The sequence below is a fragment of the Moschus berezovskii genome, chromosome 3 (assembly GCF_049115385.1).
Source record: "Moschus berezovskii isolate FMDL1 chromosome 3, NW_MosBer_1.0, whole genome shotgun sequence".
NCBI lineage: Eukaryota > Metazoa > Chordata > Mammalia > Artiodactyla > Moschidae > Moschus > Moschus berezovskii.
This window is the reverse complement of record NC_142462.1, coordinates 104,005,341-104,149,519: the sequence shown is the minus strand read 5'-3', so window position 1 is coordinate 104,149,519 and position 144,179 is coordinate 104,005,341. Positions and strand designations below refer to the sequence as shown.

The 144,179-nt window shown below is 42.6% G+C and overlaps 3 protein-coding genes across 4 annotated transcripts; 1 reads left to right on the top strand and 2 right to left on the bottom strand.

Annotated features, from left to right (window-relative positions):
* Positions 1 to 25,165: 25,165 nt before the first annotated feature.
* On the top strand, positions 25,166 to 71,934 carry CEP41 (centrosomal protein 41). 2 transcript variants are annotated; one of them, XM_055421269.2, is made up of 12 exons: positions 25,166 to 25,279; positions 40,808 to 40,871; positions 55,568 to 55,615; positions 55,703 to 55,732; positions 59,986 to 60,047; positions 61,274 to 61,343; positions 66,533 to 66,677; positions 68,366 to 68,517; positions 68,899 to 68,966; positions 70,006 to 70,120; positions 70,573 to 70,788; positions 71,738 to 71,934. In XM_055421269.2, the coding sequence occupies exons 1-12, from the start codon at positions 25,247 to 25,249 to the stop codon at positions 71,884 to 71,886; spliced, it is 1,152 nt and encodes a 383-aa protein (XP_055277244.1). In that variant the 5' UTR covers positions 25,166 to 25,246; the 3' UTR covers positions 71,887 to 71,934. The 2 variants fall into 2 exon arrangements, with proteins under 2 accessions (XP_055277244.1, XP_055277245.1); XM_055421270.2 differs by lacking the exon at positions 55,703 to 55,732.
* Positions 71,935 to 81,122: 9,188 nt separating this feature from the next.
* CPA1 (carboxypeptidase A1) lies at positions 81,123 to 87,821 on the bottom strand. Its single transcript, XM_088832559.1, has 10 exons — positions 87,757 to 87,821; positions 87,225 to 87,306; positions 86,549 to 86,782; positions 86,202 to 86,303; positions 85,364 to 85,465; positions 85,048 to 85,158; positions 84,218 to 84,308; positions 83,502 to 83,701; positions 82,943 to 83,027; positions 81,123 to 81,347 (listed from the first exon to the last, which is right to left on the bottom strand). Exons 1-10 carry the CDS (start codon positions 87,819 to 87,821, stop codon positions 81,160 to 81,162), a joined length of 1,260 nt encoding a protein of 419 aa, XP_088688685.1. The 3' UTR covers positions 81,123 to 81,159.
* An 8,783-nt stretch (positions 87,822 to 96,604) lies between these two features.
* CPA5 (carboxypeptidase A5) lies at positions 96,605 to 122,371 on the bottom strand. Its single transcript, XM_088831863.1, has 13 exons — positions 122,326 to 122,371; positions 119,159 to 119,403; positions 118,389 to 118,471; positions 117,951 to 118,032; positions 116,086 to 116,220; positions 105,812 to 105,910; positions 105,135 to 105,236; positions 103,816 to 103,917; positions 103,359 to 103,469; positions 102,837 to 102,927; positions 99,390 to 99,589; positions 99,047 to 99,131; positions 96,605 to 98,558 (listed from the first exon to the last, which is right to left on the bottom strand). Exons 1-13 carry the CDS (start codon positions 122,369 to 122,371, stop codon positions 98,371 to 98,373), a joined length of 1,569 nt encoding a protein of 522 aa, XP_088687989.1. The 3' UTR covers positions 96,605 to 98,370.
* Positions 122,372 to 144,179: the final 21,808 nt, after the last annotated feature.

The following is a 144,179-nucleotide window of genomic DNA, read 5'->3' as shown; positions in this document are numbered from 1 at the left end:
TATGAAATATTATAGTATGACACCAGGTATAAACTGGGACTATCCCAGGAAAACCAGGACATATGGTCACTCTAATGATGACTTCTCTGGCCAAGAAGTTCTCTTTCTTAAAACTAACTGAAGAATCATGGCCATCACACCATTTTTTTTGCTGCCCCCACAAAAATGCAGGTAGGGTTTTCATTTTAAGGGCTTTATTTCTAATCATTAGAAGGAAACTGACAATTATAAGTAAAAAAAAAAAAAATCAGAGAAAATTTAAAGAATATTAATTTTCTAATTTATGGTCCACGAATAGCCAAATACAGTGAGATGGCAACTAAAATTTCATAGACTTTAGTTTTAGATTTTATTCTTTTTCTTTATGTAAATGACAACTTATTCTTGCAGACACATCACATGTGTATTGTGAAAAATAAGAAAATGTTGACAAACCAAAACTACAAAATAAAACACCTTTACCTGGAAATTACAGCTACTGAGTGATGTCAGCAAAAACAGTAGCTAAGAACCTCAAAATTCTTTCTTCTGCATAAACAATGGAAAACTAGCAAAAATAATCAAAATCAATTTTTTTCAGAAGTCTGGAAATTAAAGAGTTACAGTAATCCAAAAAGTATTTATTTTTTAAAAAGCTAAATCTCAGTTAAGAACTGAGATTTGTATAATAATTTAATTTGCCCTATTCTAATGCATGTCTTTCCAGCTCCACGGTTGTCTTGGAAACCAACAGTTCACGATTACAGTGAAAACCCACCACCTGGCAGCTGCTAGAGAGGCAGAATGGAGCTGGAGCTCCTTCAAAGCTCATTCATAAAGGATTGCCATAATCTGATCTACCTGGTGGATCCTGGGAGATCTCACTTGCAAGGTTGATTTTATTCGACTGACTCAGGGTCCATCCAATGCCAAAAACCTTTTCCCCAAGACAATTATCAAAAACAATTAGAGATACTTGTTAAACTTCACAACTGCCTCATTCACTGGATAATGGATGGGGCAAATAACAGACTAACCAAAACACTTAACAGGAAAATTTGACAGTGAAACAATATGTAAAAATATTCCTGGATATCTAGAAGGCCACGTGTATATATGGGGCTGTGCTCATACCTAGGGCTGTGCATATATTCAGCAAAGACCTTAAGAACTTATTTTTACTGACCTTGAGTCTCTGTGAGCAGGAAGTGAAGTGAAAGTTGCTCAGTTGTGTCTGAGTCTTTGCAACCCATGGACTGTAGTCCATGGAATTCTCCAGACCAGAATACTAGAGTGGGTAGCCTTTCTCTTCTCCAGGAGATCTTCCCAATTCAGGGACTGAACCCATGTCTTCCACATTGTAGGCAGATTCTTTACCAACTGAGCCACAAGCAAAGTCCAAGAATACTGGAGTGGGTAGCTTCTCCCTTCTCCAGTGGGTCTTCCCGGCCAGGGAATTGAACTGGGGTCTCCTGCACTGCAGGCAGATTCTTTATCAACTCGAGCTATCAGGGAAGCCCAAGCAAGCAGGAAGTAAAGGCAAAGGAAGAATTTTCAACTGCCTAGCTGAGTGTTGAAGAAGTGCCCCAACATACACACGAAACTCTTCTGCAGAGACTAGAAGACTTATTGAGTCCTAGAAACATCTGCCTATTACTAGCTGACCACTAAGCTAAGAAAGCAGGCATTTCAATGGTGATACACAGCAAAGAATATGGACTTTACAGAATTTGTTCAGAAAAGCCATTAAACAAACAATAACAAACAGAAACGCCAAGGACAAACCCTGGAGAGGGGAGAGAGTCTGATTTAAAGATTATTCCAGATTGCCAATCTGAATTCCGGTTTGCCATATTATACAAGTGTCCAATTTTCATAAAAAATTGGGAGAAGAAAATAAATATGAACATAGGGTCAATACACAGGGGGGAAAAGCAATCAATAGAAACTCCCTGAGGTAGCCCAGACGTTGGACTGAAACGACAAAGACTTAAATCAGTTATTAGAAATATTTTAAAAGAATGAACTGAAACCATGTCTAAAAGCCTAACAGAAAGTATGAGGACAATATCTCATCAAATAACAAATATCAGTGAAGAGGTAGACATATTTAAAAAAAAAAAGAACCAATAAAAAATTCTGCAGTTGGAAAATACTACCATTAACAGAAATGAAAATTTCACTAGAGGGGCTCGAGAACAGATTTGAGCAGGCAGATTTAAGGTTTTCAAACTTGGAAATAGTTCAGTTGAGTTTATCCAGTCTGAGGAAGAGAAATAAAAAAAAAAAGATGAAAAGATTCTTTGAGACCTCTGGGCCACATCAGCAATTCAACAATAGTCAGAAATTTAACCGAGCTTCAATAATGGGTAAAACAACAAGACAGATTAGCAAGGAAACAGAAGACTACAACAACACTATAAACCAACTAGATCTAGCAGACATCTACAGAATACTCCACTCAGTGACATTAGAATACACATCATTCTCAAATGTACATGGAACATTCTCCAGGATAGACCATATGTTTGACCATAAAATCAGTTCAGTTCAGTCTCTCAGTTGTGTCCGACTCTTTGCCACCCCATGAACCACAGCACGCCAGTCCTCCCTGTCCATCACCAACTCCCGGAGTTTACCCAAACTAATGTCCATTGAGTTGGTGATGCCATCTAATCATCTCATCCTCCGTCATCCCCTTCTCCTCCTGCCTTCAATCTTTCCCATAAAATAAGTCTTAATAAATTTAAACAGACAGAAACCATATAAAGTATTTTCCCTGACCAAAACAAACTGAAATTAGAAATCACTAACAGAAGGAAATTTGGGGAATTCACAAATATTTGGAAATTAAACAATACACCCCTAAATAGTCACCAGCTCAAGGAATTGTCACAAGGGAAATTAAAAAATACAGCTGACCCTAGAACAACACAGGATTAGGGGCACAGATCTTCCACGCAGTCAAAAATCTGTGTATAACTTTACAGTCAACTCTCCATATCCTAAGTTCTGCATCCATGGTTTCAGCAAACTGTAGACTGTACAGTACTGTAGTATATATTTCTTGAAAAAATCCATATATAAGTGAACCTGTACAATTCAAACCTGTGTTGTTAAGGGGTTAGCTGCACTTTGATATAAATGAAAATGAAAACACAGCATACCAAACCTCTTGGGATGCAATGAAAGCAGTCCTCATATGCAAATGTAGAGTTTAAATTGTTATATTTAAAAGAATAAAGTTCTCTTGACAACAACCTAACCTCCCATATTGAAAAACTAGTAAAAGAAAGCAATCTAAACCCAAACAAACATAAAGATAGAAATAATAAAGCTTGAAAGTGAAAGTCACTCAGTTGTGTCCCCATTCTTTGCGACCACATGGCCTGCCAGGCTCCTCTGTCATTGGAATTCTCCAGGCCAGAATACTGGAGTGGGTAGCCATTCCCTTCTCCAGCAGATCTTCCTAGCCCAGGGATTGAACCCAGGTCTCCTGCATTGCACATGGAATCTTTACCATCTGAGCCACCTGGGAAGCCCAAGAATACTAGAGTGGGTAGTCTATCTCTTTTGAACAGGGGTCTCCTGCATTGTAGGTGGATTCTTTACCAGTTGAGCTACCAGGGAAGTCCCTGGTAAACAATAAAGCTTAGACCTGAAATAAATGAAATAGAGAATAGAAAAATAATAGAGATAATCAATGAAACCAAAAGTTGGTTCTTTGAAAAGATCAACAAAATTGACAAAATATTAGCTAGACTGACCAAGAAAATATAGGACACTCAAATTATTAAAATCAAGACTGAAACACAGACAATACTAGTGCCTTACAGAAATAAAAAATGATTATAAAAATTGTTCTATGAGTAATCGTATGCCAAAAAATTAGGCAGCCTAGATAAGATGCATAAATTCCTAGAGAGACACAAACTATCAAACTGACTGAAGAAGAAATAGAAATTTTGAATAGACCTATAACAAGTAAAGAGATTGAATTAATAATCAAAAACTTCCTACAAAGAAAAGCCCAGAACCACATGGTTTTAGCAGTGAATTCTATCAAATATGTAAAGAAGAATTAACAACAATCCTTTACAAACTGTTGCAAAAAATATAAGACGAAGGCACACTTTCCAACTCATTCTATGAGGCCATTATTAACCTAATACCAAAACCAGACAAAGATATTAAGAAAACTGAAGACCAGTATCCCTAAAGATCTTGGACACAAAAGTTCTCAATAAATACCAGAAAATTGAAACTTGCCACATGGAAGAAGGCTTATACACTATGACAGAATATGTTTTGCTTCAATGTATGAAAATCAATGTAACACATTATATCAATAGAATGAAGCACAGTACCATATGGTCATATGATCATCTCAATAGATACCAGAACAAGCATCTCACAAATGTCAACACCTTTTCATAATAAAAAACACTCAAAAAAATTATAAATAGACGAGAACTTCCTCAATCTGATAAAAGGGCATCTACAAAAACCCCTCAGAAGACATACTTATGGTGAAAGACTGAAAACTTTTCTCCCTAAGATCAGGAACAAGACAAGGGTGTCTGCTGTCAACACTTCTACACTTGGAACTGGAGGTTCTAACCAGCACAATTAAAAAAAAAAAAAAAGACACACAGATTGGGAAGCAAAAGGTAAAAATCTATGTTTATTTCTAGATGACATTATTTTGTATACAGTAAATCCTAAAACACACATAAAATGTTAGCACTAATAAAATTTCAACAAGATAACAGGATACAAGATTTAAAAATCAGTTGTACTTCTACACATAGTAATGAACAACTCAAAAATAAAATTAAGGAAACAATTCCATTTATGGTAGCATCAAAAAATATTTAGGACTGAATTTAACAAAAGAAGTATGAGACTTCCTTATACAACAAAACTCAAAATGGATTAAAAACCTAAATGTAAGGGAGGATGCTATAAAACCCTTAGAGGAACACTTAGGCAGAACACACTTTGACATAAATTGCAGCAAGATCTTTTTTGACACACCCCTTATAGAGTAATGAAGATAAAAAAAAGACCTAATTAAAATTAAAAGCTTTTGCACAGGAAATAAAACCATAAACATAAAACCATAAACAAGACAATCAACCCACAGAATAGGAGAAAATATTTGCAAACGAATCACCTGGCAAGGGACTAATCTCCAAAATATACAAACAGCACATGCATCTCAATATAAAAAAAAACCAAAAAAACAAACAGCTCAATCAAAAAACAGGCAGAAGACCTAAATAGATATTTCTCCAAAGAAAACATACAGATGGCTAACAAACAAATGAAAAAATGCTCAACATCACTAATTATTCAGTTCAGTTCAGTTCAGTCACTCAGTCCTGTCTGACTCTTTGCAATCCCATGAACCGCAGCACGCCAAGCCTCCCTGTCCATCACCAACTCCCAGAGTTTACCCAAACTCATGTCCATTGAGTCGGTGATGCCATCCAACCATCTCATCCTCTGTCATCCCCTTCTTCTCCTGCCCTCAATCTTTCCCAGCATCAGGGTCTTTTCAAATGAGTTAGCTCTTTGCAACAGGTGGCCAAAGTATTGGAGTTGCAGCTTCAACATCATTCCTCCCAATGAACACCCAGGACTGATCTTTAGGATGGACTGGTTGGTTCTCCTTGCAGTCCAAGGGACTCTCAAGAGTCTTCTCCAACATCACAGTTCAAAGGCATCAATTCTTCTGTGATCAGCTTTCTTTATAGTCCAACTCTCATATCCATATATGACTACTGGGAAAACCATAACTTTGACTAGACGAACCTCTGTTGACAAAGTAATGTCTCTGCTTTTCAATATGCTGTCTAGGTTGGTCATAACTTTCCTTCCAAGGAGTAAGCCTCTTTTAATTTCATGGCTGCAGTCACCATCTGCAGTGATTTTGGAGCCCCCAAAAATAAAGTCAGCCACTGTTTCCACTGTTTCCCCATCTATTTATCATGAAGTGATGGGACTGGATTCCATGATCTTAGTTTTCTGAACGTTGAGCTTTAAGCCAACTTTTTCACTCTCCTCTTTCACTTTCATCAGGAGGCTCTTTAGTTCTTCTTCACTTTCACCATAAGGGTGCAGTTATCTGCATATCTGGGGATATTGATATTTCTCCCTGCAATCTTGATTCCAGCTTGTGCTTCATTCAGCCCAGTGTTTCTCATGATGTACTCTGCATATAAGTTAAATAAGCAGGGTGACAATATACAGCCTTGATGTACTCCTTTTCCTATTTGGAATCAGTCTGTTATTCCACGTCCAGTTCTAACTGTTGCTTCCTGACCTGCATACAGGTTTCTCAAGAGGCAGGTCAAGTGGTCTGGTATTCCCATCTCTTGAAAAATTTTCCACAGTTTATTGTGATCCACACAGTCAAAGGCTTTGGCTTAGTCAATAAAGCAGATGTTTTTCTGGAAATCTCTTGCTTTTTTGATGATCCAGCGGATGTTGGCAATTTGATCTCTGGTTTCTCTGCCTTTTCTAAAATCAGCTTGAACATCTGGAAGTTCACGGTTCACATATTGCTGAAGCCTAGCTTGGAGAATTTTGAGCATTACTTTGCTAGCGTGTGAGATGAATGCAATTGTGCAGTAGTTTGAGCATTCTTTGGCATTGCCTTTCTTTGGGATTGGAATGAAAACTGACCTTTTCCAGTCCTGTGGCCACTGCAGGCACAGGAGTGGTGGCTGCATGGCACAGGAGCGGCCAAGAGGTGCTCCCTCATGTCCAAGGTCAGGGACAGCGGCCATGAGGAGATACCCTACATCCAAGGTAAGGAGCAGCAGCTGTGCTTTGCTGGAGCAGCCATGAAGAGATACTCCACATCCAAGGTAAGAGAAACCCCAGTATGACGGTAGGCACTGAGAGAGGGCAACAGAGGGCAGACAGACTGAAACCACAATCACAAACAATTAGCCAGTCTGAACATATGGAACACAACCTTGTCTAACTCAATGAAACTAAGCCATGCTGTGTGGACCCACTCAAGACAGAGGGGTCATGGTGGAAAAGTCTGACAAAATGTGGTCCACTGGAGAAGGGAATGGCAAACCACTTCAGTGCTCTTGCCTTGAGAACCCCATGAACAGTATGAAAAGGCAAAAAGATAGGACATTGAAAGATGAACTCCCCAGGTCGGTAGGTGCCCAATATGCTACTGGAAATCAGTGGACAAATAACTCTAGAGAGAATGAAGGGATGGAGCCAAAGCAAAAACAATATCCAGTTGTGGATGTGACTGATGATAGAAGCAAAGTCTGATGCTGTAAGAGCAATATTGCATAGGAACCTGGAATGTTAAGTCCATGAATCAAGGCAAATTGGAAGTGGTCAAACAGGAGATAGCAAGAGTGAACATCAACATTCTAGGAATCAGTTAACTAAGATGGACTGGAATGGGTGAATTTAACTCAGATGACCATTATATCTACTACTGTGGGCGGGAATCCCTTAGAAGAAATGGAGTAGCCATCATGGTCAACAAAAGAGTCCAAAATGCAGTATTGGATGCAATCTCAAAAACAACAGAATGATCTCTGTTCATTTCCAAGGCAAACCATTCAATATCACAGTAATCCAAGTCTATGCCCCGACCAGTCATGCTGAAGAAGCTGAAGTTGAATGGTTCTATGAAGACCTACAAGACCTTCTGGAACTAACACCCAAAAAAGATGTCATTTTCATTGTAGGGGACTAGAATGCAAAAGCAGGAAGTCAAGAAACTCCTGGAGTAACAGGCAAATTTGACCTTGGAGCACGAAATGAAGCAGGGCAAAGGCTAATAGAGTTTTGCCAAGAGAACGCACTGGTCATAGCAAACACCCTCTTCCAACAACACGAGAGATGACTCTACACATAGACATCACCAGATGGTCAATACCGAAATCAGATTGATTATATTCTTTGCAGCCAAAGATGGAGAAACTCTGTATAGTCAGCAAAAACAAGACTGTAAGCTGACTGTGCCTCAGGTCATGAACTCTTTATTGCCAGATTCAGACTTAAATTGAAGAAAGTATGGAAGACCACTAGACCATTCAGGTATGACCTAAATCAAATCCCTTACGATTATACAGTGGAAGTGACAAATAGATTCAAGGGTTTAGATCTGATAGAGTGCCTGAAGAACTATGGACGGAGGTTCGTGACTTTGTACAGGAGACAGGGATCAAGATTATCCCCAAGAAAAAGAAATGCAAAAAGGCAAAATGGCTGTCTGAGGAGGACTTACAAATAGCTGAGAAAAGAAGAGAAATGAAAGGCAAAGGAGAAAAGGAAAGATATACCCATTTGAATGCAGAGTTTCAAAGAATAGCAAGGAGAGATAAGAAAGCCTTCCTCAGTGCCAAAAAAATGAGGGGGGGGGGCGGAAATAATAGAATGGGAAAGACTAGAGATCTCTTCAAGAAAATTAGAGATACCAAGGGAACATTTCCTGCAAAGATGGGCTCAATAAAGGACAGAAATGGTATGGACCTAACAGAAGCAGAACATATTAAGAAGGGGTGGCAAGAATACACAGAAGAACTATACAAAAAAGATCTTCATGACCCAGATAACCACGATGGTGTGATCACTCACCTAGAGCCAGACATCTTGGAATGTGAAGTCAAGTGGGCCTTAGAGAGCATCACTACAAACAAAGCTAGTGGAGGTGATGGAATTCCAGTTGAGCTATTTCAGATCCTGAAAGATGATGCTGTGAAAGTGCCGCACTCAATATGCCAGCAAATTTGGAAAACTCAGCAGTGGCCACAGGACTGGAAAAGGTCAGTTTTCATTCCAATCCCAAAGAAAGGCAATGCCAAAGAATGCTCAAACTACCGCACAATTGCACTCATCTCACACGCTAGTAAAGTCATGCTCAAAATTCTCCAAGCTGGGCTTCAACAGTATGTGAACCGTGAACTTCCAGATGTTCAAGCTGGTTTTAGAAAAGGCAGAGAAACCAGAGATCAAATTGCCAACATCCGCTGGATCATCAAAAAAGCAAGAGATTTCCAGAAAAACATCTACTTCTGCATTATTGACTAGGCCAAAGCCTTTGACTATGTAGATCACAATGAACTGTGGAAAATTCTGAAAGAGATGGGAATACCAGACCACCTGACCTGCCTCCTGAGAAATCCGTATGCAGGTCAGGATGCAACAGTTAGAACTGGACATGGAATAACAGACTGATTCCAAATAGGAAAAGGAGTACATCAAGGCTGTATATTGTCACCCTGCTTATTTAACTTATATGCAGAGTACATCATGAGAAATGCTGGAGTGGATGAAGCACAAGCTAGAATCACGATAGCTGGGAGAAATATCAATATCCCCAGATATGCAGATAACTGCACCCTTATGGTGAAAGTGAAGAAGAACTAAAGAGCCTCTTGATGAAAGTGAAAGAGGAAAGTGAAAAAGTTGGCTTGAAGCTTAACATTCAGAAAACTAAGATCATGGCATCTGGTCCCATCACTTCATGGCAAATAGATGGGGAAACAGTGACAGAATTTTATTTTGGGGGGCTCCAAAATCACTGCAGATGGTGACTGCAGCCATGAAATTAAAAGAGGCTTACTCCTTGGAAGGAAAGTTATGACCAACCTAGACAGAATATTAAAAAGCAGAGACATTACTTTGCCAACAAATGTCCATCTGGTCAAAGCTATGGTTTTTCCAGTAGACATGTAGGGATGTGAGAGTTGGAGTATAAAGAAAGCTGAGCACTGAAAAATTGTGTTGTTGGAGAAGACTCTTGAGAGTCCCTTGGACTGTAAGGAGATACAACCAGTCCATCCTATAGGAAATCAGTCCTGGGTGTTCATTGGAATGACTGACGCTGAAGCTGAAACTCTAATACTTTGGCCACCTGATGTGAAGAACTCACTCATTTGAAAAGAACCTGATGCTGGGAAAGATTGAAGGCAGGAGGAGAAGGGGATGACAGAGGATGAGATGGTTGGACGGTATCCGATTCAATGGAGTTGAGTTTGAGTAAGTTCCTGGAGTTGGTGATGGACAGGGAGGCCTGGCGTGCTGCAGTCCATGGAGTTGCAAAGAGTCATACATGACTAGGCGACTGAACTGAACTGAACTGAATATTTTAACCAAAATGACATATTACTAGATACACTCTTATAAAGCCTTTTTTTTCCAGTCGCCTTGACCTTTCTGTAAGTTTCATTTAATCTAGTACCCAATCCAAATTCCAGTTTCCCCATTTGTTTAAAAAATGTTCTTTACAATTTGTTCATCCAAATCAGTTATCCAATCCAGGACCCTAGAGTACCTCTTGTTTTGATGTCTCTTTATTCTCTTTGAACATGGCACAGTCCCTTTTTCCATGACACTGACTATTGAAGAGGCCAGAACAGTTGTCTTGTAGAATATCCCACCCTCAGTATTTGTTTGGTTGCTCCCTCGTGGTATTGTTCAACTTGTGCCTCCATCTCCTGTTTTTCATACAAAATAAAACTTATATCTAAAGTATTTATTCAAGTGAGGTATATTTGGACAGAATGTATCGTAGGTTATACTGTGTACTCAATATTAAGTCATATCATAGGACGCATAACATGTGGATGACCGTCTCTTAGGAACACTAGGACTGAGGCCAGGATGAGAGTGATGACAGTCTAACACCTTTGCTGTACCCGTTTTTCACCTTACCACTGGAAATCTCTTTGTGGTGCATTGTTTTGGTGCTATACAGCAACCACTCCTCAACACGATTCACCAGTCTTTTAAAATCAACTGAAGCACCTTGCCTGAAAGAATATTTTCATTAGAATTTCCCAACTACCGCTTTCCTTATTGTGTAATTCCTTCTGCATTTATTTGCCGGCATTCTTCTGTTATCACTTTGCCTCATTGGCTAGGGCTATTTGCTTACCCTGAAACACAGTTCCTGCTGAAAAGGAAGGATAAAAGCTTGAAAGTGAAAATGTTAGTTGCTTAGTCTTGTCTGACTCTTTGTGACCCCATGGACTGTAGCCCACCAGGCTCCTCTATCCATGGAATTCCCCAGGCAAGAATACTGGAGTGGGTTGTCATTTCCTTCTCTAGGGGATCTTCCCGACCCCAGGATCGAACCTAAGTCTTCTGCATTGCATGTGGATTCTTTACCATTTGAGGCACCAGGGAAGCCCTTAGTTACAAATTTTCCCTTAGAGTTCACCAACCCTATCTTCCTTTCCTCTACTTTCTATACAGCTTCCTTTCAGCCTGAATATGTATTCAAGGTCTCTCTCCAGCCTAGTGTACATCCGTTTGGCATTTCCTCTCAGCAATCCATTAATTTAGCCCCTAACTTTTTCTAGAACTCAAAACACCCCTCAGAACACCCGTTAGTTGTGGCCTTAGGCCTATAGAAATCGTCCAAGCATCCATTTCAACAAGAATGACAACCAGGTAGAGGCTGGCATCAATTTGTATCTTCCATGCTAATTGTGCCTGAGCTTTACAGGGTAAGTCCTAGCCAGACTCATATCAATTCTAACCATATTCTCTTGAAATTATTTTGCCTACTCTCAGGCCATTGGAAATTATTATTAAGATAAATAAACACACTGGCAAGGAATCATGGTATGGAAAGATGAGAACTGTATCATTAGCAGAGGCCAAATTTTTGAAGAGGAGAGAAAGTCCTGATGAAAAACCCTGAGCAGCAGCTTAAGTTGTGGATCCAAAAGCCCTTTTCTACTACAGGGAAGATGAAAGTCTGAACAAGAAGGGCTCAAACCTGGAGAAGCAGTGGCTGACTTGTGATACTTTATCCTCAGCTCATGCCAAGGCAGGGTGCAAGCAAAGGGGTACAGGACCTCACGGGCAGTCTCACAAGAGCTGGAAGAATGAGCACCTCTGCAGCCCCCAGGGTGTATGAACTGACTGATGTATAAACCAGAACACCAATGCAATGCATTCATATACAAAGAGGACTCTCCTTGCCAAAGAGACCAGATGTTCATGCTGACTGGTCAGCGCATTCTCTCCTGTTGGAAAATCTACACAGAAAGCCAAATTATAATCAAGAAGTTGTTTGTGAGCATGAAATCAGAACAAAGGGAGGGAATTGGATGAGCTCTGTGGCATCCATAGGGATATAGAGTGGACTGCATATTTGTGTCAAATGGTCAAAAAACAACTCTTTCCCTTGACAGGGCTGGAGACATCATGACAAATGTTTGTTCCTTGGCTCCACTTTTCAGCACTCCCTACAGATCCCCCTTCTGCTCACATATTCCTTTCTCAGCTGTTAAGGCCATTGATTAGGTTACAGCTTTGCTCCACATTCCATCATGCCTTGATTAAATTTCCAGGAGCTGCTGCATCCTGTTTCTTAGGATGACATTTGCAGACATTTATTCACATCCATTTTGTGTGGATTTCACTAGTTCAACAATCAAATGCTAATATTATTTACCATTTTGGATGATACTTTACAACTGTTCCCTATGTACGGATATACTAGACAGCAGAAAAAAAGGTTAAAAATGACCAGTGTGATAAAGGGGAAGTTTTCCTATGGTTTGATCTCCCATGTGCCTTCATGAGCACTGTCACAGAATTTCATTCCTTTGACAAATATTTATTGTGTGCCGACTATATACCAGGCACCGTATCAGGCACTAGAAATATAAAGAACTATATTCCTGCCTTCAAGGAGCTGATCAGGTAGTGAAGGAGGCAGGCATGGAATCATCCATCACAGTACAGCATGGTAGACATACTGTGTCTACCATGGAAGAGTTCCATGGAAGCATTTTGGGAAAACCACTTCCTAGGGACTTCCTGGTGGTCTAGTGGTTAAGACTCCATGCTTCCAAAGCAGGGTGCCCAGGTTCAATCCCAGGTCAGGGAACTAGATCCTACATGCTGCAACTAAGAGTTCTCATGTTACAACTAAAAAAAAAAAAAAAAGATCCCACATGCTGCCACAAAGATCCTGCATGTCACAGCTAAGACCTGGTGCAGCCAAACAAACAAATAAATAAAAGCACTTCCCAAAGTCTGAGATGAGGGTAGAAGTTAGTCAGGGAAGGCTGCCAGAAAGAGATGAATTTTATCCTAAAGGGAGAGTGACGAGTGAAGATAGGATTTCCCAAACAGAAAGAATAGCCAGTACAAAGACTCAGGGGCAAGAGAAAACATGGCCCACTTGAAGCCATTCTATATGGCAAGAGATTGGGCTGAAATGGTAGGCAGAGAACAGAATTTCAAAGGTCTTATGTGTCATCTAAAGAATAAGATCTGGTCATAAGACTCTGGAAAATCACTGAAGGGTTCTAAAGTCTACTTGGTGTAAAATTAATATAGCCAGTCCAACCTGTGATTTTGTTTTCATTGTGATAAAGTACATATAACAGAAAGCTTACCATTTTAAACATTTAAAAGTATATATTATATATATAGAGAGAGCATAGTTTTTGTTTATTCATCAGTTGATAGAGACTTGGGTTGTTTCTACCTTTTGGCTAATGTGAATAATGCCAATATGAACATTGGTATGCAAGTATCTGTTTAGGTCCCTTTTTCAGCTCTTTCAGGTATAGGCCTAGGAGTGGAATTGCTGAGTCATATGGTAATTCTATGTCTATGTTTTTGAAGAACCATCAACTATTTTTTCATGGACGTCCCCAGTGGCTTGGTGGTAAAGAATCCATCTGCAATGCAGGAGACACAGGAGACATGGGTTTGATCTCTGGGGTTTGGAAGATTCCCCTGGAGGAGGAAATGGCATCCCATTCCATTATTCTTGCCAGGGAAAATTCCATGGACAGAGGATCCTGGCGTGTTACAATCTATAGGGTCGCAAAGAGTTGGACACGACTGAACTACTGAATACACACACACAACTATTTTTACATAGGAGATGCATCATTTTACCTTCCCACTAGCAATGCATAAGCATTCCAATCCACATCCTCACCAACACCTGTTTTCCATTTTTAAAATAATCCTAGCCATTCTACTGGTTATCAACTGGTACCTTATCTTAGTTTTAATTTGCTTTTCTCTAATGACTACTGCTGCTGCTGCTAAGTCACTTCAGTCGTGTCCAACTCTGTGCAACCCCACAGACGGCAGCCCACCAGGCTCCCCCGTTCCTGGGATTCTCCAGGCAAGAACACTGGAGTGGGTTGCCATTTCCTTCTCCAGTGACTCATGATGTTAAATTATCTTTTCATGTTCTTACTGGTCATTTGAGTAGTTTCTTTGCAGAAATGTCTATTTAAGTCTTTGCCCTTTCTAAATTTTGGTTGTTTCTTTCTTTTGTTGTTGCTGGTGTTGATTAGTTCTTCATATATTCCAGATATTAATCTCTTATCAGATTCATGATTCTGATTATGCAATAATTTTTTCCTGCAAATATTTTCTTTCTTTCTGTGGGTTATCTTTTCATTCTGTCTACAGTGTTCTTTAAAGCATAAATGGTTTTTTTTAATTTATTTATTAAATGTTTTAATCTTGATGAAAATCAATTAAGTATTTTTTCTTTTGTTGCCTGAGCTCTTGGCTCAGAAATCATTTCCAAGTCCAATGTTATAAAGATTTCTCCCTATGTTTTCTTCTAACAGTTTTATAGTTTTAGCGCTTGTATTTAAGTCTTTGATATATTTTGACATAATTTTTGTATATGGTATAAGGTTCAACTTTGTTATTTTACATGTAAATATCCAGTTTTCCCAGCACCATTTAAAAATACTATATTGGAATATAGTTGATTTACAATGTTGGGTTAATTTTAGGTATGCAGCAAAATGATTCAGTTATATACACATATCTATTCTTTTTCAGATTCTTTTCCCATGCAGGTTATTACAGAGTATTGAGTAGAGTTCCCTGTGCTACAAAGCAGATCCTTGTTGACTATATATCTACTTTATACGTAGTAATGTGCATAAGTTAACCCCAACCTTCTAATTTATCCCTCCCCACTATGGAACCATTTGTTGAACAGACTTTTCTTTCCCTCGTCCAGCTTTCCTTGGATTAGTATTTACATGGTATATTTTTTTCTATCCATTTACATTTAACCAATGAGTAGTTTTATATTTAAAGTATATTTCTTGTAGATAACAAATAGATGGTTTTCTTTAGCCAATATAACATCTTTACCATTTATTGATAATTGGGGTGTTTATAGAAGGGGTTTGTTTGCAAATGTTTTCTGCAAAGGGCCAGATAGTAAATATTTTAGGTTTGCAAGTTATCCAGTGTCTGTTGCAAATGCTTGACTCTGCCATTATAGTGAGAAGGAAGCCATAGTGGGCATGACTGTGTTCCAATGAAACTTATTTTATAAAAACAGGCAGCAGGCTAGACTTGAGCTGAGGGCCATAGTTTACTGACTCCTGGTGTAGAATTACTTATATTTGTTTTAACTATTGGTATGCTTGCACTGGGCTTCCTGGGTGGCTCAGAGGTAAAATAATACATCTGCAGTGCAGGAGTCGCAGGAGACACAGGTTCGATCCCTGGATCGGGAAGGTCCCCTGGATAAGGAAATGGCAACACACTCCAGTATTCTTGCCTAGAGAAGCCCATGGACAGAGGAGCATACTGGGCTACAGTCCATAGGGTCACAGAGAGTTGGAGATGACTGAAGCAACTTAACATGCAGGCACACACACATGCTTGGATTGAAACCTAGTATCTTGCTCTTTGTATCGTATTTGTTTCATTTATTATTTATTCTTTTTTTTCTGCCTTCTTTGGAACAGAATAAGATTTATTAACCCATTTAATCTCCATTATTGGCTTGTTATTTATGACTTTTTAAGTGCTTGCTCTAAGGTTTACAATATACATCCTAAAACTTATTATAGTCTACCTTGAAATAACATACCACTCCATGTTTAGTTTAAGACCGTTACAACAGTACATCTCAATTTCCTCTCCTAACCTTTGTGCCATTGTTATTAAATATTTTAATTCTGTATAATTCCCATAATACCTTGTTACTATTTGTACTTAGTAAATTTTCTTCCAAATAGAATAAATATTTTAAAATGTCTTTTATATTTATCCTCATTTTGTCATTCCCATTACTCTTCATTTATGTATGTCCAAATTTCCACTAGTATCATACTCTTTCTGCCAAGGAACTTTCTTTAACTTTTTGTGTAATACAGGCTTATTAGCAATGGGTTCGTTCAGTTTTTGGTGTCTGAAAAAGTCTTTATCATCTTCATTTTTAGCAGATATTTACACTAAATACAGAATTCTAGGTTGACTTTTTCCTTTCTGTGCTTAAAAATGTCTTCTGTTCTGTATAGTTACTGACAAGAAGTTTGCTATATTCTTATCTTTCTTCTTCTGTGTATAATTTCCCCCCTTGGTTGCCTTTGAGATTTTCTTCCAAAAAAAGAGAAATCTTTAGTTTTTAGCAAATTGACTGTGAGCATATAGGCATTTTTCAGAGATATCATGGTTTCAATTCCAGACCACCACAATAAAGTGAACATTGCAATACAACTAGTCACACGCATTTTTTCGTTTCCCAGTGCATATAAAAGTTATGTTTACACTATACTGTAGACTACTAAGTGTACAATAGCATTCTGTCTAAAAACAATATATGTATATATGTACCTTAATTTAAAAATCCTGTATTACCAGTATACTAACGCATATATATGGAATTTAGAAAGATAAAAATGATAACCCTGTATACGAGACAGCAAAAGAGACACAGATGTATAGAACAGTCTTTGGGACTCTGTGGGAGAGGGTGAGGGTGGGATGATTTGGGAGAATGGCATTGAAACACGTATGTTGTCATATGTGAAACAAATCACCAGTTCAGGGTCGATGCATGTTATAGGATGCTCGGGGCTGGCGTGCAGGGATGACCCAGAGGGAGGATAAAGGGAGGAGGGAGGTGGGAGGGGGGGTTCAGGAGGAGGAACTTATGTAAACCTGGGGTGAATTCATGTCAATGTATGGCAAAACCAACCAATATAATATTGTAAAATAATTTGCTTCCAATAAAAAATAAATTACTTAAAAAAAAAATCCTGTATTGCTAACAAAGGCTAACCATCATCTGAGTTTTACACGAGTTGTACTAGTAATATCGAAGATCAATGATCACAGATCATCATAACAAATATAATTTGTTTGAAACAAGTTTAAAATATTGTGAGAATTACCAAAATGTGACACAGAAACATGAAGTAAACAAATGCTGTTGGAAAAATTGAAAACACACTTGCTCAATGTAAGGCTGCCACAAAACTTTAATTTGTAAAAATTGCAGTATTTGTAAAGCACATACAAAATGACATATGATTATATAGGTAGATTTGACTTTGTTTTGGTTTGGTTGTGTTTATGCTGCTTGAGATTCTCTGTGCCTCTTGGATCTGTAGTTTGTTGTATTTCATTAATTTTGGAAAATTCTTGAACATTATATCTTTAAATATTTCTATTGCCCCATTCTCTACCTTTTCCTTGATATTGTTGCACAGTTTCACAGTTGGTTTTTTTTTTTTTTTGGCCATGCTTTGCAGCCTGTGGGATTAGTTTCCTGACCAGAGACTGAAGCCAGGCACTGTCAGTGAAAGCACCAAGTCCTAATCACTGGACTGCCATGGAATTTCCTGTCCTACAGTTTTAAAATTCTCACTTTTGTACCCTCCTCCCCCACTTTTTTCTCCTTGTGCTTCATTTTGGATGATTTCTAATGTACTGTCTTCTAGTTATCTAGTCTGCTGATGATTCTATTATAAGAATTCTTGATCTTTGATATTGTATTTTTTAACTCTCACATTTAGAGTTTCCATCTAGCTACAAAATTTCCCATATGTTCATTCATGTTTTCTGCCTTTTCCACTAGATCTTTAATGTATTAGTCATAGACATTTAGAAGTTTCTATCTGATAGGCCCTTATTGCTGAGATCTGGTTCTGTTGATAGCTTTATCTCTTGATGATAAGCCTTCCCCTCTTTCCCCATTTTTTCCTTTTTGTGTTGTCATAATTTATTATCAAATGCTGGACATTATGTGCAGAAGCCAATAGAGATGGAGGCAAATAGTGCTTATGCCTGGAAAGAGTCATGTTTCTTCTGTTAGGCAATTATTATGGGGCTTGAGTTGAGCTGGGAAAGATTGAGGGCAGGAGGAGAAGGGGATGACAGAGGATGATATGGTTGGATGGCATCACCCACTCAATGGACATGGGTTTGGGTGGACTCCAGGAGTTGGTGATGGACAGGGAGGCCTGGCGTGCTGCGGTTCATGGGGTCACAAAGAGTTGGACACGACTGAGAGACTGAACTGAACTGAGCTGATGTAGGCAGTAGTTGCTGCTGCTGCTGCTAAGTCATGTCAGTCGTGTCCAACTCTTAGCGACCCCATGGACTGCAGTCTATCAGGCTCTTCTGTCCATGGGATTTTCCAGGCAAGAGTACTGGAGTGGGTCACCAGTGCCTTCTCCGAGGCAGTAGTTGAGCTGGTTTGAATCTAGTTGTCACTATCACTACCCTTGGTGTACGAGCAAGTGCCATTACCTTGTGTTTAGTGTGGAGTATGGATTGCTGGAGGATTTTCTCTCACAGTCTTGTCTCCACCTCAGCAACAGGCTGCCTGTTACCAGATCGTGTTGGAAGCAGGTGGTGGTCCCTGATTCTCCTGGTCCAGTCTCAGATTAAGGCCTATGCATCTGCACCTCGGGAGTGGGACCTTCTTAATGTTCCTGCCCTCCTTCCCCACATCTCCCATGACAGCCAAGCTCTGCCTTGTGTCTTTGGTGGGGTATGAGCAGGAGAGAGGCATGTGTTTCTCTCCCAGTGGTTGTCTACCTCTTGTTTTATGTTGGTGTAGGTTCTTGGACCCGAGGTTTCCATGATTTCTCCCACCCTCCCTGCACTGCCCCAGGAACAAACAGCTTCTGCTTCTATACTTCCTCCTGTGAGTGAGAAATGATTTCCTGCCATCACCCATCTGCAGACGGTCTTTGCTTCAACCCTTCTCCTGGTGACCCTGGGGGCAGGAGGGTCTGCTGCCTCTCCTCTTATGGTTTAAAGCTTTTTTGCTTTAATAAAGAAGGGTCAGATGATATGGACCCTGGTGGTGGTTTGTGCCTATTCCCAGCAGCAGCCAGTTACCTCTACAAAACTATACCTCCAAGGGGGCTCCCTCTGATCTCCTGTCCTGCCCCCAGTCTTCCTCAGGAGTACCTATTAACCACCCACAGAGAAGATTTTGCAAGTGAACAGAAACTCTCCTTGTGTCTGGGACTCTGTGCTAGTCAGGGTTCTCCAGAGAAACAAAATCAGTACAAATACATATAGACACAAATGTATATTTATACATTTAAATATAAATAAGATTTATTTTCTCTCTCTCAGATACACATGGAGGCTGTCACAATTACGGAGGCTGGCAAGTCCAAAATCTGTAGGGTAGGCTGGCAGGCAAAAGCCCCAGAGGAGAGCTGATTCTATACCTCAAATCTAAAGGTCGCCTGCTGACAGAATTCCCATTTCCTCCAGGGACCTCAGTCTTTTAAGATCTTCAACTGATTGGATATGGCCCACCCACATATCAAGGGCAATCTGCTTTATTCAAAGCCTATTGATTTAAATGCTATGTTTATTAAAAAACAAAACCAAACCTCTTCATAAACATCCAGAATAGTGTTTGGCCAAATATCTGGGTATCACACCTAGTCAAATCGATGCATAAAATTAACAAACACAGACTCCCAGTTATTCTAAACTGATCTGCTAGGCTAAACTCAGCCTTTAGGAATTAGTGAAGATTGTAGCTGATTTTTTCTTACCCACTTCTATGGCCATCACCTTTTCTCCAGTGGTCTGCCAAACATAAAGAAGTCTGTGTGTCCTTCCTCTCCACAGTAGAACTTGTCACTTCTTGAAATTCGATTATTTGGCTACCTTGTGATCTCAGCTCTCTGAAGGATTTAAGAAAACATGATTTTGTAGATTATTCATTTTTTTCTTATTGTTAAGATGTGAGTGATGTCCTTTGCTGCTTCCTCCATCCTAAATAGAAGCAGGACTTCCACCAATGTTTGTTTGTTTTTACCTTGGGTATGATCTTGATTATTTAAAAACCAGGAAGGACAGGAATTATATTTACAGAGTCTAGCACAGGGGTTGCAAATTAGTGGCCTGTAGATTTCACATAAGAATCCAAGTTTCTAGATTATTTTGAGAAATGGGACCATATGACACACTTGAGCCACTTTTATTGGACTTTTATGGGGCATAAGCTCTCCAACTGACCATTGTGCCCAGAGTGATACAGTTAATTCCCAACATTGACTTCTCCTCTATCACCTTGGGGCAGACCATTCTGAGACCCATGTTGGCTGCTCAGAGTCCACTTGGAACTGGTTCCAGGGCAAAGCATTGTTCTATGCAAATCCCAGAAGCAAAACACAACATATGACAACTAAATGTCCTAGGCTCACAAGTGGTAAAGAAGGTCTTGGATCTCCCTGGGAGGAAACGCTGTAGTGTAGTATATAGTGGAAAAGACTCATGTGGCTCTCAGAAGTGGTTGTAAAACTGTACATGTGGGAATGCCAATCCAATCAGGTAAGCAACCAGCATGCCAGTTTTTTTGTTTCTCCAGTGAGCAGTGTAGCCAAAGAAATTCTGGGAGGTAGGTATTACTCCCCTGGAAGGGGCTGCATGGATGCTGGAGGTCTTAGGGCCCAGATAAAGCAATTCAACTCTGTTCTAAGCTTGAGAAGGGCAAGGTCAGCACTCCAATCAGCGGTTAACGTGCTCCTTCCTCGGCACATTCCACCAGGTAGAACGACATCAAACTGTTACCAGAACTGTAGAGACCTCATCCCAGGGGTGTGGGGGGCAGCTGTGCATCGGTGGGTTCACTGCCTCAGGGGCAGTTTCATTTCTAGGGGCTCAGGGAAGAAACCCAGGACTGGACTGGATTGGACAGAATTAGTTCCTTAACATCTGGAAGTGCACATCATTTAGGGAATGAAGGTAAATGAAGCCAAGGAAGGGAGCCAAGGCCCAGATCCCAGAAACATTGTCATGAGACAGGTCTGAGGGGAGGATGCTGGGCTCTGAGCAGGAAACTGGGCTGAGATGGAGATGGAGAGCTAATTGGCATGAGACTGGAGGAGAGGATGGGTTTGGCATAAAGGGGTCCAGAAGGTTTTAGCTCAGAGAGGGCCAGTCTGCTTGATACCCAAATACCCATCTAGTTGTTGGGGAGAGGAGGCTGGGTGGAGGGGACTGACCAAGCACAGGCGTACCTAAGACATTCAGTTCAGTTCAGTTCATTTCAGTCGCTCAGTCGTGTCTGACTCTTTGTGACCCCATGAATCACAGCATGCCGGGCCTCCCTGTCCATCACCAACTCCCGGAGTTCACTCAAACTCATGTCCATCGAGTCGTTGATGCCATCCAGCCATCTCATTCTCTGTCGTCCCCGTCTCCTCCCGCCCCCAATCACTCCCAGTATCAGTCTTTTCCAGTGAGTCAATTAGCATGAGGTGGCAGTAGCCCTAAACCAGCAACACTTACCTACCTGGGGCTCACATCGACTCTGTAGAGACCAAAAGTTTTTTGGAACATATACAGGGTTAAAAAGAAGACATCCAACAAATGGAAGTTCACAAGAGCACTTCTAACTTCATGAAAAATAAGTTAATCAGTGAAAGTAGGAACTTTTAAAGAAAAGAATCAGAACTTCTTCTCTTACAAACAAAGCTTGAACCTCTTAGCAATCATGACTCTGATTGCGAGGATCTTACTCAAGTGCCTAGAGAGTCTTTTACTGCCAAGAACCAGAGAGCTGTAGCTCTTCAGAGAGCAAAATTGTGTAGAATTCAGTTCAGCTCTAAATTGGCCCAGACAAAGACCAGAGACAATTTTCAGGCCGAAGTCAGAATCAACTTTTTTGTTTCTTATGCAGAGATGGTTTTTATTAAGATATAAAATTAATTCACAGTCCCTGAAGCAGATTTGCAAAATGCACAAAGTGTAAAGAATAAAATAAATAACTGTATTCCATAATCTAGAGATGGTTTACATTTTAAATATTTTTTGGTCAGATTTTTTTGTGTATGTGAATACCTATGTTTTTCTCCACACAAATCAGGAGTCTATTAACTAAAAAATTGTTTCCAGCTCTTTCAATTTACTCTATCAGGAACAGTTAGTTCTCCATTGCCTTCATTATTCCCTGAAACATTTTTTAATGGTTCCATAATTTTAATCATTTTTAAACTAATGATCAATTAGGTTGTTTCAGTTATTCATCATTTAAAATAAGATTCCAGTAAACATTTGTGGGTGTAATGTTTGTGCAACTCCCTGATTATTTCCTCAGGAAGAATTCTCAGAATATTAAAATTAGAGGGCTTTTTTGATACCACTCTTGAATTACTTTTCACTTCTTTGTACTCACACTCAGCAATGGCACCCCACTCCAGTACTCTTGCCTGGAAAATCCCATGGATGGAGGAGCCTGGTAGTCTGCAGTCCATGGGGTTGCTAAGAGTCAGACACGACTGAGCGACTTCACTTTCACTTTTCACTTTCATGCACTGGAGAAGGAAATGGCAACCCATTCCAGTGTTCTTGCCTGGAGAATCCCAGGGACGGGGGAGCCTGGTGGGCTGCTGTCTATGGGGTCGCACAGAGTTGGACACGACTGAAGTGACTTAGCAGCTTAGTAGCATCAGTACTCACATTCACAATGTATGAGCATGCTTGTCTCACAAATTGTTAACCAACACTTAGCATTTATCGTTAAAAAAAGAGAAAACAAAATTTTTTCTAGTTGTTAGTCAAAAAACGGGATCTAATTGTTTTATTTATTTCTTTCCCTACTAGTTGGATATTTCTTCACAGTTTATCAAATGCTTTTCTTCTATGAATTATTATGTTGTGTGATTTACCTACTTTTCATATTGCGGATAAGCACCTTGCTTTAATTTTGAAGCAGTTTTGCTATAGAAAGTGAAGTCGCTCAGTCGTGTCCGACTCTTTGCAACCCCATGGACTGTAGCCTACCAGGCTCCTCCATCTGTGGGATTCTCCAGGCAAGAGTACTGGAGTGGGTTGCCGTTTCCTTCTCCAAGTTTTGCTATAGCAGGACCCAAAAGAAATCCTAAAGAGAAACTCATGATGTTAAAAACTTTTGATTTATAGCTTTAAGCTTTCCAAAAATTCCACTGAGGCAAAATGGAAGGAAATAGTAATAGGAGGCTCTTCTAGTCTCTCAAGGTGTGGCCCTTGGACCCTGTGCATCAGACTCAGGGGTGGGAGTGGGGGAAAATGCATTTAAATTACAGATTCCTACATTTCTACCCCAGACACAAAGAGTCAGCATCTCTGACAACTGGACCCTGAGAAGCCACATTTCTGTAATATCTCTGATTGCTTTATATGCAGCCCGAATTTGACAACCACAGTGACTGCTGAGGCAAAGAAACCTGATATTTCCATTCCCTCTGCAACAAAGGGGAGCCAAACATACAGAAAAGTGAGTCCAAACACTGATAAATGGAAGTTGAGCTTCCAACTTGGACGAGCTACTGGGTCTTGTACTTTCTGTTCTTTTGATTTCTTGACATCCGTTGTACTTTAACTTGATTAATGCATTATCACTATTATCTATTCAGTCTCCGAGGTATAAAAATGATAACCTTCCTTGATTCCTTCCTATCTCTTGCACTCGTTACCTCTTCTCATGTCTTTAAATCTCTTTTCCTCTTTCTCACAACCCCTTAGTTTAGTCCCTTATTATCTCCCTCTCTGCTTTCCTTTCTCCTGTTTATTCTACCCATAATCTCTATCACCACACCACCCCCACTCTGAACCAGGTAAACATCTTTCTAAGTTGTAATGTGTCCAAAAGCCTCTGCCTGCTATGCAAAAGCTTCTAAATATCCTCCCACCTCCAATTTTCTGCAGTCTCTAAATTCTTCCTTATTTTAGTGGAGGGGAGAAAAACTGGTAATTTCAGAGTGGAAGGATTGGAGATAAGGAAGTTAAAACTCAGGAGGCATGAACGTGCAAGAAGACAGCTGTGGCCAGTTTAAGATCCTGGAGATCAAGCAGCTCTGAGTGGCAATACCACTCAAGATTTGACCGGAAGGGTGGGTTGCTGAGGAGTCTGAAAGGACACATGTCACGCCATGTTGTTGAATAGGTCATCTGCCCAGACCCTGAAACAGCTCAGATGTATGCTATTATTCTCAAGCAGAGAGCTAGCGAGTATGAACAGTTCAGGGTAACCTTTCTCCATTCCTGGAAAAACAACTTAAAGCAAAGGACAAAGGGTGACTGTGTTTGTTCCCCCTCCCCGCCCCGTGTAAAAGGAAATAATAATTTTGATGGATTTGGTGGTACATTTCGGAGCCAACTCAAACTGTGTGTGTGATTATTTTGTAAAGGTGCTAGGACTCAATTTTCAGATCTGGAATAAGAACAGGTGGTGGCTGATGGCAGGAGTCACAATGGTTTCCATGACAACGGGACTGGGTCTTAGTCATCCTCCCATCCTCCACAAAACCTTCTGCAGCTTTTCTCATAAGGTGCTTATTAAATATTTGTTAAATGAATGAAGAATCAGAGAATGATGTGTGCTTTGCAATTAAGGCTGCCGTTCTGTTGCAAGTTAAAAGCTTTTAAAGCAACAATAATGCCTGTATTTCCACATGATATTTTGCACAATTTGCATATTAACTTAACCTGAAAATAAACTACAGATTCTCATCCCTGCTGAACAACCATGTCCCATAACTATCCTCTATTGTGGAAGAAGGATCTAGATGTTTGGCTAAAAGAACCTTAAAGGGAGGCGGCCCTGCGCGGTGTTTGTGCTTCCACCCTAGCTAGAAACATTTGCTTTTTCCACGCTTTCGAGCCCATCCCCCCTCGAGCTCTCCGCAGCCGCCCACGCGCTGTCTGCAGCTTCCCCTCCCCCGGCGTCCCTCATCCCGCGCGGAGGCTGGAGTCTGCAGGCCCAGCCGAGAGCACAAAGAGCCTCCCCAGCCGGCGTCCCGCGTTGCCCTTGGCAACCATTGAGCAGCGTCTCACTCTCCCTTGACCCTGCAATGAGGGAGTAAACAGGGCATCCATTGGCTGGCAGCGGAAAGCAGGCCAATCGGAGAAGAGGTTGTAGGGAGGCGGCTGAGCGGGGGTTGTGGGGGTAGGAAGCTAGGGTTAGAGGCTACCGGTGAGGCTAGAACCCCGAGCGTGGTCGGTTGGAGCAAATATGTCTGTCCGGAGGCACATTGGGAATCCTGAGGTGAGGGCCAGGTCCGGATCGGAGAATCGGAGGGGGCGGGCGCACCGGAAAAGGCTCCACGTGGGCGGGGAAGAGTAGCCACCGACTTCCGCCGTCCGGAAGGCGGGAAGCGGCGGTGTGAGGAGGGGTCCGGAGGGGGAGGAAGGCGGGGCGGGTCTGGGGGGATGAAATGCCTGACCCTATCCTGCGGCCACAGGCCCCATCCCGCACAGGCGCACTGTGTTTGTCGCCAAAAGGAGCGAAGTGCATGAAGACACAAGTCCCTTCCCTCAAGAGGGCTTACAGTCTTAAGAATGGCAGCTAAAAAAATAAGTAACACCAGGATGAAGCCCGAAACACTAAAGGAACCAAATCAAAGGAGCCATCATTTCTGATTATGGGGATACAGAAAGAGCAGGAATAAGCAGACTAAGCCAGTTGGAAAGGCCGCAAAATATAACATAAATTTTACCCCCTCATCGATTAAGACCTTTTACTCACTTGGCAGTTTCACACCCAGTTGCCCTCTGCATATGGGGTCATTTCACCGCAACAAATGTTTACTGGATTCCTACTGTGCAGGGGGTGCTAGAAATACACAGAGAATCAGACAAGACGTGTTTGTCCTTCATTAAGTCTAGTGAGGAAGACTTGTAAACAGTTTGAGTTCAATGTGGTTGGAGAGTAAGATGTTAGGCGAGCAGAGAAGAAAGCTAGGGTTCACCTGAGGGAATGAGAGAAGCGGCCTGGAGATGATCTGAAGTCTCAAAAAACTAGGCAGAAGGAGAAACATCCCAGGCAGAGAGGACAGCCGGAGCTAGAGAGGACAGCTGGAACCAATTTAAGGAGATGCGAAACACGCAGGTAGACAGCCTGTCCTAGAGAGGCAGGAGTAAAGTCCGGAAGGGCCTTCTGTGCCTTACCAGTGTAATAACCTGGAGCTGCAGCTTGTTTCATCTCATGATGGATGCCTATGAATTTGTTGAGAAAGTTGTACCTTTGTTAAGAAAGGTTGAATTTAGGCTCTGCAGGGGAGTGCCATGATCCATTGTAATGTCTACCATGGATGTAGGGGAGGTAGGTGTGAAGAGTAACACTTTGACCAGTGCCTACTGACTGCTGGTCAGAATTTGAGAAGCTTTGGGGTTTTAAGCAGCCCAGTGCCATGATCAGTTGCGCAGTTTAGGTGGTGGTTGCAACCACATTGCAGACAGTGGATTTGAGGAGGCCAAGACTGGGGCTAGGGAGATTGGGGTTAGGTGGTTATTATGATACAGACCTCAAGTAAGGCTGTGGAACTAGGGACAGAGAGAAATACTTAGGGGATAAAATAATCATGACTTAATGATTAACTCTGAGAAATGAGAGTGTGATGGATGACTTTGAGCTTGGGCTACTCATTGGTGCTGATGCCATTAATGAGATCAGAAATATGGGAGAAAAAGGATGAATAGTCTTAGGAGTGTAGGGGTAGAGGAGCAGGGATGCCCCCTGTGGTTGCATATTTGTGCCCTGGATAAAGATGTTCAGCTTACTCTCTTTTTTCATGGAGCAAAACTGCCAGTTGTTTTCTTAAGAAAGATTGCATAAGAAATAAATATTTTAAATTTATGTCTACAACATTAGGCATGTCTAAAAATTTTATTTTACCTTCATGTTTATTTGCCTGAGAGCTTAGTTAGGTATGGAATTCTTGGTTATAAATCATCAGTCTGTTGGAAACATTGCATTGTGGTCTAATAGCATTCACTTTTTGTTGTGGAGACGTTCAGAACCATTCTGTTCCTTTGTATGCCACTTGAGTGTTCCTTTTGGAAGCTCATAGAATCTTCTCTTTGTCACCAGTGTTATGATGTTTCACAAAGATATTTCTTGATAGATATTTGTTCTCACTTTTTTGGGGGAGAGGCAGCAGAAACTCATGTCTTTCTATTCTGTAAACATTTAAAAAAATTGTTGACTCTCGTCCTCCATTTTCTCCATCCTCTCTTTCTTGAATTCATTATTCTGATGTTGCTTCTATATGACTGGTTCCCTAATTTTCTTAAATTTTATCTCCTATTTTCTACATCTTTGTTTTTTTGTTCTCTTTGGAAGATGTAACTTTATCCCCCAATCTTTCCGTTGAGTTTTTCATTTCTGCCATCATGTTGTTAATTCTTAAGAACTCTGATTTGGGCTCTAATGTCCTTTTAAAAAAAACCTTTATTTTAAAATAAATTCACAGGAAGTTTCCAAAATAGTACAAAGTGACCCCATGTACCCTTTACCCAGTTTCCCTCAATGATTATATTTTATGTAAATATAGTACAATATGAAAAGCAGAAATTTGACATTTGTACAACATGTGTGTGGTTTGGAGCTATTTTATCACATGTGTAGATTTAATATAATCAAGATTTGCATGAGTGTTGATTTACAATCAAGACAGAGAACTATTCCATCCACAAATCTCTCCCTCAAGCTACTTGTTGCTAGTCACACCCACTTTCCTCCTCACCATCCTAACCCCTGGCAACCATTAATGTGGCCTCTTATTTCTGTAATTTTGAAAATGTTACATAAATGGAAATCATATAGTTTGTGACCTTTTAAGACTGACTTTTTTCACTCAAAATAGTATTATTAAGACACATTCACATTGTTGCCTGTAGCAATAGTTCATTCATTTTTATTGCTGATTAGTATTCTGTGGTATGGATGTATAGCAGTTTGTTTAACCATTAAACTATTGTAGGATATTTTGGTTGTTTTCTGTTTGGGCAACAAACAGAGATATGAACTTTGGGGTACAGTTCTTTGTGTGGATGTTAATTTTCATTTCTCTGGGATAGATGCTCAAGAGTGCAGTTGCTGGGTGGTATGGTAAGCTTATATTTAGGTGTGTTTCTTTTTAAAATATTTATGTGGCTGTGCAAGTTCTTCGTTGTGGCATGTGGAATGCAGGATCTTTTAGTTTTGGCATTCAAACTCCTAGTTGCAGTATGTGGAATCTAGTTCCCTGACCAAGGATCAAGCCCTGCACTGGGAGCATGAAGTCTTAGCCACTGAACCACTGGGAAATCACACATATTAAGTTTTTTAAGAAACTGACAAACTAGTTTTCCAGATCGGGTGTAGCATTTTGCATTCCCAGCCGTAGTGTATGAGAAATCCAGTGTTTTTACATTCTTGGCAACATTGAGTATTACAAGCATTTTCTATTTTAGTTGTTTTAATAGGGCTTCCGTCTATGGGGTCACACAGAGTCGGACACGACTGAAGTGACTTAGCAGCAGCAGCAGCAGCAGTGATACCTCCTCATGGTCTTAATCTGCATTTTCCTAACTGATACTGGGGCTTCCCAGATGGCTGAGTGGTAGAGAATTCACTTGCCAATGCAGGAGATGCAAGTTTGATCCCTGGGTGTGGAAGATACCCTAAAGTAGGAATTGGCAACCCTCTCCAGTATTCTTGCCTGGGAAATCCCATGGACAGAGAAGCCTGGCAGGCTATAGTCCATAGGGTCGGAAAAAGTTGGACACAACTTAGCAACTAAACAACAACAGTATCTTCACAGAGTTGTGCAGTCATCACAAAAACCAATTTCAGAGCATTTTCATCACCCCCAAAAGAAATTTTGTAACCTCTAGCTGTCATTCCTTAATCCGCTCCTGTCTGTGTCTGTCTCTGGATTTGCCTGTTCTCTAAATTTCCTGTAAATTGAATTATGCACAATATCTTATGTGACTGGCATCTTTCATAATGTTTTAAAAGTTCATGCATGTTGTATTATGCTTTGATATTTCATTCCTTTTTATTACTGAGTAATATTCCTTTGCATGGATATGCCACATTTTTTTCATGCGTTCTTTGGACATTTTCATTGTTTTCATTTTACGGCTATGATGAATGATGCTACTATGTGTATTCGTACAGGCATGCCTTGTTTTCTTGTGTTGAGCAGATACTGCATTTTCAGAAATTGAAGGTTTGTGCAATTCTGTATCAAGCAGGTCTTTTGGCATCATTTTCCCAACAGCATTTGCTCACTTCATGTCTCCGTGTCACATTTTGGTAATTATCACAATTATTTCAAACTGTTTATTAATGTTTGTTATGATGATCTGTGATCTTTGAGTTACTACTACAACTTGCTTAAAGCTCAGATGATAGCATATTTTAGCAAAATGTATTTTTTAATTAAGATATATTCATTTTTTAAGACATAATTCTTTTGTACACTTAATGTTGTTGTTCAGTTGTCTCCAACTCTTTGCAACCCCATGGACTGTAGCCCTCCAGGCTCCTCTGTCAATGGACTTCTACAGGCAAGAATACTGGAGTGGTAGCCATTCTCTTTTCCAGGAGATCTTCCCAACCTAGGGATTGAACCCAGTTTTCCTCCATTGCAGACGGATTCTTTACCATCTGAGCCACCAGGGAAGCCTGAGAGTAGAAGCCTAGTTGAATTGCTGGAGAAATTAAAGTCAGGGGCTAAATTTCAACATGAGTATGCACCAGTCACTTAAAATCCCTGTTTTCAGTAATGATAGCCTTCCCTGTGTCTGGAAACCGCCCCGCCCCAAGTCCAGAAACCCTTTTCAAGAAATAACTCTATGGATACCTGCTGTGGTGGGGGAAGGGCAGTCACCCAGTGGCACAGAGTGAGAAGGTTTTGTAGATCCAGTAGCTTCTCATTCAGATTTCAACCAATTTTGCTTATTTCAGCCCTTTTACTTCTGGAGGTGCCTGGAGCTGTCAATTCCTGGGCCTTTTAAGAATTTTTCTTGGCTTTCCCTTCAATTTTCTTGAGTGTATCAAGTAATTTTCACTTGTTGATGGGCTTCCTAGACTTCCAAAAACACATGTTATCATTTCTGCTTCACTCGCTCTCTCTTTTGGGGGCTTTATGTCCTTAAAATAGTATCCTTTTAATGAGGTTTTTTACTGAGGTTTTGGAAGGAAGTACATTTGTTCAATATGCTATCTTCACCCAGTAGGTCATGATCTGTAATTATTTTATTTGCTTGTCTATTTCTGGCACATCTACAAGATGATAAGATAGGGATCTTGTCTGTACTGTGCCACTGCCTGGCACGCAATTGTTCTTTAAATATTTGTTAAATGAGTAAATGAATATATCTCAGCTGGGAGAAGTCAAGGCTGCTGCTGCTGCTAAATTGCTTCAGTCGTGTCTGACTCTGTGCGACCCCATAGATGGCAGCCCACTAGGCTCCTCTGTACCTGGGATTCTCCAGGCAGGAACACTGGAGTGGGTTGCCATTTCCTTCTCCAATGCATGAAAATGAAAAGTGAAAGTGAAGTCGCTTAGTCTGCCTGACTCTTAGCGACCCCATGGACTGCAGCCTACCAGGCTCCTCCGTCCATGGGATTTTCCAGGCAAGAGTACTAGAGTGGGTTGCCATTGCCTTCTCTGAGAAGTCAAGACGAGAGTTCACTATTTGGAAATTAGAAGCATGTAAATGGAATTAAGGCTAAATGGCCCACAGAGAACTTATAGATTAAGAAGATGGAATCCTAGGGAAGACAGTGTTTAGATGGCTAAAAGAAGGATCCATGAGTCATTGGAGAATCAGGAGAGAGAGCTATTATTGAAGTCAAGTGAAAACTGAAGAAGGTGGGACTATATAACACTGTGCAGAAAGGTCATGTAAGTTAGAGGCTGAAAAGTAGCTGTTATATTTAGCATTTAAGGGAACTCTGACATTGGCTAGCTCCTCCAGGAACCATAGTAGAATGATGGGGACAGTGGCCACATTGCAACAGATGGAAGAGTAAGATACAGTTACTTGGTGTAGTGGTTTACCCCTGCTCCCCACAAGGAGCATAGCTAGAGGGACTTCCCTGGCAGGACAGTGGTTAAGATTCTGCACTTCAACTGCAAGGTTCAATCCTGCATTCTGCACAGGTTCAATCCCTGGTCAGGGAATTAAGACCCCACATGCTGCATGGCACAGCCAAAATAAATAAATAAAACAAGGAGGTTAGCTAGAAAGTAAAAAGGGTGAGATGGCGTTCCAATTATATGTTGGTTTGTCATGAGTTTTCTCAATATTTAGTGGCTGAGAACAACAACAAACTGAAGAAGGTGGGATCATGACCTACTGGGTGAAGACAGCATATTGAACAAATGTACTTCCTTCCAAAACCTCAGTAAAAACCTCATTAAAAGGATACTATTTTAAGGATATAAAGCCCCCAAAAGAGAGAGAGTGTGTAGGAGATGTGAAAAATTGACATTATTATTGGTCAAATTCTAGAGGTTGACTAGGCTCAACTTGGCAATTACTTGGACTCTCTCATGTGGTTTTGCAGATAGATAGAAACTGGGTCTAAAGTTATCCTAAAGGCTTTTTTCACATCAGATTGCTGATATAGTCTGTTGCTGGGACCTCAGCTGGTGCCGTCAGCCACGCCACGTACAAATGACCTTTTCCATGTGACTTGGCCTTCCCTGTAGTGTGAGCTGGGTCCCAAGAACAAGTGTCTCAAAAGAACCAGGTGGAAGCTGTATTGTCTTTTATGATCCAGCCTCAGAAGTCCTGTGGCATCACCTCCATCAGTCACATGCCCATCCAGATTCAAGGGGAAAGAACATAGGCCCCCACCCCTCATTGGGAGGATTGTCAACATCACAGCGTAAGTGGGTTGGGAAATCCTGTTGTGGCCATCTTGAAAAATACAGTCTGCCACAGGTGGTAGCTGTTGGCAGAGTAAGGGCTGCTGCACATGCAACGTGGGTCAAGGCTGATGTTTCAGATCAGCAGAATTGGACTAGATTAAAACTCCCATTAAAAAAAAAAATCTCTTTTAAAATTGATATCTAGTGCCTTCATTGTATTGACTTTCTCTTTATGCAAATGAGATAAGTAGAGAAATTCTGAATAAAATATGTAATTTGTTTTTTTTTTCCTTAATTGTAAATCATACATTGTCATTTTAATGTGAACAACCTTGTGAATTTCATTTGAAAAGAAGTGGGAAGTCAGAAAAGCTTATTCGTTTTTGAGTGACCTGTGATTCAGACAATCTCCCTCATTTTTTTCAGTGATTTTCCTACAGAAAAACCCCACTGTTGACATATCATTCTTCTCCCTTCTTCTCCAACATCCATGTATTCACAAATACGTGGTCTTACCTTGCATGTAATAGTGATCTGCCAAAATACTCCTTTGATTGTGTGGCTTATATTTCAGTGTTTCTGGTATCCTCCATCATCTTCAGGGCTAGTCCAGACCCTCAGACCTTGCTATTATAAATTCAGGGGTTTCCACCTGGTGCTTCTGTATCCATGTCCAACCTTACAGCATAGGATTCTATACACCTGTGATTCTTAACCATTTGGTGATAGACCCCTTTGAAAATTTGGTGAAAATCAAGGACCCTTCCCCTAGAAAAATGTACATACATACACTCGTAGTTTTTGCATACAGATTCATGGGACTCCTGGACCTCCTAAATTCAATCCATGGACCCCATATTCAGAACCGCTGCCTGAATGAGGCTGTGCAGTAGAGTAAGAGTTAAAATTCTAGAGCCAGACTGTCCAGTTTAATTCCAGGTTCTATCACTCTTACCAGCCAACCTCAGAAAGTCACTCCACCTCTTTATTCCCGTTTCCTCATATGTAGAATGAGGCTAACACTAGGCTTTCTACTTTATTGGTGGTTGTGAGGATCAAAGGAGATAATAGAGAGAAATGCTTAGCTGAGTGCCTGACAACACAGTGAAGTGCTCAGTAAATGTTAGCAGCGATTACCTTTATTGTTGTTGGGTCTTCTCCAGCAAACAGAACGGTTTGCTGTTCTTTCAACATGCTTTTGGGGCTTCCCAGGTGGTGCTAGTGGTAAAGAACCCACCTGCCAGTGCAGGAGACATAAGAGAGTTGGGTTCGATCCCTGTGTCAGGAAGATCCCCTGGAGGAGGGCATTGCAACCCACTCCAGTATTCTTGTCTGGAGAATCCCATAGACAGAGGTGCCTGGCGGGCTACAGTCCATAGTGTTGCAAAGAATCGGACACGACTGAAGTGACTTAGCACTCATGCAAACATGCCTTTAAAAGTGTCCTTGCTATTATAATTTCTTCCACTTTGAATACTCTTTCCATCCCTTTTCCCCATCTTATTATCCGCAGAAGTTCAACCCTTGAAACACAGCTCCAGCGCCACTTCTCTGCAGTCTCTCTTATCACCCCCAGTTGAGAGCTTGCTCTGTTCCAGGTTCCTCCAGCCCTTGATGTCAGTGCTGCCCACAGGGCACTAGCGCTCACACTGCGTGTGGCTCAGGTCTCAGGACCATTTCCATGCATCTGGCTGTACTTATTACTCTCACGCTGGTGCAAGGCCCTGTACCAGGTACAGAGGCAGCGCCTCTCTCCCAAGTGCAGGCAGTGAGGGGTGTAAGTGGTACAAAGTGCTGTAACAGTCTAGGCAGGGAAGAGATTTCTATCTGACTGCACTCCCCAGAGGAGGAATCTTCCTGGAAGATGTGCTTGTGCTGGGTCTTGAAAGCTGACTAGAAGTGAAAGAGCACAGATAGGCAGGTAGATGGGGAGGGTATTTTCTTTTGACCCTCCCTAGAGATGTAAGCCCTCAAAGGGCCTCTGACACTTTTGGTTGCTTTCAAAGAGCCTGTACTAATACCACAAACATCAACTTTCTCAACTTTCTCCTTCCTCCCTCCCATTGAACCTTCATCATGACCGCCTATCTGATTTCATTGTTTATTGGCTGCACCACACGGCCTGTGGGATCCTTTTTCCCCTGACCAGGGATCAAACCCACCCCCCTGCATTGAAAACTTGGAGTCTCAACCACTGGACTACCAGGGAAGTCCCCTTATTTCATTATCTTAAATATATTTCCAAAGCTGCATGTTCCGCCTGGGCTCTGGGCCTCATCTTCTCCTACTCCCTCGTTTTCATAACTGCTCACCTCATTTTCCACCTTTTATTCAGCCCATTTGCTTATAAACATCCTCGAACCTCTCCTTTCTTCAAACAACAAAAACTATTCCCTAGCAACTCGGAAGGGAAAAAAAAAAAGACCCAACTGGCTACTGTTCTCCCTTCTCATACACTTAACTTGCTTTTTGCTTTTCTTGGTGTCAGTTTACCGTAACGGCATCCACCAGGGTCATCAACCACCGTTGGTTTGTTCAGTTCAAATTAACTTTTCTGTTTTCTCTTCCTTGACCTGCATTCTTGTTCACTTGTTCATATTTGACCTCCTGTTCTCTGACTTGACAGCATCAATCACAGTTGACCATTCCCTTCTTCCTGAAACTCTTCTTTAATTCTCATGACCCACTTTCTTGTGGCCTCTTGCAAGTTTCACCCACAGTGCTTTTCTCCACCTGACCATAAATGTTGGAGATTTTTTCCCTCAGCCTGTACATGCTCCAGTGGTGATTCTGTCATTCCCATGGCTTCCCCTGCTGCCTGCATGCCGACAACCTCCAAATCTTGTTTTTTCCTAGTTCAGAAATCTCTCTTGATCTGCAGACCCCCTAGATATCCAGCTTACCACTTCCGTTTTGGATAACCCACAGATACTTCATTTTCAAAATGTCCCAAACAGAATACATGATGTTTTCCAATATATGCTTCCTCCTTAAGTCCTTTTTCTGGGGAATGGCATCACTGTCCTTTGGGCTTGCCAGATGGCACAGTGGAAAAGAATCTGCCTGCCACTGCAGGAGACGCAAGAGACACAGGTTCAATCCCTAAGTTGGGAAGGTCCTTTCAGTTCAGTTCAGTTGCTCAGTCGTGTCCAACTCTTTGCGACCCCATGAACCGCAGCACGCCAGGCCTCCCTCTCGATCACCAACTCCTGGAGTCTACCCAAACCCATGTCCATCGAGTCGGTGATGCCATCCAACCATCTCCTCCTCTGTCATCCCCTTCTCCTCCTGCCTTCAATCTTTCCCAGCATCAGGGTCTTTTCAAATGAGTCAGCTCTTTGCATCAGGTGGCCAAAGTATTGGAGTTTCAGCTTCAACATCAGTCCTTCCAGTGAATACCAAGGACTGATCTCCTTTAGGATGGACTGGTTGGATCACTTTGCAGTCCAAGACAACCCATTCCAGTATTCTTGCCTGGAAAATTCTATGGACATAGGAGCCTGGCGGGCTACCATCCATGGGTCACAAGGATTTGGACACGACTCAGCAACTGAACAATGACAATCACTGCCCTTCCCCTGTTATACTGGTCAGTTTTAAAGATTTTATATCTTAAAGACTTTTTAAAACTGTCTGCCTCTCACCTTTGCTGCCACTTTCTTAGGACTACAGATTCTCTGAGCACAACTTCTTACCTGATCTTTGTGCCTCCACTCTTGTCTTTGATCCTATTAGTTCTCCAGGGTGCTGCCAGGGTGATCTTCCTAAAATGGAAATAGGATCCCATCCCTTCTCCCTAAACCTTCTTCAGTTACTCCATCATCAACACCAGTGTTCCTCAATTTAAGCACAATTGACATTTGGAGCCAGCTAATTCTTTCTGATTGGGGGGCTCCTCCTGTCATTGTAGGATATTTAACAGCATCCCTGGCCTCTACTTACTAGATGTTGGTAACTTACCCACCACCCAGTCCAGACATTGACATATCCCTTTGAGTTGGGGGAGTAAAATGGCCCCTTTTGGTCTACAGGATCCACAGTGATCTACAGAATAAACTCTATGTTTCTCAGCATGAGTACGAGGCCCTTTGTGCTCTGCTCCCGCCTGCTCCACTAGCCCCACTTGACCCCATACGGCCCATAGTCCTGCAGGTCTGACAGTTACCAGGAACCCTGCAGCTCCCACCCACTACTTGTTCAGCTTGACTAACTTCTTCAGCCCTCAGGTTTCAGCTTAGAAGTCACTCCTCAGGAAGTAGTTCCAATCTTAACACACACACCCCTGCTTCCGTCTGCTTGTTCATCATGCAGTGTGACATCTGCTCGCTTGTCTCACTTCCCAGCATCAGTGAGAGCTGGATGGCAAGGACTGTGTTTTGTTACCTCTGTGTCCTCAGCATGGTGGCTTACTCCTAGTAGGCACCCAGTAAATGTCGACTGAATGAATGGTTGGTGCTCAATAAGTCTTTGTCGAATGAATGAATAGTCCTCCTAGAAACAGCTGCTTTTCTCAGCTCTTTCACTTTCCACCATTCCATCCTGTTTATGTAATTGAAAAAAAGAAGCTAGTTGGTCAGTAGGTCAAGAAACAGTCACCCTGAAAGCAAGGATTTTAAGGGAAAAAAAAGTCTGGCAGTTCCATAAACTGTATTCTGCATATGATAGAACACAAGAGTTTTACGTTATGGTTGGTACCAGAAAGCCAGGAACAAGGATTTGGACCAAAATGGGAAAATGGGCAAGAAACACTACATTTTTGTCCTGTAGCATATGGATTTCTCATTAGTCTATGTAAGGGAAAACCGGGGGTGGGAAGGGCTCAGCCATTGCAGCTGTCCACACTCCCCCCCCCATCATTCTGCTGCCACCACACCTGGTCCCCAGAGACACCCTCACTTCTTAGCTATGTTGGCTGAGGTATGGACAAATCCGCCTGGTTCAGCAGAGACTAGCCTGGAATCTTTCAAAAGAAGCTTTGCTAGGAAACTAGTTGGAAAAACAAAAGTAAAAACAGGAAACACTATATAGAAACTATAAAAATACAGAGTGTGAAGGAAAGAAAGAAAGGGAAAGACAGAAAAAAGAAAATCTCTTAGCCTGAGAGAACTAAGTTCTAGTTTTACCTTTCCTTCACTTAATTTAACAGGCACATATTTTCCCTGGATTTTTGTTGTTTGTTTTATTGTTTTGTTTTGCCAGTTTCGTCTCCTGGGGAACTCATCCTATCATCCCTCTTTTCAGTCTTTGAATATTGTCCATCTCTCAATTAAGAATCTTCTCTGTCTTCATCTTAGAAGATGTTGGAGTCACTTTTTCTTACCGACAGCAGGGTTACTGATCAGATGGAGCTTTCCAACCTGTCTCTCAGGATAAAGAGGCTCAGGGGTTCCACCTCCAAGTACCCGTGCCAAGTGTCCATGACAAAGGTTTTATTTCCCTGGGGTGAAATGAAAAACACAGACAATATCAATGAGTTTTTTAATAACACTATAGAGCTGATCTATTTATTCTAGGATTTTTTCTTTCTTTTTAATATTAAAATAGCAAATGGAAACTGTGAGGTTTTACTTTGTTTTTGTCCTTGTCAAAATTAAATGTTGATAATTTTCTGTAGCTATCCCAATTTTTAAAAATTCTTCCTGGTTTCCAAAATCAAAAACTCTGACTAATAGATATTCTGTAGTAGTAGTAGTAAAGTCGCTCAGTCGTGTCCGACTCTTTGCGACCCCATGAACTGTAGCCTACCAGGCTTCTCCATCCATGGGATTCTCCAGGCAAGAGTACTGGAGTGGGTTACCATTTCCTTCTCCAGGGGATCTTCCTGACCCAGGGATCGAACCCGGGTCTCCCGCATTGGAGGCAGACCTTCAACCTCTGAGCCACCAGGGAAGCGAAGACATAATATATTTACCCTATTTTTTTATGCTTTGTGAGTCATTTGGAAAGGTATTTTAATATGTAGATTTGTTTTTCAGACCTCCCAACAGGGCATGCTATAATTTAACTATGTTTTCAAGGGCAAATGATACAGGTTTAAAAATCTAATGTTCTCTTCTAAGAAACTAAATAGTTGCTATAATATAATCCTCACAATAAAGGACAAAAACTATATGGACCTAACAGAAGCAGAAGATATTAAGAAAAGGTGGCATGAAAATACAGAAGAACTATACAAAAAAGATCTTAATGATCCAGATAACCACAACTGTGTGATCACTCACCTAGAGCCAGTCATCTTGGAGTGCAAAGTCAAGTGTGCCTTAGGAAGCATCACTACAAACAAAGCTAGTGGAGGTGATGGAATTCCAACTCAGCTGAAAGGTGATGCTGTGAAAGTGCTGCATTCAATATGCCAGCAAATTTGGAAAACTCAGCAGTGGCCACAGGACTGGAAAAGGTCAGTTTTCATTACAATCCCAAAGAAAGGCAATGCCAAAGAATGTTCAAACTACCGCACAATTGCACTCATCTCACATGCTAGCAAAGCAATGCTCAAAATTCTCCAAGCTAGGCTTTAATAGTACATGAACTGTGAACTTCCAGATGTTCAAGCTGGATTTAGAAAAGGCAGAGGAACCATAGACCAAATTGACAACATCTATTGGATCATCGAAAAAGCAAGAGAATACCAGAAAAACATCTGCTTCATTGACTATGCTAAAGCCACTGACTATGTGTATCACAACAAACGGTGGAAAATTCGTAAAGACATGGGAATACCAGACCACCTTACCTGCCTCCTGTGAAACCTGTATGCAGGTCAAGAAGCAATAGTTAGAACTGGATATGGAACAACAGACTGGTTCCAAATTTGGAAAAGAGTACATCAAGGCTATATATTGTCACCCTGCTTATTTAATTTATATGCAGAGTACATTATGAGAAACGTCAGGCTGGATGAAACAAAAGCTGGAATCAAGATTGCCAGGAGAAATATCAACAACCTCACATATGGAGATAATACCACCCTTATGGCAGAAGGTAAAGAGGAACTAAAAGACTCTTTATGAAAGTAAAAGAGGAGAGTGAAAAAGCTGGCTTAAAAGTCACCATTCAAAAAATGAAGACCATGGCATCTGGTCTCATCACTTCATGGCAAACAGATGGGGAAACAGTGGAAACAGTGACAGACTTTATTTTCTTGGGCTCCAAAATCAGTGCAGATGGTGATTGCAGCCATGAAATTAATAGACACTTTCTTCTTAGAAGGAAAGCTATGACCAACCTAGACAGTGTATTAAGAAGCAAGACATTACTTTGCCAACAAAGGTTCATCCAGTCAAAGCTATGGTTTCTCCAGTAGTCATGTATGGATTTGAAAGTTGGACCATAAAGTAGGCCAAGCACTGAAGAATTGATATTTTTCAACTGTGGTGTTGGAGAAGACTCTTGAGAGTCCCTTGGACTGCAAGGAGATCAACCAGTCAAACCTAAAGGAAATCAGTCCTGAATATTCATTGGAAGGACTGATGCTGGAGCTGAAGCACCAATACTTTTGCCACCTGATTCAAAGAGCTGACTCGTTAGAAAAGACCCTGATGCTGGGAAAGATTGGAGGTAGGAGGAGAAGGGGATGATAAGAGGACGAGATGGTTGGATGGCATCACCAACTCAATGGACACGAGTTTGAGCAAGCTCCAGGAGATGGTGAAGGATAGGGAAGCCTGGGGTGCTGCAGTCCATGCGGTCAGAAAGAATCGGACACAACTGCGTGACAGCAAACAACAACAAAATCCTCATTCTAGATGTTTATTTATTGGTAGAATATCAGTAAATGTGTCCTCCATGTGCTGGGTCCTGGGTGAAAACAAATTTGAGTAAGTTATCATTCCTACCCTCAAGGAAATCCTAGACTAGAAAAGAAGGTCAAGGTATAAACAATAATGCAGGGTTCAGTCCTCTAGGAGCCAGAGAGAAAGTAGCTAATTTCACCCTGGACACCTTTACAGAGAAAGTGAAGTTTTACACATGGACAGTTGACAATTTGCTAAGACTGGAAACCTGAGTGAACCTGGTACATTTGGAGAACATGTGGGAGAGAACAGAAAATGAAGCTGGAGAGGTACTACCCAGTTCTAATCTCAGATTCCACTGCTACCTGTCACTGAACATCTGCTTTTCATACTTGTAGGCCAGAAAAAAAGCCTGAGCAAGAAAATTGTATTTTGTAATGTCTTTATTCATTAGCCTTCCCTCTCTTAATGGCTTTTGAAAATGCCACTGAAATTTAATATGGGTAAATGCCTTGTACTTGGATTCAGATTTACTACCAAAGCACAGGACAGGGGAGACCTGACAGCTTTTTACTGACCATAAACTTTCCCTGAGCCCATGATGTGCCCCAGCTGCCGTGAGAGCAGATGCCATCACGGTGACATCTGTGAAGCTTCAACTCAAGGGGAGTTGCAGGAAAGACCTGCCAAACCAGGTCCTGACCTGTCAACATCTGGGCAGCGTGCTCAGGTCTGCGTGCCATTTTTTAGGGGCTGTTTAGATAAAATCTAGAGGGCATCCAGAGAAGACAGCCTTCAAATCATCACCCAAAGGGGAAAATTAAAAAGGAGAAAAGAGCTGCCTTTAGTTATTTTAATGGCTTGCTTGAGGCAATGGTTCATTCTAGGTTGTATCAGTGGACTGGGTGGAAATTAGATCAATTGTGGCTCAATGTCGGAAATAATTTTCAAGAGCTTCTTTCTTAATTGCATAGTGCTATGAGATTATTTTGACAAAATATGGAAATATTTTGACAGAACATGATAACCATCTTCACCTGTAGAGAAGCTGTAGTGAAGAGCCCTGCTGGACCTCTAGAGCTCCTTCCATCTTTAAATTCAATTAAATTTTAGAATTTGTTCTAATTGTTAAAGTATATTGTCCCTTTCCCAACATTAACCCAATTATTTATGAATTTTCTTATTTTTTAGTATCTGACCAGAAGGATACCACAAAACCCAAGGTATCAGCATGTCAAGTCAAGACTAGACACTGGTGAGTAAAGATTAGCAAATTAAAACTTTAAAAAATCTTAATAGCTGATTATTGACAAAAAGCAGTATGTCATGCCTGATACAAATCATAGCTCAAAGTTTCTCATTGTCTTGTCTGATGTCTTTCTGAGTTCAGGACTTATGAAAGCTATTTTTCAGATTATCTTTAAAAACTCCATTCACATAATTGAGCTTACTATAAATTGTGAAACTGATTTAAAAAAAAAAACACATTGTTTAATAAGTTACAGGGCTGAGGCTAATAAAAATATCAGGACGTCACCTCTATCTTGGAACACCTTTAAGTATATTAAGCAATTTAGCTATATTGCTTAAAACTGGGAGTAATCGATTATACTTTGTGCATGTTTGTTCAATTCCCTATTTGCAGAGTGCAGCTACATGCAAAGTTCTGGGCTATGGGACATGTAAAGATCAGTGTGAACTGTTGATTATTGCAATCAAAGAGCTTAGATTCAAGTGGAGGCAGACAGACTTGAATGAGTAACTAAAATACCAGACAAAATTAAATTAGTGCTGCAGTTCAGGTAAAATGAAATTTAAGAGTGCATTACTGCTTATTTCCATGCTGTTGACATTTTTCAGTGTCAGGATGAAAACCACTCCCCAAACCCCTGGTGGATTTGCAGTCTTGTGAGATTTTGGTTGTTTGCTTAGTTTTTTTCAACCTCTTAAAGTCTGCTGTGGAAAATCCATCCTATTAAGATGGTTTTGCTAATAGATTGGAGTACCACATGCCTTTAGCAATACTGAATTTTATACCAGTAACCTCAAGACAACTAAGAAAATAAACTGAGATGTTGACTGTTTAAATCTCATTCATTTTCTTTCTCTTTCTCCTACTCTTCTTCAAAATTATTGTCTTCTGTTACGCATTTTCCCCATATAAAATGGGCTTAAATGTTTTAAATGAGCCTGCTTTGCAGATACTATTTCTTGGGACCTTTCTTTCAAACATTTTTGTGCTGTTCAGATATCTGTCCTTGCAAATATCCTGTTTTATGGGAGGAGGTAAAAAATGTTATCTCTATCTTTGAGGAAGAGGAAATCTTAGTCCAGAGATTACGTGATTTACTTAAAGTTCAATAAAGGAGACAGAACTAGGATTTGTGTGCAGGATAAGGAAGTCAACTTTGGAGACCTGGCCTGAGGTCCTGTGTACTGTGTCTTTGACCACGCTGTCCCAGTTATTTCCTCCAGCCTCATTTCTTCTACCATCAATGCCCTCAGCTCCTGCATCGCTACCTATTTCTCCATAATTGCAACTGTGACCCACCCTTCTGGAAAAAGTTATTCTGAGAGGGAAGTACTTTTATTAAAAATACCATATGTTCTCTGAGAAGTACAGATAATGTTTTAAAGACTGCTTAATGCTTTCTTTTTTTTTTTTAGGCATTTACAACTGGCCTCCTGTTTGCATTTCTTTTTTATTTTATTTTTTTTATTGGAGGCTAATTATTTTACAATATATTTTGGAGCCTTCTTAAAATTAAAATTTGTAAGAGCTGAGATGTTTTTCAGCTATATAGATTTGTTTATAATGTCATTTTTTTTCCTCCTGGAAATTGAATTGTGTTTTGTGAATGAAAACCCATTTCTTTCTCTTCAGTTCCTCAACTCATAACCAAAGTTTGACTCAATTATGATACCTGAAAATAATTCAGTTTTTTATAAATTGAGATATTTGTATCTTCCTTTTATAATGCAAAGTAATTGCCTATATCCTTTTATATTCTGAGATTTTTTAATCTAGTGTTTTTGTTCATTAAACTTGTTAGTGTCCATAGATAGTGTTAGTCACTAAGTTGTGTCTGACTCTTTGTGACCCCGTGGACAGTAGCCCACCAGGCTCCTCTGTCCATTCTTGCCTGGAATTCTCCAGCAAGAATACTAGAGTGGGTTGCCCTTCCCTCCTCTAGGGGATCTTCCCAACCCAGGGGTCGAACCCAGCTCTCCTGCATTGCAGGCAGATTCTTTACCGTGTGGGCTTTTGAGGTCATTGTAGATTCACATGGAATGGTAAGAAAAAAAACAGAGATTCCATGTACTTTACCTAGTTTCCTATAGTAACATCTTGCAAAACTATACTGCACTACCCCAACCATGATATTGACATTGATAGAGTCTGGATACAGAACTTTTTTTCCATGACCACAAGGATGCTTCATATCCACTTTCCACCCTCACCTGCTCCTTAACCCCTGGCTCCCACCAGTCTGTTCTCCAGTTCTGTAATTTTGTCATTTCACAACTTCTATATAGATGGAATCTTACAGTATATAACTTTGACTGGATTTTTCCCTCAGGAAGTTCTCTGGAGATTTAACCAGGTTGTTGCATGTATTAGTAGTTCATACCTTTTTATTCTTGAGTGGTGGCTCAGATGGTAAAGAGTCTCCCTGCAGTGCAGGAAACGCAAGTTCTATCCCTGGGTTGGGAAGATCCCCTGGAGAAGGGAATGGCAACCCACTCCAGTAGTCTTGCCTGGAAAATCCCATGGATGGAGGAGTCTGGTAGGTTATAGTCCGTGGGGTCACAAAGAGTTGAACACAACTAAGTGACTTCACTTCTTAGGAATATTCCATAGTGTGGATGCACCATGGACTTCACAGGTGGCAGAGTCTTACAGAATCCGCCTGCCAAAGCAGGAGATGCAAGAGACTCAGGTTCGATCTCCTGGAGTAGGAAATGGCAACCCTCTCCAGTATTCTTGCCTGGGAAGTTCCATGGACAAGAGGAGCCTGGTGGGCTACTATCCATGGGATCGCAGAGTCACAATTTTAATCATTTTCCTATTGAAGGAAATTCCATTTGAATTGTTTCCCCTTTTTGACTGTTACAAGTAAATGTGCTATAAACATTTGTATACAGATTTTTATGTGAAAATAAGCCTTCATTTCTCCAGGATTAGTGCCCAGAAGTGCAGTTACTAGGTTGTTTGGCAGTTGCATTTGTAGTGTTTTAAGAAACTGCCAAACTGTTTTCCAGAGTGACTGGACCATTTTACACTCCCATCAGCAGTGTGATCCTTAGCATTTGGTGGGATTGCCAATTTTAATTTTAGCCATTCTGATAGATGTGTAGTAGCATATCACTGCCCTTGTGTTTTGCATTTCTCTAATGACTTAACGATGTTGAATATCTCTTTGTGTGCTTATTTGCCATCTGTATATCTGTATTTCACCTTCACTGAAATGTTTGTGTTTTTTGCCTGTGTTCTAATTAGATTGCTTGCTTTTAAGCTGTTGAATTTTGAGTGTTCTTTATATATCCTAGCTACTAGTCCTTTGTTGGATACATGGTTTGCAAATAGTTTCTGCCAGTCTGTAGCCTGCCTTTTTATCCTCCTACAGGGTCTTTCAAAGAGCAAAAGTTTTTAATCTGGGTAAAGTCCAGGATATCAGTATTTCCTTTTATGGATCCTGCTTTTGTTGTCAGGCCTAAGAACGCTTTGCCTAACCTAGATCCCAAAGATTTTCTATCATAATTTGTTCTAAAAGTTACGTATTTTAGGTTTATATGTAAGTCCGTGATACATTTTGAGGTAATTTCTGTATAAGATGTGCAACTTAGACTGAGATTAACTTTTGCCTGTGGATGTCCAATTTCTCTAGCACCATTTGTTTAAGAGGTTTCATTTCTTCCATTGAATTGTATGTTCACCTTTGTTGAAAACCAGTGGGCATATTTATGTGAATCTATTTCTGGTTTCTGTATTCTGTTCCATTGATTTATCTGTCTATCCTTCTGCCAGTACCACAGTCTTGATTACCATAGTTGTATATAGTAAATTGGATATTGGTTAGATGGATTATTCCCACTTTATTTTTCTTTACAAAATTACTTTCACTACTCTAATTCCTTTGCCTTTCCATGTAAACTGTAGAATAATCTTATTTACACTTTAAAAATATTGCTATACATTTGATAGGCATTTCATTCAACCTGTCTTATCAATTTGGGGAAAACTGACACGTTACTATGTTGAGTCTTACATTCCATTAATATGCTATTTCTCTCCATATACTTGACTCTTTGTTTCTTTCATCAGCATCATACAGTTTTCATCATATAAATCCTATACATGTTTTGTTGGATTTACAGATAAGTATTTCTCTTTTTCTGAGCAATTTTAAATGGTATTTTTAAATTTCAGCATCCATGTTTTCATTGTTAGCATATAGAAATACAGCTTAATTTTGTGTATTTAACTTGTATCCAGAGACATCGCTAAAAGTACTTATTAGGTAAGGGAGGAGTTTTTGGTAGATTCCTTGGGCTTTTCTATGTAGACAATCATGTCATCTAAAAAAAGAAAGTTTTATTTCTTCCTTTCCAGTCTACATGTGTCTATTTCCTTTTATTGCCTTATTGCACTGGTCAGAACTGGCAGAACTATGTTAAATGAGAGTGACTGGAGCAAACATCCTTATCTTTACCCCGGACTTAAATCATTGTCTTTCATCATTAAGGATAATGTTAGCTGTATCAGGTTGAGGGAGATTCCTCCTATTCCTATTTTTATGAGAGTTTTAATCCCGAATGACAATTGAATTTTATTGAATACTTTTTTACAACCTCAATTGATATAATCATACATATTTTTTCTTCTTGATAATATAGTGGATTACTTTATTGATTTTTAAATATTGTGCTAGTTTTGCATTCACTGAGTAAACCTCACTTAATCATGATATAATAATTCTTATATATATTACTGAATTCTATTTATTATTTCATTAAAGATTTTTGTGTCTATATTCATGAGGGACATTGGTTTGTAGTTTTGGTTTGTTTTTTGGATTGTCTTTGTCTGGTTTTAGTATTGTTGTAATACTGGTCTCATAAAATGAGTTGGGAAGTATTCCCTCCTGTTCTGTTTTTCTGGAAGAGATTTTGTATTATTAGGTCAATTCTTTCTTAAACATTTGGTAGAATTCTCCAGTAAAACTGTTGTGCCTGGAGACTTCTTTTTTGAGTTTTTAAATTTTGAATTTAATTTTTTAATAGTTAAGGGGATATTCAAACTGTTTGTTTCATATTAGATTAGTTGTGGATTTGTGTTTTTTGAGGAATTAGTACATTTCATCCAAGTTTTCGAATTTATGTGCATAGAGTTGTTTGTAGCATTTCCTTGTTATCCTTCTGATATCTGTAATGTCTGAAGTGAACCCTCTGTTTCATTACTGACGTTGGTAATTTGTGTCTTTTTTTCCTTCACTACAGATTTATCCATTTTATTGATCTTTTCAAAGAACCAGCTTTGGGTTTCATGAATTTTTCTGTGTTTTCTGTTTTAAATTTTATTGATTTTTCTCTTTATTATTTCCTTTCTTCTGCTTGCTTTGGGTTTATTTTGCTCTTGTTTCTAGATTCTTGAGGTAGGCATTTAGATTATTGATTTAAGATTTTTCCTCTTTTTAATGCATATAGTTAGTAATACAAATTTCTCTCAGCACTGATTAATAGCTGTGTCTCAAAAATTTTTATATGTTGAATTTTCATTTTCATTCATTTCAGTGTATCTTTTTACCTCTCTTAAGACTTCTTCTTTGATCCATGGATTATTTAGAAGTATGTTATTTAGTTACAAGTATTTGGAGATTTTCCTGTTATCTTTCTGTTAATGACTTCCAGTTTGATACCACTGTGGTTAGAGAATGTACTCTGTATATATTATTTTTTAAAATGTATTGATGTTTATTTTATTGTCTAGGATATGGTCTATCTTGGTATATGTTCCATGGGTATTTGAAAAGAGGCATAGTTTTGCTTAGTGAATTCTTTTTTTCATGATATTCTGAGATACCTTCTTTTAACTTTTCCTTTCTAATTAGCTTCGTTTAACCATTCTTTAGGATAGGTCTACTGGTAACAAATTCTCTTAGTTTTCCTTAATGAGAATATCTTGATTTCTTTTCTTTCCTAAAGGGTATCTTCTTTTCGTATAGGATTCCAATTGACAGTTCTTTTCTTCCAGCATTTGAAAAATATTGTGCTATTTTCTTCTGGACACCTGATTTTTGATGAGAAATCTCCTGTTATTCAAACTGATTTTCTCATATAGGTCAGGTGTCATTTTTCTGTTGCTGCTTTTGAGATTTCTTTCTTTAGTTTTCAGAAGTTTGACTATGATAACATCTTGCTGCGGATTTCTTTGGAGTAAACGCCAAACAGTATTTCCTTCTATTATAAATCTGAAGTTTATGTTACTTGCCAAATTTGATAGTGTTGAAAGTGTTAGTCTCTCAGTCGTGTCTGACTCTGCAACCCCATGGACTGTAGCCTCTGTCCATGGAATTCTCCAGGCAAGAATACTGCAGTAGATTGCCATTCCCTTCTCCAGATCTTCCCAACCCAGGCATCAAACCTGGGTCTTCCAAATTGCAGGCAGATTCTTTACTGTCTGAGCCACCAGGGACTGAAAACAAATTTGAAAAGGTTTCAGCAATTATATCTTTGAGTGCATTTTCAGCCCCAGCCTCTTTCTCCTCCTTTTTGGTACTCTGATAGCATCTCATCACAGCCCAACGAAGATGAAAATCATGATTCCCCATCTGGCCTTTGTGGACAGGTAAGGGTCAGACATAGCTTTTCTGTGGAATGCAACTGGAATAAGGCAGTTATTATCTGATAGTTTTCTGTCTTGCTGTCCTTTGACTGGAGTTAGCAGATTTTTGTTAGGAATTTTTTCATCTGTTGGTATTTTTGGATTTCTGGCTTCTTCAGCTCCAAGTTGAGGGTAATGAGACAAAAAACAAACACACACACACCCAGGCAGCTCAACCATTATGTCATTGCTCAGGTCCCTAAGTCCCTAGCCAATCTGCCTTCCCTGCTCCACCTATCAGAGTCTTCTTATGTTTGTTTTATATATAATGTCCAGTATTTAAAAAATTTTAAGTATAGTTGATTTATAATGTCATGTTAGTTTCTATGTATAGCAGTGACTCAGTTTTATACATATATGTATATATACATAAAATATATTTTTTTCAGATTCTTTTCCATTATAGGTTATTATAAGCTATTGAATATAGTTGCCTGTGCTATACAGTATGACCTTGTTTATCTATTTTATATATAGTAATATATAGCTTCTATTTCTGCTTCATTGACGATGCCAAAGCCTTTGACTGTGTGGATCACAATAAACTGTGGAAAATTCTGAAAGAGTTGGGAATACCAGACCTGCCTCTTGAGAAACCTGTATGCAGGTCAGGAAGCAACAGTCAGAACTGTACATGGAACAACAGACTGGTTCCAAATAGGAAAAGGAGTACGTCAAGGCTGTATATTGTCACCTTGCTTATTTAACTTATATGCAGAGTACATCATGAGGAACACTGGGCTGGAAGAAGCACAAGCTGGAATCAAGATTGCCGGGAGAAATATCAGTAACCTCAGATATGCAGATGACACCACCCTTATGGCAGAAAGTGAAGAGGAACTCAAAAGCCTCTTGAGGAAAGTGAAAGAGGAGAGTGAAAAGGTTGGCTTGAAGCTCAACATTCAGAAAACAAAGATCATGGCATCTGGTCCCATCACTTCACGGGAAATAGGTGGAAAAACAGTGGAAACGGTGTCAGACTTTATTTTTTGGGGCTCCAAAATCACTGCAGATGCTGATTGCAGCCATGAAATTAAAAGACGCTTACTCCTTGGAAGGAAAGTTATGACCAACCTTGATAGTATATTAAAAAGCAGAGACATTACTTTGCCAACAAAGGTCCGTCTAGTCAAGGCTATGGTTTTTCCCGTGGTCATGTATGGATGTGAGAGTTGGACTATGAAGAAAGATGATCGCCGAAGAATTGATGCTTTTGAACTGTGGTGTTGGAGAAGACTCTTGAGAGTCCCTTGTACTGCAGGGAGATCCAACCAGTCCATTCTAAAGGAGATCAATCCTGGGTGTTCATTGAAAGGACTGATGCTGAAGCTGAAACTCCAATACTTTGGCCACCTCATTCGACGCGTTGACTCACTGGAAAAGACTCTGATGCTGGGAAAGGTTGGGGGCGAGAGGAGAAGGGGACGACAGAGAATGAGATGGCTGGATGGCATCACCGACTCTGAGGACATGAGTTTGAGTGAACTCCGGGAATTGGTGATGGACAGGGAGTCCTGGCGTGCTGTGATTCATGGGGTCACGGAGAGTCGGACACGACTGAGCGACTGAACTGAACTGAATATATAGCTTCTAATCCCAAACTCTTAATTTACTCCATCCAGGATTTTCTTTTTCCATTCAATCTTTTTTTCTAACTGGATATGTTTTCTTAAATTAAGATGTAATTTACATACCATAAAATTCAACCTTTACAAATGTGCAATTCAGACATTTTTAGAATATTCACAAGGTTGTCAAACCATCAATACTATCTAACTGTAGAATATTTCTGTGTGTGTGTGTGTGCACATGCATGCTCAATCGTGTCCGACTCTTTACAGCCCCACGTAGCCTGCAACTGTAGCCTGCCAGGCTCCTCTGTTCATGAGATTTTCCAGGCAAGAATACTGGAGTGGGTTTTCATCTCCTTCTCCAGGAGAATCTTCCCAATTCAGGGATCAAACCTGTATCTGTTGCATCTCCTGCGTTTGCAGGTGGATTCTTTACCACTAGCGCCACCCGAATATTTCTGTCATCCCATAAAGAAACCCTATACCCAAAGCAGTAATTTCCTATGCCTTACTTTTACCAGTTCCTGGTAATTACTAATCTATGTTTTGTATCTGTGACTTTGCCTCTTCTGAATATTTCATAAAAATGGAATCATACAACATGTGACCTTTGTGTCTGACTTCTTTCACTTAGCACAATGTTTTCAAGGTTCATCATTGTTCTAGCATGTGTCAATACTTTATTTTAATGCTAAACAATATTCTTTATATAGCTATTCCTGATGTCTCAGATGGTAAAGAATCCGCCTGCTGTGCGGGAGACCTGAGTTTGACCCCTGAGTTGGGAATATTCCCTGGAAGAGGGCATGGCAACCCACTCTAGTATTTTTGCCTGGGGAATCCCCATGGACAGAGGAGCCTGGTGGGCTACAGTCCATGGGATCACAAAGAGTTGGACACAACTGAGCGACTAAGCACAGCACCACAATTGGTGTATCTTCTCATCATTTGATAGATGTTTGGTTTATTTATGCTTTTTGACCATAATGCTGCTAAAACATTAGTATACATGTTTTTGTGTGAACCTGTTTTCAGTTCTCTTGGTTATATACCTAGAAGTTGAATTCTTGGTCAGATGTTAACTCTGTGTTTAATTCTTTGAGGAACTGCCAAACTGTGTTCCAAAGCAGCTGCACTTTGCATTCCCACCAGCAGTGTAGGAGGGCTATTTTTTTCTCCATATCCTCAACAATACTTGTTGTTGTCCATCGTTTTGATTATAGTCATCTTTGTGGGTGTGAAGTGGTATTTTCATTGTGGTTTTGATTTGCATTTTCCTAATGAGTAATGATGTTGAGTACCTTTTAATGTGCTTATTGGCAATTATACATCTCCTGTGGAGAGATGGCTATTCATATCCTTGGCCTGTTTTCTTTTTTCAGTTGGGTTATTTTTCTTTTTATTGTTGAGTTACAAGAGTTCTGTTATATACCCTGGATAGTAGACCCTTATCTGAAGGATAATTTGCAGATATTTCCTCCTATTTTGTGGGTCATCTGGGGATTTTGTTGTACTTAGCTGGAGGAGTAGAGAAAAGTACATCCTACCTCATCTTCCTGGAAGCAGAAGTCTAGCTTTATAATACCTTTAGAAGGGCCAAAGTATGCTTCATTGCTGGAAACACAGTGTATTTTAAAGTCAGTATGGAAGAAATGTAATTCTAGTGCTTGATTGTTTTGTTTCAGATTTTTTTAATTATGTTAAAGTCAATTTAAGGGCAAGATTTTCATTTTTATCTATTCATTTTTTGTGTGTTTGACTTACCTCTCTGTATATTCAGTACAGCAGCCTGTGGGTTATGAGCCAGGATACGGATCTCTTTAGCCCTCTGGCTAGCCGTCAGGGCCTGAGTCAGCCCAAACCTCAGTGTTGTGTCCAAATGTTATCACTTATCTGTGTCTGCCATAAGGCGAAAAGTGTGAGGAATCCTGGCTGTGAAAACACCAGACTGACTTTAAAGGTCAAGTAAAAGTAAGGAATTCCTATCTGAGGTGTGATTTTAAGCTCTGCAGTCAGAGCAGTAGAAATAGGCACAGAAACAAATGAGCATTTCTCATTTCTAGGCTAAATAGATGGGTCTTTAATCTTTTCTTGCCAAACAGTGAGCAATTCAGAGTTAATCCCAAGAAATCAAGATTTTTGTGGCATCTCCAATCTTCACCCAAATCGCCTTCTACTGAGTTCTTCAAAGCCAGATATCTTCTTCCTGGGTAAAGATAATATATTACTTCTGTCCTTCTGACACTCCTTCTCTTATAAATTCAAACACCATTGTATAGCCATGGCTAGAAATATCAGAATTTTGAACTTCAAATATTTCTTTTGTTCCATAGGTGCCTGAGTGTATCTTCCCAGCTCCCCAGCACTGCCAGACTGTGCCCGGAATGGATTATGCTTCTGATGAGATCCCTGCCGGCATTTTGTTCAGTCACCACCGCAGGGTCCTTGTGTATTCTCAAGCACCCTCTCTGGGTTTCTGCTTTGTAGCCCTGCAGGCTGATTAAGGGACAATTTCCAAACCACAGGGCTCTTCCTTTGTTAGTCTCCTACACTCTTTCATTTCTGGCATTATTCTCTTATTTCAATCTATATTCAATCTAATTTCAAATTTCTTTAGCTCTCTAAAATCCCATAGACTATCTCCACTCAGTCTTTTCTAGCCATTTTTTATTTTTTAAAAATTCACCTTACTTTTCTTATCTCCATACAAACTAGTCATTTTCTTTTTTTCTTCTTAGTCTTTACTTTTCCTGAATATCTGCTAATAGCATTGATCCTAAGCACTGAAAGTCATTACAGACTAGGTACTCTTCATCTTTACTTGGTATTTAATTCTGTTTCTTATGCCAAAGGAAGAAATGTATGTGAAAGCCTTTTACAAATCAGAAAGCACTGTGCGCTCGTATAACTTATTGAGATTAACAAAGGACCTCTGTGCCTCTTTTCACGCTTTCTGCTCCTTCCAAGCCAAAAGAACTTCTCCATAGAGGAGGGAAATATTGAAGAAAAATAAAGCAGTGGAATTGTCTCTTAGCAACTGAGTTCCTGCCTTATAAATCTTAACCACTTTAGATTACTGCTGCTCAAAATCACTTGCTTTTCTTACTGGCTCAGTACAAATAAGGTTATTACATTATAGGAAAACAAAGGGAAAACTCTAATGAATGAGCCCCTCAGTTTGTTGATTGTGCTGTATCTTTGCTTAGCAATATCAATATAGTTGAGTTGTCTCTTTCTCTTGATTCCACTTGTAAAACCTTTTTATAAATCTTTTTTTTGCAACTTAAATTATAAACTAAGTAGAGGCTAAATACCACCTTATACATTTCTATTACCTGAGTCCTGAAACCATATAGGTCATTTAAGTAGTATGTAACATATATGTACTATATATAAATCAAGTATGTATGGCTTAGAGAAAATCAGGCATCCAAAAACTCAAAGCAAATTGGGGTATGATTATTTACATTATAATATGATCCATTATAAGGATTCTTCAGCTAGTATATCTTCATAGTATTTCTCATTTAACAAATATTTTTGAGTGCCACCAACACTAGACAGTGGAAAGGATAAACATATTCTGTGTGTGTGTTTGTGTGTCTGTGTGTGTGTAAATAGTTATTTGGGGCTTTCAGTATAATAAGATAGATAAGACTTACACACAAATAAGGCAGTACAATGATAAATGCCTTGTGAGTGGTAAGCTGAGTGCTGTAGAAGTTCAGAGGAGGGAAAGGTCACTTCCAGCTGTGTGAGCTATTATGATTATGTGGGCAAGGTGACATGTTAGAGAGCCAAAGACTCACAGAGAGTTTGTCAAGTTTAGTAATTAAGGCAAGATTGAAGAGGTAGGTAAGATGTTGGCGCCTTCAGCAGTAGAGTAAGGAGTTTAAACTTCAGTCAGTAAGCAGTGGGGAGCCACTGACTTTCTTTTTTAATCAAAGTCTTGTCTAGGAAAATTTATCTGGCAGTAATTTTTTAAATTTCAATTAAAAAAATTATTCTGTTGATAGTCTTTTAGCCTCCTTTTGTATAAAATAAAAATGTTTATAAATAAGTCAATTATAGAATTGATTGATTTGTATTCTTTTTAAAAGGTAGTCAAAAAGCTGTTTTCAGATGAAATTAGATCCAGTAAGATGAACTTAGTTAAAACACAAGCAGTACATGAAGTGGGGTAAAAATCCTACTTTTCATACTTTATAAAATCATTTTTAGGGATTTTTTTTGTGTTGAGTAGTCATTTCTCCAATTGAAGCAATGCAGAAATCTTCCATTTTCTTTTATTTCCCCCCTACAGGAGAGAATGAATAGCCATAATGAAAAAAGCTTCTTATCAATAGCACTCTTACATTTATTCTTAATTTTGCCAAGTATTTGTACACCTCAGCAAAAGACTTTGTTTCTCTGCCTTCTCCTTTAGTGGGAAAAATAATCAGTAGGAATGAAAACATACCTCACAGGGTCATTGTGAGGCTCTGCTGGTACAAAGATGAAGTGCTGTGTAAATATTCTGAAAATATTGTTAACTGACTGAGAAATGGATTTTAGACACATTGTTAGTGGAAACTGCTATAGACTGGAAATGCAGTGTTTTAATAATAAAGACTATATGGTAAGGTTGGCTATTGTTCCCCATGCATAGTGTACCTCAGGGAATTTGAGAGCGTGAAATGGTTCCCACCTGCTACTATGAAGAAAGTAACACTTCCTACATATTTACCTCACAGTGAAATCATGTTTTTAAAACAGCACAGCTAGAGAAGCAGTGTGTTTCTGTGAGCCATGTTAGAAACCTGGAGGTTGGGAATACTAATCTCGACTTAGTTACTAACTTGCTATGTCTCGGGACAAGTCAGTGGACCTTTATGTACCTCAATTTTTCGACAATTCTGGAAGGAGACCTGAAGCTTCTCCAACAAAAAGAAACTAACTGGTACGTCAACAGCCTGGCACTGTAAGGGGCCCAGGAACACGCAACCAGAAGCTCCTATAAAGTCGTTTAAGAATAAGACTGTGGGACAATGAAGAGCATGCCATTTGCCCTGTCTCTAACCCAAGTACTGATCAGTTGAGTTCCCACCCAAGTGCAGAGTTGCACAGGAAAGGCTGTGAGTCTGGGAAGGATCCATAGTTTCCACTGTGGAGATCTGGTCAACATCTCAGGTTCATTCCAGCCTGAAGAACCTAGAAAAGATCATATTTGATTCCAGCCTTGGTCTTTGGTCCTTTTGGGTCTCTTCTGAGGTATTCTCAGTGTCTGTCTTGAGAAGCCTCAGGCCTTCTGAGCAGCCTACTACTGTCACGTCTCTCTGAGCTTTTGGAAGGATACAGTCTGGGTCCAGGACTACACTGAATCAGTCCTGCTCTTCGGTTCTGATCTGGGGACTCTGTGTCTTCAGATGAAAAAAGAATGTTTTAACTCAGTGAAATTTTATTCCATGATGGTATAGATTTAATAATAACAAGTGATGTAAGTTGTTTTTTGAAAATGTGTTTTGGGTTTCAGAGAAATAATTTTCTTTCTCTGCTTGTCACCTACACATAAAGAAAAGTTCAGAACAGTGCTTGAAACCATAAGTTCATACCATTAATCAGAAGCATTTCTTTTACCCAAAGTTTGTGACTGAAACTGCTTAGTTGCTCTCAAGGCTTAAAAGTTAGGGGCACAGTTTTAGAAATGAAAAATTATTTTTAATGTTTTCTCTTTTTTTGCTATACATGTTAGGTGCCAGATAGAGCTTGCTGTGCTGAATTGAATCAAATCGAAGCATGCTCGGTAAAAAATAATAGCCCCTGGCTTGAGAACCAGACTTTAGTTCATTCGGAAACCATAAGGATCCTGGCCCAGTTTTAATGCATGAAAACTCTCCAAACCACCTTGGCTAGAACCTAGTGTTATAGAACCAGGCCATAAAACATGAGGGTGGGGGACTCCCCACAGTGCTGAGGATCTGCTGTTATTTCTCAGCAAATCAAATCCATGGTGAATACTGGTGTACAGACTGTGTGGTCTAGTTCAGGCTGCAGTATCAGCATGAATACTGGAAGACCAAGTTTGGGGAAGAGAAGGAAACCACAAAGATTAAGCGAAGAAGAAAGGGTTACTTGGCTGGGCACAGCAGCTCATTTTAGACATTCAGAGGTTGTTGCTTCTTTCTCTTCCTCTGCATACCTTCCCCACAAAAAAGCTTATGAGGCGAATAAATGGAGGATGAAAGGCTTAACTTGGAAAGAAAAAAAATTACATAAAGTGATCATTTGTAGTGTCTGGTGGGACTTCTTAATGTTTATTGGGTGTGCAGCTCAGCTTAACACATTTGACCAAAACATTTCCCTGGATTCCTTATCTTTTAATAATGCCGTATAATCCTGAAGACTATTTACTATGTCTGATCCATTTGTCTACTGCAGTTCTGTGAAAACAGGATGGGAAGGCTCAGACGTCATTTTCTTCCATTAAAAGCATATTTAAAATCCTTCTCTTTTTAGGTAACAGTATGACTAAATACATTGAGAAGCTAGAAGAGATCAAAAAAAGTGAGTAACACTATTTATGGTGTGGGGTAATGGAACCCTAAGTGGCTCTGTAAGTTGGTTATTAACAATCCTAACCATACTCTACAGGTGACTCGCATACAAAGCTATGGAAGTCAGGTGAGCATGGCAGATGCCTTGAAGGATGTGGGAAACATTGTACCATATGGGTCTGAGTTCTGCCTGCCTTAAATCCCATAGGAGATATTAACATTGGACTGAACTGAATGTTGGACTTACGCGGTGGCTCAGACAGTAAAGCGTCTGCCTGCAATGCGGGATACTCGGGATCGATCCCTGGGTCGGGAAGATCTTCTGGAGAAGGAAATGGCAACCCACTCCAGTATTCTTGCCTTGCAAATCCCACAGACAGAGGAGCCTGGTCCATGGGGTCGCAAAGAGTAGAACACGACTGAGCAACTTCACTCATGAAATAATCTCTAGTTAAGCAGTGAGAACCCCAGCTTCTAGTTTCATTGTACTGCAGTCATTATGATCTCTATTCAAGGTACTTAATCTTTCCGATTTTCTTATTTTCTTTATACCTGAGATAGGAGTAATAATATCTTATTTCATAGCATTCTTTTTAGTATAAATTCGACAGTATTCATGAAAGACTTAGAGGTGTGAGAAAGAGCTTATTCTTAAAGTGGTGTTATGCATTATAAATTCATTGCAGTCAGTTTTCTTTTAATTAAAAATCATATTTCATGCACATCCTTTTAAAAAACTAATCTTCGGCAAAGATATGCTTCTATTCACTGAGTGCACTGCGCATGCACAAAATCACAATTTTTCAAATCTGTGTTCAAAACAGATGTAAATGTACACATCATGGTCAGAATCAGAGAAGCAGGGACATCTGTTTTTAAGATGGATTTGCTCATAGCTTCAGTAGGAGAACCCAGTGCTAGGGCAGTATTGAGCTAATGGCGGCGGAGAGGTGCTCTGATTGGTAGCAGTTCAGGACCTGGCGCTGGTAAAATATACCTTACGGGAAGAAAATATTACAGATCCAGAATTCACCAGAACTTTTGTTTTTACATAGCAGGACTTTTAATTTAAATGATAATGTTCCTTTTCCTTTTGAATTGCTGCAGTATTGAGAAACCCCAGACAATAGACATGGACTCAGGAGCAGCTCTGTGCTGAATCTGTTATTTGCTACATTCAGCTATAAGAACTGATGCTATAGACATTTGTTTTTTAATGTGTAATGTCACAGTATCATTTTTATCTTATATATTTTATACTTTATACATTTATGCTATATATTTAAAATCTTATGTATCCGCAAAATATTCCACTTTACATACATACATATGTATAATTTAAAATTTTAAACTATGAAAAAATCTTGTTTACTCACCTAAACTTTATTGTTGTCATCCTTAATTCATCCACTGTGAGCAAAATTCACCTGGCCTGCTTCTGTTCTGGTTTGTAGCCTTTTTCACCTCCTAAGCATAGGTAGCCGAGTGTAAACTCACCCATCCACAACAAAATTTGTCCCATATAAAAATTGTCCCATTCCACCCAGCTTGCTGAAAGCCTGTTTAAAATATTCCTCATAAAAGCACAATGTGGTTTCTGTGATATATAAACTTTAAATGGAGCTTATCTCCCAAAAAAAATACCTGTGGGTTGAGTCCTTGAAAATGCGTACTTCACCTTCCCTCTTTAGAAGTTGTGGGCTTCCTTTTAGTAAGACAGGAGGTTCCACTCACCTTGTTTCACACACTTTGTGCTGATTCTCCAGCTAGAATTACTTCAGATTCTGGTTTGGGATCTACATCTTGGAAAATATTTCCTTCTCTTTTCCCATCTTCTGTTGTAGGTGTTCTTTTGGGTCAGAAGGAGGAGAATGTTGCCTTGTTTTGTGACACCCTAAACCCATCCCTTTTCTCAGATTACCTTAGATGCCATGTCTTTCTGTGAAATCACAAACCTTGTCCTGTTACTTCTTTGATTTGTCTTCCACTGTGAGCCCAACTTCCCTTTGCTAATAACGCGTTTTAACAGAACCCTGAAAACGCAGAATTCCTTTGTGATCTGAATATTCTTTCAACTCTGCCTGGGGAAAATAGACACCCTGTGTCTATTGACCATTCACAAAGCCCATTCTTGGCTTCTGGTGGTTAGATGACACTGGTTGGACGCGGTGTGAAGCATCCTAGATAGTTCGGTCTCTGTCCTTCCAGTAACTCGAGAGAGACACACTTATACTCCAGACTTACCGGAGAAGCAAAACTTGATAACATATCTGAAACTAGGATTGTTTGTCTCCATTATAGAGTCCGGGAGAAGCTACAGTAGCAGAAGCTCCATTCTTAAAGCTCTGTTCGCCCTTGCAAGGACAGACTGACAGAGCTTTCCAAGTTATCCTTTTTATAAAATTTAAGACTTACTGTAAAACATTTAACTTAATCTTTTATCTGAGTAATAATGTCAGAAAGTCCTCATGACGGCTGTCCTTCTAAACCAGAACCAGGTATGTAGAGTTCAGGTTCAAATGTGCAGTGCTATTTCTAGTGCTTATGAGAGGATGCTGGAAATGCCGATCATTAGGAAACAGCAGTGCCTGTTTTCTTATTTAAGGTGATTTCTACTTAAAGAGGATTTTAATGTGTGTATTATGTACATAGAACATGAAGAACTAGAGTATTTCCAACTATGTTAACTATACCAAAAGAATAGCAATGGATAAGTGCCACAGTGCAAACTACTTTGAAAGCTATTGACTATTTTCATTGGCTGACTTATTGCCATTGTGATTTACATAAATGACTTTAGGTGGGCAAGTTGGTGGCAACTGAGAGAAATTCTGTAGTTGAGTTGCACTTTCTAAAGCTTCTGCTCAGCTTATTCAGGTCTGCATCCTGATGTGTTTAGACGCTACTTTGCGTCTAGGTTTGTTACCTTGTTGTATCTAGAAGAAACTGTTTTAAGAATTTCCTGGAAGAAAGATCAATTTTTAGCCAAATTGCTATCTTTAGGACATTTTAGAATAGAGAAGCTTTAGTTCCTTATTAGAAAGAGTCTTGAGGTACTTAGAGAAGGCATGTTTTTAAGATAGTATCATTTCCCGACTCTGAGTCTCAAGGTGTTTAGTAAACCATGCTCACATTATCCTCCAAAGTAGCTATCTGGTCTGTGCTGGTTTTTTGGAAAATGCATGGGAATGATTAGTATAACCAAGTACCTTTAATCCTTTCCTTTGCTAGGAGTCTTTGTTTATGAGACTTAAGTAATTATCCAGCTAACCTTCAGTAATTCTGAAATAATGAAGTAGTATTTAAGGAGTCAAGGATGCCAATATATAAACCTAGAAGAGGAGTGAAGAGTAGAGGTGGGCAGGAGTTCAATGCTGGAAACTCTTAAGAATTGGCAAGGCTTCTTCAGAAAAGTTTAGGGAGGCCCGCTTTTAACATGCCTCTATGGGACAAATAATAAAGTGAGATTGGCTGTATTTCTTAAAACTGTTTAATATGTGAAGAATTATTAACAAACAAATGCAAAAGTTTGAGTTATGTCAGAATTGTAAAGATAGCACTGAGTAAATATTGATGTTTTCCGTTGATTTTTCTTTTCTTTTTCTGATTTTGGTTTTAAAAAAAACCCACAATACAAGATTTACCATTATAACCTTTTTCAGTGTACAGTTCAGTAAAGTATATTTACTTTGTTGTACGATAGATCTCCAGAACTTTTTCCTATTGCAAAATTGCAGTAAGTTGATTTTTATCGAAGTAAAGTTGAAGGAAAATTGATACATGAGATTATCAGAACCAATCATAAGTTTGTGCCCAGTATTGTACTCCAGGAAAAAAAAGGTCGTCCTCTGTTTCTAGCGTAGTTTGTAACCTCAGGAATAATTATTCTCTTTCTAGGACAGAGATAGAATAGTGGGGTATAAATGTCTTACCAGCTCTTGACCTAGGGCACCTCAGCTTCTCTGGGTCTCTGTCCTCTTTTGTAAAATTCAGATATTTATCCCCTGCTTGTTCTGAAAAGGATTTAAAGGACTTATAAAAATGTATGCAATACAATGTGGTCAAAGTAGAGACAGAATAGTAAGGATAATTGTAGACCAATAAAAATAAAGGGAAGACGTAAAATCGCTGGACCCTTAAAAAGGTAGCTTAGAGTCTCAGCTGGAGGCTTCTCCTAGCCAGAGCAAAAATGATACAACACCTGCCACATTTAATTCTGAGGCTATCATGAGGATCAAATGAGGTAATGCAAGGAAATACATGTAAATAACTGGAAAAATATACCATTTTTTGGTACATTTCTTGATGACCAGAAAGAATAAATACCTCCAAGAAAGCAAAATAAACCTGGAAAAATATTTGTCCCGTTCTGCTTTGCAGATTATAGATACAAAAAAGATGAGCTTTTCAAGAGACTAAAAGTAACAACTTTTGCCCAGCTGGTAAGTTTAATGATCTTCCATTGGAGTAAAGACTATCTAATTCGTGCTACTTTCTGTATTTCTAAATTCAACTCTGAGTAATGTTTGCAGAGGGTTTTTTTCTGCTGCTTTATATTTCACCTATGAGAGGGTTAATTGATATGAAACTTTTTTCTTTGAAAAGAATTTTATACAGTAAAATATACATTCTACTTTTTAATTATCAAATTTGTAGTTTAAGTTTTACTTTTCCTTAAGTTTTACTTTCCTTTTTTATTTAAGAATCTAGAATTCTGGGTTCTTTATTGCTTGGACATATTTCTCTGTGGAAAGCAGGTAATATCCCATCTATGACTGTACTGTTTTTCCAAGTCTTTCTGCCATGGGCTATTTTGTTACTTTAGGAAGGTCACTTTCTTCTTTCATTTGAAAATTATGGACAAAATGTCTCTCTGGCCTCCAAACAAGGGTTCCAGTGATGTGCAACTCAAGGTGGATGTTAGTCTAATGAGCTGTGAAAGTGATTTATTTATTTTTTAATTTGAATTCTACGTACCATTTTTAAAATGTTTATTGGAGTATAGTTGATTTATAATGTTGTGTTAGCTTTAGGTGTACAGCACAGTGAATCAGTTATTATATGTATATATCTTCTTTTTCAGATTCTTTTCTCATATAAGTTATTATGCAATATTGAGTTCCCTGTGCTGTACAGTAGGTCCTTGTTAATTATCTATTTTATATATAGTACTATGTGTATATTAATCACAATCTCCTAATTTATCACTTCCTGCAACAGAAAAGTACTTTAAAAACTGTGTGTTGGGTGTACAACATTGTAATCAATATATCCATAGTTACATTTATTTCTTCATTGAATGAATAATTTCTAATACAATGCTGTTATGCATTTTTTAAGAAATAGCATGTTATATTGAAACTAGAATATACATGAAGGAAGTTTTAAACTCTTACTTATGTTTCTTGTCCAAAATTATCCTTTTGGTCTTTTAAGTTTATTGTGTAATGTTTTAAACAAGGTTTTTCTTCTGGAATGAAGAAAATGTAATTACTGCTGTCAAAGTAAGAAGACTTGAGATTTAGTCTTCAACTGGGGACACTGACAGTTTCTTAAAACAGGACATCTTTGATGTTTGATATTTCCTTGTCTTCTGTTAAGAACAGAATTGCCTCTGTTTAAAGACAAACATACACACATCTACACATTTCATTCTGTTTTCTATCAGGTCATCCAGGTTGCGTCCCTATCTGATCAAACACTGGAAGTGACAGCTGAGGAGATTCAAAGGCTAGAAGGTAATGAGAATTGAGGATTTGGGGAAAATGACAAATTGACCGTTTGACTGTGGGATCCTGTGCTGTTGTGTTCACAGGGACTTTGATGTATCTGTCTGTAATTAGATTGTGACTCTCTGAGAAATGCTATCTGGTGCTTTGCTAATTCTTATTTCTTTAAAAAAAAAAAAGCTGTCTGGTTTACTGGTTGTAACATTTTTAGTCTTCAGTGTTTTAAATGTGTTTAATATACTAATTAATTTTTTAAACAAATATTTTTACTGCTCTCTGTATATGTACAGGCCACAGAGTTAGGTGCTATGAGACTACAAAGATGAAAAAGACACAGCTCTGCTTACATGGAGTCATGTGAATTTCTGTCATATGAGTAACCTTGTCTTTCTGTTATTATTTTCCTCCCCAACACATGTGTGTTCCTCCCCAGTACATGTGTGCAGGTACTCACCCTGGCCTTCAGGGTGTGGGATCTCAGCAGGTGCAAGTTAAGGGTGAGACTGTCTCAGGCTGAGGAGCAGCCTGAGGAAAGGCGCGGAGAAGTCCGAGCGTGTTTGGGGGATCACAGAACCCAGTCTGCTGGGCTCTGAGTGAGGGTTATGAGATAAGGCTAGAAAGACAGATAGGCACCAGATCTCCTTTCTTAAATACCAAGTTGGAAAGAAAGCCTCTTAGGTGTCCTATCATGAAAAGAATCCACAGAGCAAAAGTCTTTATTCATCCTGAAGTCCTCAGCTGTCAGTGTGCGGCTGCTTGTTGAAGGGGAATGTTATTTTGTTAAGGTTGATGTAGGCCAGGAATTTGACTCCTGATTTCAAGACAAGTTTCTCAGGAAGTCTCAACGCCAGGTTTGTACAACTCAACTGTCATTTCCCTGGGCTTGTTTTTGTTAGAGAGGATAAAGAGAATCTGAAAAAGACAGGAATTTATCTTTTGACGGATGCCTCTCACACTGCAGAGAAATAAGGGCTCTTTGTAATAGAGATAATTGAGTCTCCTCATATGAGTACTCCCAGTTTTAACCTGGTTATTATAAAGTACCTGGATTTTGTCCTTTAATTCATTGTTGAGATTGCAACACCAGGACATATGGGCACATGCAATTTTCTCTTCTGAGATAAATTTGCAGAGCAAAATAGGCTCTTGTGAAGTAGGACACCATAATGTGTGAGTAATATTAGTGTTTTTAGTGCTCTATACAGAATAATAACTCTCTCAGGAATGCCTGTAGAGCAGATTGTATCTGTATACACATTGGTTGTTTTTGAAGGAATAAAAATACTCCTTTTATAATATTTATTTTTTCCCTGCTTTAAAATATATTTCTAGAAAATCAGAAACCTGTAAAAAAAAAACATATAAAGAAGAAAATTAAAATAACTAATAAACCCTATTAACATTTTGGTCTATTTTCCCCACCCAAATCCATATTCTTCGTATATAGTTTTGTATTATGCTGTTTTCATTGAACATTTTATTATGAAAAATTTACTGTGTCATTAAATAGATTTTGAAAGCTCAATTGTAAAGGCTGTGTTGTCATATAATGTCTAGCCTTTAGATATGCCGTTATTTATTTAATTATTCTCCTCTTGTTGGCCGTTAATGTTTTTCTGATTTTTCATTTTTATGAGAGAATGTTGTAATGTAAATACATAAATTTTTGTATGGTTCTGACTTATTTCCTGAAGATAAACTTCTGCAGATGGTCCAAGGGTGGAACCATTTTAAGATGCTCAGTGCTGATTCCACATTATCTCCAGAAAGGTTCTACTTTGTATTCCCACCAAACAAATAAGTAGACCCATTTCTCCCCATCCTAGCCAGTGCTGAATAGTTCTCACTTTTGTAAATGTTTCCAAGTTTGATGGATGAAAAGTGGTATATAATAGTTTTATTTTTAATTTATCTGAAAACGAGATTGAGCCTTGGCATACATGTCTGTATTTGTTGGTCATAGATATTTCTTCTTTTGAGGACATGTCCTTTCTTGCTTTTTTCTAATGGAATGTTCATCTTTTACTTACTGATTTGTAAAATCTTTAAATGATTTTGATCTCTTTATTCATTGTAAACCAATATAGCCTTGAAAATAAATGAGAAAAACCTTTACTTGATGTTATTAAGTTAAAAAACAAAAAGTAAACAACAAACCATAGTGTAGAGCAGTATGAATAGCGTCTTTCTGGATATGTAAGAAGGGGAGAAATAAATATATATAAAATATGTAGTTGTTTCATTTTTGGAAGGAGACAGATATTTGAAGGTAGTTCCCCTGGGGGAAGGGGCCTGACGGCCTGCAATTCTGGAGTGCAAAGAAGGCTTCCTTTCCATGTAAACAGTTTTATCTTGATTGCATTTTTACTTTGTGCATGCAGTCTTTTTTCTACTAAAGAACTACTTTTAAAACATTAATGAACTAAGTATATTAACCTTTTCTCACTTACATATGTCATGGATTTTTTTCCCTAATTTGTGATTTTTAATCTTCTTTGTGTTGACTTTTGACATATTTGAGGTTTGCATTTTTTCATGATTAAATCTATTAGCCTGTTGTATTTTCATTTTAGTGCTTTAGAGTCATAAAATCCAAAATAAGAAGAGGTTATCTAAGTTTGCTTTTTTAAAAATAGTTGACAGATTGTCCCAGCACTATTTATTTAATAGTTCTCTACCTACTGGTTTTTGTACCTTTAACATACATTAGATTTATATATATATATATATATATCTCCTAGGATTTGTTTCTGTGTTCTTTGTAACTTTCCATTGTTCTACTGCATTGTTTTGATCCTTTACCTTTCCAATATATGTGACTACTTGAAAAGGCAGGTTCTTCAAATTACATATACATATATCTTTTTTCTTCTCATCTTTAAAATCCTTTTAAGCTTTTATTTTTAAAAAAAGTCCATTGGGATTTGTTTTAAGGCTGAAAATTAAATTAGGAAAGGATTAACATCATTTCACTTTAATCGCTAAGTCAGGAATATGCACAGTATGTCACTGTCTCTTCATCCAGGTCTTCTTTAATGTCCCTAAGTAAAATTTTTATCAGACTATAAAGCACTTATCAGTTTTTATAGGGCCTTTACATTCTTTAATAGGTTAATTTTCTAGGAGAGTATATTTTGTAAGTAGCTATTATTGTAAATGAGATGTTCTTCATGTTATTTTCTTATTGGTATATAGAAAAAATATTTTGATTGTCAGTATTTATTTATTTTATAAATAGCTTATTTCTTTAATTAACCTTACAATCTAGATTAATTTTAAAATCTAACATATTTATGAATATTTTCCTTATTCTAATAGGATTCTCTTAAAGTTTCTAGGTATATTATATCATATGCAAATTAAAATTTGATATTCTCTTTAATAACTATACTTCTTATTTCTATTTATTCTCTCATTATACTGGTTAGAACAGCAAATTCTCAAACCTTTTGGTATTAGTCTTCCTCTACACTTAATTTTTGAGGACCTCAAAGAGTTTTGGTTTTTGTGAATTATATCTATTAATACTTGGGATATTAAAATTTTAAATAGAATTTTAAGGCTATTTATTTGCTATTTACCATAAAAATAATAATACTAAACCTGTTGCAAACATAAATAACATATTTTTATGCAAAATAGCTGTGTTACCAAAGCAAAAATATATTTGGAGCATAACATTGTTTCACACTTTTTGTAAGTCTTGTTAATGTCTGATTTAACAGAAGACAGCTAATATCTCATACCTTCTGCATTCAGTCTGTTGCAAATAGACTCTTTGGGCTGAAGTAACCTGAAGAAAATCTGGCCTCACCCAGATCTGTAATTGAAAAAAGGAAGAGCATTTTAATAGCCCTTTCATATAATATAGATATTTTTCTTTGACACTACATCAAAACTTGATAGTTGGTAACTTCTTAAAGGTTGGTTGTAGTGTGGAATCTAAAACCATATCAATGAACTTTTCATACCCTGTTACATTGAACCCATTGGTCTGTTTTGAACTCTGAATGTATTTTTTACTCATACATAATTTGATAACATCATTCATTGGTCATTGGAAAGTACTGATGAGGGCTTCCCTGATAGCTCAGTTGGTAAAGAATTCGCCTGCAATGCAGGAGACCCTGGTTTGATTCTTAGGTCAGGAAGATCCCCTGGAGAAGGGATAGGCTACCCACTCCAGTATTCTTGGGCTTCCCTTGTGGCTCAGCTGGTAAAGAATCCACGTGTAATGCAGGAGACCTGGGTTCGATCCCTGGGTTGGGAAGATCCCCTGGAGAAGGGAAAGGTTACCCACTCTAGTATTCTAGCCTGGAGAATTCCATGGGCTGTATAGTTCATGGGGTCACAAAGGGTTGGACACGGCTGAGTGACTTTCATTTTCACAACTTTCACTGAGTTAAGAGTTATCTTCCAAATGTTGACAAATTTCATCACACAATATCAAAAAGTCACATTTATTAACCTCAACACCCATCTTATCAGAAAAGTCATTAAGATGGTAAAGAAGTCAAGCTCTTGGTGGCAAATAGTTTCCAAAATTCTATTTTTGTTTAAAATTTAATCATTGCAACAAATACCATTGGTTGTTTTCCTTGAAATGAGAAATTCATCTAGATCATCTTTTAGAAAATATATGCCAAATGCACAAGCCTAAATAACTACAGTTTTCATGTCAGTTTTTCTTCCACATAAAAGTAGAGTCCAAGGCAAAAGCAGCATGAATCCCACACACACTTTCCCTTGAAACACCAATAGGATGTTGTTATATAGCAAATCTGTTGTATGTGGATTCCCCCATTTCATCACACAGAATATTTTAAAGGTGTGTTATTTAAGGAGGACATTTAATAAAAAATTATGATTATTAAAAAAAATTATGATTATTAATTTATCAGGAACTTTAAAAAAAATGTTAACCGCCATGTTTACCCTCAGTGCAATATCAGCATGATAAAAAAGACAAATAACATCGTAGTATTATGAAAATAGTTTTCACCTTTCAGATCCCCTGAAAAAGGGTCTTTGGGACTCCTGGGGTCCACAGACTACAGTTTGAGAATCTGTACATTAGAGAACAATTTAATAATGATCATATGAGTTCCTTTTCTCCACCTGCTTTCAGTGGAACTACCTAACAAGTAAATACAAATTCTGAGGTTAAATTTATTTGTTTATTCATTTGCACATTTTAGACAATGATTCTGCAACTTCAGAGCCTGATGCTGAAACCACTGCCAAGACCAACGGGAATGGGAGCCCTGGGGAGCAGTCGCCAAGCCCCGTCCAGTTCATAAACAGTGAGGGAGCCGGGGACTTTAGCCGCTCCACTCTTCAGAGGTGCTCTTATCAGATTCATGTTTTCACTGCCTTTTACCTTCATTAATCTATGTACCATGTCAGTGATTTAATTACGCCGCCAACCTGTTTCTAAGGTAATTAAATCACTGAAATCCCACATTTTCATCCCAGCCATTTGATTTTCTCTCTATATAAACGCCACCTCCTGAATCTTTTCACAGCATTCTTAGTTAATGCAAGCATATATTGATAGGAGAGCATTAATTTTCACTCCTCAACCCCTTTCTTCTGAGCTTTCCTATATGCAAGTTTGCTATTAGGACTCAGTTTTACAACCACTGTCTTTTGACTCAGAGAGTATGATTTCCCCCCTCTCCTTTTCTGGCTGCTGCAGCTTATAATTACCCTGTCTAGAATCAGAAGAAAAATAGAGTGCCACACACAGTGCTCTGATATTAAATAGGTGCAAAGGAGAGTGAAAGCAGCCTTGATGTCAACCCTCAAACGCACATGGCAGTTTCACGATGCAGCACTTCCTCACCTATATTCACTGTTGGTTATAAGATGGTACTAATTTTCTGCACATATCCATCCCTTCTACTGGTAAAACAGTTCTACTGGACAAGCTAGTTCTACTGGAGACAGTATTGCTATTGTCAATTGCACTACTATTATTTTCATAACTACTTCTGTGCAGGGACTCTAAAATTGCATTCAAAACAAGATAGACAAACAAGGCTTCCATGAGGATGTAGTTTCACAGAACATAGTTTTTTCTTCTTTGGTTCAACAAAATATGCACTCTACGGCATATAGTTGTAGCTTTTCGTTGGATTTAAAGGCAGAATTTGACTTGCTGTGATGGGAGAGCAACTATTGCTACAGACTAACTAACCTGTGGTTTGGCTTGTGTGTCTTCATATTACCAGAAAAGTGATCATCTTCTTATCCCAATGCAGATATTTCACTGCTTGCCATTTTGATCATAACACATGTTTTCTCCAACTCGTGTTTATGCCACATTTTGCCTATATTAACCTAGCAAGCAATTTTGGTAATTCTATGACTTCAGAAATGGGTCAGAAACAGACCTTCCTCTTTTTAATTGTAGTTTTTCCACTATCTTATCATATGCCACAAAATCTAAAAGCCTTTTCAACCTTAACAGCGTAACCTATAAAAATTTAAGTGACTACTTAAATTAAAGACATTGAGGATAAGACATACTGGATAAGTCACAGTATATGAAATATATTAAAACACCATTGTTACTTTATGTTACATATAATATACATAGAAATGTCTTCAGTTTTCCTGTCCTGTCAACCTTATTCTTTCCTTTTGCTCTGCTTTCTTACACTCATCAAAATTCCATTGGATTAACTGTTCGCCTCTTTCTTTCTCTGAATGCTGCCCTTGTTGCTGGAGGCAGCATGTGCCCTACAGTTTCTACCCCCTCTGCCATGCTAATGACCTAACATGCACTCTCTGAAGGTGAGTATGGGCAGTGGATCCCTTCCTTGGTGTCCAGGGTGATAGAATAAGAGTCTATCCATAGTACCTTGCATTCAGAGACAGAACTGAGACACCATATCCATTTTCCTTTTTCTTTGAAGTGTTTTTTGAAAAGACATTGAGCACTCTTGTCACCATTCTGAAGAAACGCATTTGACCTTTAAGCCACCCACCCCTGACTAGTGTCTGCCGACCTACTTTTTCACTTGCAGCGTCATCAGTGGTGTTGGGGAACTGGATCTAGACAAAGGGCTTGTGAAGAAAACAGAGCCCAATACCAAAGACAAACCTTATCCCGACTGCCCTTTCCTGCTGCTAGATGTGCGAGATAGAGACTCTTACCAGCAGTGCCACATTGTTGGAGGTAAGAGAGAAAGGCTTTTCAGTGTCTCACTCCCAAGAACAGAGCCCAGTCCTGAGCCCGGGCTCAACCCACACCCTGTGGTCAGCATAGTGCTAGCCAGATGGGTTCTGGGAACCTGTGAGTTGGCTCCACCACATTTTCTGAGAGAGGCTGGGGAAATTCTCAGGGGGATCAGGGGCCCAGGGCTAAATGTCAGAAAGAGTGAAGCAGTGCTTCCTGTCCTTCACTGTGCCCTGTTCTCCTCTCTTTCACGGAAGTATTTAGGTTTATCACTAGTGAGTTTGAAAATATGTTTAACTCTTAGATGTTAAACCAGCTAGGGATTGGGGCCAAGTTATACTGAGAACTACAAACTTCCTAAGCTTTTTCTTCTCTTTGCAGCTTACAGTTACCCAATTGCAACTCTGTCTAGAACAATGAACCCTTACTCAAATGATATTCTTGAGTATGTATCCTTTGTTGCACTTTAAGGATTTGGGTGGTATAAGGATTGTAAGAAGCAAATTTACCGATATTAATTACTTAACTTAGCATATTTTAGAATTTGGATCCTTAACTATTGCTGAGGCTGCTTTCTAGCCTGTCCTGCAGTTGGACAAGAAATGTTAGATTAACAGTTAGGATCTATTGACAGTTAGTCCTAAGACATTTTTTTCCCCAGAAAGCTGTTGTTGTTGTTGTTGTTGTTTTTCATTTTCCCCAAGTAAAATATAAGGAGTGAATTTTTTCCTTCTATTTTAATTTTTTTCTTAAAATTTTAATTTGCTTTGCTCATAAAAATCATGCAAATAGAAAATTTAAATACTGAAAAATATAAAAGAGAAAATTGAAATCCCCAATAACCACACAATTGAATAACAAACTCTTATGGTATCTTTTGTGTATTTTATTTCAGGTGGTCTTCTATGTAGTCTTTTTAACAAAGTGAAAGTCACACTTATATATATAATTTAGTGTGTTGCTTCCCCCACTTCCTATTACAGTGAATTTCCCCACACTAACACAAGCTCTTTATAAACTTTGTTTTTGATGCAGTAAAATATCTCATCTTTAGATTTACTATAGTTTACTAAATCATTCCTCTCTGGAGGACTGGACTTTTAGGTGGTTCCCACTTTTTTACCATTCTAAGTAAGGCTACAGTGGACACATTGGGCACAAAAGGTTTTATGTTTTCTCATCAATAAATGGAGGTTATAATAATTGCTCTCCAGGATTGTACAGATGAAAGGGCCAAAGAGTATACAGTATGTAACTAGTGCCATCTTGGAGATATATATATATACACACACACACACAAAAAGGATACCAGCTTGTGCTGGTTTTCAGCACAGGAAAAAAAAATCCAGGATGCCCTGAAGAGAGGTCGTCCCATGCTCCCTGAACTCAAGATAGGCAAACGTTGACTGCTTTCCTTCCTTGGACACTTCTGTATAGTCTAGGAGCATTAGCTCAGTGTGGTCAAACCTTAACTCATCTGACTCTTAGAAGAATGCCCATGGCAAGATCATCATCCTATATGACGATGACGAGAGGCTGGCCAGCCAGGCGGCCACCACCATGTGCGAGAGGGGATTTGAGAACCTTTTCATGCTTTCCGGAGGTGAGGGGCTATGTTCTGCTTAGGACTTAAAAGGCAAATACTTGGACTCACACTCCTTCAGCTTCACTCCTAGAGTTTCCCCCCTCCCCTCTCCTGCAGAGCTCAGAATTCAGTATTCTGGAAAGAGAAAAAACCATGCTGGCGGAAGGGAGTCAGGATATGTGAAACTTCCCTTAGCTCAATCAGCACATGTTTCTAATTCCTGAAAGAATGATGTTGCTTTATGGCTCTGTAAGAAAGCCTCAGTGCTGAAGACTTGAGCAAAGCAATTTCTGGTGGAATTCTCAGAATCCCACATAACAACGGACATTTTCTGGTGTAATTTACTTAATGGTGAAGCAATTAAGAAAGATTTCCCGTCCTTGTGTTGAGGAGACACGTGGGCTCCTTTCCAGGTTTGCCTTGGCCTCACCATGCTAACAGTGCTTTTTCTGATGATCTTCCATACCTAGGTCTAAAGGTTTTAGCTCAGAAATTCCCAGAAGGACTGATTACAGGTTCCCTGCCAGCATCTTGCCAGCAGGCCCTTCCTCCTGGTTCTGCCCGGAAACGATCCAGTCCCAAAGTGCCGCCCCTACCAGCTGAGAATAAATGGAGATTTACCCCGGAAGACCTAAAGAAGATAGAATATTACCTGGAAGAGGACCAGGGTCCTGCAGACAATCCTAGTAAGATATTTTGACCTTTGGAAATAATGTTTCTGTAGAACTTGAGATTTATAGCTTTGAGCATCAGCCTCATCATATGAGAAGCTTGATCTCTTATATTCAGATTCTTAAAATATTTGCAGGGGGGAGGGAAATATGCAGGTGCTGTGTGAGGAAAGGGGAAATGAGTGAGTAGAGGTGCTCCCAGATGATGGCAAGAATTAGGCATTGCACACAGACAACTGAAAGAGAAGTTTTCAGTCAAATAAAGTGGGTATCTCAGGCGGAGTTGAGAGGCTAAGCTAAAGCATTCAGATTCCTTCTTAGAATACAAAGCATTCCATCTTTCCCCTCATTATTACCATTGTTTTTGTTGTTTAGTCGCTAAGTCGTGTCTGACTCTTTTGCCACCCAGGGACTGTAGCCTGCCAGGCTCCTCTGTCCCTGGGATTTCCCAAGCAAGAATACTGGAGTGGATTGCCATTCCCTTCTCCAAGAAGGTCTTCCCAACCCAGGACTGCACCCATGTCTCCTGCATTGGCCAGCGGATTCTTTACCACTGAGCCACCAGGGAAGCCCTCGATTCCTTCTTGGAAAACTTTGCTTCCTTCTGCTGCTGCTTCTTACGCTCCAGCCTTTCCTTTGGCACAGTGCTTTCTCTTTCTCCTCTAATCGTTGCTGTTCCCCTCTCTACTGAGAAGGAATGACGAAAAGGCAAGGTTGGTTACGATAATGGAGAGGAAGGAAAGAACAGCAATCTGGGTTTCCTTTCATCCCTACCCTCTTCCCCACCTTCTAATTGATCTCAAGGCTCAAGAGTAGGTTTTAACCTAAAGTAGATGCTGAATAGAACTTCATTAGCTTAAAAGTGGTTTGTAGCATAAGACTTCATTAGTTTAAAAGTATACTTGGCAGATTGTCTCTGCAGTCATTTTTGCAACTCCGCTCCCTGCTTTCTTGCTTCCTCCAGGCCGGCTGAGCCAAGCTAACACTTCTGGAAGAGATGCCAAGGTTCCAGGCACCCGCAGCGGTCAGAACCTGCCTGCCGGGGGCACTGCCAGCCACCAGAATCCCCGTTCACTGGGCAGTGGCCACCTGCAAGGCAAACCCTGGAAGTAAAAGACTTTGTCAGCCTTAGTCAAATAAATGTTTTCTCTCCTTTTGGAACCCCGAGCAGTTCCCAAGATGGTCATTTCAGAAACTGCTGCAAAGACCTCAGCATGTGTGTCAGGCCCTCTTCCTATCTCCAGCTCCTTTCCCACATCCAACTTGGGAAGGATTTTTACAAAAACCAGAGGCATGACAGGCTCTAGTGTCCTCCTTGTTGTTTACAGAATATTTAAGTCTCTGAAACTGAGTAGGAAAAAACAGTCTTAACTTTTTTAGGCTTTCATTTTTTAAAAAATAAGGTAGAGTTTGTTTTGGTCTGCATCCTGCATTGTTTTGTAACTACTTCAGGCACATCTGTGTGTCCTTCCCAGCCAGTTCTTTCTCACTCACTGTTCTTGGTTTCATGAAGGTTCTCTAGGTAGGCTTTGCAGCCCGAGAAGCTGCCCCTGGGGGCGTGGATGATTCATAGCTGCCACCAGGGTCCCCATCAGGTGTAGACCCGCTGGCTGAGAAGCTTTTTGCCCAGCACCCACCTGATGCAGGTTCTGTCTTGAGTTTGGAAGCAGATACCTGTAAGCATTACTCAGTTAAGATTTAGTAGCCGTTCTCACGTGTGTGCAAAGCTCCCCCTCACAAGATGTTCTCCTGGGACCAGCACAGGTGATGATGTGTGCTCAGCCACCCTCATGGGAAAGCTCTATCCATGTACGGGGCTGGGTTGAGAGCCATTCATTGAAGCCCCCTGGAGTCGCCCCTCATTTGTGGTTGGTTTATTAGTTGTGAATTTCCATTATCCAGCTCAGGCATATCCATATTAGACGGGTAGAAATTATGGCCACTTGAAAACACTGGCTTTGGTTGGGTCACTACCAGCACACACGGTGAGGACGACTTCCCAGTCCTTTGTCAGAGCTGACAACCCCTTAAATCCTTGCTTAAAAATACAGTATTAGTCTAATTGAGTAATTAGTGCAATTTCCTGCTTACTTTTCATTCTCATGACTGAGCTGTGATTAGGAGGTTGTGATTATAGATTCTTGTTTGGCCAGAATTTTGAATCGGCATTAATTGAATTGCTAGATGACTGACATTCATTCCATTTAATTGGGGGAACAAAAGACCTCAGGTAAGGATGAGGAACTCTGAAATCATCAGGAAAAGGAAAAAGAGGCTTGTTAATTTTTATGGTCTGTGATCTGTAGTTGTGATAAGGAACTGAGGAATAAATTGTGCTCTTTGTCATGGCAACCAGCCTCTGAAAAGCCAGCTGAAAATTGCCTATCCTTAGGTGGTTATTGCTGCTGGGTAAGATTTGTCTTAACAGGACTGTTTTTCTCACCACCAAAAAAAAAAAAGGTATCACAGTATTTCCAGCATGGGAGGCTGTATTTGTAGGAGAAATAAAGGTAATAAATATCTTATAGAGACATATGGAAAAATAACTTTCAGATTCAGCCCAGTTCTATTTTAGTGTGTTTATTCTTCTCTACTTGATTTCCAAAGTGCAACATTTTCCGATGCTTTAGAAATCAAACAAACCAGGGACATTGTTCAGATGTCAAGCCGTGCCCAATTTTCCATAAGATTCAAGAATCTTGTATAAAATTCAGCCAACGTACACAAAGCTTTAATGAGGAGCCTGTCATGTTTCCCCATAAATTTATTGCCTGAGAACTAAGTTCAGCCTTTTGCTAATGCCAAAATGCTCTGGCTTTTTATTTTCTTTACAGCATAGATTTTTTTAAATGCAAATTTTTCCACATTCAACTTTCCCCTAGCATGGACAAGATTTTCAGCCATTTTGGACACATATACATTTCTAAGAAAAAAAATTTTTTTTTCTCTGTTACAGAGTTCTGTTTATTCCATTTTCAAGTTGACTAGTCAGGAGTTTAGAGTTCCCCCACTGGATTCAGTTTTACAAGTAAGTGGTAGCCCCTTTTGTTCCTATTCTGCATTCCCATCACCACACAACACTATAGAGTGTTTGAAATGACTGTATATGTGTGCACAGTCATTGTACCTGAACCTATTAGAATTACTGTGCATTAAGTTGAGAGATCTGGCAGGTTGATTGTATTGATGTGTGTTCCTCCATAGTGCTTTGCCTGTTGGTAAGGGTTTTAAATAACTACTCCTCAAAGACCTGTTCTCATTCTGTGCTTTGTGTGTTAAATGTCACTTGCAGACAGTTTTTACATGCTGACGGTATTGCTCTGAATGTTCTACGTTACTAGTTTCTTCATTAGATTAACTGACATGTATTATTTAAGTGATCTGTGATACTCTGTGCAATTACGAATGTTGACGATTAAAGTACATAGTTCTTAATTTGTTGTTTGCTATTAATATGCTGAAGTCTGCCAACTTCTCTCTCTCTGTTGAGATGATCTGTGGGGAGTCACATGAGACTGGGGTGATTGGAAAGTGTACTTCTTTTTGCTGTATCTCCCAGGAACGCATATTTTCTTTGTATAAGTGAATCAGGAAATCATTCCAGTTAGGGCAAGAGACCTTAGCTCTCTAGTCAGAAGGTCTGGGTTTCTCTCCATGCCCAGCAGGGACTGATGGCCACCTTAAACACAGTACCATGGGACTCTCGTCAGTGTGGCAGAGGCTGGCGAGCCACTCCTGCCTGGGAACTTAGGACCCCCTAGATGGAAAATGCTTCCTCGAAGTACAGCTACTCCTCTGTCTGAGCGACAGTGATGGTCAAAGTCTAACTAATACGTTCAGTACTCTAAAGGGATGTGTATTTAAGAAAGAAAGGAGGGGAGGAAAGAGAGAAGCATGAAAGCAAGAAGTGGAGAGGGAGGAGAAGGCAACATTACTCATTCAAGTACAAAAAGAACATCTCGGGCTTTAATAATGTCAGGTTTAATCTACTGAAAAGCATAGAATGATTTAAATGGCCTAAAAGTAATTTTATTTTTCACCTTTAGTGGAAAGTCAGAACTAGCACAATCATATTGGACTAGGGTGTTAAGTCAGAATTAAAATAGAACAAATAGTGTTCATTAGTTGCTGAGGGATTTTTCCCGTGGTGCAATGTTGAGATTATACAAAAATTCATAAGACTTTAGGCTACTCACCAAGAACACAGAACAAAACAAAACCTTCTTTTCTCTAATTCCCTTGTGGAATATAAGTGAAATCAGAGTCCTGGGCTAGAAAGAAATATGTAGGCAATTTTTCTTGTGTTGGTTTTGGTTTCTGTCATGTTATATATTCGTTGTAGATTCTCTCTTTTATGTTCTCTGACTTTTTTAGGGGGGATAATTAATTTCTGTCCACCTGGATTTAAATCCATGACTCCCTTCCTGTTCTATCCTGAAGATAATCATTAAGAACCTTTCTTTCTCCGGTTCTAAAATACTCCCAGTATTTATAATGTGCTTTTATTTTTTCACAGTTCTTTCAAACTTGTAACTCCCATGATACTCTCCTTTTTCTTTTTTCAAGAAACATCAGAAATGTGTATTTTACATCAGTTTATGTGAGCATGATGATATGCTTATCTTCTATTCAATTATTTTTTTACTAAAATTAATATGTTTTTCCTATAAAAACAATAAATAGGACACATTGTGCTTCCCAAGTGTTCAAAACACATTTGGGTAGTAGTACTTTCCTAAAATTGCAGTAATTATTGAAATTGTTATTGCCATGTCCTTAAATTGGCACACAGGTCAGTTATAGCATAAAATGTGTAATGGTGGCAATTTGTCAGCACTGAATCCTGACAGAAGAGGATTCAGTGCATGATTTTATGTGTTTACAGAACTCTGCTGCCTCCTTCCCCCGCCACCCTGTCCCCTTACAGTCTCACTTTCTGACACTGATCCTCTTTGTTCCGGATGCAGACTCAGATTCTCTTCACATGCATAACATCCTGAGGCACCTGGTGAAATGTATAGCAACGGAGGTCACTTACTAGACACTATAGCCTGATTGACTACATTTTTAAACATTATTTTGACTATAAGCTCCTAGAAGGTAAAAATCACCAACTACGTGACAGTGACCCTTAAAAAGGGTATGTGAATAAATGAACTAAAGAAATCCATCAAGACTGAAGTCTGGGATGTAAAGCCCACTGTGGTGGTCACTCAGCACTGGTCTGCCGTTCTGGAGACCCGGAAAGTTTGTTATCCCTTGTCCTCTTGGACGTCCTACTTTCGTAGGTGAGGCATTCATAACTCTGAGAATTTTAGATTACCCCCTGCAGGAGGTACCCGGGAAGCTGTGAGGACCTTTATTATTATCCTGGCTGTCTACAGTCTGCCTGTTTCCATGGTCCCCTCAGGCTCAGAGTAGCCTTCAGAATTCATCAGCTACGGGTTATACACTATCTCCCCATCTGAGAGCAGGTTTTAACTTTCTCTTTTGTTTCAAATCTTAAAGATTTCCAGGTATTAATGCTAGTAAACATTTATGGGGCACTTACTATGTGTTAGGTAGTATTCTTAAGAGTCTTCATTTTATGTTTTGACTCATCTGACCATCCCACCATTCTTACAAGGTAGGTGCCCCCATTTTTAGGTGAAGAGACTGAGGGTCGAGTGGAAATTAAGCAACTCGCCCTTGAGTCACTGAGCTGGAAGGTTGAGAAAACCACTCTGCTCTGGTCTTCCCACTCTGGGTGGGCCCAGCATCCAGTTCACCAACAAAAATGTAACTTTCCCTTGGCTGTCGGCCTCCCTTCCTTTCTCGTTACCCGAGATTCCACTGAAAGCCTTCCTTCTCTACCTACACAAAAGGCAATGGGAGTTCAGGGACAGAAGCATCTGCTCCTGGGACCATGAATTTCCCCATTCCACTATTGTCTGTGTCTGGTGACCTATCTTGAAGACAGGTGCCCCAGGGTTTCTGAGATTTGTTTTGGTTCTCAGTGTGTCCCTAATGAGGTATCACTTAGGGGAGGGGAGTTACAAATTTTCCAACATATTGTAGGGGGAAAGTAGGCTGTTTTCCTGATGGTTGAACTCTCCAATAAAACCATATTGATATGATTTGTGTCCGATCTTCTCTTGCCTTTGTGGCTATGTTTCTGATGTAGGCTGAAACATAAATTATGTGAATTGGCTCATGGTCACAGGCCTAGGCTTCATGGGAGGAAGCAGCAGCAAACCTCTGTGCCTCAGTCCATGTGTGAGCAGAGCTCTCATTCCACTGCACTCCTCTAAAAATGTAGCTGAACACACCACTGTGGTTAAACAGAAGACTTTTCACTTTCTTCTTTTAGTTTGGCAGTAAACATTTGGCCGTCTTTGTCTCTGGGGTTGGTAGATGATGCTCACAGTGTGAGTTGCCAAATGGATCCTGAAAGCTTTGGGGAGAATGCATTACCCTTTGACAGTTTTTTCAGATTTGACGGGTGTTCTGTGCTTCTTTCTCAGAGCTCTTCCTTCATCTGGCCAGTTTGAATGTTTTGGTTGGTCATATCAGTTTCCTGTAAGGAGCATCTGGGTCTTAGTGTGTTCACAGAATGATGTTTCTGACCTTAGAGTCCTTAGAGCAAGAATCCGTCTGCATCTTCAAATCCACCTAGTCCCACATGTCTTTGCAAAACAATCGCTGAGATGATGAACAGCCCTGCACTGGATGAGGGACTGTTGAGGTCATATCTGGATTGTATTCAGTGACATTTCAATTTTAACTTCAGGCCAAAGCTAGACATACATATCTTAGTGTTAATTCAAAAGACCACCCAAAGGATTCTTATGGACCACCAATGGCTTCACAGACCACACTGAGAACCATAGATAAGGGTCTAAGAATGGAATAAATGAGTTCATTTTAAAATAAAGATTTTTGAAAAGTCCTGGAGAATAGGCATTAGCCTAATCAATTCCCCAGATTGCCGCAGGAACTGAATGTGAGCAGCAAGCGCTCCTGGGATTTGTCACCTGCACTACCTCTGGCCCCAACAAGGAGATGTTGGTACCCTGCCCTTGGTAGGGCACCCACTTCCAGCTCTATCTGGAATATAAACTTTTCCAAAAGTAAGACAATTACCTTGTTCAGGGCAACAGCAGAAGAAATGAGTTTAGACAAATTATGAAAAAGAATCTGGGCACAAATTAAGATGATCATTTAGATGTTTGATTTTGATAATAAGCCGATACTAGATAATATTACCCACAGGTGATCTGGTGTGTTTGTAGTAGCTTCTTTCATTGCAAGAAACTCACAAAAGTGTAAGGAGGAAAAACCATCACCTAGGGTAACCACAATTATTATTATTGGAGAATATCTACTTCCAGGCATAGTGGGTATATGTTTTTCAAACAAAAATGAGATTCATACTCCATATACTATATTATAGCCTGCTTTTTAAAAAACTTTGTGGAAATGCAAATCATATGCCATAAAATTCATCCATTTGAAGGCTACAGCTCAGTGGAGTTTAGTAAATTTACAGGGTTGAGCAAGCATTACCACAATCCTGTTTTAGAACATTTCCATCATGTGACCAGCTTTTTCACTCAGTATATTGTGACCATTTTTCCAAATCAACCACAGACTATAACGGCTTCCCAATATTCCATTGTGTAAACATGTAATATCCATATTAATACTGGTATCTATCTAGGTTCTTTTCCATTTTATTTAAATTTTTATTATTGCAGTGTTGTACATGTGTTTATTTTAACTTCTCAGAGAATATAAAATAAATTCCTCCAGGTGGACTTACTGAGTCAAAGTAGCAATATGTTGAAATTTTTTATTTATATCACCAAACTCCCCCTGGGAAGGTGGTATAAATTTATCCTCCCACCAGCAGTATATGACAGGTCTTATTTCTTCATACTCTTGATAATACTGAATTGTCAGTCTTTTTATTCTTTATCTGATGGGGAAAAAAATAATATATTTTCCTTTAGTGTACAAAAAAAATTGCCCAGAGAATCAGTATCTTTCATTTATCAACTTTTTGTATTTCTTCTTTGGGGAAGAAATCTTCTATTTTTCTTTTGAAATGTTAAGTCTTTTTTTTTTTTAACCCCTTTTACTTATAAAGGCTCTTTTCCTCGCATGGTTATTAATACTTTTTCATATATGCTTATTAGTTTCTAAAATTATCATTTCTCTTTTAGCATTGTTTTATTTACAAAATAAAAACTTTTAATCCATAGATTTATAAAAATATGTATCTGCAAAGTATAAAGTTAAAAAATTTTTTAAATCAATTTCCATGTCTCCATTTGAGAAACATTTATTAAGTGCATGATACGTGTCATGTACTTGGCCAATCATTAGAAACTGAGTGTTGAGCAAAACAGCACAGTTCCTGCCCTCGTGGCATTTTCATTCTGGTGCTATGCTTCTTGTCTTTTCAGCTTTCTTAATGCTTTTACTTGTTCAGAGCATTACTTTCTAAACTGCAGCTCAGGGAAATTCAAAATAACTTGTAAGCCTACAAAATACAGACTATAAAAATGAAAAGTTTTCTAGTAAATGTGGAGAACATTTGTTCAACAAATATTTATTGGGTATCTGTATGTCAAGTACTTCTGAGGGTTTTGCAGATTGATACCAAACCAAGTGGCCTCTGCTATCAGGGAATACAGTTTATTTTAAATTAAGCAATTCTACCCTTGATCCCTAAGTAATCCAGTTTTAATAAGAGAATACACTATCTTGCTAACGTAATATTTTTTCATTTATCAGTCTGTATTAAGCAGTAAGATCAGTTTTTTTTTCTTGTCATTTTTTTTTTTCTTGCTGAGCCATCACAGTGGGTTTCAGCTTATCTACATAAATTGAAGGGAAATGCTTCCCAAAAGATAACCTAAAGGAAGGGTTATAAAATCTTTAGATCATCTTTCTGTAAAGACTGAAACACCATTTCACCTTGCCTCATAAACTTATATATGTGTAAGTTTATGTGTACTATATGTATAGTCAGCCTATATGTATAGTCAGCCTCATCCTTTTTATTTTTCAGAATGTTTGGTAGCAAAAACATATTAAAATAAAAAATGGTGTATAATATATAAAAGCGTTTAATCCCTATTTTGTATACCTGAAATTAATATATATGTATATTGTAAATCAACTATACCTCAATTTTAGAATATCAAAGATTATTTTAAAAACTCCAAGATGAAAATTCCCTAATGGGCCCTTAAAAAAAAGCATTTGAACTTCAGGCTACTGTATGTGAAAAAGACACAAATTTTTAAGTCACTGGAGTTGGAAGCATTGTGGTACTTTGGCTGATACAGGGAAAGGCTGCCATCCTTACCCCAGCTCCCCTGTTCGGGGAGCTACCAAGCCATCCCCCTACCCCAACTTCCCAGTAACTTCTTAGGACTGACTCCCTACTCAGCAGTCACACCTTAAGAGATCTGGAAGAAACGAATATAGATTCTTGCTTTGAAAAAAAGTTGAGATATATGCTACGCGTTTGTGGTGCTAGCCACCAGGGTGATATCACAGACACTAGAATCACCAAGCCAAAGAAGGGAAGCCAAACTCTAGGAGCTGAGGAGGTGACATATCAAGAGGAGAGTCTTAGGTTTGAGAAATTTTGCAAATGATGAGGAGCGGCGGTAGGTGGGAGAGGAGAGGGGTGCAGACGGTGTACTCGGAGATGCTAGAAAGCGTGTGGCAGTGAGAAGTAAACTACTTCTGTCTCTAAAGGCAAAGTCTTTGTGAGAAACTTCAATTAATAAAAATGCCCTGGGATTGGTGTTTGTTCTTTATCTTTAAATGATTCTGTTTAATGCAATTGTTTTCTTCCAATTTAGTTCAGGAGTGGGAGACCATATTTCGCTGTATAGAAAGCTTTGCCTGACTGTGACATCCATCTGGGAAAGCAGTGACACCAGGATTATTCTATTTCATACTCAGGGTTATTGCTTTTGTAGATGAATGGATCCAACTAGCTAGACTATTGTACAAGCTGAATTCCTTACCACGGCGGGGTGCTGGGCATTTGGTTAGCAGCTGTGGCTGCTGCTTGCTCCTAAGGTATGAACAAATCACCCCACTGACGAGCTGAGCTCAGGGTGGTCTCATTAAAACAGATGCCACTTGGATACAGCTTCACAGGACCTTGGAATGCAGGGAAGTTTAAGGGTCATCTAGTCCAACCACCCACACGTTTCCACTGAGATCTGCAGGAACTAAATTACTTCTGCCCCAGCTTGAAAAGGCAGACAAGGCACATGCATCCCAACAGGAGAGTCCATTCTGTTCCATGTACTCTCAGACTTTATTTGGTTGCCTGGGTGGGACTGAAGAGGAGGAGGAAGAGAGTGTTGGAGGGCTGGGTCAGTAAGGGTTGTTCAACGTGTGCTCCATGATGGTCAGAAGCCCCAGCCACGTCTCCTGGGCTGTGGGGATGATCTGGGAGGCTGGCAGCAGGAAACCATAGCGCCCCGTGTCCCGGAGTTCAAAGGTGAAGGAGTACTTGATGCCTTGGTTGTAGGACCAGTCAATGCTGCCTCCACTGGCTTGGTCTGGGGCAGGAGTAGAACCAGCAGAACAAGGTCACTCACTTGAAAACATTTCCAAGGGCCAAGCTCATGGTCCCAAGCCGAGAGCCTCATGCAGTGTTGACTGGAGTCAGCCTCTGCTACCTTTCCGCTCTTGACCAAGCAGCCCGGCTTCCTCCCAAGAAGCTCCCCTAACAGATTGCAGTCCAAGAGGCCCAGAGAGGCAGACCAGCAATGGTTCTCCCCTCACTGGGGCGTGCAAGGAAGCTCCTATGATTTGGAAAGCCGCCTCTGTCTAACAACGGCTTGGGTCAAGCCTCCGCATATAACAGAGTTGTCCACTTGGGTAACCAGGATTGTCCCCCAGGGTCCTGCTCTGCAGGGGGAAAGTGCAAAGGGCCAGAGTCATAGCAGAAGCCCTCGGCTGTCTTTGGCAGACAGCTCTGCAGTAGATAAAGCTCCTGAGGAGCTGTGCTGGGGAGGAGGAGGTGGTTTCAGATCAGAATTGAACCCCACAACACTGAACAAAGCAAAAGCCTTTTCAGTCAGGGTTGAAACAGTCTCCAAACAGTCCAAAAGCAAGGCCAGCCAGAGGTGAGATTGTGACCCCACTCGCCCCCCCCAAAACTGGGCACTCGGGGCAGGAAGTCAGAAGTGTGTCCCTGTGCCCTGCTTCTTCAGGACTCTGCCCTGAAGTGTGAGCCCCAAACTTGCTGTATCCCCTCAGGGCCCTACAGAATCTCTTCCAGCAACCCCCCCACCTGTCTCTGCTGCAGCCAATGAGGCTGTGCTCTGCCTGCTGTTCCCAAAGCACACCAAGCCAGAGCACATGGTAGGGACCTTGTTCTAGAAGATTCCTCTGCCTAGAACCTCATCCTCAAATAGCCTCTTGGCTTCATCCCTCATTTCCTTCGACACTTGCCCGAATTTTGCTCTCATTGAGGCTCATGCTTCAGTCCCACTTTCACCCCCATTACTCGAGTCCCCTCACCCTGTCCTGGGAGTTCTTTTTCTCCTTAGCATTGATCACTTAACACACCGTATCATTTCATTATTCATGTTTATTGTCTAGAATAAATTGTCTGTCCCTGGCTAGAATAGGAGTCTGCTTATTCTATTCCCAACTGTATCCCAAGCACACAAAACAAGCCCTAGTGTATCGTAGGTGTCCAATAAACATTTGTTGACTTAATTCCATTTGATGCATTGCATGTATAAGTAAGCTGAGAAAAGAGAGGATGTATTCTATAATAGAAGAGCACTGGAGGAGGAGGATTTTTTAAGATTAATTTCTTGGGGGATCTACAATACAAAGGCCAGCAGAACTCTCTACCTGCTCCATGGATGAAGCTGGATTTAACCCCAAGATAAGGGGACAAGAGTTCTCAGAGGAAATGAAGTGTTTGTCTGAAGGTATTAAGGAAGGCAGAGTTCATGTCAGGAAAGGGTCTGCTGCACATCAAGCCAACAGTAGTCAGTCATGGCTGGGGCCATTCTCCTCATTCTTGCTCCCGCATTGGGGCACCCCTGGCTACTTCCTTTGGGGAAGACACTCCAGTAGGCAGGAAAAGTCAACTGAGCTTCCTCCCAGGATCACCCAGGAGACCATGCATACTTACAAATTGTTGTGATGATGCTGCCATACTTGTAGCTCGTCCCATACAGAGAGCTCAGGGCCTCAACAGCAGACTTAGCCACCTGATTCTGGAGAAAATGCCAAGCAAGATGACTTGTCATGACCAGCAACCCCAGATCCCCCATAATCGCCAGGCCAGGGTATCCTGGGGGCTGGCAGGGTGACCCAGGAGCACACTGCCAACAGACAGCAGGGTCAGTCTCAGGAACTCAGAAGCCCTATGATTCTGAGTCTGTGGGCTGTCTGGCTGGTTCTTCACCGCCCTTTGGCCATTCTGCAGCTCCAAGCGTGCACTCATGGTACTCGCTCAAAGTCCAGCCCTGCCCTTTGCTCTGTCGTGTGACAAGAGTGACTGAAGAACCCTGTGCCTCAGCTTCCCAGGCGGAGAGTCTGATCAGCCTTGCTAGTCTTCCCAAGCCATCAGCATCCATGGGAGAAAGGGGTGCTATGCACAGTGTAGGCCCTCATGCCTTAAGCAGGTTTGATGGGTTCGCCCAAAGCTACCTTTGGGATGCAAGGGCAAGCAGGGATCAGGTACATACCAGCTCATTCTTGTCAGGGATTGATTGTGTTGTGTAGCCATAGGGATAGAGGAGGAGCTGGGAGTAGCTGTGGATGGAGAGGAAGGCCTTGAAGTTCCCATGGTCTTTCACAAAGTCCACGATGGACTTGACCTCCACTTCGGAATTGGCATACTTGCCATGATAAGTCTCCGAGCAGGGGCTGCTGCTGGCTCCTGCCTCTGTGGGAGGGCAGAGAGGATAGCTGGCATTCCTTACACCTGAGTAGTTGGTTTCCAGAGCTTCTGGTCTTTGCATGAGGTGAGATGTATGAGGCCTCACCCCCACCCCGGATAAGGAAAGGGCAGAGGCCTTTTATAACCTGGGGGTCCTGGGCCTCCCTCCCCAGCCAAACTTGGACAGAGCTGATGAACACACCCAGAGAGTTAAGAAGGGTCCTCATGTGAGCCTGCCCCCTGCAGTGCAGTGACCACGGAGGGAAGGGGCTGAAGTTATACTAGAAAATCCCTGGATGGGTTTCAGACCTCAGTCCATTGGGAAGGACTTTCCTTTTGCTGGCAAGGAACAAGTAGGTCTCAGCGGCCACCTTCCTCACTGAGTACCTTGGAAGAAGGGCCAGCATTCCCCACGTGCCCCACTGCAGGGGCAGGAGTGGGTTGGGGACAACAGGACAAAGGATGGTAAAAAACCATCCTGGGGTGTCCCATCCCTGCTCCCCAAACCACACTGGGCCTTACTCCCAAAGCCGGCATCCCAGTTCCGGTTGGCGTCCACCCCAACACAGGAGGAGCTCGATGTGACAGATCGAGTCTTGCGCCACAATCGATTCTGAGAAAGGAAAAGTGCTTAGCCTCCCCCTCCACACACACACACACACACATAGGGGCCACAATCAACACAGAGCCTGGGTGTGGACACAGTAGGGGATCAGAAACCATTTTCAACTGGTTTTCAGGGAGGAAGATCTGCAAAGGAGGCTCTTGGCTGAAGGAAAATGGAGGAGATGATAGATGGCACTTGGCAGAGGGTTCTACTGGTGGAAAGTGAAGAAGGCATGTGGCATTCCCCCAACCCTGTACATAGCTGATCAGTAGCAAGTTTTCCCATAGAAATAAAATAGAACCAGGAAATAATTTCTGGGGAGTATATCTCCACTGGGTACAGTTCTGTCCCCCACAAGCTGGAGATGTTTTCGGTTGTCTCATCTGGGGGCTTAAGGAGGTCAGAATGCTGTTTACGCAGGACAGCTACTGACACACCAAGAATTACCTGCCCAAACTGTCAACAATGCCAAGGTCAAGAACCCCTAGTCAAGGAGGAAAGGTCTGTTTGTCCCTCCCTCAACTTCTGGGGGCTGAGATTAGGGGACAGGAGAAGGAAATGGCAACCCACTCCAGTGTTCTTGCCTGGAGAATCCCAGGGACGGGGGAGCCTGATGGGCTGCCGTCTATGGGGTCACACAGAGTCGGACACGACTGAAGTGACTTAGCAGCAGCAGCAGCAGCTTGTGGGGCTCAGAGGACAGAGGCTTGCCCCACTTCCCCCAAGAACAGGAGAAGGCTTATACCTGTTTGTGGGTGAAGACAAAACCGTCAGGGTTGGTGACAATCTCCAAGAATATGTCCATGCTGTCAAGAATGGCGGTGAAAGTTGGGTCCTGACCATAGTCTTCTGTGAACTGGGGTCGGGGGGAGGGTGGTGTTAGGGAGCAGAGGGGCAGAGCAGGCCAGGCCAGGCATCTGCTACGCTGGACCAATGGATGCCTGCCCTTAACCTCCCTCTGTGGTCATTGCTTCCGGGTGGGAGGCAGGGGCGAGGGCTTCTGTGGGCCTTGGATACCAAGGCACTACCAGGTGAGAGCACCCTTACCTCCCCAGGCTTACCTTCTTTGCAAACCAGACCCCAGTGGCCTGGGTGATCCACTCTCTGGAATGGATGCCTAAGTCGATCCAGATGGCTGGACGGTTGCTTCCCCCAGTGCTGAACTGGATGAGAAGAGCAGGAAATAGTTCAGCTGGGGCCCCATCTCAACCCCTGGAGAGGGAGTGCACCCTGGTCTCTGTACCCCAGGTTGAAGCTCCATCTGAGGGGCCGTCACTCAGGTGGGAGGTGGAGGTGGGTCTGGACAGGGATCCTGCAGAGCCTAGCTTCCTGCCCTCAGTTCAAGTGAAAGTGAAAGTTGCTCAGTCATGTCCAACTCTTTGCAACCCCATGGACTAGGTAGCTTGCCAAGCTCCTTGGTCCATGGAATTCTCCAGGCCAGTATACTGGAATGGGTAGCCATTTCCTTTTCCAGGGGATCTTCCCAACCCGGGGATCAAACCCAGGTCTCCCGCGTTGCAGGTGGATTCTTAATCGTCTGAGCCACCAAGGAAGCCCAAGAATACTGTAGTGGGTAGCAAGGGGCAAGCATGACTTGGCCAGACTTCTGGGCCCCACCATGTTCCCAGGCCCACACAGAGTTTTGTCGAAGGTCACGAGCAAAACATTTTATCTGGACTACCCAACTCTGGGATACTTTGCACAATGTGACACTTGACTGGGAACAGGGGAGTCACCTAAAAGTTTAAATTGTGTGTACAGGTATGTGCACACCTGCGCTACACACGGAGTCTGTGTAACAGTGTGTTAGGGCTCTCACCCCTGGGAGCCCTATGCACAGATGCGGGAGTCCATTCTTGCGGAAGTGCCCACGTACATGCACTGGCAGGCACCCATTACCTTCAGCACGTAGATGGGACGGCCTTCATAGCTGCTGCCAATCTGGAGCTTGCTGACAAGCTGTGGGTGCTCGGCCACCAGCAGGTCCATGAAGTCATAGATCTGAAGGGGCAGAGGAGGGAAGGTTGCCCTCATGGCTTCCGAAGGGAGCCTGGATGTCTCCCTTAGCAGCTCCCTGAGCAGGCCTGCTGCGAGCCCTGAACGTGGAGGAGCTGCGATCCAGAGCCTCCAGGCAGCGTGGGGACGGGGCAGAGGCCACACACATCCAGGCTGGCCCTGGCGTGATCTGCCAGTCTGACCGAGAGCTTGGAGACTGTGGGGAACAGCGCCCTCCCGGGGTCCCTCACCTCGTCCAGGGTGTGGTAGGTGGCGTAGTTAAATGAGTTGGTGCTGCGGGCCCGGCTCTGGGAGGCGAACATCTGCTCCTGCTCCTCGTCTAGCAGCGACTGCACGTCCTCGATCATGATCCTGTATCTGATGCCATGGGCTTCCAGGAAGACTTTAACAGCCTGGAGGCTGGGGAAGGGCACTCGGACGTCGATCGGGGAGCCTGGCTGGGCAGGGCCCCTCCAGAAGTCCAACTGGGGAAGACAAAAGCCACTGTCACTGCGGGCTGGGGAAGGGCACCCATGGGAGGGGGTGCTGGCGCCAGAATTTCCCATGTAACTGGGGATAGGGCATGGATACGAGGGGAAGAGGATGAAGGGAACCCCTGGGCACTGCACAAAGTCCAGTTTGGTCAGGTGAATGGAAGCAGAATGGAGGGGCTTAGAGACAGCAAGGGAGAGACAAGAACTAGAAGTTGGGACACGGGGCAACAGATGCGCAAAGGCAGCAAGATTCTGGAATCGGGAGGTTTAAATCGCATCCTAACAGGGATCATCAGTCCCATGGCTCACTCCTGGGTGGCTGGGGAGAAAGAGCCCGGGTCCCAGGTGGCCCCAGGTGGGTGGAGGTCTGGGGCAAGCCCGTCTGCCCTCAGAGGTACCCTGGGGCCTCGGGGCTGCCCCCACGCCCTCTGACCTGCAGGTGCTCCAGGTCCTCCAGCTCCTTCACTGTCTGCACCTCGGCCTCATCGGCGGCAGAGATTCGGAGCACCTGGTGCCTGGGCAGAAGGGAGGGCAGGCTGAGGGCCTGAGAGCACCTACTGGCCACGCACGCGCCCCAGGTGGGAGGAGGGGGCTGGGCCAGTAGGGGAGCACCGGGGATCCTAGTAATGGGAGGCTGGGCTCCCTGGAACCTTCTAGACACTGCTGCTGTCACCGCACCAGCTTAGGCTCTTTCTCTCTCCAAAGACTGCCAGGCCTCCTCCCATCTCCTCTTTTGAAAATTCCTCCCCAGCGCTCAGATTCTCCAGGGCTCACAAGGCTGTCCTGAGAGACTGGACCCTTTCGCAGTCCTGGTCCACGCTCAGCCTGCCTTCTGGGATGTGCTAATTTGCTGCCCTTTGGCCATCTTCCTATGTATCTGTGTGTCCATCTCCCCCAGGTGCTGGCTGGCGGAGGAGTGCTCCCCCGTCTCTCCTCTGAGCACCCCCTCCTCTCCATGCTCCTACCCCACAAAGTCCTCTTTGCCGAGGGCAGCCCCCAGCAGCACACTCAAAATCAGCAGCCCCTGCATGCTGCAGTCAGTTGGGAAGGTCAGCTGAACGTGGAGAAGGTCCTGGGGCCTTTTAAACTCTCCCAGGACAGAGGTCTCCCGCTGAGCCCAAGAGTAGTCCTTCCGCTTGCACCTGGGCCCTCTCCCACGGGCCGTGGGGAGGGGAGTTCCGGGCTCTGACACCGGCCCACCCCCCCATGATAAAGTGGCAGGGAACAGGGCAGCTGGAGAGATAAGCCAGTTCTCAACCTCTGGCCATGAGGGCCCAGCCTGGGCCTGAAGGTCAGCGAGGGCTTGAGGCCTCCCAGCTGGAAGCCTGCTTGCCCACAGACCCTCCAGTCCTATTTACTGACCCGGCAATGGAGAAGAAGCCGGGACCATGTGGCCTGGCCGCACCAGCTGGGGCCTTGTGTGGGGTGTCCCCTTCTCCCATGTTCCTGAATGCCAGCTCTTTTGTTCCCACGAGAGAGCAAGCTGGGAGCCAGACTTGCTGGCTCCTCAACCACCCTGGTTTTGTCTAGGGTCACCTGACCTGTAGGGCACAGCCCTGGGAAGGAAACTTCCCAGCCCCACTCCCACCAGTCTCGGCGGCCTTGTGGGAATCAGGCCACAGCACAGGAGCAGAAGTCCCCCTCCCTCCCTGCTGCTCTAGGGCTTTGGGAATCAAGTGCTGCCCTCGGTGGGAGCCGTAATCAGATGTCCTCTGAGCAGAAAGTGTGATGGTGGGAACCAGGGCCAGACCCCTGTGGGGACTGCACAGTGTACAGGATGCTGACCTCACTGAAGAGACATCTAACACAAATCCACCCTAATCCACAGGGGTCAAGCGGTTCCCTCGCGGCATCTGGGGGCCCTGCTCTGTGTCAGGGCCTCAGGCTCGGGCACTGATGAAACAGCCAAGGCGGCCCTTTCTGGTTTCCATCTGTTCCTTCTGCCTCCCCAGCCCACCCCCTACCTGGCCAGATTTCCTAGGCCAAGGGAGAGTGACCCACTCATTATGTTTACCGACAGCCCTCCTGAGTGCAGCCCCGGGAAGGTGATAAAACGCTGACTCCATCCTCAACAGATGTTGAGCCTCCATGATGCCTGTTCCTTTCTATACTCTGGCAGCCTTGCCTGCCCTCCACACCCCAGGCAAATCTTACCTCCTTCCTGAAGCTTCCTGTGGCTTCCCTCTCACCTCTCTGTCCCACCTCTGAATGAATGCTCATCTCTTTGCTCATTCATCCTTCTGGGCCTGGTCCTCTGCTCCACCCTGACATGATGCCCGAGATAGATGGGCCCCTGATCTCATGGAACTTGGTCTGATGGGGCACACGGAAGTAACCAACTCGCTTGTGTTCTCTCAAGTTTTCCAAGATGCTGTCGGTCACCAAGATAGAATCAAACATGCATGACATTCATGGGGAGACACACCCATGAGAGATAAGGGGGAAGGGGAGAAGAGCCTTCAGCTCGCTGCAGGACTGACACCTGGGAGGGGAGCAGGGAGAAGGCAGATTGGGTTGGAGAAATTCAGGTAGCAGCACAGTTCTGAGGACATTTCAGCCAGGCCGATGCAGAACCTTGGAGCCAACACGGCAGCTCAGGGAATCCTGCCTCCGACAGGAACGCTGGCACTAGTGCTGTGATGAGCTCAGTCACCAGCTGAGAACAGCCCAGGGGACGCGTGGCCTCGTCACACCATAGCGATGGGACCATCGGGCCACTAGGCTCCCCAATGACTTGTTAGGATGCTGACAGAGTTCTAGTGGGAAAGACAGAAATAACCAGCCAACGTGTTGGTTCTCCAATAGGTCTCCAAGAAGATGTCATCAAGATAGGATGAAACATGCAAGACACTCCTTGGGCCGCTCCCCTTGCTATAGGAGACCCGAGCATCGGATTTTCCATAATGTGGTTGTGAAAGGCACCAGTAGGGCTGTGGACTCAGAACTATGGACCCAGCCAAGAGTGTCCAGCAAAGACTTTACCAAGAAAGTGAAATCTGACCTGGGTCTTAATGACTGGATTTTGCCAGGTAGGGTAGGGAAGCGATGTTTATCACACTGCTTGGTGCTTGAACACAAATACACATTTATTTCTCCTTAATCATTCCTGAAGTGTTATTTCTGTCTCCCCAGTGAGACTACACACTTCCTGAGACCAGGAACCATGTCTCACCCATCCCTCATCGTCCCCCTCATCTCTTAAGTGTCCTACAGGGCTCTCGAGCTGTTCTAATCTGTCCCCCACCCCCACCCCCAGGAAAGGTTTTGTAGAGCCTTTCTTTAGTTTGCATTATGAAAACAATATTTCTCTTTTTAAATCAAAATCTGCCCTATATTTTTTAATGTTTCATGCACACTACCCATGTTGAAGAGGGTGCTGGCTAATTCTTGGTCTTTTGTGAATTCCTTTCAGAAAAGACAAGCCCGTTGGAAAAGGGGGAGCAGTAAGGGAGGGTGCCACAAGCTGAAATTAGGGTCAGCACTGAGCAGCAGGCTGAGAGCACAGTGGCAGAGGAACGTGGGTCTCAGGTAGAAGTTAAGCCTAATTTCTGGGGTCCCTCCAAATGCTGAACGTTGCCTTTTGGGAAAGACCAATTTGCTAGACTGGAACCTGGGGCAGAGGGCCACAGCTCTGCCTTTCTACCCATGGGCAGGTTTCACATCAGTCCAGAGTAAAGATGAGGGCCATTGGGCTGAAAGCTGGGGGAACAGGCAGAGCACCACGACCTGGTAGCATGAGAAAGAAAACAGGCTGGCATCTAGATTCAAGGACAAGTCATTGGGTCAGTGCCTGAGTGTAAACGGACGGAGACCTGCTGTCACCACATCGGCCAGCGTTCAGTGTCCCTCCCTCCTTCCTGCTGGCCGAGCTGACTGAGCAAACCCAGACTGTATGCGGGTGTCACCCCTCAGGAAAGTCACCCCATTCCCAGCTTAGGGATAAATTCTAAGATTGAAAGTGAAATGAAAGTGAAAGTCACTCAGTCGTGTCCGACTCTTTGCGAATTCTCCAGGCCAGAATACTGGAGTGGGCGGCCTTTCCCTTCTCCAGTGAATCTTCCCAACCCAGGAATTGAACCCAGGTCTCCCACAGTGCAGGCAGATTCTTTACCAGCTGAGCCACAAGGGAAGCCCAAATTCTAAGATTGGTCTAAGATAATCTTCAAAGAATCTCATTCTATTTTGCAAGTGATTGGTCAGAGGTAGGCATGTGACCCAGTTTTGTCAATGACATATGAGGGGAAACCAGCAAGGAAACTTCTAGAAAACATTTCCCCATTCTTGAGAAGGAGATACCTTTCTCTGGACATTGTCCAGTCTGTTGCCCCACTTTGGACTGTATAATATGAAAGACTATACATTTTGTTTTTATTAATTGGGATTTCTATTGTTCCTGTGAAAAGCATTCTGACTGATGCACTTACTAAGGTAAGCATACAGGTATTTTTAAAGTACCTGTATTGTCAGAAGACAATAAATTTTAGCCCAGGAGAGCCTTTATGGGAAATGGAGAAAGACACCCCTCCTGCTCTGGACAGACATCATTCCTTGTCCTAAGCAGAATACCTTTGTGCAGTGCACAAGCTGGACAAACATCCATGGCAGCCCTGTTGCCAGAAAACACCCAAGCATGGTCAATAGGAACTCTAAGACAATGCTTAGAGATCCCCACAGCAAAAGCTAGAAAATGGGTTGCTAAAGCAGCATAAGGAGATATAGTCCCCCGTGTCTACATTAGAGATCCAAGGGGCACAGTGACAAGGGAGGTCTTGGAAGAGAAGACACACGGGTGCAGTCAGAGTGGCTCGATGCAGTAAATGAATGCGCCATCGGCTGTCCCCCTTGGCAGGTGTGTTAAAGGCTGTGCGTGCTACATACAGTGTGCGCATGGGAAGAGTCGTCTGTGGCAATCTGGGGCAGCCAAGTGGTGGACTGTAAAGGATGTCTTTTATTTGCCCCACCCAGTATCCTGCTCCTTCTGATAACAGCACCTCCATCTTCCCTTAAGGTCCACGCTTCCCAACTCTGAGGTCATGTGACTCAGGAGGACAGCGTCACCATGCCCCCACCCCAGCTTTAGGGATGAGTCAACAAATTCTACTTTTTTCCCACAAGCCTTTTCAGGTTGGTTTTTCTATCACACGTGATTGAAAAATGTATCTAGCTATAAAATAGATAACTAACAAAAACCCATTGTATAGCACAGGGAACTTTACCCAATACTCTGCAATGGTCTGTATTGGAAAAGAGTTTTAAAAGAGTGGAGACATATAGATAGATAGATAGATAGATACTGAGTCACTTTTCCGTGCACCTGAAACTACACAGCATTGTAAATCGACTCTACTCCAATAAATTTTGGTTTTAAAGAAGAACCCACCTAACACAGACACTGTCTAACTTCAGAAGAGAGAAAAACAGGACAACAATGCCTTGTACAGTGATTGCCACAAACCCAGAATATGATCTGGGTCAGGTCCCTGCACATCCCTGGACCTCAGTTTCTTCATCCATGAAATGAGCGAGTTGGTCAAAATGATCTCCACAGTCCCTTACAGCTGTGACCCTTTATGATTCTAGGTCATTTATATTTTTACCCTGGGCAGGGTGGAGAGAGGTTTGCCAGGTTTGTGGGAAGGTCAGAATAGAGACACAGGGGTCCTGGAGGTCTCCATGGGTAAGTGCTCCCAGGGCAGTGTAGGTTGCTAGGGACCACGTCCTGCTAAGGTTGTATTAGGAAGGGTGGTCTTGGTGGGGGGCACAGAAGACAAGGAGAAGAAGGTCCATCAGCAGCCCTCCTTGAGTTCTGCTTTCATAACTGAGTGCCCAGTAGAGACTATTTGCTTGCTTTCAAGTTATGGAGCTGTCACTTTAACATAGCTAGCAGTGTTCATCCTCAGAATGGAGGCAGAAATTTTCTTTGGAAGAAGAATCATCTGCAGAAAGAAGCACTCCAGTGGGTCTTTAGGAAAAATCAGAAAAAAAAAAAGCCAAAGTCAGAGCCCAAATCTCAGAACAGAGATGCAGAAGAGAGAGACACTGGGTCCCCTGTGCACAAGGAAAAATGTTTCTGACTGAGCCTGAGCGAGGAGCTGGGGTGCACTTGGGGTGCATTTCTGTCCTTGGGACCAGGATAGGCTGCCCCAGCCAAATAGGAACAGGCAGAGGAAACCACCTCTGAACCACCAGCTCCAGTGGCAGCAATCTCCAGCATCCAATTTAGCTGTTTTATTTTCTACATTGCATTTCCCTTCTGTGTTCCCAAGTAAAATTTCATGAGATGTTACCCCCGGTTTTGACTCTGTTTTGGGGAATTGAGGGAAGTGGGCTGATGGGTAAGGAGATGAGGTGCAGATGGAGAATCACAGAACTTGGTGAAGCTAGTTAGGACAGAGCAAGAGGCCGAGTGCAGACCCTGGGGAGAGGTTAGTAACGGACAAAGCAAATGAATAGACTTGCGACCCTGTCATCATTCCCAAGGATGGCCCCGAATCCTGGGGGATGGACCCCCAAAGGCAAACAGGCTGGAGTTGTTATTTAGGACACGAGCCCCACCAGCAAGAGGAACATGGCCTCGCCAGTTTGTCAAGCACTGACAGGTCCCACGTCAACTGGGTTCTCCCTCAGTTTGTACTATGTGGTTGCCTGGGCCTTCTTATTTTTCTAAGGAAGCTTTTTAAATTTTTACTTTATCTTTCAGTAAAGTCATTTTCTCTCTGACCCTGTCAGGGGCATGCAGAGGTGAGAGGGAGGAGGATGGGGGAAGTGGACAGCACCTCACTGGACTCCCAGGACCCCAGCCATTAGCCCATCACCCTCGGCCCCTGCCGCCTGCCCTGCCCTCACACAGGACTCTTTCACATTCCAAACTGCCTGCCTAGTTTGTTTTTCTAAGAAAGCAATAACCACAGCACATTCACTGTGGTTCTTTATAGCTTTCCATATGTATAATCGCTCTTTCTCCCTTCCGTTTTTCCAATGTTTTTTTTCTTTCAAATAAATGCTCATAAATTTTTCTGGTGAAAAGGATGAAAAACATACCAAAAAAGGACAGTCTGTTGGGAGAAAAAAACAAGCAGAATGCAGGGGGAAAAAAAAGTCTTGTTTAGTATTATACACCTAAGAAATATGGCTGGGGGGGAGTTCAAGTTTTATGAAAAAGAGATTATTCTGTAATAGCTCCCAAACTTGCATGTCTAAGTTTTGAGCTTTTACTTGATAAACTTAAACCGCAACCCCTCCCGCCCCCGCCATCACGCCCCTGGGCTTGCTAGAAGAGAGCCCTCAGTCCCAGGGAGAAGATCCCTGGCTTCTCTCAGCCATTACGTTTATGTGGAGCCTTGCATAAATCGGATGATCCAGGCCTCCAATCTTTATAACTGCATAGTGTTGGATTAGAAACTTTCAAAGGACTCCTTAAGCTGGAAAGTTCTATGGCTTTATGATTAAGTCAGACACTTGATGAGCTAGAGCAAAGAAATGGATTCAGAGGCCCCTGAAAATCCTCTGCCCTCTCAGAGAAGCTGCAGCAGAGTCTGTCGGCTGCATTTCCAATATCCATACTCCCCTTCCTCGTTGCCAGAACTCCAAACCTGGGGGGAGGGTCAGCAATGTGACCAGCTAGAAAGCAACTTTCCAGCCTCTCTTGCAGGTGGGCATGGCCACCTGACTGTCCCAGCCAATAAGACGTACATTTAAGTTCATGGACAGTCAGCTCAGCCCCTTACCCTTCCTGTCTGGAATTCAGTCGTATGATGATGACAGACTAGCAGTCAAGAGGATAGCAGAGTGGCAAAACAGAACAGGCCAGAGGGATCAGGGTCCCCAGTGCATCAAGGAATCACTGAATTAGCCCTGGACTGCCCACCTCAGATGACTTGTTAAGAAAAACAAAACCTTCATCTGGTTAAGCCACAGTAAGATGGGATTGGAGAAGGAAATGGCAACCCACTCCAGTATTCTTGCCTGGAGAATCCCAGGGACAGAGGAGCCTGGTGGACTGCCGTCTATGGGGTCGCAGAGTTGGACACAACGGAAATGACTTACCAGCAGCAGCAGCAAGATGGGTTTCTGTCACCTATGCTAAACCTACACTTGGTGGTGGTGAAGAAACACCCCTTCAATAATGAGTACCTACTGTGTGCCTGACAGGAGCCGAGAGAGAGGGAATAACTCAGACATGGTCAGTACCCTCATAGGCTCTCAAATAGCAGTAGACAGAACCAGAAATAAAGAAGTCAGTTAGTATCACTGCTGTCAAAAAAATTAATCAGTTCAGTTTAGTCACTCAGTCGTGTCCGACTCTTTGCAACCTCAAAGACTGCAGCATGCCAGTCCTCCCTGTCCATCACCAACTCCTGGAGTTTACCCAAAGATATAAATAAGGTTTGAGAAAAGGAAATGATAGATCTACTTTCAGTGGGTAGTCTGAGAAGGACTAGTGAGGAAATTATACTGAAGGGGAAATCTTAAGGAGTGGGACACATGAAGGAAGAAGAAGAGGAAACAATATTCCAGACAAGGAGGAGCAACACGTGCAAGGCCTCTAGTCGGAAAGGAGCTGAAGGAACTGAGAGAAAACTGGTGAGGCTGGGGCTGATGAACGGGGCATTAAAACAGAGGTGAGACATGGCTGGCCACCTCGTAGGGCCTGGCAGGGCCAGCCATGCAGTACCTTGGGCGGATTTTAAATCACTGAAGGATTTCTAAGGGAAAAGTTACCTTTTAAGACCATCCTCAGGAAAGCCATTTCAGCTTCAACTTCGGAGGGCCTGTTGGCTGCACAGAGATCTTGCCAACGTGGCTGTGAGAATGAGTTCTGGCCCTGGTCCTGAAGAGCTTTGAGCATGACTAGGGTCACCTGCAGGCCTGTCCCAGACCTGCCACTCAGCAGCTGTGTGCCTTTAAAAGCCAATATCCAGTCTGAGTCTAAGCTTCCTCTTCTGGAAAATGAAAGACAGTAATAGTCCTACCTTTTGGGGCTGCGAGGAGGCAATGCGTTGAATCCTTGGAAACATGCCTGGTGTGTAGTGTGTGCCAGAAGAGTTGATTATTTTCACTGTTATTGGGAAGCCCATCAGAGTCCAGATCCTGCTGCCTCTAGGACAGTGCTTCTCTGACTAGGCTTTAGCATCCCCTGGGTCCCATCCTCAGAGATCCTGATTCTGGAGGCCTGGCGTGGCCGGAGAATCTGCCGTTCCAACAAGCTCCCAGGTGATGCTGATGCTTGTGGTCTGCAGACTACGCTGCACTAGGTTAGGGTCAAGGCAGCCCCTGGGAAATATTCTGGAGAAGGGTGACAGGCTCCCCAGTGTTGTAGCCACCTTCGGCCCTAATAGCAGCAGAGGGTAGGCAGCCCAAAGTCCCAGGAGTCCCTGGGAGACTTGAACATGTTTCTTCAAGTCAGGGGAGTCAGGGGCAGGGATCAGAGGTCCTCAACCTTTAAGAAACCTCAGACCTTCTGGGCAAGATGGTAAAAAGGTGGATTTGGGGGCCCACCCCAGAGAGTCTGTTTCAGTCTTGGGGTGGAACCTAACCACCTTTATGTTAAATGACTCCCTACAGATTCTGCCCCGGGCCACACTAAGACAAATGGTGACATGGTGGGTTTGGAGTTAGACAAACCCAAGTTCAAATCTCCAACTTTCAATCTGTGTGGCCTTTCACGATCTTTAAAACCTCTCCAAATCACGCTCTCCTTATCTGAGCTTATTAATGAGTCTATACTCCAGGAATATCCTCCCCTCAAGGCTGAAATAAAAATATTTGTGCAAAGGACATAAAAGTTATAATCACAGACTCCAGTGTGCAAAAGTATGACTTGCTTTATTTATCTATAGCTTACATTAACTCAGCCCACAGCCTCGGGTTTCTGTTAATAGCAGAAAAATTCAGCATGGAAATTCTAGGCCACTTCCAGCTTTAAAACACACACACACACACACACACATACAAACTTAAGTCTCTTTTGGGAAACTCTAGCCCGAGCCAGGATTCTTTCCTCCTCTGTCACTGGCCTTTTTCCTGAAGATGATCTAGGTACAGCTGGCGCTGGACACAGGCATGCCCACCAGGCCATCATGGCCACTGACCACATGGCCCATCAGCTCAGCCTTCTTGCCTCTACCTTAGGCCTTCTCACATGCCAACCTTCTCATTTCTTTGCTCAGAGCTCTCAACAGCTGCATTACTGATGTGTACCCAGCCATATGGCTGCCTCTAATCACCTGTCCAGACCCCCTGATCAGACACTGTTAATCTTTGGCTCAGGTACCATATTGGACATGGCCCATACCTAGAGCTTTGATTACCACTGATGCTCTCTTTCCACTAACTGGGCCAGCTTCTGTCTTCTTCTACAGGTTGGGTGGGAAGCAGAACTTGCTCTTATTCCCACCATCCCCCCTATTCTTCCCTGTCTGTAAAACCCTGTACTGTGTCCTGCAGGGGCTGATTCGTCGGTGCCCACAATTCTGTTTTAACTTTTTATTTTATATTGGAGTTGTGAAAGTTTCAGCTGCACGTCAGAGTGACTCAGCCATACACATACATGTATCCATTCTCTGGTACCCACAATCCTTTAGCAACAACAATAACAAAAGTCTGGCCCTTGCAAAGGAAGGTCTTGCTTTCTGCCTCAGACTTACACAAGCCCACTCAGCTCTCTAGTTGACCTCCTGTTCTTGGGGGTACCTGCTTGCCCCTGAAGGTAGGGCAAACAGACCCACTATCCCTGCTCCTTAGTGATGGGGTAACGCAAAAGGTACGAGGCAGCCTGAGGATGGGAGAAGGCAGCTCATTTGTGTCTTAGAATCTCTCCTTGAGATAAAGTGCTTTCTTAGTAAATGGCCTTGCCTGGACTCACTTCTCAGTGCATGACAACCACGATGACTGTGGTGAGGAGAAAGAGGACCTCTCTCCCTGGATGTGCAGTGCTTTGCTATGCTGGCTCTGACTGGCTGCTACTCTGCCCCCAAGACCAAGGGAGCCTGTGAGGGTGCCCAGGAAGAGTAGGTCACAAACCAGTGACTTGTTCACTTTTGTTATTGGGGTGACGAAATGGGGGACTTTGAACAGGTCACTCCAAAATGGGCAACTCCTCCCTACCCAGTATGGGAAATGCGGCAGGAAGAGGACGCTGCCTGTCTGTACCCACCTCTCACTCAGGGTGCCAGAAAAGCCACCCCTGGAGATCCACTCCTTCAGATCAAACACTGCCCCTTCCAGGGTCCTCTTAATATTTAAGTGCCAAAGGGATGATGTGGATATTAGTAGCTCCAAAGAGTGTGTTATCTGTTTGGGGCCCCGAGACCATTGTAAGAGGAGAAAAGGGAATTCCTGCTAGTCTCGCCTTTCTCCTGGGTACCTCAGAGGCCAAGAGGCATTTTCAAGGCCCCTGTCCCTTCCTGAGCTCAAAGGGGTGGCAGCCAGCACCAGAAGCTACCCAGCCTCTTCAAATTTGTTTTTATTTCCTAAGAAGTCAGGGCAGGGATGGGGAAGGGACCCGTAACTTGGGTTTCAGGAGGAGCCCAGGCCTCGGAAAAGAAAACCACCCCTCTGGCTCTCCCTCAGCAGAGCTGTCAGTAGGGATGATGCAGCGTGTGCTCCATGATGGTCCGAATGGCCATCCACGTCTCCTGGGCCGTGGGGATGATCTGTGCGGCTGGCAGCAGGAAGCCATAGCGCCCTGTGTCCCGGAGCTCAAAGCTGAAGGAATACTTGATGCCACTGTCATAGGCCCAGTCGACTGTGATCCCGCTGGCCACATCTGGGGACAAAAGGGCAAAGAAATGCCCCCCAAAAGGAAGAACAGGGTGTGGTCACAAGGTACAGAGATTTTCTGCAAGGACAGTGGGCCTTGGAGGCCAAACCCCCACCCATCCCAGAACACACCAAGCTTCCTGGCCCAGGCTTCAACCTGGGCCACACCCTGCTCACCCAGTACATGCTCTGCTCTAGCAAAATGAAAGCTCCTGGAGGCCACCAGACTTGGGATATTTACACCTAAGGGGCATCGCAGTGAGCCAGCCATCAGGGGCTGTGCACTAATTAATGCTGTAGAGAAGTGGGTCCTGGGTGTAGGTACCACCATTCACCCGTGTACTCAGATGTGGAAATCAGCTCTGGCCCTGCCCACTGGGTCTGTGGCACAGCCCTGTGGCCAACCAGGCCTGCCAGGCAGCAGAGCCTGCACCTGCCTGAGCCCAGGTGGATGTGGCACCTGCAGGAGCAGCAGCCAGGGGATGGCTTACTCACAGAGGGTGGCGCTGATGCTGCCATAAATGTACTCGATCCCATGAACCTCATACAGGGCCTGCACTGCATCCTTGGCAAGATGGTACTGCAAGATTCAATCCAGAGAGTGAGAGGCAATGGGTCCCCACCCCCCCACACCCTCACCAGCTGCTGAGAACCAGGGACTTAGGAGTCTTAGAGGTTGAATGTGTAGATGGCTCTTGCAGGAAGGAAGCACAGCATCTCCAGTTGTGAACTTGATCACATGCGAGAACAAGCCCCTCACCCCCACCCTGCTCCCTACCAGGGGGCCAGCTGAGAGTCTGCTGGATGCCTCCCCCAAGCCCTAAATAGCCAATCTCACCAACTCCTCCTGGTTTGAAACAGGCTCCAGAGAATGGCCATAGGGGTACATGAGCATCTGAGAGTAGCTGTGGATGGAGATCAGAGCCTTGACGTTCCCATGGGACATAATAAAGTCCACGACGGCAGCCACTTCTGGCTCTGACTGAGGGGAGGGCCCATGATAAGTCTCTGAGCAGGGGTTGTTGTTAGAACCATTTCCTGGAAGTAGAATAAAGGCACCCACAGGGTTCAAATTCCCAGGCGTGGGAAAGACTCTCACAAAATATTCTGTATTCCTCTCTAATCCTAGCCTTCTTTGCAATTTGGTTGAGGTCATGTGGCTACTTTTGACCAATGAGAATGTGGGCAGTAATGATGTGTCACCTCTAGTTTGAGGCTAAGAGCAAGTATGACTTCTTGACACTCTCTTCTATGTGGTTAAAGAAAAAAAAAAAACAACCCTCTAAATGGAGAAGTGTCATGGATCTCTCTGTCACCAATGGAAGACAGCTTTCAAGGATAGTCACCTACCCACAGTGGACTTTACATACATGAAAAATAAATTTTTTACTGTGTTAGGCCACTGAGACTTGGTGGGATGCTTGTTACTGCTGCATACCCTGGTCTAATACATCAGAGGAGTGTTGCCACACCACAACTCTGCAACTCTGCAGAGTGCTCTCTTAGCTTGTCTTTTGGTTAAGTCCCGACTGTGGTTCCATTAGAAAGTCAGGCCTGCCTCAGCAGTTGCCACTAGGTCTCCAACCTGGCTTCCCCTATGAGCAGTGACCCCTGTGAGCTGACCCTTCTCTGCTGACCCTCCACTTCCATGGGGAAGACTTGGGTCAGCTGAGTGCTCAGATACAGTGTTTGCACAAGCTGTGCCAACCCAAGGGCAGCACGGAATTGGAGCTGGGAAAAGTGAGAATAGATCACCATAGTTGCCTAAGACTGCTCTGGGAAGCACAGATGCAAAAAATCCTTGAAAATTCTTCTGAATGGGGACCTAAGTTGGAAGGAGGGCAAAGAGCAACTGTTCCTCTATTTTGCTCACAAATTTCATTTGTTCCCATCTCCTACTAGATTCTTTGCTCCCCATCTCTTTTCTTCCTCTCCTGTTTCCTCTCTTCCCCAGTGGCCAGTTGGTGGAGGGCGAGGCTGGGCTGGTCAAGATTTGGGGGTTAGGAACACATCAAAGGAGCATCCCAGGCCCTGCTCTCACTTCTCCTCCCTGAAATGACTGCACAGAAAACCGGTCAGAAGCCAGGGGTCGCCCAACTTCTGAAGCCTCCTGAGGATGCCAGAGCACCCCCCTGACCCCCAGGGCAGTGAGCTGGCTGCAGACCTAGGTGGCTGGCCCACGGACCGGTTCAGATGCTGTTCTAGGACTGCAGCAAACAGGTCCTCCCCAAGGGTGCAGGTGAGGGCGGTATAGGTGGGAAGGATGATCTACAGATTACTCATTATGCAGAAATCAAATTAAGTCAATAATAAAGTCATAAACAAAATCTTCCCGCCTGAGTCACTAACCAGATACTCGCTATTTCTGGCCACAGGCAGGCCCAGAGGCAATTCTGTCACCTGGAAGCACATCCCCTCTTGGTCTGCACGACCTCGCCAGGGGTGAGGACTGACCCTGGTTGGAAGGGGGTGTGCCTGCAGGGAACGAAGGGGTAGGAGCAGCCTGATGGGCTGGAGCTGGCCCAGCTAACAGCGGCCCTGTTTGTTGTGTCTGCTGGGAGCTTCTGCACCTGCTACACTTGATGAATGACAAATAGCAACAGATGAGCAGAGCGGGGGAGGCTGCAAGCTTTGTCTGCGTTTGCAGCCCACGCATGGAAAGCGGTTCCCCTGCCAACGACCAGGTGGCTTTGCCCAAATATGGAGAAACACTTCAAGCCATTAGTTCTGGTTTGAGCTAAGCAGAATAAACTAATCTTCCCCTGACCAAATGGGAATTAGCTGCCTGCCTCTCTCTGACGTTCACAAAGTCCTACGAGCCTGCCTGTTTCACAAGTACCTGCTAATGGATTCATTAGCTATTTATTTTTCCTTCTCAAAAATGTAATTTGTAGCAAGGGGAACTCGCTGGAAGGACATGGTAAATTATTAAAAGCAGTAATCTTTGAGCAGTGGGATTATGGGAGCTTTTTGTCCCCTCTGGGCTTTCCCCCCCCCACACTTTTTTTTTTTTTTTTCACATTGTGTATATACTGATTTTTCCCCCCTGCGGTGAAACCCACAAAAGATATTTTCTTTAAGAGGTAATTTGTCTTTCTTCTAGCCAGTCTGTCTCAGGGTAGATAGGCACTCACTTCAGCCAGTTCTAAGGGGCCCATGTGGATGCTTTCTTGGGACAAGTGTCTGGTTATTTGGAGATGGAAATGCCTAATTTTACACAACTGTGTTTCCTTACACATGCAGTTACAAGCACAAACCAGATTCTCAGGCAACCCCTACACTGTGGGCTGATGGCTTTGCTCTGTAGACTTCAGTGCTGTCCTTATTTTCACAGAACAGATTCAAAGAAGCCAGATTTTCGAAACAATGGGCATCTGGATCTAGAACGTTCTGCCTTGTTGGGTTAGTCAACAAACATGTCTGCAGATCTGTTTTTTCAATAGCACTGTCTCCTGTGGAGCTAAACTCTGACTCCTGGTATAGTGCGGCAGCCACATCTGGAGGCCAAGGGCTTTGCCTATTCAACCCTCTGCTTTGGAGACTTTAGACCCAGCATCTCACCCATCAAGCTGCCGCATCCCCAGGGTTCACACACTGGTCTCTGTTTCAGTTTCCCCATGTGGTCCTTATGCCCCTGGCATGGCAAGGGAGATAATAAGGAAGAATACCAAGGGAACTCAGGAGGAAGCTGCCCACTCCTCCCTAGGATCACAGGGCCCTGAGGATACACAACAGCCCAGGGTCACAAAGTAATTGGACCGAAAATAAAAGCCAGGCTTAAGTCAGTGTTGATAATAAGAAACTAGCTTATTCTATATTTAAACCTTTGTCCCGGCCTCCCCAGAGGGCAAAATTCGGGTCACAGTTCTCAGGGAATGAGTTTTGAGACATTTTCTTGTGGCATACTCCCTTCAAGGAAGGGCTAGAGACATTCAAGGGGCACCATAAATCCTGGGATTTTAACAACAAGCAAGACAACTTTGGACCTCCTTAAGCCTTTCTCTGCCATATTTAGGATCTGATCCTTGCAGTTAGTCCCCATTCAAGGAGCTGTTTCCCACGAAGGCTTAGCATATGTATACATTTAACAGACATATGCAACCTCTCCCCATATATCACAGCCAATCCTAGGCATGTGCCCGCCTGTCCCTGGCCATGACTCACTCGCATTAGCTAAGTGCTCTGCCTCCCCGGTTATGCGTCAACATAATCTGACTGTGTGGGAGACGTGCCAAGGGCCAAGTTCTCTCCAGCCCTGCCCCCGGGGTGCAGCAGACTGAGGTACCTCCAAAGCCTGACTTCCAGTTCCTGTTAAGATCCACACCAATGCAGAAGATTCCCGGTCTGCTGGACTTGTTCTTCCGCCACAAGCGGTTCTGAAAAAGTGCAGGGCAGGTGACTCATTCACTGAGCCCTTTCTGGGTGGGAGCCTCTGACATCCTCGTCTAGGAAGCGGGTCTGGTGGGACAGGGAGGGACGAAAGGAAGGAATATCTAGGGCAGGATGGGGCTGGCATACTGAGCCACGGCTGCAGATCAAATGCTTTGTGGTTAAAGCTGGGGTATGGTGAAAGGCTTGAGCACAGCCAAATAACAGTGGACTTCCCTGGGCAGTTGGAGGGCAACAGTTGCAGCCACAGCACCTGAGCAGCCCACCTGCCTCACGGAGACTCTGCAAGGAGCCCCCAAAGGGTCTGTCCCCAGGAAACCTCAGCAGAGCATCCCAAAGCCACCATGACCTTTCTTTCCTCCATTCCCCCCAGAGCTGACCCCTGATCCCTAAGCCCCTCCCTCTCTGGTGTTCTCACCATGCTGTGGGTATAAGCAAACCCATCGGGATTAGAGACAATCTCCAGGAAGATGTCCATGGCGTTCAGTATATCTGTTACAATGCGGTCTTTGCCGTATTCACTGACAATCTGCAAGAAAGGGCAGAGTGGGTATAGACTGAGGGACAGGAGGCCCTGGCAGGCTCTCCTCCAGAGCAGAGCAAGACATCGGTACAGCCACTGGCTACAGGCAGGGATGGCATCAAGTCATCAGGTTCATTCTTGTGCAGAACCGAAGGCTCAGATTTTCAACAACTAGAAGGTGGGGGCTTTGGGCTGCAAATGGCCAGAGCACATGGCAGCTGTTCCACAGGGCAGATGTGCAGGAAGCATCCCAAGTCAGATGAACCAAGTAAGTTTGCAACTAGAGATGCCCTTAAATAGTTGAGCAGCTCCAACCCTCCACCCCATCCCAGCCCCCACGGTCCATGCTGACCTTCCTGGCAATCCAGATGCCGGTGGCATGGGTGATCCACTCCCGGGAATGTATTCCAGAATCAATCCAGATGGCCGGGCGCCGAGAACCTCCAGTGCTGAACTGGGGAAAAGCACCAGGCCCCACACAAGTTTGAACAACAACAACTACAGGGCTGTCCCCAGACTGCCTGGAAGGAGACCCCAGATGTATCTTCAGTGCCCGGGGTGGCTCCCTGTTCCTGAGAGGGGGGTCAGATGTGCAGGTACATGTGTAGGAGCTCATGGAAAGTGCACACATGTGGGGACCTTGGCAACACAGTGATGTTCTTGCGGGTCAAAGTGATCTAGTCAGAAGCACAGAATTGCCCAGGTCTGCAAGTGTTTTAGACTAGTGCTTCTCAAACTTTCAAGGGTATGTGAACCCTCTAGGGATGTTACTAAAATGCAGATTCTGATGCAGTAGATCTGGAAGGTGGTAATTAGTTGGTAATTTCTAACAAACTCTCAGAAATGCTGCTCCTGTGGGTCCAGGGACCACCCTGAGTAGTGAAATCTTAGATAACATTAAAGAGAGAACACAGGCAGCCCTTATGAGAAATCAAAGCAGGTACAGGTAAAGTCAAGTCCCACCTTAGCCAAGGCCAAATGACCCTTCAGAAGAGTCCCCCAGGGCACTTCTGAGGACAGCAGAGTCTGTCTTCTCTGAGAGCTGCATGTCAAATGACCTGCGTGATCCACGCTCTCAAGTGCCCTTCAGGGCACATACAAAGAATTGTTTTCCGGTATGTTTCACAATTCCACCTATCCTGCCACCTTCATGGCCAAGGGCTCTGATGCCACCAAGTTTACTGGAACCCTGTTTCCAGTGAACTCTGTGAAGGGCTAGAAGGTCCCCTCATAGACTCAGGCCTATCTGTGGGGCTGCCTAAGCCAGAGGGCCTCAGTTGTTTGTACATGAGGCCTCTGTGTACCTCTCTTCCCATTGACCAGATGAAGCAGCTGAGTTAATAGGAAGAATGCTGATTCACTCATACTCACATCCCAAGTTCAAGGTGATGACTGCCATTCTGCAGTTCCATCTCCTTAACAAACCTCCCACCAGATTCCTGACCCAGGACGTGCCCAGGTCACTGCACTGCCAACTGTCCACACCTACAAGGAGTGGGTCCCTGAACACAACCATCCCAAAGCTTGTGCATCACCTCAGGACAGGAGTGTACACATCTCTCTCCCTAAACAGACTGGTTGACTCCCACCCAGCCACAACCCCACATGAGCTCAGTCTTATGCCTGAGGCACTCACTGTATAGTCTAGCAGTCAACACTCCCAGCTTTTACCTTCAGAACAAGGATGGACCGATTTTCAAAGCTGTGGCCAATCTGAAGTTTTGAGACAATATCTGAATGCTCAGTTACAAAGTTGTCAATCCAGGTATAGATCTGAAAGGAATGAAATTTCTCAGATGAGCAGTTAAGCGGGGAGGGAGCAAACCTCAGGGTCTCCCTGAATATTCTCCTTCCCTGATCCTACCATCCTCTTTAATGCTTTCCCACCTCCCTTGAGGATCTAAAAGAACTGAAGAAATCAAAGACTACCTCCAGGTCTAAGGCAGGAGCTGTGGTCAGCCTGGATTCCCAGACTTTTCACCTCCGTGCAGTACTATGCCTTTGCCTGGAAGAGCAGCATGTGCTGAGCCTACTCAGTCCCCTAGGGTTAGCCGGCAAGGCTCTCTCTGGTTGGAATTTTCTCTTACTTCCATTTTATTGGCCCCTTCAATCCACTTACAGATCTCATAGTCCTTGCAGTGTTGTTTTTAGTCATCCTGCCCCTTTTAGATTCTAAGCTTCTTGAAGACAGGATTATTTATCTCACACATCAATAACTTTCTCCCAGTGTCTGCTCTATGCTCTTTAGGCATCAGCTTACAGTCTCCTATAGCCCCAGAGCCCTGAGTCTGGACAACCCGAAGGTCCAAGAGGACAGCAGAGTCTAGAGCCTGATGGGGCAGACCCACCTCCTCCAGGGTGTGGTAAGAGGAGTAACTGAAGCTACTGGTGCTTCGCTCCAACCGGCGGGATTTCGCCATGGCTTCTCTCTCCTCGTCCAGCAGCACCTGGGGGACAGAAGCACATACTGGAAGGGAAGGGGAGGCTGGGCCAGGCATGTCACTTGTGGGCCCTGCCTCAGCTGGCTGCACAAAGAAAGCGTCGACTAGCAGAATGAGCCGCATGAGTGTGAGCTGTGCCACAGGAGACACCAGGTTGCTGGGTGACTCTTCTGCTTGGCAAGCTGGCATTCGTCCTGCCTTTTCCCAAATAAGCACAGAACCAGGAGTCTGGAGAATGTGGTCCTAAGTCTGCCACTGCCACTAACTTGCTGTGGAACCTTAACCTTGGTTTTCTCAGCTTGAAAATCGGGATTGCCTTGCCCATTTCAATATGATAAAATGTAATAACAGATAGCAAAGTGCTTTGGAAAAGATACTCATGGGCTGCTGCCAACGTTGCTTCCACCCTCTGTGAACACTCTGTTGAGAGAAAGCCCAAACTGAACTATGTACACTGACCCCTGGGAGAGCAGAGGGCTCACCTGACCCACATCATGCACTCGACTCCAGAAAGTAGCCCTGACAGTTGACATCCAAGCCATTTGAACAGCCTGTCCAAATCATTTTACCTAATGTGCCAATAGTCTTTCCCTCACCATTTTAACTGCCTCTTAAACACAAGTACAGAGGAGCCAAAGCAGCATCCTTACTTGAGTGACAACTGGGAGCCGGCATTCAGTCCTTCTGTGGTACTTCCCTCAAAGAGGGCCATACAATGCTTGAGCTGAATTGATCTCCCACATCATCCTGGTGCATTTTCCCCACTTTTGGAGTCAGTGAAATGGGCAAGTGCCCTTCATCCTAAACTCATACCCTTACATTGTCACCCAGGGACAAAGACACCCCAGGACTCAGCGATGACTACAGCATGGGAGGGGTCTGGGCCTTTTTGCAACAAAAGGCAAAGCAAAGGCCCTCAACCCAAAGTCACCCTGGTTTGTCCCTCTGTGGCTGTTTAGTCACTCAGTCATGTCTGACACTTTGCGACCCCATGGACTGTAGCCCACCAGGCTCCTGGGTCCACGGGATTTCCCGGGCAAGAACAGTGGAGTGGGTTGCCATTTTCTTCTCCAAGGGAACTTCTCCACCCAGGGATTGAACCTGTGTCTCCTGCAATGGCAGGCAGATTCTTTACCACTGAGCCACTGGGAAAGTCCGTGCACCTCTGGGTCACAAGTAAATCCTGATGATGCCTTGCTTCAGGCCAGGGCCTTTTAGTTTACCAAGCATCTTAATACTCATCATCTCAGTTGATCTTATGACCTGATGACAGGGCAAGAATTAACTATTCATGTTTTAGAGATAAAGCAAATTAGAGAGATAAACAGACTTAACAGCAAAGCTAACAAGGGACAGAGATGAGATAAAAATCCAGATATCCTAGTTTCTAGCACTATGTCCCTTAAGGCCTTTAGCAAAATTAAAGGCAAATAAGAATCACACACACATACATACACACATAGATGTGTGTGTGTGTACATAGAGGGAGAAAGAGAAAGCACATGTATAAAATATTAACAACACGTGAGAAGTCCATCATACTATTCTTATAATTTAAAAGTGCTTTAAAATAATGAAAAGGCAATACCCCAAGCATAGGAAAACAAGACAGTAAAATGCCAAAATATTTTACCCAAATGCTAACGTGATTGTTAGGATAGAAAGCTTGTGATTTTAAGCAATTTTTCCTTTTCTCTATTTTTACATTTTTGGCAACGTGCTCATATTACTTCAATAAGTAAAATCTTCTAAATGAATAAATACTAAAACAAAAGGCAAAAATTCCCCAGTGTCTAAAAATGAAAGAGCAGCCATCCATGGAGTCTCCAGTCCCAGGGCTAGAAGACAGCCCCTCTCCACCCCCACCTGCTGAGGCCGAGGTCACTACCGGTGACACTCTCACCCCACTCCCCCTCTTAACTTACAATCTTCAAATCACAAATTTTAAAATGGGAGTGGAAATCAAAGCTTGGGGGCTCATTTCTTTTTGAGCACCAACTACACATGTGGCATTTATAACTGTGATGTTTTCTAGCTAAACTGGCTGGGCTGGGGATGTTCCCACTTGGGCAAAGCAGGGATTGCTTCTTTGAGAGAGAGACGACTGGAGGAGCCCTGATCCTCACTGGCACAAGCACCATCCTGGGAAGTCCTCACAAAGGAAATTTGTCTTCTTCCCAGAAAATCGACGGAAATCTCAGCAGCCCCCATGACCAATGTGTGCCCGTCACCATGGGCCAGGCACGACCAGCTGCAGTGAGCAGCTGCAGAAAGAGCAAGTTGGGCCGACATACCCGGAGTCAAAGCTGGTTCTGTCCCATGCTGGTCCCACCGCCGTGAAGTTAAAGGACCAACTTCCTAGGGTGGCAGTGGTGGATGCAGATGGAGGAGAGAGCAGATAGGGCTGGAGGAGCCGGTTCTTTCTACACAGCCCAGGGACACCCACAGGAAGAGAGTACCCACAAGGTTGTCCTTTGTTCTACACAACAGCTTGGAGGCAAATGGGAAGTCAGCACCCAACTGCAAATAATTTTCCAAACACCCTCACAGCCTTGTGAATGGATGTGACACCCGCTTACAAATTGGAAATGCTCAGCCCTCACAGCTGGGCCCTGGATTCCAGGAACATGAATCTGTCCTGGCCTGAAAAACACACAGATGTTTGCTCCCTTCACAGGGCTGAGGGAAGGGAAGGAAGGGGACGGGAGATCTAAGAATGCAGTGTCGTCTCACCACAGCCCTGTCAGGCTTCTTGGAGAAAAAAAAGAGACTCAGAAGTAAGCCATTTGCTTCCCTGGAAGCCATAACCTGACAGAAAAAGTAGTACCTTGGTGTAAATTAATTTATGACAGGAGTAAGGAAGGATGGGGACATTAAAAACTGCACCTCCAAGATGGGGGTGGGCGGGTGGGGCGGGGAGCAGACTGAGGTCCCCAAAGGTGAAAATGACACCTGAAAGGAATCTGCATTCACAGCTCTCTCCAACCACGGACGTGAAATGGAAGCAGCTCCCCGGAAGCGGGTGGGGGACAGCAAACAGCTCTAACACGGCTCTGTGAGGACAGCAGTCACTTCTCCTCACCCACCCCTGACCTCCTCTGCAGGCCTAACATCTGCAGTGGTAGCTGTGTGGCTGGCGGCAACCACAGTCCATGCCTATGCCGGGGTGTGGGGCTGGGAGGGTACAGATCTGGGGTTGTTAGAATGAATCCTTTGGAAGTCAAGACTGAATTGGGGCTTCCCTGTCCTAAAGGCAAAGTTAAAACACCATATGAACAACAGTGACACCCATGGAGGAGGCAGATGGCATAAGAGTAAAGAGTCCAGGGCCTGGAGTCAGGCTATCTCAGATTAAATCCTTTGTTGTCATTGATTTGGGCAAATGACTAAGTTCTCTGTACCCTGGTCTCCAAATTATGGATTCTTCTGAGCTTTCATAACATGGAGATCATGTTATCATGTACTTTCACACATACTTGAAGTGTCCCTGTGAGGATTAGAAGGGTGAATACATGTAAACTGCTTCGAACATTGCCTAGCGTGCAGTAAATGCTAGCTATGATGACGAGGGACAGCAGCAGGACAACAGTAACTCTCAAGGTGACTCCAGGACTCTGCGGTGGAACAGTCATTACAGGGCACGACCAGGAAACCTAGGCTCCTCCAGAAACCTGGTGTCTGCAGGACTTGGACAGTAAGTGGACCATTAGTGGTCACTTGGGTGAGTCAGATAGTCCCTGCCCCTGCCATCCGCAGGACCAACAGAGGGGCTGGCCCTTCTATCCCTGTCTCCCCACCCCCTGGACCCTCTTCAACCCTCACCCCCAGGCAGCCAGCCTCTGCCTCTCCCTCAGGGGCTTGCCCATGATCCCTTCCTTTTCTCACCTATTCCTGTCCTTCTCTCCTCCTTAGAGCTGCCACCCACTCCAGCCCCAGCCAATACAATTTCCACATTTTAATCTCTTCTATTCAGCGGACTGGGCTTCCCAGGTGGTGCTAGTGGTAAAGAATCTAGCTGCCAGTGCAGGAGGTATAGGAGACTCAGGTTTGATCCCTGGGTTGGGAAGACCACCTGGAGGATTGCATAGCAACCCACTACAGTACTCTTGCCTGGAGAATCCCATGGACAGAGGAGGGCTACAGTCCATGAGGTCGCCATGAGTGAGACATGACTGAAGTGACTTAGCACGCACACACATGCAGCAGAGTAATGTCTGCGAAGCACACAATGAGCACTAAAGACACAGCAGTCAACAAAACAAAGCTGCCGGCCCTCATGGAGCCCTACAGTCTGGTAGGGGAGACAAACGACAAACAAGACAAAGAAGCGAACCACATAGGATATTAGAAGGCCACAGGTGCCAAGAAAAAAGTGAGGGAGGGAACTGGGGGAATGTGGGAGAAGGGTACAACTTAACATAAGGTGGAAAGTTGACATGTGAGTCAAGTTTTGAAAGCGGTGAGCCACATGCTGATATTTGCAGAATCAGCATTCCAGCAATATAGGGTCAGCAAGTGCAAAGGCCCTGAGGTATGATCCTAGCCAAAGGTGTTGAGGCAAGGATAGCTCAGGCAAGCTGGAGGAATGTCAAGAAGGTGCTGGTGTCTGGAGCAGAGTGAGCAAGAGTCAGCAGTGCAGGGCAGCACATGGATCATGTAGAGCCTTATAGCAGTTTTAAGGACTTTGGCTTTTACTCTGAATGAGGTGGGGAGACATGGAGGGTTTTCTGCAGAGGACTGATATAACAGGACTTGCATACTTTTAAAGAACACCTCTGACTGCTGTGTTGAGACTAGGCAATAAGGAGGCAAGGTTGGAATCATGGAGAACAGTTAGGAAACTACTAGAATAATCCAGGTGAGGGCTGATGGGGTGTTGACCCATGGTGCTGGCATAGGATTTGCAAGATACATCTCTCTACATCTCATTATCAGAAGGGCGGACTGATAGGATTTGCTAATGGACTGTCTGTGGGACAGACTACCTGACCTGCCTCTTGAGAAATCTGTATGCAGGTCAGGAAGCAACAGTTAGAACTGGACATGGAACAACAGACTGGTTCCAAATAGGAAAAGGAGTATGTCAAGGCTGTATATTGTCACCCTGCTTATTTAACTTATATGCAGAGTACATCATGAGAAACGCTGGGCTGGAAGAAGCACAAGCTGGAATCAAGATTGCCGGGAAAATATCAATAACCTCAGATATGCAGATGACACCACCCTTATGGCAGAAAGTGAAGAGGAACTAAAGAGTCTCTTGATGAAAGTGAAAGAGGAGAGTGAAAAGGTTGGCTTGAAGCTCAACATTCAGAAAACTAAGATCATGGCATCCAGTCCCATCACTTCATTGCAAATAGAAGGAGAAACAGTGGAAACAGTGACAGACTTTATTTTTGGGGGCTTCAAAATCACTGCAGATGGTGACTACAGCCATGAAATAAAAAGACGCTTACTCCTTGGAAGGAAAGTTATGACCAACCTAGACAGCATATTAGAAAGCAGAGATATTACCTTGCCAACAGAGGTCCGTCTAGTCAAGGCTATGGTTTTCCCAGTAGTCATGTATGGATGTGAGAGTTGGACTATAAAGAAAGCTGAGCACCGAAGAACTGATGCTTTTGAACTGTGGTGTTGGGAAAGATTGAAGGCGAGAGGAGAAGGGGACGACAGGGGATGAGATGGCTGGCTGGCATCACCGACTCAATTGACATGAGTTTGAGTAAACTCTGGGAGTTGGTGATGGACAGGGAGGCCTGGTGTGCTGCAGTCCATGGGGTCGCAAAGAGTTGGACACGACCGAGTGACTGAACTGAACTGAACTGAAGAACTGTCTGGGGGATGTGATAAAAAGAGTCAAGGATGACTCCAGGTTTCTTGTCTGAGGGACGAGAGGACAGCATTGCCATTTGCTGCACTGGGGGAGGCTGTGGAGGAGCAGGCCAGGGGAACTGGGTTTGCACCTGTGAAGTCTGAGAGATGCCCGTTAGACACGCAGGTAGAAATGCCAAGTAGATGGTCAGAGATGTGAACCTGGAGTTCACATTGGATATGAGAGGCTGGCTGGAGCTACCAACGTGGGAATGCTCAGGAGGTGGAACGTATTCAATTCCATGATCCTGGATGAGGGGACAGAGAAGAGGTTGAAGGACAGAGCTGGGAAACAGGAGAACAACGTGCAGAGGAGCAGCCAGTAAGATAGGACGACCCAGGAGAATGCAATGTTCCGGAAGTCCAGATAGAAGAGAGTGTTGGGTCGGGCTAAAAGGTGGAAGAACAATGCACACTCAGAGCTGACTGCTGAGGGAACGTGGGAGCTGTGTGTGATGCTGTGTGTGACAATTGGGGTGAAGGCTGAGATGAACAGTTTACCCAAGAAGAGGGATGAAGATGACATGTAAAGTCAACATTTCCTGGAGTTCTGCTCTTGGAATAAGAGAAGTGGGGTGATAGTTGGAGGTTGGGGGAAGGGATCAAGAGAGGACCTTTTTAAGATGAGAGAAATAACTGTATATTTGTATGCTAATGGGAATGATCCAGGAGAGAGGGGAAAATTGGCCAAGCAGTATTGACACTAAATTGTATTTTACTCTAGAGCATGCTCAGAGCATGGGTGATTTTTGTTTTCTCCTTTGTGCTTTCCCCTATTTTCCGAATTATCTACCATGAATATTTATTAATTTTGTAATCAGAAAAAAAGCCATTAAAATCCACAGAGCTGATTGCTCAAGTGAAGCCTTTCCATGGTGACTCATCCCAGGGAAAAAAAAAAAAGAAAAAAAACCAAAGGGCTAAAAAGAATGAGGAGGTGAAGAAAAATTAAATGCAAATAGAGCTCACTCAGAATCAGATAATTTCTCTCCTGGCCCACTGCAATTTCCTCACCACCCTCCTGCCTGTCAGTCTCTCCCTGCTCCTGTCCCCAACTCTACACTGTCAACATTGTCACTGTCAGAAGGGTTTTTCTTAAATGCAAATTTGATCGTGTCAGAGCCCTCCGTAGGCTCCCCCATGGTTTTTGGGATTTTCTCTCGACCTTTTCACCTGGTGGAGGGTGCCCTTTGTGCTCCGGTCTGGCCTCATTGCCAATCATGGGCCCCTTCCCTCCCCGGCCCTCCCTTCTCCTGCTCTTCAGCCACACCGTAATTGCCGCCTTCTCAGAGCCTCAGAGCGACCATGCAGTGCCTCTTGTACTCGCTCCCATAGCAACCTGCTCCACTCCATCAGCGCATCATCCACTCCATTGTAATCACTGATTTACTCCCCTCCGCTTCCCCACCCCCACAGCACTCCAGCTCCCCTGGATACAGGGACTGGATTTCTTTATCTTTGTTTTTCCAGTGCCTTGCCTAATACCCAGCACACAGTTGGCATCTCTGTATCTGTGGGTGGAATGAATGAATGCACCTAGTCTATCTCAAGCATCTTTCTGATCACAAGACAGGAGGGAGTAGGGGGCACTTCCCTTCCTCAAAAATCTCCAGTATCTCTGGCCGAGGTGAAAGCTGGGATCAAGGTTTTTCACACTTTCTCTCAGCCTAGTACTAACCAGCAAACACACCCTCTTTCCTTTCCTTCTCACAACCATTAAGTGAAGTAACATTTACTAGTGCTGTGCTGTGCTTAGTCACTCAGTCATGTCCGACTCTTTGCAACCCCATGGACGGTAGCCCACCAGGCTCCTCTATCTATGGGATTCTCCAGGCAAGAATACTGGATTGGGTTGCCATGCACTCCTCCAGGGGATCTTCCCAAACCAGGGATTGAACCCAGGTCTCCCACATTGCAGGCAGATTCTTTATTGTCTGATCCACCAGGGAAGCCCAAGAATACTGGAGTGGGTAGCCTATCCCTTCTCCAAAGGATCTTCCCAACCCAGGAATCGAACTGGGGTCTCCTGCATTGCAAGTGGATTCTTTTCAGCTGAGCTACCAGGGAAACCATTTACTAAGTCCTACCTAAATGGCAGGCCCTATGGTAGATGCTGGGGTATAAAGATAGATAAGGCAAATGATTCTATACCTTGAGGGGCTTGGGGCAGGGACTCTTGAGACAAAGACCAATATATCAATCAGGTCTCTCTGGGCACGCTTTTCCTGAACCTGCCAATAGAGCAATTCGTTCAGCACACAGTTACTGAGGGTCCCGTAAAGGAGACATTATACCAAACCCTGGGGTGAGAAGATCCAGAAGACAGAAAGCAATCGGGCCTGCGCGTGAATAACTAAAACAGAAGACTGGAGGCCAGCAACCTGAGTGGTGCAAAGCCCTTCCCTCCTGTTAACGCCTCTGAGTTTCCCTCCTCATGGACACCTTCCCCCATCATCACCACAAATCAACTCAACACAGCAGCCTCCCCCCAGCCCCAGCTTTCTGGAAGCCAAAAGGTGATCTCAAGTATGACAATCAGAGCTTGATGCATTGCAGACAGAGCAAGTTGCTGGTGAAAATCCTGCCTGACTGGGTTAGCGCCCAGAGTCCAGGGCATTCTACTGAAAAGTTCCCCTTTCCCTATCCTTAAAGGGAATCCAAGGCTGGGGGTGACAGGAGAGGATAGCCCCAGAGGAGCCAGTGATGCAGGGAGACTCCCAGGTGCCTCTGAGGCCTCTCCTGATACACAGAAATCAACAGGAAAATTTTAGAGACCTCTTCAAGTCTGTTTGCCAAATCCTGCAATCTCCAGGGCAGGGCAGATGCAGGGAAATGCAAACTTTGAAATGCAGGCATGGGTGAAAAATGAGAATTGAGCACTGAATTTTTTGATGTGGTAGCCTCTCTTGTCTATGGGAGTTTCCCCATTTTTGTTTGTGGGGGATTTAATTGGGCAAAGAGCCTACTCCCATATGTTGAGCAGGAAACAGATGTGCCTGAGGAGGAGGAAAGGTCTTTGATTGGACCACAGTGCCCCAGTCCTGTGCTTGCATGAAAAGGAATACACCTAATGCGTTTATCCCCTGGCAGGGGGTGAGTGTGTGCACTCCGGGGACTGTGTGTTCCCACACTCAGAGCCGGTAGAGGAGACTAGTGGCAGCACAACATGCTGGGCAGGAACCTATGTGTATACAAATCTACAGGTACACAACAGCATCTGCAGAGGGGTGCAGCCAGAGAGGTCTAACCCAGTGATGCCCCAAAAGAATCATTTTAGGAAACAGGCTCCTTGGGGGTATTCTGGAAGACAGATCAACTAAAACAGAATTTCATGATGTTCAGAAAAGATGCCGTTAAGACGCAGCAACAAGTGAGGGTGGGGAGAGAATGGGATGCCTGGAATGAAGTCTCCCTTCACCCTAACCAAGGGCAGGTCTGTAGTCATTTCTCCCAGAGTTGTTCTGGGAGAGTCCTGCCCAGGAGAGACGCCTGGTACTGAGAGCCGGCATTGGAGCAGCAGGAAGGGAACCACAGCAGGGTTCACAGGAGCGGCTTCACTCACCTCTTCCTGCTTCTCTGGAGTGAAGGAATTCCCTGCTATCTAACGGGTGAGACACACAGGGATAGGAAGGAGCAGTCCGAAAAGCAAAGGGAGCAGTCCAGAAGAGCCCTCCCTGCCCTCAGTGCCTAGGAGAGACCTGAGCTACTCCCTCCTGTCTCCCTTCTCCCTGTCTTCTCCTTTGCCATGAACTACAGATTCCTCCATAAGAGAACTCTTAAAAACACAACACACTAGTGAATATAACAAAAGAGAGACTTGCAGATCTAGAGAACAAACTGGTGGTTAGCTAGTGGAGTGCAAGGGGAGAAGACAGAGGCAGAGGAGTGGGGAGCACAGACTGTGAGCGTAAGATAGGCCCTGCGATGTGGTGTACAAGGAATACAGCCAATAAGTTTTGTAATAACTATAAGTGGAAAGCAACCTTTAAAACTGTATAAAGTTTAAAAAAAATTTTTTTCATTGAAGAGGACTCCACAAGCTACCCTGACATTACCACACTGTGCATTATGAACTCTTTCTTAGATTTTTCTTAAATTTAAATTTTTTAGAAAGATCTTTCTTAGATTTAAATTTTCTTTGACTAGTGTGAAGTTTCATTCCTTTCCTGGAAGGTTCACAAAAATGCAGATGAAACTCCAGCAAGAAAACATCCATTTTAGCCTTGGGTGTTTTTTCTCCAGGTTGGGCCCAAACCTGCAAGGGATGTGAAGGTGAGACCCCCAGCCTCAGCGCTGCGGCAAGACCTCACCTGGATGTCCTTTATCATGATGTTGTAAGCAAGGCCATGAGACTCCAGGTAAGCTTTGACGTCTTTCAATTCAGAGAAGGGAACCCTCATGTCCACAGGGAGGCTGGGCCTGGCTGGGCCGCGCCAGAAGTCCACCTTGGTCACAAAGGAGAAAAAACAATAGGCATGTGTATGACACGTTCTGCAGGCACCCAGAGAACCAATGATCTTCTCTTATACAGTTGAAAAGGCACCAGTTCCAAAATGAAACCCCTAAGACAGAGCAGAAAGATGGAGACAAACAAAATCCCCAGGTCATGGAGTTTGCTTCCCTAATGCTAAGCACCTTTGTCTCCCAGCCTCACTCACTCCATGTAACTTCACCCAGATCCAAAGAGCCCACAATAGTTTTCTAAAGGTGAGATGGCTTATCATCTGGGACATTCACATGATCAAGAACACTGGGGAGATGAGAGAGACATCACTGCCCCCAAGCCCCAAAGGGGTTCAGTTCAGTTCAGTTCAGTCACTCAGTCGTGTCCGACTCTCTGCGACCCCATGAATCACAGCACACCAGGCCTCCCTGTCCATCACCAACTCCCGGAGTTCACTCAAACTCATGTCCACAGAGTCGGTGATGCCATCCAGCCATCTCATTCTCCGTCGTCCCCTTCTCCTCCCGCCCCCAACCTTTCCCAGCATCAGAGTCTTTTCCAGTGAGTCAACTCTTCACATGAGGTGGCCAAAGTATTGCAGTTTCAGCTTTAGCATCAGTCCTTCCAATGAACACCCAGGATTGATCTCCTCTAGAATGGACTGGTTGGATCTCCTTGCAGTATAAGGGACCCTCAAGAGTCTTCTCCAACACCACAGTTCAAAAGCATCGATTCTTCGGCGATCAGCTTTCTTCACAGTCCAACTCTTACATCCATACATGACCACGGGAAAAACCATTGCCTTGACTAGACGGACCTTGGTTGGCAAAGTAATGTCTCTGCTTTTTAATATACTATCAAGGTTGTTCATAACTTTCCTTCCAAGGAGCAAGCGTCTTTTAATTTCCTGGCTGCAATCAGCATCTGCAGTGATTTTGGAGCCCAAAAAAATAAAGTCTGACACTGTTTCCACTGTTTTTCCATCTATTTCCCATGAAGTGATGGGACCAGATGCCATGATCTTTGTTTTCTGAATGTTGAGCTTCAAGCCAACCTTTTCACTCTCCTCTTTCACTTTCATCAAGAGGCTTTTGGGTAGGAGAGGCCCAATCTGGAGCCCTGTGCTGTCCGATTTTCAGTTTGTAAAATGGAGAGAATTATTGTAAAGTGTTCTGAGTCTCGGTTGATAGGGGCATTCACACAAATAGGATGGTGGGCTTTGGGGCACATCCAGAAATATATGGTTGTTTCAACAGCCCTCAGACCAAACCCTCCTATATTGAAGAAAACATCTTGCCTAGTGGAATACTTGTGGAGGACACACGTTCTCAGAAACCAGGGCTCAGGCTGAGGGACAAGCCCAAATAAAACAGGTTTGCCAAGCTAAGCCATTTCAGTCAGTAAGCAGATGTGTCCAGTGCATGCGGCATGGCATCCCACCCAGAGACTCATGCACCTCGCGTGTGGCTTTAGGACCTTCCAGCCATTTTCAGAGCAGCCCTCCCTTACAGGGCAGAGGGGAAAGCTAAGCAGGGCTGCCCCACCTTCTGGGCCAGTGTTCCCAGTCTCTCCTGAAGAGAAGCCACACTTGATTCTCCCCCAGTGCTGTCATCTCTGGCAGGCACACCCGGAGGGCCAGGTTTGGGATGGAGGGAATGGGACAGGGAACCGAGGGTGCAGGCCACTGCGAGAGAGAAGAGGACTTGGCCCCACGCCCCGCGGATTCCTCACCTTCTGGGGCTTCAGGCCTTCCAGATCCCTGAGAAGTGAAAGCTGCTTCTCATTTTTAGCCAGGATTCGAAGAACCTGGTCACTGAAAGACACAGAGGGGACCGAGGGAGCTTCTCAGAGGGGTTCCTGAAAGGCTGTGCTGCCTGGAGGACGCAGAGGGGAAAAGAGAACCTGCAGGATAGCTGAAAGGCGAGAGGACCCCTGAGCAGAAGGACCTGTAGCTCTGGGAAGCTCCAAACTCCTTTAGCCTGAGGCCAAGGGGTCTCTCCAGACCCAAAGATAGACTGCCTGGGGACTCAGTAAAGCCTGTCAGTGCTGCTGACAAACCCAATGCCAAGACAGGGGAAACAGGACAGGTAAGGAACATGGCAGTGGAGAAGGGAGGAAGGAAAAAAGGAATGCAGAAGAGAAAGGAATAGATGCAGGGAGTCGAGGTACCGAGAGTGGCCCCATGTACTCTTCATACAAGGATCCAGGCCACGTCTGCCGCAACCCTGTGCCTCGCTGCCTTCTCCTAAGAGCTGGAGGACATGGAAGAGATGAATCTCACCCTATCTCACGGTGGGAAGCTGAGCCCCTTCCCATCCCCCTGGAGGGGGTGGGAACCGGAGTAACTGAGCAGCCTGCAGTGTGACCTCTGGGGTCTGAGCCAGGGATGGCCATGACTCCCTCCCTGACTGGCTCTGATACCCTGGATGATGAACCCCGCCCTCTCCAAGCTTGCGTCTCCTCTTCTCCACTACGGAAATACTACTGAGCGCTCACTTTGCGGGACCTTTGGAAGGCTGAGATATCATGTCTGTAGAGGGCCTGGGATGTAATATTCATACTTAATTTTACTCAAAGGAGGACAATACCACATCCACACATTAGGAACACATAGTCTTTGGGGGTTATGACTTCTTTAAGAGTCAGAGGAAAGTTATGAACACTGGAGAAAAGTAGACACACACAACATTTTACACATGGTTTCAGGGGATTCTTGATTCTTGGGATTCACTCAGACTAAGAACTCTAGATTTGGGGAGGAATAATAAGACACCTGCGCGGCCTGCCTTCACATGTGAAATTGGGAGGTGAAGGAGTAAGAAGTGGGTTCAGGATGGGAAATGAAATCCTGAATCCCTCTGCCCTGATCAGGTCCCGCTGGGCCACCAAGTCTCCTGGCTCCCGGCAATCCTCTTTACCACTAAGGAGCAGCCACTCACCCTGTGAAATTCATCTGGCCCAAAGCTGCTGCCAGGATAAAGCTGCAGACCAGGAGTGTCCGCCTGCCCACAGGGGACAACCTGCGAACCATGCCTGCTCCAGGGGAACTCTGCATGCTTCTTCCTCCAGGCGAACCTCAGGGGTTTTCCCCACACACAGGCATGGCCAGGCCTCAGGACAGCAGAGCACCTGAAAGCCGTCGGCCCCGGCAGAGAACGTGCGTCAGACTCTCTCTGGGGAGACCCTGCACGGGACCCCCACATGTCAGGCCTTCCAGAGGTGGGGCATCCCTCCCCACTGCTAGGCGAGTCCTCTCCTGGGAAGGTGCGGGGGGCAGGGGGAGGGCAAGAGGAAATCAAGGCCTTTAGCTGCTTTCCTTCCCAGAGGTTTACTGGGCCGGCCCCTTGTGAATATCAAATCCTCCATCTCCATAGAAAGGCTGAGAGAAGTCACAGGCCCAAGGAAATCTCTCCTTTCCAGTCTCCTGCTAATCTCTTCTCTGTGCTCCCTCTCCCTCCCCATCCACTCACACATATCATCCTTGAACATAAGGGTGTGGACGCCATTGAAACAACACCGGGTTAAGACACAGAGCTGGGTACTCACTTCCTGTCTAAAAGATCTGGGGCAACTGACCTAGTCTCTCTAAGTCTCAATTTACTCATCAGTCAAATAGGGTTAATAATATCTCCCCTCCCTACCTCACAGGGTTTTCTGGGGGATATCAGATGAGACAACTTGGGTGAATTGGCTCGGCAAAGCCTGCAAAATAGAATGTCTTATTATCTCAAAGCATTAGCTCTTAGTCACAGCTGCATCTTAGGTCAGGACTCTCGGTGCAGTGGAGAGAAGGGGAGAGAAGAAAATGGAGCAAGGAGCAAAGGAAATGTCTATTCTATGAGAAGGAATTCAGTGAAGGGGCCCTTTTCTCTGTCTTCAGGTGGTCACCATTATGCCAGGATAGGCAGTGCATTTTCTGCTAGACATGAAGGTCACTGCAGTCATTATTATAGCTCTCAACAGCGAGCAGAGTCAATTTCTCAGTCTGCTGAAGCCCCAAACAGCCCCCTTTATGGTCTGGGAACAGTATGAATAAAGCAGAGTCCAGCATACAAAGCAGTCATATTAGAAGGAGAAAGTGAAAGATGATGCCTGAATGGTAAATGATGAATCTAACAGAAAATCTGCAGGAGGTGGAGGAAAGGCAGAGACTGAATCCAACAAAGTTGTTCAGCAGAGGACGTCAACAAAAGGCCACTTAACTGTCACCGGCGATTCTCAGAAGCCCCCCTCCCCATCCATGCTTTCCCAGAATGGCCAATTAACCGGCCATGTGTGCAGAGAGGAGAGCTCTTTTATTGAGAGAATGCCCTGCTCCCACACCCCCGCCGGACCTACTCCATTATCTCGCAGTTCAGCTGTTCAGACATGCCAAACTCTCCTAGAACCCTGGCTTTGAGAACTCTCAGACTGAAACATTAGCAAAGAGTTTAAGGACCTAGAAAATAAAGCAATTAGGCTTTCTACTCAAGTAACATTCAGCGTCAGTAGAAATTTGGAATAAAAGAATATACTAGTAAACAATAGCTCAGGAATTTAAAAGAAAAGCAGTGGGATGGTACTAGTCACCCACAGTACCCAGCATCTTCCTGTTCAAAAGCATCATTGTAAGTCACTAATAATAAGACAACCCCTGCACTTGCTTTAGGGGTGGGGAAAGAGAGAGAGATGGAGAGCAAAAGCAAAAGAGAGACAGAGGCACAGCTAAGAACTCCTGGGAATTCTACGGCAGCACGTGCAATAGAACTTTCTGTGATAATGGAAATGTTCTACATCTGCAGTATCCAGTAGGATAACCACCAGTGGCTCGCATGACTGAGGAATTTCCATTTTTAATTAGCTTTAGTTGATTTAAATAATTTAAATGGCCACATGTGGCTAATGACTGCCGTATTATAAGTCAGCACAGTTCTGTGGGAATTCACCAGCCCTAAGTACTGACTCTGTAGCTGGATCTGAAGCAAACACACACAGCTGTGTTTAATACCTAACATCGGCTTCTCACTCAAAATTAATTACTCATTAATTAATTTTTATTTGTAGACATTAGATATTAGATAATGTCTAATTAATTAGACACTATTTACTCAATAGATGCTTATTGAATACCTACTATGGGCCAAGCACTTGAAACAGAGTGATACATATCTGGCCCTTATGTTTCTATTGGGGTAAGTAGACAACTGAACGGAGAAGGCACTGGCAAGCCACTCCAGTACTCTTGCCTAGAAAATCCCATGGACAGAGGAGCCTGGTGGGCTGCAGTCCATGGGGTTGCTACTAGTTGGACATGACTGAGCAACTTCACTTTCACTTTCACACATTGGAGAAGGAAATGGCAACCCACTCCAGTGTTCTTGCCTGGAGAATCCCAGGGACGGCGGAGCCTGGTCGGCTGCCGTCTATGGGGTCGCACAGAGTCGGACACGACTGAAGCAACACAGCAGCAGCAGACAATTGAAAGAGCATACAAATAAATGTGAAAATATAGCTGATGTATGTGTTACAAGGGGAAGGTACAATGTGCCAGAAGGACAGGTAACATAGACTGAAGATGTAGGGAGAGTTACTCTAAAGAAGTTATTAGAAGGACTTTCACCTCCTGCCATATACCTGACCAATCCTGCCCAAATGAAATAAGTAAAATGCTAGATAAAATATTTTTAAGACAACTTTTCTTAATGCCTCACTGGGTTGGCATGAAAGTAAGAATCCACAGATCCCAAAAGAAGTAAAAGCAAGAACCATGAGAGTAGAGGTATTTCTTCTTTTTCCATGAAGAGTAGAGGTCTTTCAACTCTATAGAGTTCTTGATCTTCCTCCTTAGAAGAATATACCTTGTATGGAGGGTCATTTTCCTCCTACTTGAAGTATATATTTAAATGTTTCCTTTAGTGGAAAAAAAAAAGCTCTCTGTTTTTATTTGTTTGAAAATTCTTTATTTGCTTTAATTCTTGGAAGAGTCTCACCGAGTATAAATTCTAGGTTAATTATAGTTTTTCTCTCAACACATTGAAAACATTATCCCACGGTCTTCTAGTTTCCACTTTCACAGTTAAAAGGTAATCAATCAGTCTATTTACTGTTCTTTAGTATGTGATCTTACCTTTGGAGACCTCTTTATCTTTGATGTTCTGTAGTTTTATCTTCATGTATTCTTCAGATACACAATAATGTGTCTAGGTACAAATTTCTTTTGGTTTATCCTGCTTGAGATTGGATTCCTGTACCTGGGGATAGCTATCTTTCCACTATTCTCATAAATTTTTCAGTCATTATACTTTTTAACATTGGCTTTTACCCAATCTCTTTATTACCTTCTGGAATTTTATTAGGTATATGTTTTGTGCTCTCATTCTAACCTCTAAGATGTAGTCTTTCTATCATATTTCTATTTCATTATCTCACTGGGCTACAGTCTGGATAATTTACTTACATTGAATACTGTTTCTTTAGTCCAGTTAACTGATTCTCTCATCAGCTGAGCTTAATCTGTAATTTAATCAATCTGCTAGATTTTTAACTTTCAATTTATATAGTTCATCGATTCTGAAACAACTTTTCTCTCAGATTCAAACACCCCTGCAATCCAGGAGCATCTTATAATCAGTGGCATCTTGAATAATAATTGGCAGTGTTTTTGATGGCCCATCAAATGATGCTGCATCTTACAATCTTATTTTATAGTCAACACAATATGGTATTCCTTTTTCATTTTTTGGAAGTTCTATTTGATTCTTTTTGAGCCCAAAAGACTTGCAATTCTTATCTATTTTAGAACCTCTTGTTTGTTTTTCTAAACTTATAAAACTCAGCAATTTTAGAATCTGTGTCAGATAACTGCAGTATCTGAAGACTGCAAGTCTATGTCTACTGCATATTATTTCTGCTGGTTCTTATTCAAAGTGCATTGTTTTCTTGTGCCATTTATCTGTGAGTCGATCATTTTCTTTGGACCTTTATCTGTGGAATTCCTTTGAGGCCTAGATTGAAGTTGAGTTCCTCCAGAGAGGATTTGTATTTACTTTCATGAGTTGCCGGTGGTGGGGGTGGGTGGCACTACCAACCTGAGATCACTCTAAATTATTTGCTTGGGTTATTTTGGACAGCATAGTAGCATAAATTTAGACCACAAACTCTTGTAGAGGCTTACTTATTGTTATGAATTCTTGGAAAATACTTTTCTCTGGATTGCTTAACATCAATACTTTAAATCCTGCACAATAAAGCAAGTTATTTGCAAGTGGATAATCAGAGTTAGTGTTTAAGCGTTTTAACCTAGAACTGTTGGAAGAAAGGGTAGATAGTGATAATTCTCTAGACTCAGATTAAGCATGTATGTTCAATTTGCTAAAGCAGTAACCTCCAAACAGGTAGAAAGGGTAAAAATGAAATAAAATACTGGGGGGGGGGAATAAATCAAAAGATGAGAAAGGAAAGTTAAAAAGGCAGGGGGTAAAAGTAGGACAAAGAGAGCATAAAAAGAAGAAACGTACCTAAATATATATTTCAGTTTACATGTAAATGATTTTAACTCTCTAGTACAAGACAAAAATTATCAGAATAGATTTTTTTAACCTAGCTATATGTGTTCACACGAGCTATGCTTAAAGCATAAGAACTAAAGAAACTAAAAGTCAAAAGTGGGGGAAAAAAGATATGTCAGGTAAATGTTAACCAAAAGAAAATATCTGTAGCTTTATTAATATAAGATAAAAATAAACATCAAGGCATTATCAGAAACAAGAGGGTCACTGCTGCTGCTGCTGCTGATTCTAAGTCACTTCAGTTGTATCCGACTCTGTGCGACCCATAGACGGCAGCCCACTAGGCTCCCCCATCTCTAGGATTCTCCAGGCAAGAACGCTGGAGTGGTTGCCTTTTCCTTCTCCAATGCGTGAAAGTGAAAAGTGAAAGTGAAGTCGCTCAGTCATGTCCGACTCTTTGCGACCCCATGGACTGCAGCCTACCAGGCTCCTCCGTCCATGGGATTTTCCAGACAAGAGTACTGGAGTGGGTTGCCATTGCCTACTCCGAAGAGGGTCACTACTACTTTCAATTTCCCAAGAATTTTTAACATATAAAAATATTTAGGAATTATTCTAACAAATAATGTGCAATCCTTCCTGAAGATAATTATAAAGCTTTACTGAAAAATGCTAAAATTTGAAATAAATCTGAAGATATACTTTATTGTAGGATAAGAAAATTCAATGTCATAAAATTACATTCTTCCCAAATAGATTTAGAGATTCAATATAATTCCAATCAAAAACCCAACAGTCCACACAACTTCATAAGCTGATGTAAATGTATATGGAAAACTAAAGGCCGTAAGAAGAGTCAGGCCAATCCTGGAGAACTAATTAGGAGAACTTTCTATATCAGACACTCAGTTCAGTTCAGTCGCTCAGTCGTGTCCGACTCTTTGCGACCCCATGAATCACAGCATGCCAGGCCTCCCTGTCCATCACCCACTCCTGGAGTTCACTCAAACTCATGTCCACCGAGTCAGTGATGCCATCCAGCCATCTCATTCTCTGTCGTCCCCTTCTCCTCCCGCCCCTAATCCTTCCCAGCATCAGAGTCTTTTCCAGTGAGTCAACTCTTCGCATGAGGTGGCCAAAGTACTGGAGTTTCAGCTTTCGCATCAGTCCTTCCAATGAACACCCAGGATTGATTTCCCCCAGAATGGACTGGTTGGATCTCCGTGCAGTACAAGGGACTCTCAAGAGTCTTCTCCAGCACCACAGTTCAAAAGCATCAATTCTTCGGCGATCAGCCTTCTTCACAGTCCAACTCTCACATCCATACATGACCACGGGAAAAACCATAGCCTTGACTAGACAGACCTTTGTTGGCAAAGTAATGTCTCTGCTTTTTAATATACTATCTAGGTTGGTCATAACTTTCCTTCCAAGGAGTAAGCGTCTTTTAATTTCATGGCTGCAATCAGCATCCACAGTGATTTTGGAGCCCAAAAAATTAAAGTCTGACACTGTTTCCACTGTTTCCCCATCTATTTCCCATGAAGTGATGGGACCAGATGCCATGATCTTTGTTTTCTGAACGTTGAGCTTCAAGCCAACCTTTTCACTCTCCTCTTTCACTTTCATCAAGAGGCTTTTGAGTTCCTCTTCACTTTCTGCCATAAGGGTGGTGTCTAGTACATATTATAAAACTATATGAGCCTGTGCTCTAGAGCCTGAGAACCGCAACTACTGAAGCCCATGTGCCCAAGAGCCTGTGGTCTGCAACGAGAAGCCACTTCGATGAGAAGCCAGAGCACCACAGCTAGAGAGCTGCCCCCACTTGCCACAGCTAGAGCAAGGCCCACACAGCAACAGAGCCCCAGCACAGCCAAAAATAAATAAATAAGAAAAAATTTAAAAATAACACAAAACTATAGTAATTGAGATGGCATAGTACTGGCACAGATAAACAGAACATAACAGAAACAAACCCAAGTGTATTTGGAAACTTTGTTTTTTTGCAGATTTGGCACTGCACATCATTGTGGAACAGAAAGACTATTCAGTAAATGTTGCTGAGACAACCATAGATCTATATGAGGAAAACGGCATTCAATCTCAATCCTACCACATACAAAAATCAGTTCCAGGTAGATTAAGATATTTAAATGTAAAAGACAAACTATAACACTCTCAGAAGACAACATAAACAATATTTTATGACACTAGAATAGGTAATAATTTTTCTAAATAAGATGTGAAAGGCAAAAAATAAAAAACAAAACTATAAAGTTTCCCGTAAAGGGAAAAAATGAGTAAAATCAACTACATTATAATTAAGAGCTTTGCAACAGAGAATAGAAAATAAGCCTCAACCTGAGAGGATTTTTTGGTAATACATAAAACTGGAAAATAATATCCATAATATAAAAAGAACATCTGTGAATTATTTTTTAATGGGCAAAGAACACAAAAATCCATTTCTCAAAAGAAGACTCACAAATGATCTGTAAACATATGAAAATTATACTTAGTAATCAGGGAAAAGAAAATTAAAACCACAATGAAATTACCTTATCATACCACCAAGTTGTCAAGAGTTAAATGTCAGTCAATACCAAGAGTTGAGGGCAAAAGCACCTCTCATCACTCCTGGCAGAGCTTTAAAGTGGTGACATCACTTCAGAACACAGTTGTTACCTAGTAAAGCCACATATCCTACACCCTAACAATCCCACACCCAGCTATACTCGCCGAAGAAACTCTTCTGCCTGTGCGGCAAGATTTATGTCCAAAATTGTATTTCTAAAATGGAGACGTAGCTGTAATACAACAGGGGAGAGAAAATGAACCAATTACAGCTACACGCATCCAGCAGACAAACCTGAAAACAGCGATGTTGAGTGAAAGACGCCAAATTGAAACATGCATTGTATGTTTCCATTATATATGTTCAGACAGGTAAGACAGAACAATGTATTGTCCAGGAATATGTGCACAGCTGACATTACAAGGAAAAGGAAGGAATTATTATCATGGATTTGTGATTTCATCTGGGGAAGGGAAGGGAGTGCAAAGAGGCTTCGAAGGTGTGTTTGTTCTTGCTAATGCTGAATGGTGGGTCAAAGAATTAATTTTACAGGCAATGAAAGTTTTACACAGGCTCTTGTACATATACTTCATAGTAAAACCTATTTTAAAGGTAATATTGGAAAGCTAAATTCTTATTTTTCATAGTGAGAAATCAATAGAAAATGCCTAAAACTTAAAAAAGCAAGAAGTAGCAATATAAACACCACATCGAGGTTTATGGATGTGAATGTCAAGGCTAAAAGAATTCAATCTGGTTGTTGCTGGAGAGCACGACATGGGAAGAAGAAACAGGGAGCGGGACTTAGCTGCTTTTTACAAGTCTTGTAGAACTGCTGCTGCTGCTGCTGCGTCACTTCAGTCGTGTCCGACTCTGTGTGACCCCATAGACAGAAGCCCACCAGGCTCCCCTGTCCCTGGGATTCTCCAGGCAAGAACACTGGAGTGGGTTGCCATTGCCTTCTCCAATGTGTGAAAGTGAAAGTGAAGTCGCTCAGTCGTGTCCGACCCTTAGCGACCCCACAGACTGCAGCCTACCAGGCTCCTCCATCCATGGGATTTTCTAGGCAATAGTACTGGAGTGGCTTGCCATTGCCTTCTTGACTCTTTAAACCATGTGCTGTAAAATTGATTTAAGTAAAAATGAAGTTTTAGAAGTGGCATTTAATACCTAAATAGTCAACTGCATAGAGACAGTAGAATGGTGGTTACGGAGGGCTAGTGAGGGTAAAGGGTCATAGGGGTTAGTGGTTAATGGGTTCAGAGTTTCAGTTGGGGAAGATGACAAGTTCTGGAGATGGATGGTGCTGATGGTTGTACAACACGTGAATGTACTAAATGCAACTAAACCATACACTTAAAACTGGTTAAAGTGGTAAATTTTATGTATATTTTACCACACAAAAAAAATCTAAGCTCAAAACAAAAAAGAGAGAGAGAGACTGGAATTTGAGCTAAGTTAGGCAGAGTATGAGGGAGTTAACCATCCAAGGCAGGGTGAAGAGGTTGCAGGAAATCTGATTCTTGCCCCGGATCTTTTCTTCATTAAAAGTATTAATTCCCACTTCTGGTTAGAGACCTCCCTAAGGATCTCCAGAGATCACATGAGGTGCTCCAACATTTCCAAATAAAACTCACAAACTAAATTATGTTTAATTTCCAAAATTCCTCCTTGGGTGCTTAATAGAAATAAATACATCAAGTGTAATCTTAAAAAACAGAAAAACTCGAGTATCATTATTCACAATACAAAAGGATTCTTTGACTAACAAGAGGATTTACTACATTCTCTTAACATAACTCCCCCAGGACACTCAAATGTGATTTAATTAACACAAAACAGGCTTATCCCACCTTTCAGAAATATGCCAAACAGGTGCTTTCAAAGGAAATTGAGAACTGAAAATCCAAGAAAACAATGACCCACCATACAGTGGGTTAAGGCTGCTCTAGCCTAGACTTTCTAAATCAACTTTATTATTGAAAAATCCCACACTGGGATCATCCCCACAAGGGAAACTGTAGCTGACCAACCATATCTCCAATCATACCTCATGCCTCCCTCTGTCATCACACACCATATAAATTCTAATTCTTCACAAGAATCCGTCTAATACGAAATAAGCTCATCGTGGGCTCGGGCTGTGTCTTCCATCTGTATGACCCCAGGACATCTGCATACAGCCCAGGCACTGCCCAGGACCTACTTACTGATTGATTATGTTGATCCACTCATTCTACCAATTGCCCAAAGCCTAGGAAAACAAACCCTTCTTTCTCGGCCTTTGTCCTTGCCTCTATCTACCAGCTCTGCATCCACAATCTCAGAACCTCAATCTTTGCTCTGTTCTACTCCCCACTTATAGTTACTGGACTCCTTTCTTACCACGCACAGTCAGAGACCTCACACGGTATCATACTTGAGTATAATCCTTGGATATCAGGGTCTTGCCTTCCCCTCCCCCAGAACTGGTGTCCATCCCCAAACCTAGGTCCAGCAGTGAATGGTAGGCTCTTGGGTCATCCTCTGCCACATGGCTGCCTCCACTGAGGCACCCAGCTGGCCTCCTCTCTATTGCAGTACTCCCTCCCTCTGCCTGACCAGTTCAGCCACCAAATGGGGAGACCACAGCTCTATTCCACCTCCACTCAATCCCTGAAGGGGAGAGGGTTTGCCCAGTGACATTCCCTGGCCCTCAGTCCACAGATCTCACCTCACTGTGGCTGAGGGTCTGGTCACACCAGGACCACCCAGCGAATGATGATGAGGTGTCCCAGATCACAGGACAAGAGCTTGCTCCCCAGTGAGGCAGAGGGTTGGCAGCCACCACCCAAAATCTGCTTCCTACTCTTTGGAGGAAAGGCATCTGCAGCCAGGGGTGTAGCTGCAGCCAGGGACCACCCCTACAGCTGGGGAGCCCCCTATACAGCCCTGGGAGGAGCGGGTGAAGAACCTATGTGTGGAAGAAAGGCAAAGGTGACCAGACACCTTCCCTATCTGTGGGCCAGCAGGACCAAATAGTAAATATTTCAGTCTTTGGCAGGGCGGGGAGGGGTGGGAGAGGGCAAGAGGTAAGACAGAGTAAGTATTCTCACTGAATAGTTTTTCTTCTATTTAAAACTATAAAAAGTTTTGGGGCTGTACCAAACTAAGTAGAACTAGATTTGGCCTGCAGGCTGTGGTTTGCCCACCCCCTGGTGTGGTTGAAGAGGCAAGAATTCATTTACAAGACTATTAGAAGCTATTAGAAAGCTCAAGAGAAATCAGAGATGTGCGTCAGAACCCTTCTTCAATCAAAGCCAATGATTTCCAAAGCTATAGAAGCCTTCTTCAATCAAAGCCAATGATTTCCAAAGCTATAGAAGCCTTCTTCAATCAAAGCCAATGATTTCCAAAGCTAGGCATTCACTCCTACTGGGGAGAAAGGAAGAAATTGATGACTTCTAGTGTATATTTTTATCTCATACTTTTTATTTCAATTTTTGTTTGTGTTTTATAAAATACATGATAATACAATGGTATGTATACATAATTTATAGATATGTAATTACATATATTGGGTGTGATGTACTAAAAACTTTTTAATTGTAGGAGTGCAGGGTAAAAAAAAATCTGAAGAATGCTGGCCTAATGATCTGACACTAATTGATTTTGAAAAATCTCACACTGTCATGTCTTTATTTCTATGAGTACCTCTTTTCTAACATAGTGTTGTTGTTTTTTTAATTAAAATTTATTTAAATCAATGTTGACAGTTACTAGAGGATTTCCCTGTTTTTGAAATCAACATATTATGAGGGGGGGGAAGCTATTTGAGCACTGCTATGAGCAAGGTTCGGGCTTCCCAGGTGGCACTAGTGGTAAATAACTCGCCCGCCAAAGCTGGACCTAAGAGACACGAGTTTGATCCCTGAGTTGGGAAGATTCCTTGAAGAAAGGCATGGCAACCCACTCCAATATTCTTGCCTGGAAAATTCCATGGACAGAGGAATGTGGCAGACTACAGTCCATGGGGTCACAAAGAGTCAGACATGACTGAAGCGACTGAGCATAGCACAGCATACATCAACAAGGTTCTGCCTTTGGAATCCAATGTGTGGTCAAGATATTGAATCTTCACTGTTCTTTTTTGTCGTGCAGCATGAGAACCATCTTCCCCTATGGCAAGCCTTGGGATCAAGACTTTTAAGACTACTTCTGGGTCCATGTTTACTTCATGAACCTTGAAGGACTGTGGTCAAGGATCATGCTCTCCTTGACTTACACCAACTGCATAGTAACACTTCCTGTATGTGCTGAATTCAGCCTCTTTTGCAACAGAAGGAATTGTTGGGGAATTGTTAGCTCCTCATCTTACCTGATTTCATCCAAATGGCATTATTTGTACATTTTGCCCACATTTTGCAAAAATGGAAAATAACAAACTGAAAATTGTAGTGCCAATGATTAAACAGTGGAGATAAACTTGATGCAACTGAGATAAACATGAATGGAAATAAACATTCTGGAATCAAATAGCCTCACTTGGACACTCATTGCATAATACAGGTAGCTAGGTATTGATTTGAACAGGGAAAGATTAAAACTATAAAAGATGTTGTCAAGGACACTGAAAGGTCAAATTTTTACCCCAACTTCAAACTAAGTTGGCTTGCCACTGTTTCATGGACGCCAGCAAAAGACACAAAACCCTGGGTCACAAAGGATTTTATTACTCAGGGTAATATCAGCACTAGTGCCAATTCCCTGAGCCCTGTTTTCTATAAAGAGAGTCAAGTGACATCTGCCCAGGCAATACGTCAAATTACAGGAGAGGAATCCTGAGTATAGGGAACCTGAAATCTATGATTTCTAGTTTTTTATTTTTTTAAGTTTTTTTTTTTAATTTTTCTGGTCATACCATGGTTTGCAGGATCTTAGTTCCCTGATCCAGGACTGAACCTCTGTCCTTGGCAGTGAGAACATGGAGTCCTAACCACAGGACCACCAGGTAATTCACTGGATATTTGTGTGTATATGACCCAGAATGTGGCTTATCTTAGTGAAAGTTCATGAGCACTTGGGAAGAATGTGTATCCCATTGTTGTTGGATGAAGTGTTCCATAAATGTCAATTAGACCAAGTCAATTCATGGTGCTATTTAGGTCAACCATATTCTTTTTGATTCTCTGCCTGGTTAATGTAAAAATTACTGAAAGAAGAGTTTTGAAATTCCCAACCAGATAGCAGATTTGTCTATTTCTCCTTGCAGTTTTATAGTTTTTGTCTCATTAATTATAACACTGTTAAGTGCAAACATGCTAAGAACTATTATATAGTCTTGGAAAGTTAAATTCTTTATTGTTCTATAATGCCCCTCTTTAATCCTGGTAAGTTTCCTTTTTCTGAAGTCTGCTTTGTCTGTAATTAAGACAGCTACTACAACTTTAACTAGTGTTGTTGGAGAAGACTCTTGAGAGTCCCTTGGACTGCAAGGAGATCCAACCAGCCCATTCTAAAGGAGATCAGTCCTGGGTGTTCATTGGAAGAACTGATGCTAAAGCTGAAACTCCAATGCTTTGGCCACCTCATGCAAAGAGTTGACTCACTGGAAAAGACTCTGATGCTGGGAGGGATTAGGGGCAGGAGGAGAAAGGGACGACAGAGAATGAGATGGCTGGATGGCATCACCGACTCGATGGACCTGAGTTTGAGTGAACTCTGGGAGTTGGTGATGGACAGGGAGGCCTGACATGCTGTGATTCATGGGGTCGCAAAGAGTCAGACACGACTGAGCAAATGAACTGAACTGAACTGAACATGGAATAGCTTTCTCCATCACTACACTTTTAACATATCTGAACCTTTATATTTAAAGTGGGTTTCTTGCAGGTAACTTAAAAGTTGGATCTTCTTTATCCAGTTGACAATTTTGGTCTTTCAATTGATGTATTAGACTATTCACATTTAAATTTATTACTGATACAGTTGGAGTCAATATTACTTGAACTATCATTGGAGTGAAATATTACTGATAAAGCTGGATGAATCACAAACTGGAATCAAGATTGCCAGAATAAACATCAATAACCTCAGATATGCAGATGACAACCACCCTTTTGGCAGAAAGTGAGGAGGAACTAAAGAGCCTCTTGATGAAGGTGAAAAAGGGGAGTGAAAAACTGGTTTAAAACTCAACATTCAAAAAACTAAGATCATGGCATCTGGTCCCATCACTTCATGGCAAAGAGATGGGGAAACAATGGAAACAGTGACAGACTTTGTTTTCTTGGGCTCCAAAGTCACCAGTGACTGCAGCCATGAAATTAAAAGACGCTCACTCCTTGGAAGAAAAGATATCACAAACCCAGACAACATATTAAAAAGCAGACACATCACTTTGCCAACAAAGGTCCATATAGTCAAAGCTATGATTTTTCCTGTAGTCATGTACGGACGTGAGAGTTGGACCATAAGGAAGGCTGACTGCCAAAGAACTGATGCTTTGAACTGTGATATTGGAGAAGGCCCTTGAGAGTCCCTTGGATGGCAAGGAAATCAAACCATTCAATCCTAAAGGAAATCAACCCTGAATATTCCTCAGAAGGACTGATGCTGAAGCTGAAGCTCCAATACTGTGGTCACCTAATGGGAAGAGCTGACTCAATAGAAAAGACCCTTGATGCTGGGAAAGATTGAGGGCAGGAAGAGAAAGGGGTGACAGAGGATGAGTGAGATGGTTGGATAGCATTGACTCAATGGACGTGAGTTTTAGCAAACCCGGGAGACAGTGAAGGACAAGGAAGCCTGGCTTGCTGCAGTCCATGGGGTCACAAAGAGTAGGACACGACTGAGCAACTGAACAACAACATGGTTGTAGTGATATCTACCATGACTGTAACCGTTTTCTATTTGTTATACTTGGTTTTGTTTCTTTTGTTCCCCTCTTTACCTGTCTTTTCTGTTTTTTAAAAAATATATTATTTATTTATTTGGCTGTGCTGAGTCTTAGTTGCATCCTGCAAGATCTTTAGTTGTGGCATGTAAACTCTTCATTGTGACACATGGGATCTAACTCCCTGACCAGGGATCATACAGGACCTCCTGTATTGGGATCACCCACCACTGGACCACCAGAGAAGTCTCACCTTCTCTTGTTTTAATTGAGCCTTTCAAAGAACTACCCTGGTGGCTCAGACGGTAAAGTGTCTGCCTACAATGCAGGAGTTCAGTTCAGTTCAGTCGCTCAGTCGTGTCCGACTCTTTGCGACCCCATGAACCGCAGCACACCAGGCCTCCCTGTCCATCACCAACTCCCGGAGTCCACCCAAACCCATGTCTATTGAGTCAGTGATGCCATCCAACCATCTCATCCTCTGTCGTCCCCTTCTCCTCCTGCCTTCAATCTTTCCCAGCATCAGGGTCTTTTCAAATGAGTCAGCTCTTCACATCAGGTGGTCAAAGTACTGGAGTTTCAGCTTCAACATCAGTCCTAACAATGAACACCCAGGACTGATCTCCTTTAGGATGAACTGGTTGGATCTCCTTGCAATCCAAGGGACTCTCAAGAGTCTTCTCCAACACCACAGTTCAAAAGCATCAATTCGTCAGCACTCAGCTTTCTTTATAGTCCAACTCTCACCTAAATTCAATCCCTGGTTCGGGAAGATCTCCGGGAGAAGGAAATGGCAACCCATTCCAGTATTCTTGCCTGGAAAATCCCATGGATGGAGGAGCCAGGTAGGCTACAGTCCATGGCTTCGCAAAGAGTCAAACACGACTCAGCGACTTTCTTTCTTCAAAGAATTCCACTTTATCCTCTCCCTTGGCATATCAAGAATGCTTCTTTTAAAAATTATGTTAGTAATTGCCCTAGAATTCGCAATGTACACTTTTAACTATTCTCTGTCTGCCTTCAAACAACATGACTTCACGTGTGGTGGGAGTACTTTAGAATGCTTTGTTTCTTCCTCTTGCCCCTTATAACATTGCTGAAATATAGTATGTTTCCATACTATAAACTGCAATCTAATTGTTACTATTTTTAAAGTTATCTTTTAGATCACTTAAGAGTAAGAAAAATAAAATATTTTATTTTACCTTCTTTTATTCCTCCCATTTTCTTTATATAGGTACAAAGTTTTGACCTATGTCATTTTCCTACTCCCTGAAAAACTTTAAAAAATATTTCTTGCAGAGCCGGCCTGCTGCAATGAATTGCCTCAGATTTTGTTTGTCTGAAAAAGTATTTCTTCTTCACTCTTTTTTTTTTTTAAAGGAAACTTTCATCTTTATTTATTTATTTAATGTCTTAGGCCAGGCTGTGCACGGGATGTGGGATCTTAGTTCTCCAACCAGGGACTGAACCAGTGCCCCCTGCACTGGGAGCCCAGACAGAGTCTTAACCACTGGACCTAAAGAGAAATCTCCTTCCTCTTTTTTCATTTTTATTTTTTTCCTCTCTGCTTGCCACACCCTCACTATTTTTTTTTTAATGTTGATATTTAATTATTATCCTGAAGAAGGAAATGGCAACCCATTACAATATTCTTGCCTGGAGAATCCCATGGACAAAGGAGCCAAGCAGGCTACAGTCCATAGGTAGGCAAGAGTCGGACACGATTTAGTGACTGAACCATTTAATTATTATATAAGTTTCAGGTGTGCAGTTTCAACATCTGTATATACCATAAAATAAGTATCACAAATCTAGTTACCATTCATCACCATACAATTGACCCCATTCCCTCTATTTCACCCACCTCTCACCTCCCTTCCCCTCTGGCAGCCCCTAATCTGACCTCTGTTTCTATGAGTTTATTGTTTTATTTGTTCATTTGTTTTATTTTTCAGATATAATATATGAGTGAAATCATATGGTATCTATCTTTCTCTGGCTTAGTTCACTTATTTCATAACACCTTTAATATCTATGTTGTTGCAAATGGCAAGGTTTTTCTTTTTTATGTCTGAGTGTATTCCATTTTGTATACACACATCTTCTTTATCCATGCATCCATTAGTGGACACTTGGGTTGTTTCCTTATCTGGGCTATTGTAAATGATGCTGTAATGAATATAGAGGTGCATGTATCTTTTTGAGTTAATGTTTTCATGTTCTCTGAATAAATACACAGAAGTGAAATAGCTGGGTCAAATGGTAATTCCAGTCTTAATTTTTCTGAGAAACATTCATAATGCTTTTCATGGTGGCTGTACCAATTTATAGTCCCACCAACAGTGTATGAGGATTCCCTTTTCTCCACACCTTCTACAACATGTTATTTCCTGTCTTTTCAATCACAGCCATTCTATTTTTTTTTGGTAATTAATTTATTTTTTATTGGAGGCAAATTATTTTACAATATTATATTGGTTGGTTTTGCCATACATTGACATGAATTCGCCCCGGGTTTATATAAGTTCCCCCTCCTGAACCCCCCAGCCATTCTAATAGATGGGAGATGGTCTCTCATTGTGGTTTTGATTTGCATTTTCCTAATAATTAGTGACACACTGAAATCATAATCACAGAAAACTAGTTGATTTGATCACATGGACCACAGCCCTGTCTAACTCAATGAAACTAAGCCATGCCGTGTGGGGCTACCCAAGACAGAACGGGTCATGGTGGAGAGGTCTGACAGAATGTGGTCCACTGGAGAAGGAAATGGCAAACCACTTCAGTATACTTGCCTTGAGAACCCCATGAACAGTATCAAAAGGCAAAATGATAGGATACTGAATGAGGAATTCCCCAGGTCGGACAATTGCACTCATCTCAATAACCTCAGATATGCAGATAACACCACCGTTATGGCAGAAAGTGAAGAGGAACTCAAAAGCCTCTTGATGAAAGTGAAAGAGGAGAGTGAAAAGGTTGGCTTGAAGCTCAGCATTCAGAAAACAAAGATCATGGCATCTGGTCCCATCACTTCATGGGAAATAGATGGGGAAACAGTGGAAACAGTGTCAGATTTAATTTGGGGGGGGCTCCAAAATCACTGCAGATGCTGATTGCAGCCATGAAATTAATAGACGCTTACTCCTTGGAAGGAAAGTTATGACCAACTTAGATAGCATATTAAAAAGCAGAGAAATTACTTTGCCAACAAAGGTCCGTCTGGTCAAGGCTATGGTCTTTCCAGTGGTCATGTATGGATGTGAGAGTTGGACTGTGAAGAAAGCTGATCGCTGAAGAATTGATGCTTTTGAACTGTGGTGTTGGGGAAGACTCTTGAGAGTCCCTTGGACTGCAAGGAGTTCCAACCAGTCCATTCTAAAGGAGATCAATCCTGGGTGTTCATTGGAAGGACTGATGCTAAAGCTGAAACTCCAATACTTTGGCCACCTCATGCGACGAGTTGACTCATTGGAAAAGACTCTGATTCTGGGAGGGATTGGGGGCAGGAGGAGACGGGGACAACAGAGAATGAGATGGCTGGATGGCATCACCGACTCGATGGACATGAGTTTGAGTGAACTCCGGGAGTTGGTGATGGACAGGGAGGCCTGGCGTGCTGTGATTCATGGGGTCGCAGAGTCGGACACGACTGAGCGACTGAACTGAACTGAATAATTAGTGATGTTGAACAACTACTCATGCATGTTGCCCATCTGTGTGCCTTCTTCGAAAAAATGTCTATTCAGGTCCTGTGCCAATTTTTTAATAAAAGTTGCTTGTTTTTGTTGAATTACATGAGTTCTTTATATATATATTGGGTTGGCCTAAAAGTTCATTCAGATTTTCCTTTAAGATGGTACAGAAAACTTGAATGAACTTTTTGGCCAACCCAATATTTTGGGTATTAGCCCCTTATCAGATATATGATTTGCACATACTTCTCCATTCAATATGTTGCCTTTTCAATGTAAGACAGTTTCCTTCACTATACAGAAGCTTTTTAGTTTGATGTGGTTCCATTTGTCTATTTTTGCTTTTGTTTCCCTTGCCTTTGGAGTCAGATCTGTAAAACGTTACTGAGATACCACTACATGTCTTTGAGGTTGAGTGTTACGTGTTACTCGCTCAGTCGCTTCTGACTCTCTGTGACCCCATGAACTGTAGCCAGTCAGGCTCCTCCGTCCATGGGATTCTACCGGCAAGAATACTGGAGTGAGTTGCCATTCCCTTCTCCAGGGGAACTTCCAGACTCAGGAATCGAAATCGGGTCTCCGGCATTGCAGGCAGATTCTTTACTATCTGAGCCACCAAGGACTACCTATGTTTTCTTCTAGCAATTTTGTGGTTTTAGGTCTTACATTCAAGTCTTTAATCCATTTTGAGTCAACTTTTGTGTACAGTGTAAGACAGTGAGACCACTGTTTCATTCTTTCATTCTTTTTCATGTGACTATCCAGTTTTCCCAACACTACTTATTGCAGAGACTGTCCTTTTTCCATTGTATGTTCTTTGTTCCTTTGTCATAAATTGTCCTTACACGTATAGGTTTATTTCTGAGCTCTCATTTCTGTTCCTTTGGTCTGTGTGTCTGTGTTTGCCAGTACCATATTGTTTTATTATTATATCTTTGTAGTATAGTTTGACATCAGGGAGCAGGATATCTCCAGCTGTGTTCTTTACTCAAGACTGTATAGCCTTTTTGAGTCTCTTTCAGTCCTGAAGGATAATCTCACTGGGTAGGAATCCTAAGTTTGTCTTATTTTCCTTAAAATTTTAAATATTTCACTCCATACTCTTCTTGCTTTCACAGTTTCTGACAATTTCACTGTAATTCTTATGCTTGTTGCTCTGTAAGTAGTAAGGTAATTTTCCCCATTCTTGCTTTCAAGATTTTTTCTTTGTCTTTATTTTTATGCAGTTTGAATATGCTGATTATTCTACTATACTGAACAGTAAACAACTGTTTCCTTTACTCCAGAGGGAACATTATCTCCATCCTCCAAAGCTATTTACTGTTCTAATATCCTTGAAAAGATCATTTGGATGTGTAGAAAGATAAGAGATCCATGGAGAATTTATCCACATATAAAACACTGTGAAAACTGCACTGGAAATTGTGTTCAAAACAGTGTCCTCAAGGAGAATTCCCTGGCTGCCCAATGGTTAGGACTCGGTGCTTTCATTACTGTGGTTCCAGGTTCGATCTCTGGTCAGGGAACTAAGATTCCTGCAAGTTGCATGGTGCAGCTGAAATTTTAAAGTGCTCTCAGCCTTGGTTGTCCATTAGTATCAGCTGAGATCTTTATAAGCCAATGCTCACAGATTCTGTTTCAATTGGTGTGGGGTGGAACCCAAGCCATCAGTAGTTTGCAAAACCGCTGGGTGATTCTAATATATAAACAGGGTGGAGAACACCTGTCTAAAAGATGCTGAGGTGAGTTAGTAAATATATTTTTAGCTCAGTGCTTCTCAAAGTTTACTGGGCATGTGAATTACTTGAGAATCATATTCAATGCAGACTCTGATTCAGTAGGTCTGGAGTGGAGCCAGGGATTCTGTTTCTGACAAGCTCCTGGATATAGACTAATGCTGTCATTTGACTCTGAGTAGAAAGGTTACTGGGATTCCCTGGTAGTTCAGACAGTAAATCATCTGCCTGCAATGCAGGTGACCAGGATTCCCTGGTGGCTCAGACGGTAAATCATCTGCCCGCAATGTGGGTGACCCGGGTTCTATCCCTGGGTCAGAAAGGTTATCTCTCATTGAGAATATGCTAATTATAATATGTGTCTACTGTAAACTTTTGTATATATACATGTTCAGAAATTTACCACATATGAAAGGAGAAGGCAGCTTGACTCTGGAAGATGGTTTTGCAGTAAGAGTGAGACCTTTTGGTTCCCAAGACCACAGAAACACCTTGGGTGCTGAAATCTTGAAAAATCTGACAGACAGTTCAGGGTGTTAACAAAAACACAGAGATTTAGAATACATGGCCATTAAATCCTAAGCAACTTTACTCTGAATCTCACATTGCTCAAATATGGATGGTGGTAATAGCTGAGGAATGGTCCACAAATTTGGATTCAAGTGCCAGAGAAATCCTGATACTACTAGAGCAAAGAGTCCATCAGGTTTGAGCAACCCACAGAAACACTGATCAATGTGTTATTATTTCTCCTTCTATGGGAGTATGAAAGCTATCTCTGGACTGCCTTCTCTCAATCTTTCAGTTTAATTTCCAAAGCTTATGATACCATTGACCTCTGAGACTGCAGAGCAGGCACTTATATCTCTCCCCTACCCTGCAGCCCTGGCAAAGAGTAGGAGGGGAAACCCCTCTTCCAGGGCCAATGCTATTAATTAGCAGGTCTTCCCCAGCCTCAGCAGTAAACAATCTGCCTACAATGTAGGAGTCTCAGGAGACATGGGCTCGATCCCTGGGTCAGGAAGATCCCCTGGAGAAGGGAATGGCAACCCACTCCAGTTTTCTTGCCTGGAGAAACCCATGGACAGAGAAGCCTGGCAGGTTACAGTCCATGGGGTCGCAAACAGTCAAACACAACTGAAGCGACTTAGCATGCACGCATCCCAGCCTAGCAATCTGTCCACTTTCAGCCTGAACAAATATCTTTATGGCTACAGGAGTCCCTTATTTGTATTCCTGAGAAAACAGAAGGCTCCTAGACTTCCTGCCAGGCATCAAGGAGCCTGGAGGACATAAAGAAGCATGCCTGTAAGATATTTATCCTATTGATGGCCCTGGGGCAAGAGGGAGAGAGGAAGATCTGGGGTCTTCTTTGACATGCCTCCTTAGCAAATTAACACCTGTTTACCACCAACTGCTGCTAAAAGTATCTAGAAATACCACTTTAGGGACTTCCCTAGTGGTCCAGTGGTTAGGAATCAGCCTGCCAATGCAGGGGATGTGGGTACGATCCCTCACCTAGGAACGAAGATCTCACATGCTGCAGGGCAACTAAACCCATGCACCACAACTCCAGAGCCCACGTGCTTCAGTTAAGACCTGACACAGCCAAAACCAAATAATAAAACATTAAAATACACATGTATTTTTTTTTAATTTTAAAGAAATAATGCCACTTCACAACAATGAGATAGGTCATCGTTCCTTTCCCACTGAGCCTGACTTCTTTGAGTTTTCTCATACAGATTTGATGAAATGAGAGCAAGAGGTCTTTGCTTTCCCTGACCTCTGGGCTTCTTACATCCATCAAAAAAGAAAAATACCATGGCAAGGTACTCAGAGCCAAGGAAGGGAGACTGCCTCAGCCCATTAGCCAAGTGGATCAGATGTGAAAATGACACTGCTGTAGGGTCACCAATTTTTGCTCATGTACTATGGACCCAAAATAAATAAAACCTTGGCTCTGCCCTTGAAAGTCCAAAATCTGAGTTAATGGTTTTCTAAGGTTAGGTCAAGTTGTTTCAGTACTCAGATAGAATATATCTATCTGTTTGTTGAGAGCAGTAGGCATTTTGTCATCCAAGGTTTCAAGAGGCTAATAGTTAAAGATGGGAGTAGGTGGTTCCTTCCATAGGCTGTCTAATCTCTATGAAAGTGCACGAAGTCCCTAATGGATGGAAATAGTGTCTTTGGTCCAGTCCAGATGTTACATAATAATTAAAATATTGTCCCTTGATGACAATGTTAGGTGCAGGCACAGGGGGCAGACCCACTGGAACCACACAATGTCCCTCAATTGTGGGTGTCATCAGCCAGCAATGGTAGCCAGAGAGGGAGAATGTGGCTTCTGTTTCTTCCCTAAACTCCCTCTTATCGCTGCAATCATAGAAACTAGCTATCAGAGGTCAGGAAGGTAGTACAGGGTTGTGAGACCAAAAGAGCTGGAGGAACTCTGTGCATTTTAAAAGCATTCAAATTACTTTCTCAGCAACAGTTTCTAGAGCTGGCCTAGAGAATCTGCTTCACCATTTCCATCTGCTTTTGTTTGGTCATGTTACTTCACCTCTTTAATTCTCTGACTCCTCATCAGTAAATAGGGACAGGAATACCCAGCCTGCATGTATCCCCAGGTGGTTGTGATAATTTAATTATCCAGTATAAATAAAAGCATTTTTAAAATATAAATCATTACAAAAATGCAAGCAACTTAATATCAAGTCTTCCTTATCTCTGAAAGTTTAATTTATGTTCTGTTTCTCTTAGAACTGAGGGATATACATTCCTATCTATTTTCCAGAATTCCACTGATAATATTTGTTGGAAAAAGTACTCTTTTTTTCTGCTGCCTGAACTTGTTGAGAGTACGGCTTATGCAATTGTTAACTTGCTGCCCTACAGCAAATCAAATCGACAAATATTTACTAGCTGCTGAGCTCAGCTTAGGAGAAGGCAACGGCAAGCCACTCCAGTACTCTTGCCTAGAAAATCCCATGGACAGAGGAGCCTGGTAGGCTGCAGTCCATGCGGTCGCTACGAGTCAGACATGACTGAGCGACTTCACTTTCCCTTTTCACTTTCACACATTGGAGAAGGAAATGGCAACCCACTCCAGTGTTCTTGCCTGGAGAATCCCAGGGACGGGGGAGCCTGATGGGCTGCCGTCTATGGGGTCACACAGAGTCGGACACGACTGAAGTGACTTAGCAGCAGCAGCAGCAGAGCTCAGCTTTGTAAGAAATACAAAAACTATGAGATTCACTTTCTGTGTTAAAGGAGCAAATTGCCCAGCTGCACGTGGTACCCATATATTCTAAGGAGGAAAAAATGCCTATGCTCTCTGGATGCCACCGGTACACCTGAAGCTTTACTTCAAATACAAGAAACAGCTGGTGTTCATAATTTAAGGCTCAACACAAACAGTAGAGAGAATTTATTTTACAAGCTGTCTGGTTTGGCAAAATTCCAGAATTCATCAACTAGAAAGATAAGGATGATGATGATAATGATAAAAATGATTCTTCATAGTTGGTCTGAAGATAGTGACATAAAAAAAGTACAATCTACATAAGACTTTCCAAAACTGGAACATATCCTCAACTTCACCCAAAATAGACTTACAGCAGGCAGCACCTGTAAAAAGCAACGGTTCCGTTCCGTTCCGTTCAGTCGCTCAGTCGTGTCCGACTCTTTGCGACCCCATGGACTGTAGCCTACCAGGCTTCTCCGCCATGGGATTCTCCAGGCAAGAATACTGGAGTGGGTTACCATTTCCTTCTCCAGGGGATCTCCTAACCCTACACATTTGACACGGCTGTGCATGGAAGCTGGACCTATGGAAGTTTCAGGCCATGTTCCTTTGATTAATCCTTTTACTGAAAAGGGCATCAATATCTGCTTAACATAGAAAAGCTCCCAGAGAAAGAACCCCGCAATTGCAAAACCCAAATAATACTCAGAACGGGAACATCCAACCAGTGCTTTCATGTGAATTATTGAGATCTTTAAGTCTTAAGTCTAAAAAAAATATATATGGCTTTGAGGGGACTTTCCCGGCAGTCTAGTGGCTAAGACTCTGTGCTTCCACTGCAGGGCACACTGGTTTGATCCCTGGTTAGGGAACTAAGATCTCACATGCCACGAGGTGTGGCCAATAAATAAATAAGGGTTCTAATAAGGGGAAATGCCAATGACTCACTCATAAATGAATTTTTAACATTTGGTGAGAATAATAATTCAAGCTAACACATATGGAGTACTTCCACCTGTAGGTAAAGTGCTGAAGACTTTCATGCATTAGCTTACTGAATCCTCTTCATAAGTTACTATAAATACAGTCACTATCCTCATCTTAAAGAAAAGGAAACTAGGGCTCCCAGAGGTTATAGCATGGCCAAAGGTCACATGACTGAGTGAAGGAGTTGGGCTATTTGGCTGCCCCTTGCCATGTGTAACATAGACAAGTGGATATGGTCTGCCTTGACGTCCCCAGATGGCTGCAGTTCAATAAGCAGCTCTGGTTTCAAGTTAGCTAATCCCATCCATAGCCATGGACTATACCCCTACCCCATCCTATTATTTACTTCACAGAAGGTCTTTTGGTCCCCAACAGGACTGGGTATAAGACTTGAAAAAGGCTCAGCAAGCCCCTTCCCAGTACTACAAAAAAGAGAATTTAAAATACTTTTATCCCTTTTCTATCCTCTTCGATGTCCTTAACAGTGAAAAATTCCATGGAGACTGGTTTGATGAGGTATGAGAGTCTTTTGAACTGAAATGTGATTCAGAAATTCAAGTTGTGTCCATGAATGTTTATGATTTAGATCTTCTCTTTTTCAGTGGGGTCTTCACTTAGGGAACAGAAGATATTGTTTGTTTTGGGCAAGAACCTTATTGCTCTTCAGATTTTCCACCTGTAAAATGTGGATAACATTAGCCCCCACTTTTCACATGGTTTGGGGGAGTATAAAAGAATACAAGGAAGAGAGGTAAGAATAATTTTATAATATTATACAAGCCAGATGCCATCTTCTCTAACATTTCCAATCTAGAGGCCCCACCACCACCCATCACTCTCCTGACAGCAGCAGGTTTTATTTATAGCATCTCTCATTACCCAAATTAAAATTTATTTTATTTGGCTGTGACAGGTCTTAGTCTCAGCACATGGGATCTAGATCACCAACCCAGGCCCTCTGCACTGGAAGCAAGGAGCCTTAGCCATTGGACCATCAGGGAAGTTTCCCAAATTAAAATTTTAATTTAACAGTTCTCTTGAGAACTTCCTGTCTCTCCAACAACAGTGAAATTCCATGCAAGAAGGGATTTTTGTCTTTTTGTTTAACATTACATTGCCAGCATCTAAAATTGTCCCCGGTATACATTCAGTTCAGTTCAGTTCAATAAATGCATGTTGCATGTATGTTGCATAGTAAAACCTTTTAAAAAACCTATATCTTTGTAAACATTTTTAAAAATTGGATTTCAGGTCCATGCGTGCATGCTCAGTTGTGTTTGACCGTTTGCAATCCTATAGACTATAACCTACCAGGCTCCTCTGTCCATGGGATTCTCCAGGCAAGGAGAATAC

Bases quoted from the DNA above. Each gene is read 5' to 3' on its own strand.
- CEP41 (XM_055421269.2), top strand. From the start codon at position 25,247: ATGTCTGTCCGGAGGCACATTGGGAATCCTGAG. The intron at 40,872-55,567 runs GTGAGTAAAGAT...TTCTCTTTTTAG, and splicing joins CAAGTCAAGACTAGACACTG to GTAACAGTATGACTAAATAC. The intron at 70,789-71,737 runs GTAAGATATTTT...TGCTTCCTCCAG, and splicing joins GGGTCCTGCAGACAATCCTA to GCCGGCTGAGCCAAGCTAAC.
- CPA1 (XM_088832559.1), bottom strand. From the start codon at position 87,821: ATGCAGGGGCTGCTGATTTTGAGTGTGCTGCTGGGGGCTGCCCTCGGC. The intron at 85,159-85,363 runs GTAAGCCTGGGG...CCCCGACCCCAG, and splicing joins GGGTCTGGTTTGCAAAGAAG to TTCACAGAAGACTATGGTCA. The intron at 83,702-84,217 runs GTAAGGCCCAGT...GCCCTCCCACAG, and splicing joins CTGGGATGCCGGCTTTGGGA to AGGCAGGAGCCAGCAGCAGC.
- CPA5 (XM_088831863.1), bottom strand. From the start codon at position 122,371: ATGAAGATAAAACTACAGAACATCAAAGATAAAGAGGTCTCCAAAG. The intron at 103,470-103,815 runs GTCAGCATGGAC...CCTTTCTTGCAG, and splicing joins GCATCTGGATTGCCAGGAAG to ATTGTCAGTGAATACGGCAA. The intron at 102,928-103,358 runs GTGAGAACACCA...GCACTTTTTCAG, and splicing joins TTGCTTATACCCACAGCATG to AACCGCTTGTGGCGGAAGAA.